General features: G+C 43.5%; 1 protein-coding gene and 1 pseudogene across 10 annotated transcripts; one reads left to right on the top strand and one right to left on the bottom strand.

Annotated features, from left to right (window-relative positions):
* Positions 1–38,134: 38,134 nt before the first annotated feature.
* On the bottom strand, positions 38,135–123,447 carry WDR59 (WD repeat domain 59). 10 transcript variants are annotated; one of them, XM_047835440.1, is made up of 27 exons: positions 123,292–123,446; positions 105,972–106,021; positions 101,332–101,467; positions 95,883–95,968; positions 94,788–94,868; positions 92,627–92,664; positions 88,626–88,714; positions 84,722–84,838; positions 80,570–80,647; positions 78,271–78,427; positions 74,938–75,017; positions 73,628–73,760; positions 73,368–73,492; positions 70,941–71,105; positions 68,835–68,930; positions 68,351–68,507; positions 67,833–67,902; positions 63,226–63,379; positions 59,596–59,652; positions 54,004–54,137; positions 52,802–52,883; positions 48,975–49,087; positions 47,462–47,612; positions 47,294–47,366; positions 46,002–46,128; positions 45,705–45,847; positions 38,135–38,876 (listed from the first exon to the last, which is right to left on the bottom strand). In XM_047835440.1, the coding sequence occupies exons 1-27, from the start codon at positions 123,343–123,345 to the stop codon at positions 38,641–38,643; spliced, it is 2,982 nt and encodes a 993-aa protein (XP_047691396.1). In that variant the 5' UTR covers positions 123,346–123,446; the 3' UTR covers positions 38,135–38,640. The 10 variants fall into 10 exon arrangements, 8 of the variants coding, with proteins under 8 accessions (XP_047691396.1, XP_047691398.1, XP_047691400.1 ...); XM_047835442.1 differs by having other exon boundaries at positions 101,332–101,438; positions 123,292–123,429; XM_047835444.1 differs by having other exon boundaries at positions 101,332–101,423; positions 123,292–123,429.
* On the top strand, positions 50,152–50,830 carry LOC125152874 (60S ribosomal protein L23a-like; annotated as a pseudogene).
* Positions 123,448–123,673: the final 226 nt, after the last annotated feature.

Genomic DNA, 123,673 nt, shown 5'->3' with positions numbered 1-123,673 from the left:
TTCATGTGTTTTGGATATTAATCTCTTATAAGACATATGATTTGCAATATCTTCTCCCATTCAGAAAGTTGCCTTTTCATTTTGTTGATGGTTTCTTTTGCTGTGCAGATATTTTTAATTTGATGTCATTCTTTTTGTCTATTGTTGCTTTTGTTTCTCTTGCCTTTGGAGTCAGATGCAAAAAAGCATTGCTAAAACCAGAGTCATGAAGCTTACTGCCTATGTTTGCTTCTAGGAGCTTTATGGCTCTAGTTTTTACATTGAAGTCTTTGATTATTTTGTTAATTTTTGTATATGATGTAAGATAGTGGCCCAGTTTCATTCCTTTGCATGTGGCTGTTCAGTTTCCCCAACACCATTTATTGAAAAGACTGTCCTTTCCCCATTGTATATTCTTGCTTTCTTTGTTGTAAATGATTTGACCAAATATGTGTGGGTTTATTTCTAGGCTCTTTATTAATTTTTTTAAGTTTATTTTTTTTTACTAAGGTCTACTCCCAGTGTGGGGCTTGAACTTATGACCCCGAGATCAAGAGTAGCATGCTCTTCTGACTGAGCCAGACAGGCACCCCTCTGGGCTCTTTATTCTGTTCCATTGATCTATGTGTCTGGTTTTATGCCAATACCATACTGTTTTGATGACTATAACTTTGTAGTATAGTTTGAAATCAGGGAGCTTGATACCTTTGGCTTTGTTCTTCTTTCTGAAGATTATTTTGGCTACTTGGGGTCTTTTGTGGTTTCATACAAATTTTAGAATTATTTGCTCTAGTTCTGTGAAAAATGCCCTTGGAATTTTGATGGGGGTTGCATTGAATCTGTAGATTGCTTTGGGCATTATGGACATTTTAACAATATTAATTCTTTAAATCCATGAGCATGGTATATCTTTCTATCTATTTGTGTCTTCCATTTCTTTCCTCGATGTCTTATAGTTCTCAATGTGCAGGTCTTTTACCTCCTTGATTAAATTTATTCCCAGGTATTTTGTTCTTTTTTTATACAATTGCAAACAGGCTTGTTTCCTTGATGTCCCTTCCAAATAATTATTTGTGTATAGAAATGCAATATCTTTTTGTATATTAATTTTGTATCCTGCAACTCTATTGAATTATTAGTTCTGTTTTTTAGTAGACTCTAGGATTTTATACATTTAGTATCATGTCATCTGCAAACAGTGACAGTTTTCCTTCTTTCTTTCCAATTGGATGACTTTAATTTCTTTTTCTTGCTTAATTTCTATGGCTAGGACTTCCAATACTATTTTGCATAAAAGTGGGAAGGGTGGGCATCCTTGTCTTGTTCCTAATATTAGAGGACAAACTTTCCGTTTTTCACCATTGAGTGTGATGTTAGCCATGGGCTTTATAATGTGGAGATAATTTCCTTCTATTTCTAGTTTGTTCAAAGTTTTTATCATGAGAGAGTATGAATGTTGTAAAATGCTTTTTCCGCATCTATTGAAATGATCATGTTTTTTAAATCCTTTATTCTGTTAATGTGATGTATCATATCAATTGATTTTCATACGTTGGAACATTCTTGCATACCTGGAATGAATCCCAGTTGATCATGGTGTATGATCCTTTTGATATATTGTTGAATTTGGTCTGCTAATATTTTGTTGAGGATTTTTGCATCTATGTGCATCAGAGATATTGGCCTATAATTTCGTGTCTGTGTGTGTGTGTGTGTGTGTGTGTGTGTGTGGTGTCCTTTTCTGGTTATGGAAACATTTAATGAGATATTTTATTACTTTTTTAATATATTAAGTCTTTGGAATTCAGTATGAATTCACAGTACATCTCAATTCACACTAGCTACATTTCTAGCGCTCAGTAGCCACAAGTGGCCAGAGGCTACTGTATTGAGCAGCACAGATTTAGGGCATCTGCTATAAAACGGCCACTATGCTGAGCACTTTATACCCACGTCATCATAATAAAAACAATTATAATCAGACCGTAGTGCATGTTTCCTACTTGCATCATGCCAGGCATTATGCTAACAGCTTTAGTGGATTATTGCATTTAATTTTCACTGCAGTCCTATGGCTACATGCCATTGTTATGCATACTTACCACGAGGGGACTGAGAATTAGAGGTATTAAGAAATTAGCCCAAAGCCACACAGCTACTGAGTGAAGGAGCCAAGCCTGGAGCCTTAGGCAGAATTTGCTTTCCTGAGTAGCTTCTACCTTGTTTCCCAAAATCCTCACACACACCTGGCCAAGCAGGTTCCTAACATAAGGGTTCTGAAGTCCTTACAATTTCTGGTATTATGTAAATTCCACTGTTTTGCCTGCTCACCAAGGCTGATTTTTTAAATGTGGTGACAAAACAATGATTTTGAAGTGGTAATTTCTCAAATTTTAGGGTATGGTAAGAATCACTTGGGATTACAATCACTTGCTTGTAAAAATGCAACTTTTTGCCCCAATCTTCTGAGATGTTGATTTAACATATTTGGAGTAAGCTCACAAACCTGCAGGACCTCCCCCAATTTTCTCCTCCATAAAGCAATGAGAAAATTTGCAAAAGTGTCCAGAAACAGTTTTTTTTTTCAGAATTCTAAAAAATAGCCAAAATCTTGCAGCACATCAAGGAGCATTTATTCAAGAAAAGCTCCCATATAATTTCTGTAGGTACACCAAATAAAAACTTCATTTGTTAAAAAAGAAAGAAAGAAAAGTGGCCAAGTCTTGGTAAGAATGGCAAACGCTGTAGTGTTTTAACTTTCCCTCGTCCTTGCCCTTCTCTCCACCTCCATGGTAACCTTGAAACCGAGAGCTTGAAATCATGGGGAAATCCAGTGTGCATGCTCAACAATGACACAGAAAACCCTAAGTTCTTACCTCTGTCTGACTTTGAGGCTCTACGTAAGCAGGAAGCCGAAGCTAAGGAGGAGTTATCAATGGCCAGGATGAATATTGAAAGCAAACCCCAGCACACACACATAGCCCCTTGGCAAAGACTTACTGGTTCCAGGCATTTAAGGAAATCTCTGTCCAATCATTAGCTGACACGAAGCAAACCAGAGTGCAGTGGCCAACACGATCAAGGAATACAGACTTTAGAGAATTACTTCAGAAAGGTCACTAAACAAAAAAGCAGTAACAACAAACAACAGCAACAACAACAACAACAAAAACTCTGGTGTGAGAGTGTAGAGGGATCTCATGTCCAGAGTTACCAAATTATATGACTTCAAATGTCCAGTTTTCAATTAAAATTTATGAGACATTCAAACAAGCAATAAAGTACAGTCTCCAACTTACCATGGTTCAACTTATGAGTTTTTGACTTGATGATGATGCTAAAGTGATATGCACTCAGTAGAAACTGTACTTTGAGTTATGAATTTTGATTTTTTTTTCCTGGGCTAGCAATATGTGGTGTAATAATCTGTGGTAATGCTAGACGGTGACAGTTCCCAGTCAGCCATGTGATAATGAGGATAAATCACGGATACACTTAAACCATTCTGTACCCATATAACCATTTTCTTTTTCCTTTTTTTAAGTTTATTTATTTTGACGAAGAGAGAGTGAAGAAGGGGCAGAGAGAAGGAGAGACAGAGAATCCCAAGTAGGCTCGACACTGTCAGTACAGAGCCCAATGCGAGGCTCAAACTCACAGACCGCAAGATCATGACCTGAGCTGAAGTCTGATGCTTAACCAACTGAGCCACCCAAAAAGCTACTAGAACTGATTCATGAATTCAGCAAAGTGGCAGGATATAAAATCAATGCACAGAAATCGGTTGCATTCCTATAAACCAACAATGAAGCGACAGAAAGAAATCAAGGAATCGATCCCATTTACAATTGCACCAAAAACCATAAAATACCTAGGAATAAAATACCTAGGAATAAATCTAACCAAAGAAGTGAAAAATCTATATACTGAAAACTAGAGAAAGCTTATGAAAGAAATTGAAGAAGACACACAAAAAAATGGAAAAAGATCCCATGCTCCTGGATAGGAAGAACAAATATTGTTAAAATATCAATACTACCCAAAGCAATCTACATATTCAATGCAATCCCTATCAAAATAACACCAGCATTCTTCACAGAGCTAGAACAAATAATCCTACAATTTGTATGGAACCAGAAAAGACCATGAATAGCCAAAGCAATCTTGAAAAAGAAAACCAGAGCTGGAGGCATCACAATCCTGGACTTCAAGCTATACTACAAAGGTGTAATCATCAAGACAGTATGTACTGGCACAAGAACAGACACTCAGATCAATGGAACAGATTAGAGAACTCAGAAATGGACCCACAGCCGTATGGCCAACCAATCTTTGACAAAACAGGAAAGAATATCCAATGGAATAAAGACAGTCTCTTCAGCAAATGGTGCTGGGAAAACTGGACAGCGACATGCAGAACAATGAACCTGGACCACTTTGTTACACCATACACAAAAATAAACTCAAAATGGATGAAAGACCTCAATGTAAGACAGAAAGCCATCAAAATCCTCGAGGAGAAAGCAGGCAAAAACCTCTTTGACCCCGGCCACAGCAACTTCTTACTCAACACATCTGCGGAGGCAAGGGAAACAAAAGCATAAATGAACTATTGGGACCTCATCAAAATCTAAAGCTTTTGCACAGTGAAGGAAACCATCAGCAAAACTAAAAGGCAACCGACAGAATGGGAGAAGATATTTGCAAATGACATATCATATAAAGGGTTAGTATTCAAAATCTATAAAGACCTTATCAAACTCAACACCCAAAAAATGAATAATCCAGTGAAGAAATGGGCCAAAGACATGAATAGACACTTCTCCAAAGAAGACATCCAGATGGCTAACATGGAAAAATGCTCAATATTACTCATCATCAGGGAAATACAAATCAAAACCACAATGAGATATCATCTCACCCCTGTCAGAATGGCTAACATTAACAACTCAGGCAACAACACAGGTTGGTGAGGATGCGGAGAGAGAGGATCTCTTTTGCATGCTTGTGGTAATGCAAACTGGTACACCCACTCTGGAAAACAGTCTGGAGGTTCCTCAAAAAATGAAAAATAGAACTACCCTATGACCCAGCAATTGCACCACTAGGTATTTACCCAAGGGATACAGATGTGCTGTTTCGAAGGGACACATGTACCCAATGTTTATAGAAGCACTATCAACAATAGCCAAAGTATGGAAAGAGCCCAAATGTCCATCGATGGATGAATGGACAAAGAAGATGTGGTATAATGGAGTATTACTTGGCAATCAAAAAGAATAAAATCTTGTCATTTGCAACTACGTGGATGGAACTAGAAGGTGTTATGCTAAGCAAAATTAGTCAGAGAAAGACAAATATCATATGACTTCACTCATATGAGGAATTTAAGATACTAAACGGATGAACATAAAGGGAGGGAAGCAAAAATAGTATAAAAGCAGGGAGGGGGATGGGGCGCCTGGGTGGCTCAGTCGGTTAAGCATCCGACTTCGGCTCAGGTCATGATCTCACAGTTCGTGAGTTCGAGCCCCGCGTAGGGCTCTGTGCTGACAGCTCAGATCCTGGAGCCTGCTTCACATTCTGTGTCTCCCTCTCTCTCTGCCCCTTCCCTGCTCATGCTGTGTCTCTCTCTGTCTCAAAAATAAATAAACATTAAAAAAAAAAAAAAGCAGGGAGGGGGACAAAACATAAGAGACTCTTAAATACAGAGAACAAACAGAGGGTGACTGGAGGGGTTGTGGGAGGGGGGATGGGCTAAATGGGTAAGGGGCACTAAGGAATCTCCTCCTGAAATCATTGTTGCACTATATGCTAACTAACTTGGATATAAATTAAACAATAAATAAATTAATAATAATAAAAGGGACCAAAAACTGAAAAAAAAAAAGTTGCTAAGAGAGGGCGCCTGGGTGGCTCAGTCATTAAGCATCTGACTTTGGCTCAGGTCATGTTCTCACGGTTTGTGAGTTTGAGTCCTACATTGGGTGAGCTTGAGCCCCGCTCTGGGTAAACACAAGCGCTGCTTCAGGTGAGGCCTGCTTCTCTCTTTCTGTGCCTCTCCTGAGATTCTCTCTCTCTGTCCCTCGCTCACTTGCACCCTCTCTCTCAAAAAAAAAGAAAAAAAGTTGCTAAGAGAATAGATCTTAAAAGTTCTCATCATAAGAAAAAATGTAACTGCATGGTGATGGACATTAACTAAACTTATTGTGGTGACCATTTTACAGTACATACGTATATCAAATAATGTATGCACCTGAAACAAATACAATGCTATATGTCATTTATATCTAATTTTTAAAACTGGAAAAAGGGGGGAAAATACATTATTAGTATTCACTCTTGCATTAAACAAGATTGAGCATTGTTTACAAAATTTGGTAGGAGAGTCATGCAATGAGTATAAAGCAAACAAATATTTACTGCTTAGAACAAATCAGAGAAAAGGAGAGACATAGTTAAGGACCAGTTTCCTGGTAACAATAACGTTTATCTAATTAATGATGCCATACTAATAACTACCTTGTTAATTATCTACTATCAGTAATTACATTATTAATAATAACAATGTTGTTGGGGTGGCGGGGTGGCTCAGTCGGTTGAGCTTCCGACTTTGGCTCAGGTCGTGATCTCTTGGTTCATGAGTTCGAGCCCCATGTCAGGGTCTGTGCTCCCCAGCACGGAGCCTGCTTGAGACCCTCTTTCTCTCCCTCTCTGCCCCTTCACCACTCATACCCTTTCTCTCTCTCTCTCTCTCTCTCTCTCAAAATAAATAAGTAAACTTAAAAAAATAACAATGGTATTAACTATCAACAATAAACTCTCAACAGATGGACACTTTTAGAGCCCTGATATTCATTAGCTACTCAAACATTCAACCAACCTTCCTTTCATGGGATATTTATTTATTTATTTATTTATTTATTTTAATGAAAAAAAAATTTAGGGGCACCTGGGTGGCTCAGTCAGTTAAGTGTCTGACTTCGGCTCAGGTCAAGATCTCACAGTTCATGGGTTCAAGCCTGGCGTCAGGCTCTGTGCTGACAGCTCAGAGCTGGAGCCTGCTTCAGATTCTGTATCTCCGTCTCTCTTCCCCTCCCCTGCTTGCACTCTCCCCGCCCCCACCTCTCAAAAATAAATAAACATGAAAAAAAATTATTATTTTTTTTTTAATTTGAGAGAGATACAGAATCTTAAGCTGGCTCCAGGCTCTAAGCAGTCAGCACAGAGCCCCGTGCAGGGCTCAAACTCAAGAACCACGAGATCATGACCTAAGCCGAAGTAGGACCTTCAACCGACTGAGCCACCCGGGCGCCCCTTCATGGGATCTTTAGAACTTAAGTATTTCAAGAGAAGAAGGCATTTTCCTACAGGGACTCTTGCTCTAATTAATTACTCTTTTTGTAAAGTATTTCTAGCTAGAACCAGTAGAGGCTAACACATTGGGTGACCCATGTGACCTCTCACAGGTGCTGTGTGGAGAAGTAATAGCCCAGGATTTGTCCTTAATTATCTTCGTTTTTTATGGTGTCATTTGTTCAATGATTTATTTGTTCATAGACTTATTTAAACCATTTTGCATTTAGGTAAAGTGCTGACTTAAAAAGCTGTGAAGGGCACCATGAAGGGGTAGAGAGAAAGGATTATTGAGCACCTACTCTACCCTCTGGAACATAAACTTTGACTAATAGGGTTGTCATTTTCCAAGGTGGCAAGAATCACTTTCACTTTATTAACACCAACCGCTTATCGGCATGACCAGTGACCCTGCCACAGTTGTAGCTTTTGAAATTTTCCCACATCTCACACGTCCTTGGTCATTAATTTCTCTAAGGGCTGGCCAGGCTGCAGTCAAACAGGACGTTCGCCTTGTGGGGGCTCAGGACTCTTGCTCTCTTCTCTCTGCCTCAGTGACCTTATCGTATTTTCTGAGCCAAGGGAGTTAGCAACGACAGTGTTTTTTATTTATTTGGTCATTTGTTTATGATTTATTTGTTTGCGCATCTGTTCTGCCTAACACGATATAAATGTATTATCTTATAGTTCTGGAGGTCAGAAGCCCCAAAGAGTTCTCTGGGGCTAAAAATCAAGGCTTTGGAAAGCCGCATTTATTCTGGGGACTCTAGGGGAGAGTCTGTGTCCTTGTCTTTTCCGAAGGCCACCCACATTTCTTGGCTTGTGGCCCCTCCTTCCATCTTCAAAGCACATCACTCCACATTTCTGTTGTTTATAAGCTCCCCAGTCTATGGAATTTTGTTACAGCAGCACAAACAGACTAAGACACCCTGCAAGATGACACCTTCACAGGTTTTGGAATTAGGATGTGCACATCTTTGGGGCCCATTATTCAGCCTGCCTCGGTGAGATCTTTAAGCTGTCAGCTGCCTACAGTACTGCTTTTCCAAATGAATGGAAAACGGAATTTTAGTTTTGGTGCTGATTTTATTAGCTCAGCTCTTGTTACCCAACTTGGCATATGGTAGCCAGAGTTAACCAGCCATGGGAACCTCTGAGAGTCTGCCGAATCCCTCTAGGGTTAAGCTGCGTAAATATTTGAAAAGGCTGGAGGCACGGGGTGCTTTTGGCTTCTCTGTTCTATGAGCTGGCCAAGATCTGTCCCGTGGCTGGTTTACTCCTTTGGGAAATTTCCAGCCATACTTCCAACATTCACATGGTGTTCCTAATGACAAAAGTCTTAAAAAACAGAAAAATCAGAGTCCATGAGAAAAAAGGAAGCTATTGCAATCAGAAAGACAAATAAAAGCCCTTTTTATAGTCACCCCTGTGAAAATAATTAATGCGCCAACATAGAATGGCATAATGTAGACTCTATCTTGCATTTTGCTTTTTTTGTTGCTTGTTTCAAGTTTTTATTTAAACTCTAATTAGTTAATATGTAGTGTAATTTTGGTTTCAGGAGTAGCATTCTGCTTTCAAAGAACTACATAGACTTTTTAAAGCTATTGAGTAGAATAGATTGTTATTTCACATGTCATAGAAAGTACAAATGTCCTTCTAGAAGACAAGGACAAATCAACAGTAAAAATGGACTAGATGAGCTGAGACACAGCAGTCATCTCCATCTTTAGTTAGAAATGTGTTGCCTGGGGCACCTGGGTGGCTCAGTCAGTTGAGTGTCCGACTTTGGCTCAGGTCATGATCTTGCAGTTCGTGAGTTCAAGCCCCGCGTCGGGCTCTGTGCTGACAGTTTGGAGCCTGGAACCTGCTACAGATTCTTTTGTTTCCCTCTCTCTGTCCCTTCCCCACTCATGCTCTGTCTCCCAAACATGAATAAATGTAAAAAAAGAAAAAGAAAAAAGAAATGTGTTGCTTAACTGTAAAGGGAGTAGTACAGGTTACTTTAAATAATACTTTACCTAAAAGCCCCTCCGTTTTGACAAATCGGTGGATGTCATTATTTGATATAACTGAGTTAACAATGACCTTAAAGGTACTTTTGTGTTCAAGGAACACAGGTGGCACAATTAAATTATTGCACCATCGTGTTTTTTGCATGTAGGCTCATTCTTTTTCAATGGTCTCTCACCCATAGGTGTGAGGAAATGGGAGGGTAGAAGGTAAGAAGCTAAAGGGCAGAGGTCATCCACCTGAGCCAACAAGATGAATACCCAAGAACAGAATCCAGGTCACATCCTGCCCACTCGTGACCTGCTAGTTGTGGGAAAGTAGTCCTGAGTGAGAGCCGTGGCTTTTCAACTGAAACTTGTCATGAGAGACACTTACTTCATTTCTCCGTGGCTATTTCTTTACCTGAAAAATATCAGTAATAATGAGAAACTTGACCAGGGGACACTTTTCACATTTATCTGGAGTTCTAAGTTCGATTTGTGTACACACAAGTGTGGAAAGGGCTTGATGGGGTAGCTACAGAAACACAACGTAGAGTACAGAACTCAATAAGCTCTTAACAGGCAGCGGGAAGATGAGCCGTAATCGAAGTTGAGGCTAGGGAAGTGTTGCCAAACTCAGAAAGACTGGTAAGGATGAAATGTGAAAGATGACCAGAATATACGATGACCTGGGTCCAGACATTTATAATTAAGTCCAGTTCACAGATGCGGACTTGAGAGCCAGACTGAGAAAAGCCAGAACTGGTCCATGTGTGGACCCAAGCTCCCCAGTTCTGGCTGCCCTTCTTGGCCACTTGCCCTGAACCACTCTCGTGGGGCCATGGCATGTTTGAGAAGCTTACTCAGCTCTCCTTAAGTGGCTGAGTTTGCAGTCCTGGAAAGGCATAAATAATAAACATATGCATGATGAGGAAATAGAGTTTTGATATAAACTGTCAATCCTGGTGTGAAAAGTTGTATGCTTGTGCTTTTTTTTATAGGGCTTCATTCATTCAGTTTTCAATGGTTTGAAACATTTCAGACAATCTGATATACTAGAGAATTTGACATGTAATTTTAATTGTAATCCTAAGGAAGATTTAACTAATTAAGTGTGCAGTCGACATTTAAATGCAGAGGAGTTCTGATTTTCCAAATGTATAAGTTTGGTTTTTAACATATAGAAGTGCATTAAGATTTTTATCTTACTAAATGTATATTTTGATTTATTGGATAAAAGTTATCTAAATCCCTAGCAAAACTGTATAATTGGATTTGTAAGGCTTTTCTCTTGGGTGCCTACAAAATTCAGACTTAAGGAAAGAGCTTAACTTTCCTACATAAAGCATACAGAAGAATAAGTTCTTTTTTTTTTTTAATGTTTATCCATTTATTTTGAGAGAGAGCAAGTGCGTTCGTGGGAGCAGGGGAGGGACAGAGAGAGAAGGAGAGAGAAAACCATTTGTGCAGAGCCTGATGTGGGGAGTGATCCCACAAACTATGAGATCATGATCCAAGCCAAAACCAAGAGCCGCCCAAATGACTGAGCCACCTAGGCACCCTAAGAATAAGTTCTTTTTTTTTTTTTAATGACCTACTCTTTTCACTTATTTTTATTTTTTTAAGTTCATTTATTTATTTTGAGAGAGGGTGCAAGCGGTGGAGGGGCAGAGAGAGAGGGAGAGAGAATCTGCGCTGTCAGCACGGAGCCCAGTGCAGGGCTGGAACTCACAAACCTTGAGATCATGACCTGAGCCAAAATCAAGAGTCAGACACTTAACCGGCTGAGCCCCTCTGGCGCCACAAGAATGAGTTCTTTATAGAAGAATATCAGCCACTGAATTCAGAAGGAATGACAGACTTGGAAAGGCATCATGCTGCAAACCTTAATAAAGCAGTGATTTGGGGCAATGACTCTCACCCGCCAGAATCAGCAGTGAAAAGCTGAAGAGTTATATTGACAAAGGATACATCTGGCAAAACCTAAGTCCATAGATCGATCATTCTTCACATCACAAAAAGAGAAACGACCAGTTATTATGTGTCTCCTGATGCAAGTACACACCACTATATTGCATGAATTCTTGCCATAAAAGCAAACCTGAATGTAATCAAACCTCTAGATTACAGTTGCCAAATTTAGCAAATAAAAATACAAGACAATCAAATACTGCATGGAGCATTCTTACACACACACACACACACACACTTATTCACTGTTGAAATTCAAATTTAACTGAGTGTCCTGTATTTTCTCTGGAAACCCTACACAGCTCTGTCTACCTACCGGTTTACAGGAAATACATAGGCATGCAATCAACAAAATCTAGAATGTAGAAAATTCTACAGGACAAATATCCTTCAACAAATAAATTGTGGAGCAACAATAGGGGATTTTTTGCTAACTGGAAGAAAAAAATGATTTGTTCTTTGACAGGTAAATTGCAAGAATGGAAAGAGTGGAAACCTATAGATCCTTTAGATTCAAAGAGACTGAGAGGCATAGCAATGAATTTAATGTATGGACTCTGGATCCTGATTTGAATAAACATTTGTGACACAATTTAGGAAATTTGAATGCTAACTGAATATTTAGGAATTATTGTTAAAAGTTTTAAGTGTCAAGGCGCCTCGCTGGCTCAGTTGGTAGAGCTTACGACTCTTGATCTCGGGGGTCGTGGGCACAGAATTTACTTAAACATTTTTATTATTTTTTAAATTTTTTTTATTTATTTAGAGAGATGGAATGAGGGGCAAAGAGAGGGGGGAGAGAGAATCCTAAGCAGGCTCTGTACCGTAGACACAGAGAGTGACGCCAGGCTCAATCTCACGAATCCTGAGATCATGACCTGAGTGGAAACCGAGAGTAAGTTGCGTAACCGACTAGGCCACCCAGGCGCCCCTACTTAACAAAAATTTTTTTAAGTGTCATAGCTGTGCTTCACAGAACAATACTGACCTCCTGAAATACATACTGAGGTCCTATGAATGAAATGATACGATGTCCCAGATTTGCTTCAAAATAACCCTGGGGCAAGTGGGAAGGGAAAGAGGCTGGAATGAAATGACATCAGCGGGTGCTGACAGGTGTTGAAGCTGGGTGGGAAATGGTTCTTCATAGCATATGATTTTGGGGTGCCTGGCTGGCTCAGTTGGTAGAGCTTGTAACCCTGGAGTTTGAGGTTGTGAGTTTGAGTCCCATGGTGGATACAGAGATTACATTAAAAAATTAAAATCTTGGGGCGCCTGGGTGGCGCAGTCGGTTAAGCGTCCGACTTCAGCCAGGTCACGATCTCGTGGTCCGTGAGTTCGAGCCCCGCGTCAGGCTCTGGGCTGATGGCTCGGAGCCTGGAGCCTGTTTCCAATTCTGTGTCTCCCTCTCTCTCTGCCCCTCCCCCGTTCATGCTCTGTCTCTCTCTGTCCCAAAAATAAATAAAAACGTTGAAAAAAAAATTAAAAAAAAAATTAAAATCTTAAAAATTATACAAATATACCACATGATCTTTGTATATATTTGAAAAATTGTTGAAAGTTTTTAAAAGGGGTGTTTAAGAAAAACTGAGGCTTACATGTAGAACTTAAACAAAATATTAAGGCACAAGTATAAATTTGCATGCCTTCATAATAATTGAAAGGAATGATAAATTTAAATTACAATTTAGTGAAAATAAATGTGCTATTGTTTCCCCTATCTGTCAACAGACTCCTTGAATCCACCCAGAGGCTCCTCTGGAACCTGAGGATCCACAGATTTCAGATTAAGAACTCCAAAATTAGCATAACGAAAAAAGGTCTTGGAGGTTCCCAAGAATAGCACTGAAAGGTAGGCGGGGAGGGTCTGCTTAAAGATGGGGGGCTACGGGGAAGAAACATTAGGGAAACAGAAAAATCTATGCCCCACAGTCTTTAATTCCACAATGGCGAGAAAATATACATGAAGGCAGAAGCCTCAAGATGTAATTAGCAATTAGTGACAAAACCTGAAAATAGTAAGAGCGCGATTGGTGCACTTTCACACTTGGTTAGAACATTTTAGCAAATATTTACAAATCCTTTCTCACAATATTTAAGGTATGATACCACAACTTATGTATGATGCCATTGATAGATACATGTCATTATATATTTCTCCAAACTCCAGAGAGTGTACAACAGCAAGAGTAGCCCTAAGGTAAACCAGGGACCTTGGGTGACAACTATGTGTCAGTGCTGGGTTCATCGGCTGTAATGAATGAACCATTCTGGTGGGGAATGTGGATAACGGAGAGGCTGTGACTGTGTAGGGCAGGAGGTAAACGGGAACCCTCTATACTTTCGATTCAACTTTGCTGTGAACCTAAAATGAAAAATAAAGCCTTAAACAATTTTCTTTTACATTTATTCATTTTTGAGAGACAGAATGAGACAGAGCACCAGCAGGGGAGGGGCAGAGAGAGAAGGAGACACAGCATCTGAAGCAGGCTCCAGGCTCTGGGCTGTCAGCACAGAGCCCAACGCGGGACTCGAACCCTCCTCGAACCGTGAGATCATGAGTTGAGCCGAAGTCAGTCACCTAACCGACTGAGCCACCCAGGTGCCCTGCCTATTTTTTTTTTTTATGTTTATTTATTTTTGAGAGGGAGAGAGAGAAAGAGAGAGAGAGAGACACACAGAATCCAAACCAGGCTCCAGGCTCTGAGCTGTCAGCACAGAGCCTGACACAGGGCTTGAACTCATGAACCTGAGGCTCGAGATCATGACCTGAGCTAAAGTCGGACGCATAACGGGCTGAGCCACCCAGGGCCTCCAAGCCTTTTTTTTTTTTTTTTTTTTTTTTTTTTTTCAAGTGAGGTATCACTGCCTATCTTGGTCTGCTTGCCGTTCTGAGGTAACCAGTTATCAGTTTAACACGTGTCCTTCCAGAATGTTTCCTACATATTTATAGACACATACATGCACCACATATTTATTTTATTTTTTTTTTTTTATTTATTTTTTTTAACATTTTTATTTTTATTTTTGGGACAGAGAGAGACAGAGCATGAACAGGGGAGGGGCAGAGAGAGAGGGAGACACAGAATCGGAAACAGGCTCCAGGCTCCGAGCCATCAGCCCAGAGCCTGACGCGGGGCTCGAACTCACGGACCGCGAGATCGTGACCTGGTTGAAGTCGGACGCTTAACCGACTGCGCCACCCAGGCGCCCCTGCACCACATATTTATAGATACATACATGACAGCTTTCCTGCTGTCATCTGACTGGTAAGTGACCCCTTGAGTAAAGGTTAAGTGATCATTAAGGTACTGACTGATAATACTCTGTGACCCTCTTATACAATATCTGGTAAACACACACACACACACACCCATAAAATGACTTCTTAAGGATAAGAATAACTACAAAGATGCTAAGAATTTGGTTTAGTAGATTAAAACTTGGTTCGTTATTTGCAAGTGGCATTAACCTGACAAAATCTGTTGTAATCTTGGGTGAGACCCTGATGTCTAAAGGCTGGCCTGTGTGCTCAGCGAGGTCCTGCTGTAACATTGAACATAAACACCTGCATAGAACGTCAGTATCAGAGAGGGCCACTCTGAGGCCAGGATGGCGCAAGACAAAAACAACAGCACTTGGGACTTACACCTGAACACAGATAAAACCCAAACAGCATCAAGCCACGAACTACAAAGTACCCCCCTCTCTCAGCCAGTATGAGCAGAGGCTGCTGCTCCTTTACCAGTAACAGCTGTAGCCTCTCTCTGGTCTCCCGTCCTATAATTAAGTTTTATTAATGTATCTAATCATAGAACTATCCTTGCTTCTGACAGGAATATGATATCCAACTGAGAGCAAACCTTCACTTCCATGAACCTAACAGCAAATCACCTAACACCAGTGCAAATTCCGTAATGACGTCCCACCGTCTCACAGAGCGGCCCCGCAGGGACCACGGTGAGGTTCTCCCTCTCTGCAAGGAGGAATAAAGCCAGCTTGCTTACCTACAGGTCTGGTCCTTGTCGTCCTCAGCCTCACAAGGCTTTTTTTCTTGAAAACGTTTAAAACAGTAGATCCTGAAGTTCCTGGTTGGCTGAGTCGGTTAAGCGTTGGACTCTTGATTTCGGCCCAGGTCGTCATCTCGCAGTTAACGGGATTTAGCCCGGAATTGGGCTCCGTGCTGACAGCGTAGAGCCTGCTTGGGATCCTCTCTCTCCCTTTCTGTCTCTCTCCCAAAATAAATAAACAAACTTTAAAAACAGTGCGTCCTGCCCTCCAATTCTCATAGATCAACCCTCATCAATGATTGCTTCCCACAGTGGATTTAGTGATCACCTCCCCGGTATCTATTTTCCATTTCTGTTGGTATCTATCACCAGTTTCATTCTTTCGGGTAACCATCCCCACTCAGCCTACCCGTTCAACTCATTGGCTACCAGGAGCCTTAGAGACTCGGGCCCTCTATATGGCCAGTGAAGACCACCTCTCATGGCGAGCCACCGGGACCACACTGCAGGCGCCTCTCCTGTGGCTGGGCGGACCCAGGTCCTTACCACACCCAGCGGCCCAAGAGCCTCACAGCTACGCAGCATAGGAGAGGCAGGTGAACTGGGGCTGGAAATGATTATTATTTCATGTTTAAATGTGTCTGCGTGCAGTTTTTTGTTTGATAAAATTGGAATTCTAACCTAAGTTCTTTATCATGTCTTTTTTACTTAGTGTATTTACCATTTGCCCCAAATTGCTCCAAATTTCTTGAATTCAAATTTCTTGGGACAGACCTCAGCTAGCCCGTGTGAGGTAAATCTCTTTTTTTGCTCTTTATATTCAATTTTGGAGACTATTTTAGACGAGTCAAGTTTTCTTGGGTGCCATTGTTATTGGAAGGACTATGTAATATATACAATGCCAGCATTTTTTAGGGAAGGACTTTTAAGGGGCGCCTGGGTGGCTCAGTCAGTTATGCGTCCGACTTTGGCTTGGGTAATGATCTCACGGTTTGGTTCATGAGTTTGAACCCTGGATCAGGCTCCTTGCTGACAGCTCGGAGCCTGGAGCCTGCTTTGGATTCTGTGTCTCCCTCTCTCTCTGCGCCTCCCCTGCTTGCACTCTGTCTCTCTCAAAAATAAACAAACATTAAAAAAATAAATAAATATGCTTTTAATTGTCACTACCTATTACCTAAGCTATTAACCTTAAAATAATGATGACATCTGCTTACTTTGGACCACAGTGCTATTGCATCTGAAATGGAAAACACACTCATAAAATTTTTTTAGTGATAAATCTGTTCAATAGAACTCTAGAGGCATAAGCACATATTCTTTGGGTGTGGGCTTTTCTGACCCATATAAACATGTTGCCTTACTTACAGCTGTCCCATTTAAAACAAAATTGAGGGACTCAACTGCTTTGCACCTAGCTATTTCTAACACACAAAATTCTTCTCAGTCAGGCACTGAGTAGCCAGCAAAAACTTCTCTTTTTATATTTAAAAAAAAAAGTTGCTTATTTGTTTGCTTCTGGCAAGGAATACTTATAACATTTAATATTATATTAAATCAATTAATATTATATTAACTTAATGTTAAATTAAAATACTAATTTTCTTACATTAAAGAGTCAAAGCATAGCAAGTAAGCAAAGCATTTTTTACAGAGTAAAAAATCAGTACAAAAAATTAAAAATAAAACATAAAACTCTTTTATCACCCCCAAAACCCTTCCAGGCCTATTCTCCAGAAAAAATTCTTATTAACAGTGTATGCTTCCATTTATAAATGTATATGTATAGGGGCGCCTGGGTGGCGCAGTCGGTTAAGTGTCCGACTTCAGCCAGGTCACGATCTCGCGGTCCGTGAGTTCGAACCCCACGTCAGGCTCTGGGCTGATGGCTCGGAGCCTGGAGCCTGTTTCCGATTCTGTGTCTCCCTCTCTCTCTGCCCCTCCCCCGTTCATGCTCTGTCTCTCTCTGTCCCAAAAATAAATAAACGTTGAAAAAAAATTTTTTTTAAATAAAAAAAATGTATATGTATACATTATTCTTCAAAAAACCAGAAATAGGACCACACTTTATACACAGTTTGGGTGTTTTTCCACTTAATATATATGGCAGCACATATAATCTGTGTCCATGTATTTACAAGGGTGCATAATATTCCATTGTATGGACATACCACAGTTTATATAATTCGGCCCCTATTGATGAACAGTCAGGTGGTTTCATTTTTTCTGCTAGGATAAACAATGGGAAAGTGAACATTTTCATACTAATGTTTTTGTGCATTTGTGTAAGCGCATCTGTGCAATACCCTACTAATAAAATGGAGTCAAAGGGTTGGGTATCGGACCATTTGAGAGCTATTGCCAAATTGTTTTCTAAGAAGGCAGTGCGAGTTAACACCCCTACCTGCAGTATATGACATATACCGCATGCTGGCCAATGCTGGTTTTTTAACTTTTTTTTTTATCTTCGCCAGTCTGATGCGTGGGATATGGTATGTTCTATGTGTGCCTGAGTTTTTAACCAGTACACAATGAGTGCGAGGTTACTGCCATTTCTGCGTGGGGTGACCCGATTAAATAAAATCAGGGTGGTAACAGGGATGGAAGCTATTTCAAAAGTTTATCCTTATTTAGAGGCACCTGGGTGGCTCAGCTAATCATCTGACTTCAGCTCAGGTCATGATATCACAGTTCGTGAGTTCAAGTCCCCCATCAGGCCCCCGGCTGTCAGCACAGAGTCTGCTTGGGATCCTCTGTCCCCTTCTGTCTCTGCCCCTCCCCCCTTGCATGCTCTGTCGCTTTCAAAAATAAAATAAACATTAAAAAAAAGTTTATCCTGATTTCTAGGAATGAGTGGTTGCCTTTGCAGCCTACATTGGAAAGATTAATTATATGCTGAGCAGGGCTTCTGTGTCACTTTCAGATTATTCCTTGATCTTAAAAGGTCAAGCTAAGAATTAAAGGGAACTACTACCCTGATAACGTAAGAAATAATTACAATTTTGATTCCGTTATTTAGAAATAGCACATGTCATTTGTAATCTTGACAATGACAAATCCATATTGTGTATTTATGTGAAACAGGCGGCCTCAAGAACAGGCTAAATAGAAAAATGAGTGTAGTAATTCTTCAAGCTTTTCTTTACCTCTTATGAACAGTTTTGAAAGCAATTTATTAGGGCCACTGGGAGGAATTTTAAATCCCTTCTTGAAATACATGGAAATAATCTTTTTTATTTTAGAAGGGTTTTAGATTTACAGAAAAATTGCAAAGATGGTACAGACAGTTCCCGTATACCCCACGCTCAGTTTCCCCATTTATTAACACCTGTTCCCCAATTAGTTGTTCCCCACTATCATTTTTCTGTTCCAGGATCCCATTCAGGATCCCACATTACATTCAGCTGTCATGTCTCCTTTGGCTCCACTTGGCTGTGATAGTTTTTCTGACTTTCCTTGTTTTCGATGACCTTGACAGTTTTGAGTACTGGCCAGGTCTTTTGTAGAATGTCCCTCAGTTGGGATTTGTCTGATGTTTTTCTCATGATTCGACTGGGCTTAGGGATTTGAGGGGGGAAGACCCCAGAGGTAAATGCCCCGTTCATCCACCATGTCAACTGTCATATCACACTGTCAACATGACTCATCACTGCTGCTGTTGATCTCTATCACCTGGCTGAGTGAAATCCATTTATAAACTTCCTGTGTTGACATAACCAAGGTTACAGTGATGAGTTGAGTCTTGAGTATTTCCAAAGTACATTGTGTTGGCAAGGCTGAGTATTAGGGAGCAGGAAACCCCTAATTCTCTTGGGGACCCTGCCAAGGGAGTGGAGAGAACGCTATGCCAGACTACAATGAAGTTTGAAGCAATATTGGAAATTTATAAATACAATTGTTCAAAATAACCCCAGTGAGGGAAGTACAGTAGCCTTCCCTTATTGGCAGGGCATACGTTCTCAGACCCCCAGTGGATGCCTGAAACCACGGATAGAAATGAACCCTGTGTACTGTGTTGTGTTTTTTACAAACACTATAAACCACACTATGCTTTTTCCTATGCATACGTAGCTATGATAAAGTGTAATTTATAAACTAGACACAGTAAGAGATTAACAACAATAATTAATAATAAAATGGAAAAGGGGCGTCTGGGTGGCTCAATCAGTTAAGTGTCCGACTTCGGCTCAGGTCATGATCTTGTGGTTCGTGGGTTGGAGCCCCACAACAGGCTCTATGCTGACAGTGCAGAGCCTGGAGCCTGCTTCAGATGCTGTGTCTCCTTCTCTCTGCCCCTCCCCTCTCACTCTCTCTTTCTCTCTCAAAAATAAACACACATAAAAAATAAATAAAATAGAACAATTATAACAATATACTGTAATAAAACTTACATGAATGTGGTCTCTCAAAATATATTTTTTTGAGAGAGAGAGCAGGGGAGGAGCAGAGAGAGAGCAGGATTCAGAGAGGCTGAATCCCAAGCAGGCTCCACACTCAGTGCTGAGCCCGACACGGGGGGCTCAATTCCACGACCTTGGGGTCATGACCTGAGCCAAAATCAAGAGTCAGATGCTGCACCGACTGAGTCACCCAGGCACCCCTCTCTCTCAAAATATCTTAACTGTACCGTACTCGCCCCTCTTGTGATAATGGGAGATGATAAGGTGCCTACGTGACTAGATGAAGGAGGTGAATGACGTGGGTGTTATGAGGCAGCGACAGGCTACTGTTGACCTTCTGACCATACATCAGAAGGAGGAAGCGTTGCTCCTGGATGGGAGTCGACCGTGGGGAGCTGAGACCACGGAAAGTGAAACAGCAGATAAGGGGGGACGACTGTACTGGTACTCACGCTCTGCAGAGGAGAAAACCGAGGCACGGCGCCAAGGATACAGGCGAGATGCGCCGGAGACCACGCGGCCTGGGCACAGGGTCCAAGTTCAGACCACTGGGTGCAGAGCCTTGTCAATGCTCTCACTAGTCTTAACTTGCATTTCCCGGACTATTAGTGAGACTGGATTATCTTTCCTTTGGTTTATCAGCCAATGGACTTCTTTTCAAGAATTCTGTTTGGACAAGGGATACAAAGGAGGACCCCGGGGGGACATACAGGGTGAGAGCCAAAGTCAGAGCTGCCAGAGACACGGAGGCGTGGCGCCCGTGCTGGTGCCAGCAGCTGGACTAATTTCAGGGCACAATTTCGGTTATGTCCCTGGGCTGGGCTTGCCAGATTCAGCACACACACAAAAAAACAAGATCCCCGCTTAAATCTGAACTTCAGATTAACCACAAATAAGCATGTTCCGACTGAAATTCAAATTTGCCTGGGCATCCAGTATCTTATCTGGCAACCTACCCTCTGGCTACGGTGGCACCCTCCACCCCCAGGCCTGATGTCCTAGCCCACCTGGAGCTTCTGTGACTTAACTTCTCTTTCATAAATCTCTTCCCTGCTTCAAAAAGCTATGCAAGAGTCTGTCTGTCGTGAGACACGAAAACCTCTTACGCTGTGACTCCATCAGTGCGGGAAGATCAGTGAAAGATCTGGAAGGTTTCAAGAAAAGATGAGGAGAGTACACAATTCTTCACGGAAGAGAAAAGCACTGCGTGTCTTTCCAGAGAATTCCGCTCAAGGTGTCATTATGAAACAAATTGTTAACACTTGCTTGCCTCCAGTGCTCATGTTACACTGAACTTACGTTACACCTGAAATGCCCAGGCTTTGGAGTTAGTGACTCCTGGAATAGTTCTGCACCTTTACTTTACAGAAGAATGATTAGATTTACAGGAGTCCTGTGCCCTCTCTGCAGTCACACAGCAAAGCCGGGATGAGAAAAAAGTTCTCCATAGTCACAGACACCACCCCGACTGCTCCAAATCTGTAACCCGAAAGCCCTCCTTATAGTGCACACTAAGATGCAAGATCATAAAACAGCCAGAGTTGTGTCCCATAGTGTGTCCCTGTAAAGGGTAGCACAGTGCCCGAGACCCAACAGATACGTGTTAAGTGAATGGGTGGAAAAGTGGAGTCAGAACCAGTGGAATATCCTTTAAGAAAATACTCCATTAAGCATTAATGTATTGAGGCACATTTTTGCAAACCCAAAGTTGATCTTGGCACAAAAGGACATCATGAAGCAGACAGAGGGAAAGGCAGTGATTTTCCTTCATCAAGATTCCTATGGTTCTGGTGCAGCCTCTTAATCAATGCAAGAATCCCCTCTACGACACCCTTAGCAGGGGCTACCAACTCTTCCAGTGATGGGAACTCGCTGACTTTTGCTGAACAATTTCAAGTTCAAGTCTCCCCTGTTGTAATCCAGGAACACCCCACCCCCCTTCCCCCATCCTGCTGAAGTCACTTTTATATTTAATATCTCAGGAAGGCAGTTCTGGGCTGCCTCCCCTCGCTCTCTCACAGATTTCCTGGAACTCACCGTTGATCCAGGCAGTCCAGGCTGCGGCTTGCTTGCTCAGACCTCAGCACCCACGTTCATTCCTTCTTTCACCCATCAGTCCATCCTGAACCTTACCCCTCTTCTTTCATTCCTTCGCACCCCGGTGACACAAAGTTACCGTGTGGCAAAGGGTTACCAGCAGCTGAGGTTAAGTACGGCTCAGAATGGGGAATGACTTCAAGTTGAATGTGAAGTATCACTGCTCTGAAAAACTTTTCAGCCATTCCCCACCTCAGGAAATTTCTGGGCCTGTCCCTCTGTGGAGTGAGACCTTCTGCTGAGTTTCTCTCTTCTCCCCAAAGCTCTCCAGGGAACGTGCAAGCTCTCTCGTCTGATTAGACCAGAAATTGAAGCTTTGTTTTTTGTGTCTCTTCTCTGACCTGCCCAGAGACGACTCACCTCTCACACCCAAAGAGGCTCGTTGGGAGTTACATTATACCCATATGTGCAAGCCATTACAATCAACTGTTGTCATTTCTTCCTGCTATTCTTCCACGAACTTGAATTCTGTTCCCTTGCAACCTGTTTCTGTTCATCCTACTTTGGGCTTCCGGAACTACAGTTTAAATCCGTCAGCCACTGAAAGTCCGTGTTTCGTGTCTTCTCTTTATCTTCTCTTCATCAGGTCAAAAATTTTCCAACTTTGACAATAATTCTTCATTGTATATAGTTTCCAAACTCTTCACCACCTTGCTTATTACTTGAACTCTGTTCCTCTAAAAATGCCCAGGAATTGAACACAATGATCCATAACTGTGCCTAAACAGGACTATTACCTCCCCCCATCCAAACAATAAAGGCTGAGATTTTGTTGACTTTTGGCCATAAATACACATTGTTGGCACATACTAAACATGCAGTTAGCTAGACCCTCTAGGCCTTTTCTGTACGAACCCTGCATCCTACACTTCTACAGCTAATTATTTCTAACTAACTGTGGATTTTGTATGTATCCTTCATAAAACTCATCTTTTTAGTCAGGATCCATGACCATAATTTGCTGATTTTTTTTTTCAAGAAGGTTATTTTCTTTTAGTCATCTCTATACCCAGCATGGGGCTCAAACTCAAGAGGCGCATGCTCTGCCGACGGAGCCAGCCAGGCGCCCTTTAAATCATGATTTGATGCAATTATCCAATGTACGAATGACGCATCTCAGCTGTGTGTCACGGACCCATCTTAAACAAATAAAGACGTTTTCATATAAGCCATCCATCAGGAATTGTTGTACATTCTTGCTGTTAAAGCAATGTGAGTGAAGTAAGTCAGGCTAACCTACAGGAAACCCGCGTTCTAATCCCAGCTTCATTATTCAGAATGTCTGTGGGTCTCAGTCCTCCCAAATGTAAAATGCGCTGTGTTCCTGGTAGGGTTGGTGAAGGGCAATGGTGAGAGCACATAAAAAGACATACACCTGACTCGAGATTAATGTTGTTATTTTATTTTCTCCTTATTTCAGCTTCTGCCTTTCTCACTGACTTCCAGATTTGATATCGGTAGAATCCTCTGCACCGCCTCACCCACCAGGCTCCTAGACTTGGTTTGACCGCATCCATCTTCCTCATTTATAAATTTTAACAAGGTTTCTCATTTAAAAATGCAATTTAAAATTAATGTTAAAAGGCCAGGTTTTAGCAATATGTGAGAAATGTTCATACTCGCGAAGGTGCAGGGCAGGATTTGAAACAACTTTTCTGATGATACATGTTTGTTCAATCACTGGATCAATCTAGGGTGAATTATTTCACAAGTACAGAAACAGGTATAGGCTAGTCTGGATTAACCTTTATCCTCAACCTCATTTCAGACCGAGGAACTGAGCAGATTCTTCAAATGAGGCCTCTGCTGCCACCTAGTGGTAATAATTTCTCAGCTTTAAATTTGTAAATGTTCAGGAAATTCTGGGCTCTAAAAATTACACCTTGAGCTCCACTCTGCCATCTCTACCTCAGATTTTCCAACTATCTCGGAGCCTTTTGTGGGAAAAACCAAGAATATCCTCTATTCGTACTGCAAAAAACATTTACACTCTGTTGTATCAAATGTGTCTAAAATGTTTGATTCCTTTAAGGTACAGATTGGCCCAAGCCTTTTAAAGCCAGCAAAAACATTTTCCAGATGGGAAAGAAAACTCAGCTCTGTTGATTTTGTTTTGTCTTTTTTTCCATTTCTGATTTCCATTAGGAAAAGAATCAAAAACATAGTAGTGCAGAGTGTTCTCAATTAAGAAAGTCACAGAAGAAAGTAACGTCTGGTCTGGCCTGGGGCTTTTAAGCTAGAGTCAGTCCCAGCGTGGACCAGGGAGTTCTAGCAAACTTTCAACCTTCTGAAATCACTGGGGGGTGAGAGAGAATGCCTTCCTGAAGGGCAGTCCAGAGCCATGGCAGTCAAGAGCTAAGTTCAATGACAAAACATAGGTCATTTTTTTTTTCAACACAGGCCATTTAATCTAATCATTTTCTCTTCCTTTATATTGTCTTGGCTTAATATAGCAAAATAAAGGTAGCAATTAGAGATTGTTTTCAGATTATGCTACTGTAAGAAAATTTTTATGGTAGAAGAAATGTACTTTTCTTACCGTTTTTCTGTTAGTCCGATCTGGAAGAGTTTATCCATAGATCTTACCTGAACACAAGCAGTCAATCTCCCCAGTGGCAGCACTGGGGACTTCTGATGTCTGGTTTCAGAGGCAATAACCAGTCTCCCAGGACGAGTTGTATATTTTCAAAGTGATGGCAGACATCACATTTGCCTCTATTCCTAAGAGTTTTAACTGCTTTTTGACCACAGGTATTACTGGAAAACAATTACAACCACCATAAGGGAAGAGAGTGGAAGGTCTAAAATCGGAATGAGAAACTAGAACCTAAGGTGGATGAACCATCGCGCAGAGTTACCATGGGACTCATCTAAGACTGCACCATCCCAGGGGAGCCTGGGTGGCTCAGTCGGTCAAGTGTCCAACTTCAGCTCAGGTCGTAATCTCACAGTTTATGGGATTGAGCCCTGCATCAGGTTCTGTGCTGACAGCTCAGAGCTGGAGCCTGCTTCGGATTCTGTGTCTCCCTCCCTTCCTCTGCCCCTCCCCCGCTCTCACTCTGTCTCTCTCAAAAATAAATGAAACATTAAAAAAATGTTTGTTTAATCCTTGTCAAGAGATTCTAACATCTACTCATCGCTGTGTTGGGTCAGTTGACTGTCTTTTCTATTTGAGTTGTGTCAGCCTGGCTCTTGGTGTGACAGATGATTTTCTATTGTATCCCGGACATTTCGGCTAGTCTGTTAGGAGGCTCTGGGTCCTATTTAAGTCTTATGTTTTAGCAAGCAGTCACCCTGTTCACGTTTAAGGTTCCTAGGTGGGCCTGTCCTACTTTTCTGGACTGTGGTTCCAATGACAATTTAATTTTCAGAGACTCTGTGCTATTATTTTAGGGTGCTTAATTTATCTGGTGCCACTGGGGCTCCGCTGGTCCCAGCCGGTGCTGCCTGAGGGGACCAAAGGAGTATTCCAGGCCGACTCTCTGGTCTCTGCAGGCATGTGAACAAAGAGACTTCCTGAACCAGGTGCTGGTCATGTTGAGATTCCTCTGCTGGAGTCTCCAGCCACCTGGTGCCTCAGTGGGGGACTGCTCGGTGTCAGCGAGTTCCCAACCAATCTTTTGCTGGGGCTACTGCCTCACCTGGTGTTGGTAGAGCCAGGTGGTTGTTCCACCTGGGCTGCCTTCTACTGCTCGGGTGGCGGCTGGAAAATGCGGGGTGCAGGTCGCTTCCTTCAGTTGGGTGAGGGGTTGTAAAATGTCCTCCCTCTATGTCGTTCCTCTAGCCCTGGTGTCTTTACCAGTTCACCTTTCTTTTTCCACCTTGCAGAGTTCTCTGGTCGTCTCCTGCATTGTTTCCAGAGTTAAGAGCTGTACTTTGTGGGGAAGAGCAGGGAGAGGCAAGTCTACCCTCTCCTGTCCAGACCAGAACCCCTGGCCCGTGGCCGTACCAGTTTTGATATTTCCTAGGTAGTGTTGCTGCAAACGGGAAGTTCTTCTTTGACATCTGGAGGGATGTTATAAAGTATTTTCATAAAGTGAGAAAGGCTAATTGCAGTGTAAAGCGTATAATACGACCACATTATTCTACACACAAAAAACAACTTGTATTTGTTTGCATATTCGTATGTGAGAAAAGTGTGTAAGGATAAGCACAAGCTTGTTAACACTAGTTGTTGGCGAGAGTTTGTTTGTTTGTTTCCATGTATTTTTCCACTGATTGCAGTGAAAACTTTCTTGAAGAAGAAATTAAAATAATTTTTAAAAATCAATTCTGAAGGGGCACCTGGGTGGCTCAGCCAGTTGAGCAGATGACTTTGGTTCAGGTCATGATCTCGCAGTTTGTGAGTTCGAGCCCCACGTTGGGCTCTGTACTGACAGCTCAGAGCCTGGAGCCTGCTTCAGATACTGTGTCTCCTTCTCCTTCTCTGCCCCTCCCTCTCGTGTGTGTGTGTGTGTGTGTGTGTGTGTGTGTGTGTGTGCATGCTCACTCTCACTCTCTCTCTCTCAAAAATAAATAAACATTTAAAAAAATCAATTCTGAAGACTGGACACAACCCAAATGTCCTTCAAAAGGTGAACAGTTAAACACTGTGGTCCATCCATACCATGGAATATACTAAGCAATAAAAGGAGACAAGCTATTGATACACATAAGCAACGTGGTTGGATCTCAGGGGAATTACGATGAAGAGCCAAACTCAAAAGATTACATACTGTATAATTCCATTTTTAGAACATTCTTGAAACTCTACAATCGCAGATCTGGAAAACAAATTAGTAGGTGCCAGGAGCTTAGGAGGGGTGTGTGTATGTGGGGGGGGGGGGGGTGGGTGCGTAACTGTGGCTATCACAGGGCAGCACAAAGGACCACTGCTCTGTATGTGGACTGTGGTAGTGGCAGATACACAAATCTACTGATGATAAAATTGCAGGGAAATTAAACACGCGCGCACGCACACATACACATACACGAGTGCATGTAAAACTGGTGAATAAGGTTGAAGGATAGTACCAAAGTAAATTTCCTAATTGTGATATTTACTACAATTACACAAGACGAAGCCACAGGGAGAAAGTGGATGAAGAGTATACCACGTCACTCTGTATTATTTCTTACAACCGTATGTGAATCTACAATGACCTAAAAACAGAAGTTTAAAAGAACAAATTCTGGCACAATAGGATAGTGGTACAGAGAAGTATAAGCTCCCCGTGCTTAAGTGTTCTTAGTGACAGCTGCTCTCCCCGTCTGGGAGGCAGTACTGAGGCTACGCATTCTTCCCAAGGAGATGGTTTTCATCTCCTTTTGCCTTAGTGTCTGTATTCCCACTGTTGCCATCCTAATTAGGGCACAGAAATGGACTTCTAACCACTGTTCCATTCTACTGTCTCTTCACCTGTAACATGCACATGGTCAAATTAAAACCTGACCTGTCACTCTCCCGTTTAACTCTCCTTGATGGCTCCCCATCTTCTACAGCAGTTAGTTATTTCTCAAGTGAGATCTTCAAACCATGGGTGTTCCCAGTTGGTCTGCAGGTCAAGCCTTCAAAGGTAAAAAGATAATTTGGTATGTGTATATGTTTTCTCAAATTCGATACATAATATTAACTATGATTTTAATATGTTCTTAATGATATCCTCAAAGATTGCACATGAGCATATAAAGACTATATTGCCATTTAATCTTTTCTATCAAATGACTATGCTATTACATTTGCATTTTCATTATTACTAGTACGTAACACACCTCCAATTTGCAAAAATAGATCAATGGCTTAAAAAGGTTAAAAAATTTGACAATAGTGATACAAGTGGACTGATTAACTTTCTTACACCACACACAAAAATAAAAAATGGATTTAAGACCTAAATGGAAGACATGAAACCATTAAACTCCTAGAAGAAAATATAGGCAACAATTGATTTGATATTGGCTGTCACAATATTTTTCTAGATACGTCTCCTGGGGCAAGGGAAACAAAAGCAAAAATAAACTATGGGGACTACACCAAAATAAAAAGCTTTTTCATAGTAACGGAAACTATCAACAAAATGAAAACCTACTGAATGGGAGAAGATATTTACAGATGACGTATCTGATAAAGGGTTAATATCCAAAATACATAAAGACATATACAACTCAACAGTTGAGCAAAAAAAAAAAAAAAGCCGAAATAAATATGGGCAGAGAACTTGAATAGATATTTTTCCAAAGAAGATATACAGATGGCCAACAGACACATGAAAAGATGCTCAACATCATGAATCATAAGGGAAATATGAATCAAACCCACAATGAGATATCTCCTTACACCTGTCGGAAGGGCTAGAATCAAAAGACAAGAAATAACAAGTGTTGGCGAGGGTATGGAGAAAAAGGAACATTCATGTACTGTTGGTGGGAATATAAATTGGTACAACCACTGTGGAAAACAGTATAGAGCCTCCCCCCCAAATTAAAAATAGAAATACCATATGATCCAGTAATTCCACTACTCAGTATTTATCCATAAAAAACAAAAACACTAACTTGAGAAAATATATGTTTACGCAGCATTATTTATAATAGTCAAGACATGGAAGATGTTATGTACAATACCAAAGTGTCCATCCATAGATGAATGGGTAAAGAAGATGTGATAAATACCATATAAGGAACCTAGAAAACAAATGAATAATAAAAACAACACCACCACCCATAAATACAGAGAACAAATTGATGGTTGCCAGAAGGGAGGGGGCGGGGTCATAGGCAAGATAGGTGAAGGACAGTGGGAGGTACAGGGTTCCAGTTATAGAATGAGTAAGTCACAGAGATAAAAGGCACAGCCTAGGAAGTATGGTCAAAGGTATTGTAATAGCGTTGTATGATGCAGATGATAGCTACACTTGTGGTGAGCATAGCATAATGTATAGAGTTGTCAAATCACTATGTTGTACCCCTGAAACTAGTAACATTATGTGTCAACTACACTTCAATTTTTTTAAGAGTTCAAGTTTACTCCACTTACTTACTTTTTTTAATTAAAAAATTATAACGTATTTATTTTTGAAAGAGAGAGTGAGACAGTGAGCGCAAACAGGGGACGGATAGAGAGAGAGGGAGACACAGAACCCGAAGCAGGTTCCAGGCTCTGAGCTGTCAGTACAGAGCCCCACATGAGCTCAAACTCACAAACCTCAAGACCATGAGGTCTTAACCGAAGTTGGATGTTTAACCAACTGAGCCACCCAGCTGCCCCTCACTTTATTATTTTTTTTATTCAATACTTCCAAACATTACTCGGTGCTCATCACAAGTGCACTCCTTAATTCCCATCACCTATTTAACCCATCCCCCCACCTACCTCCCCTCTGGTAACCATCAGTTTGTTCTCTATAGTTAAAAGTCTATTTCTTGGTTTACCTCTCTCTCTCTCTCTTCCCTTTATTTCTTAAATTCCACATGAGTGAGATCATATGGTATTTGTCGTTCTCTTATTGGCTTATTTCACTTAGCATAATACTCTCTAGCTCCATCCACATTGTTGTAAACAGCAAGATTTCATTCTTTTTTTTTTTATGGCTGAGAAATATTTCATTGTGTATATCTACCACATCTTTATCCATTCATCAATCAATGGACACTTGGGCTGTTTCCATAATTTGGCTATTGTAGATAATGCTGCTATCCCTTTGAATGTATGTGCATGTATCCCTTTGAATAAGTATTTTTGTATTCTTTAGGTAAATACCTAGTAGTGTAATTGCTGGATTGTAGTTCTATTTTTAACGTATTGAGACACCTCCATACTGTTTCCACAGTGGCTGCACCAGTTTGCACTTCCACCAAAAGTGCAAAAGTGTTCCCTTTTCTCCACATCCTTGCCAACACCTGTTAATTCTTGTGTTGTTGAGCTCAGCCATTCTGACAGGTGTAAGGTGATCTTATTATAGTACCAATTTACATTTCCCTGATGATGAGCAGTGTTGAGCATCTTTTTATGTCTGTTAGCCATCTGTTTATCTTCTTTGGAAAAATGTTTATTCATGTCCTCTGCCCATGTTTTTAAAAAGTTTATTTTTGAGAGAGAGAGAGAGAGAGAGAGAGAGTGAGTGAGTAGGGGAGGGGCAGAGAGAGAGGGAGAGAGAAAATCCTAAGCAGGCTCTATATTGTTAGCACAGAGGTCCATGTGGAGCTCAGTCTCACAAACAGTGAGTTCATGACCTGAGCTGAAATCAAGAGTTGGATGCTAATTGACTGAGCCACCCTGGTGCCCCTTCTGCCCATTTTTAAATTGGATTATTGAATTCTTGGGTGTTGAGTTTTTAAGTTCTTTATATTGTATACTAACCCTATAAAGGGTTATTTGCAAATATCTTCTCCCATTCCATAGGTTGCCTTTTAGTTTTGATGGTTTCATACACTGTGCAGAAGCCTTTAATTATAATATAATCCCAATAGTTTATTTTTGCTTTTGTTTCCCTTGCCTCAGGAAACATATCTAGAGAAAAGCTGCTATGGCCGAGGTCAAAGAAGTTGCTGCCTGTGTTTCCTTCTATGATTTTTATGGTTTTGGATCTCACATTTAGGTCTTTCATCCATTTTGAATTTATTTTTGTGTATGGTGTAGAAAGTGGTCCAGTTTCATGCTTTTGCATGTAGCTGTCCAGTTTTCCCAAAACCATTTGTTGAAGTGACTTTTTCCCCTTGAATATTCTTTCCTGCTTTGTAGAAGATTAACTGACCATATACTGTGGGTTCATTTCTGGATTTTCTATTCTGTTCCATTGATCTTTGTGTCTATTTTTGTGCAGGTACCATACTGTCTTGATTACTAGAGCTTTGTAATACAACCTGAAGTTGGGAATTGTGATGCCTCCAGCTTTGCTCTTCCTTTTCAAGATCGCTTTGACTACTTAGGGTCTTTTGTGCTTCCACACAAATTTTAGGATTGTGTGTTCTAGCTCTGTGAAGAATGCTGTTGGTATTTTGATAGGAATTACATTAAATGTGTGGATTGCTTTGAGCAGGATAGACATTTTAACAATATTTGTTCTTCAAATCCATGAACGTTGAATGTATTTCCATTTCTTTGCATCATCTTGAATTTCTTTCATCAGTATTTCATAGTTTGCAGAATACAGGTCTTTCACCTCTTTGATTAGGTTTATTCTACTCTGATTAGGTTTATTCTTACTGTTTTTGGTACAATTGTAAATGGGATTGATTCCTTAATTTCTCTTCCTGCTGCTTCCTCATTGATGTATAGAAACACAACAGATAGCATGCTGTATGTTGATTTTGTATCCTGTGACTTTAGTGAGTTTATCAGTTCTAGCAGTTTTTTGGTGGAATCTTTAAGGTTTCCTATATATAGTGTCATGTCATCTGCAAATAGTGAAAGTTTGACTTCTTCCTTGCCTTTTATTTCTTTTTGTTGTGTGATTGCTGCTGCTAGGACTTCTAATACTATGTTGAATAAAAGTGGTGAGAGTGGACATCCCTGCCTTGTTCCTGACCATAGAGGAAAAGCTCTTTAGTTTTTCCCCATTTATATTACCTGTGAGTTTTTCATATATGGCCTTTATTATGTTGAGGTATGTTCCCTCTAAACCTACTTTGTTAAGAGTTTTTATCATGAATGGATGTTGTACTTCCTGTCAAATGCTTTTTCTACACCTACTGAAATAATTTTATGGCTCTTATCCCATATTAATGTGAAATATCACACTGATTGATTTGCAAATGTTGAACCACCCTTGCAAACCAGGAATAAATCCCACTTGATTGTGGTGAATGACTTTTCTTTAAGGTATTGTTGGATTCAGTTTGCTAGCACTTTAATGAGAATTTTTACAACTGTGTTCATCAGGGATATGGGCTTATAGTTCTCTTTTTTAGCAGTGTCTTTACCTGGTTTGGGTATGATGATAATGCGGGCCTCGAAGAATAAATTTGGAACTTTTCCTTCCTTTTCTATTTTTTGGAAGTTTGACAAAATAGGTTTTAACTTTTTTTTTTTTTTCTGGAAGAATTTGCCTGTGAAGCCATCTGGTCCTGGACTTTTGTTTGTTGGGGGTGTTTTGATTACTGACTCAATTTCCTTGCTAGTTATCGGTCTGTTCAAGGTTTCTATTGCTTCCTATTTCAGTTTTGGTAATTTATATGTTTCTAGGAATTTATCCATTTCTTCTACATTGTCCAATTTGTTCACATATAAATTTTCAAGATACTCTCTTATAATTGTTTCTATTTCTGTGATGTTGGTTGTTATTTCTCTCTCATTTGTGATTTTATTTATTTGGGCCCTTTCTCTTTTCTTTTTGATAAGTCTGGCTAGAGGTTTATCAATTTTATTGATTTTTTTCAAAGAACCAGTTCCTGGTTTCATTGATCTGTGTTTTTTTTTAATTTTTTTTTTAATGTTTATTTGTTTTTGAGAGTGTGTGTGTGAGCAGAGGAGGAGCAGAGAGAGAGGTAGACACAGAATCTGAAGCAGGCTCCAGGCTCTGAGCTGTCAGCACAGAGCCTGATGCAAACTTGTGAACTGCGAGATCATGACCTGAACTAATAGTGTCTAACTGAGCCACCCAGTTGCCCCTCTGTTTTATTTATGGATTTTTTAGTTTCTATATTATTTATTTCTGCTCCAATCTTTATGATTTCCTTCCTTCTGATGGCTTTAGGCTTCCTTTATTGTTCTTTTCTAGCTCCCTTAGGTGTTAGGTTAGGTTAGGTTAAGACTTTTCTTGCTTCCTGAGGTAGGCCTGTATTGCTATAAACTTCCCTCTTAGGACTGCTTTTGCCACATCCCAAAGGTTTTGGACAACTCTTTTCATTTTGTTTCCACATATTTTTTTAGTTTCTTTTCCTAGATGACTCATTCATCGTTTAGTAAGATGTTATTTAACCTCCATTTATTTTTGATCTTTCCAGATTTTTCCTTGTGGTTGACTTCTAGTTTCATAGTGTTGTTGTTAGAAAAGGTGCATGGTATGACTTTAATCTTCTTGTGTTTGTTACGACCTGTTTTGTGGCCTAATATGTGATCTATTCTGGAGAACGCTCCATGTACACTTGAAAGAATGTATATTCTGCTGTTTTAGGATGAAATGTTCTGAATACATCTATTAAGTCCATCTGGTCCAGCGTGTCATTCAAAGCCATTGTTTCTTTGTTGATTTTCTGTTTAGGTGATCTGCCCATTGATGTAATCAGGGTGTTAAAGTACCCTATTATTATTGTTATTATTATCATAGATTAGTTCCTTTATGTTTGTTATTGTCTTATGTATGTGGGTGCTTCCATGTTGGGTGCATAAATGTTTAAAGTTGTTATATCTTTTTGCTGGATTGTCCACTCTATTGTTATATAGTGTCTTTCTTTGTTTAAAAAGTCTTTGTTTTAAAGTCTAGTTTGTCTGATATAAGTATTGCTACTCTGGCTTTCTTTTGACATTGACTTGCACGATAAATATTTCTCCATCCCCTCACTTTCAACCTGCAGGTGTCTTAAGGTCTGAAGTGAATTTCTTGTAGGCAACATATAGATGGGTCTTTTTTTTTTTTTAAGTCCATTCTGTCACCCTATGTCTTTTGACTGGAGCATTTAGCCCCATTTACATTCACAGTAATTATTGATAGACATGTATTTATTGCCATTTTATTACTTGTTTTGTGGTTGTTTCTGGAGATTTTCCCTGATCCTTTCTTGGTTTTCCCTCCTTCATGGTTTGCTGATTTTCTTTAGTGGTATATTTGGATTTCTTTCTCTTTACTCTTTGCATATTTATTAGTGGTTTTTGATATATGGTTACCAATAGGTTTGTATATAAAATCTGCATATAGCAGTCTATATTAAGTTGATGGTCATTTAGGTTTGAATCCATTCTTTTCTCCTTTCCTTCCCATGTTTTAGGTACATGCTAACGTATTTTACATCCTTTTTGTGTGTGAGTTCCTTGACTGATTTTTTTCTTTTACAGAAATATTCATTTTTACTGCTTTGTGTTTCCCACCTTTATTGTCACTTTTGGTCTCTCCTTTCCACTCAAAGAGACCTCTTTAATATTTCTTGCAGGGCTGGTTAATGGTCACAAACTCCTTTGGTTTTTCTCTGGGAAACTCTTTATCTCTCCTTCTATTCTGAATTATAGACTTGCTGGAGACAGTATTTTTGGCTGCAGATTTTTTCCATTCAGCACTTTGAATATATCATGCCACTACCTTCTGACTTGCCAAGTTTCTTTTGAAAAATCTCCGGCTAGCCTTATGGGTTTTCCTTTGTAAGTTAATGACTTATTTTGTCTTGCTAATTTTAGGATTTTTTTTTTTATTACTCTATTTTACAAATTTAATTACAATGTATCTTGCTGTGGGCCTGCTTTCGTTGATTTTGATGAGAGTTCTCTGTGCCTACTGGATCTGTATATCTGTTTCCCTACCCAGATTAGGGAAGTTTTCAGCTATTTTTTATCAAATAGTCTGCCCCCTTTCTCTTCTTCTTCTGGGACTCCTGGAGTCACTGAATTCCCTAGGTCTATCCTCATTTTGCGTAATTTTCTTCTTTTCTGTTCAGTTTCATTGCTTTCCACTACTGTCTTCTAGGTCATTAATTTGTTCCTCTGCTTCTTCCAGCCTGCTGCTGTTCATTGCATCATGTGTATTCCTAATCTCATTTTTTTTGCACCTTTCATCTTTCTTTTTTAACTCTTTTATCTCTGTTGGCAAGTGTCTCACTGATGTCTTCCATTCTTTTCTCAAGCGCAGTAACTATACTTATGATCGTTGCTTTCAATACTCAATCAGGCATGTTACATATATCTGTTTCATTTAGATCTCTGGCTGTGGCCTTATCTTCTCTCATTTGGGATAAATTCCTGCCTTCACATTTTGTCTAAGCCTCTTCCTTCTTCTCTGTGTTAGAAAAGCCAGTTATGTCTCCTGTTTGTGAAAGTAATGGCCTTATGAAGAAGAGGTCATGTAGTGCTCAGAGCCTGGCACTTCAGGGAGTGTCTCTAGTGTGTGCTCTGCTGTTGTGTTCTGGATGCTCTATCCTTCAGGTCAGTCGTTGCAGAGGCTCTCTTTGCCTACGGTGGGCAGTGTTTGGTCCCTGGCTTGAATGTGGCAAGTTTTAACTAGGAGTGCTCTGGTCTGCTTGTGAAATGAGACCAGTTACTGCCTCCACTGGAACTAAGACACCTGCAAAACTCTTGTTAAGAGACATGGTATGGGCACAGGTTTGGGCTAGTCTTTTGGGGGAGGGGCCTGCCACAATGGACTGAGATATGCATGACTGAGAAAGGCAGTTCCACTGGAGGGGGGGGGGGGACTTAGTGTAAGCAAATTGGGCAGCCACTGTCTGTGTTACACTGCTTCCCATTGGTCGGTGTGTTTATGCTGAGGGGGAGGGAAATGACGCCAGTCAGCTCCTTTGTTCCTGGAGAGGTGTCTCTGTGAACACTGCCTCTTCAGAGATGTGCTCTAAGAAGAGCAAATACTCTCCCGACTGTGTACCCTAGGCACTCTTCAAATCAGTTTCCATGCAGTATGCCCCTGGATTGTTTGCCTGCCTTCCCTCCAGGAGCAGCACAGTGTCTTCCAGCGTCTATCCCAGCCAAGTCCACTGACCTTTAAAACTCCAGGCTTTAAGCCCCACTGGTTGCAAGCACTCATGAAATTCAGCCCCTCTCATTTTCTAAGCCAACGGCCTTGGGGAAATATTCCCCTCATGCATCCGCCTGTGTGCTCTTCTCTCTCATCCTTCTCTGCGGCCACAATTCCCTCTCCTCTACAGCAGCCATGGTCCATTTCCCCCCTAAACCATGCCTCTACACTTCCTACCTTCTTCAGTATGTCCTCTTCTCTACCTTTAGTTGTGGAGTTTGTTCTGTCAGTCTTCAGGTCGGTTTCTGGGGTATTTAGGATGACTTGATATTTATCTAATTGTGTTCATGGGACAAGGTGAGCCTAGGGTCCTCCCAATGTGCCACCATCTTCCTGCTCCCCTTGAAATGCAAATATTTTTGGGGCGCCTGGGTGGCGCAGTCGGTTAAGCGTCCGACTTCAGCCAGGTCACGATCTCGTGGTCTGTGAGTTCGAGCCCTGTGTCAGGCTCTGGGCTGATGGCTCGGAGCCTGGAGCCTGTTTCCGATTCTGTGTCTCCCTCTCTCTCTGCCCCTCCCCCGTTCATGCTCTGTCTCCCTCTGTCCCAAAAATAAATAAAAACGGAGAAAAAAAAAAAAAAGAAATGCAAATATTTTTAAAATATTAGACTTTGGAAAAAATATATATATATATTAGGCTTTTGTTCTGGTAACTTAGAAATTCAAAAGGAACACGCGTGTTGAAAGAAGAGATTATGTAATCTTTTACGTATGTATGTATGTATGTATGTATGTATGTATGTATGTATTTATAGAGAGCCCATGAGTGGGATAGGGGCAGAGAGAGAATGAGAATCCCATGCAGGTTCTATGCCCAGTGCTGGATCCCATGACCATGACATCATGACTTGAGCTGATACCAAGAATCAGATGCTCAACTCACTGAGCCACCCAGGCACCCCAAAATTATGTAATCTTTTAAGCTTTAAATTTCTTAACACTCATTATGATGATTTTTTAGTTTTAGAAGACAAGGTTATTATAATAAACTAAAACAAATGAAAACATCTAATTCTTGATGAGGACAGACAGGGACAGATTTTACATTAGTTTGAGCAGTGGGGAACAAGAAAAGATTGTTTTCTGCAAATGGTGTGATTTCATTTAAGAAGGTAACAGATCCTTTATCTTAGTATAAATTAGTCAACCCATCCTGTGATGGCCATTATAGCAGCCTCAATGCAAATGAAAAACAGACAGTGGAGAAATTCAGGCTTCCTGGGCCACGTCCTTTATCAGCCTCCCAACCTACCTGTTGCACCTTGTTTCTCAGCTCAGTCTGCGGAGATGCTGGCATCTGACCTTGGTCAGAGCCCAGGCTATATACCTCTGCTCTCACACTGCACACAATCTAGGCTTGTCTTACGTCACGGTGTTCTGTGCCTGGCAACATAGGGGACAAAGTAGATGTATCATCCTGAACAGTATTTTCCAAATGTTTTGACCACAACCCTCAGTTAGAAATGAAGTTATGTTGTGCATATACACTCATAAACAAGTTACACAAAATGATATTCATTGTATGTATGGTATATGTTCATCTTTTCTCTTCTACTCTATTTCACTTTTTTTAAATGCTAGTTTTTATCCACTAAATCAACGTCACAATCCATTATTGGGTCCTGACCTACAGTTTAAAACATAGTGATGCATGACATGTTTTGAGACATGTAGTTATATTTCTTAAGTTAATTAATTTGGAACAGAAAAATTCTTAAAAAAAAAAAGTTCGTTTATTTTTTGGGGGAGTGGGGAGGAGATTTGAAAGGGAGAGAGAGGATCCCAAGCAGGCTCTGAACTTTCAACACAGAGCCTGACGCAGGACTCAATTTCATGAACCGTGAGATCATGACCTGAGCTGAAATCAAGAGCTGGATGCTTAACTCTGACTGAGCCACCCAGGCACCCCTGAAACTATAAAATTCTAAGAAACAAATATATATTTCAGTAGAAATGTGAAAAAAAAATTCCCTGGCACACATGTGAAGAGTTTGAAAATCGTTCTGAAGAATAAAATAGGTGGACATGTGAGTCACAGTCACTTGGAATGCAGATAAACACGGGGAAACATCTGTGAGGAAGCCCAAATGAAGAGTGGAAGGAACTTACCGGAACTCAGCCAAGCTACCCTGTGGCAATGAGAGACTTGACTATCAATGCTGTGAAGCCATCTCATTTTCCTTTTGCTAAATAAAATGATTAAAAGGGTTAGAAAGAAACTGCAATGTCAAATTCTATCTTCTCCAATCAGATGACAAGAGTAAATCAGCATTTCCTTTGAAAATGTGAGTGCTGACTTTGGTCCTATCCAAAAGAGTTAACTTCAATTAGAAGCAGGGTAAAAACAATTTCACGAAAACATTGTTCAGGGGCGCCTGGGTGGCTCAGTCGGTTGAGCGTCCGACTTCGGCTCAGGTCATGACCTCACGGCTTATGAGTTTGAGCCCCGTGTGGGGCTCTGTGCTGACAGCTCAGAGCCTGGAGCCTGCTTTGGATTCTGTGTCCCTCCCTCGCTCAGGCTCTGTCTCTCTCTCAAGAATAAATAAAACATTAAAAAATTTTAAAAATAAAAATAAAAAAATGAAACATTGTTCAATCTTTTTTTCCCTAAACAATTACCTGAATTTTATTAGCCAAGGAAGATCAGCTTGAAGAGAAATAACAAACAAAAGAGACACCTTTAGACTCTTTAAGTACATCATATATTTATAATTTAGCATTTTTAAAAGGCCACTACCCATCAGTCCATTAAATGTACCAATTTACATCACAGGCCCACTTGTCAACTAAGTTAATGTCCATCGTCCTTCGGCTCAGGAGACCGTCCTTTGCATCCCACCGTGGTCTGAAACGGCATCAGAAAGGATGCTGCTCAGTGGTTTATGGTTAACACCTTAAAGGTAAACATGGCTCTGGAGCCAGGTGCTTTTCTGCAAGGAAATTTCCACCTGGCTACGCGGCTCTGCACATCTGTTCTCCTCCTGCCCGGTGACATCCCTGCCATCAACAGCCACAGAGAAGAGAAACAAAAGCTCATGAGCGGCTGGGGCTGTGGCAGTCTCTGAGGGGAACGTGCCCCAGTCTAGCTGGGAATGGCTTCGGGAGCCTCTCTCCTGGCGGAGAACTTGCCGTCCAGCGTTTACGGGGTCCTCCGGGATTTGTGACAACTCCCAAGGTCTGTAAGTTCAGAATGTGCTCTCAAGCAGGCAGTGGCATCCACACCCGGTGGGACACACCTCCTGGGTCCGAAACCACTCCATCATGTGGCTGGTGTGCCCACCGTGCCCGCAGGTCAGGCAGAAGTTGGACGAGCCGCGCACCGCCACGTGGCAGATGGCACACTGGAATGTGAAGCCTTTGCAGATGGCACACTGCGTGCCACGGACCTCGCTCCGACAGTGGCTGCAGTACACGCCAAACTCTGCGAACGGGTGGGGATGCCCAGAACAAGAGACACGGTAAGTTAGTTCCGCAGAGGGACACGGCACTGTGAGAACGACGTATTCGCTGGAGGACTCTACGGGATTCTATCACAGCCATGGTGCTCCCTTTTCTTCAACAGCAGCTCTTCGTCCACAATCTCACTAAGTCTGACAAAGAGAAGCTGCCGTCCCTGCCGGCGGGGTGCAGGTGGACAGCGTGGCAGACGCCTGGTGGCCAGGGGCCTCGGGTGAAAAGCCCAGGAGGTAGCTACACCTCATTCTCTCCTATGCCAGTGGCTGCGCGGACCTGGCTCGTGGAGGTGGCCACCAATCGTTTGTTGACAGAAGCGAAGGACTCAGTGACACCCAGCAACGGCTGACCAGTCTCACGCCGTCTTCCCTACCTGCCCACCAATGACCAAGTGGCACGAGAGGAGCCGGGTCAGGACACTGCGGTCAGGACCACCTGACAGCTGGCCCCCGGCCTCCCGGAAGAGACCCCGAGGGCCAACCCCCTCACCTGCACATCCTAGTCTACCTCAGGCATGACCCTGAGTCTGGGCGGCCAGTACCAACCTCCCGTCTGCCCGGCCCGCTTCCAGCGGGCCAGCTTGGGAGCAAACCTCCCCACCGGCTGCGCTCTCTCCCGGGACGGTGCCCTCGTCGCCCGGCCCTGCCTGTAGCCTGCCACCTCTGCCAACCTCTGGAGCAAAGGCCACCTTGGTCTCGATTCCTGAAGAGCGCCAGGGCAGGAGTGGCAGGCCCGCGCCCCATTACTGCCTCCAGACCGTCACCTTTCCTCTTGAGGAAAGGCCGCCTGGCTTCGCCACCCTTGTCTCCTCTCCTCTGCTCTCACCTGTGGCACCGTGGACACACCCCCGTTCCCTCAGGACTTCTCTTCTGGTTCTCACTCTTCTTTCAGCCCCGGTTCTTGGCACCATCCCTGGTGCCTTCAAAACCCACCCCCCCGACCCTCCGCCCACCTGGCCTCGCAGGTCCTCACCTGTCATGTACAGCCTTCACCCTTTCTGGCGTCACCTTCCCCTGGGGCCAGTCTGAGTGACGCGAACCAACCTCCCAATCACTTGCTCGCAAGTATCCCCACCTCTCCCTCCACGGTACCGACCGGAAGAACCTCTGGCCCCGGTGGAGCTGCCGACTCCACGAGCACTAGTGAGGGAAGGCCCACTATCAAGATGCACTTCCCACGAAATCCACGACAGACTCCCAGTGCGGGGGGCGGGCTGGAGGGGGGGCTTCTCTGCCATTTCCCAGACGGCACTTCCGGCCTCCGCAGCAGCCCGCACACTCCTCGCACACACCCTGCTCCCCTCACCTGCCGGCCTCCCCTCTGCCTTGAGAAAAGAGAAGCCTTCGTCTCCAGCCACCAAACCTTTGCATCTCCCTACCTGTTCCTCTATTCCTTCTACCTCCTACAACACAGGAAGGAGCCTTCCTTTCGCCAGAGCCAGTTCCCTCTGCTTCGTGACGGCGGGTGGTCACAAAAATGTACCACTAAAGACTTCTAAAATACATGGTAACGAAGGAAAGATTTTATGATAGTCCTGGTTCAGGTCAATCCTGAGACAAATTAGAGTGGTTTGGTGATCTTGGTTAAAAACAGCCATGTCTGGTCCCTCTAAGCCTGACTGTTTATGTCAGGTAAGACTTTGGTTTATGTTCTCGTGAAAAGCCTAATTAGTTTAAATTTCTTATATTTCCTTTAGTAGTTTTATTGGTTTGATAAGATTCAACCTTTAAAGATTATGAGAATGCAAAAAGTGCACGTTCAACATAGTGAATTATAGTATGGCTTTAAAAAAAAAAAAAAAAGGTTGTTCTTGGGGCGCCTGGGTGGCTCAGTTGGTTAAGCGTCCAACTCTTGATTTGGGCTCAGGTCATGATCTCGCAGTTTCATGAGTTTGAGCCCCATGTCGGGCTTGCTGACCCTGCAAGCCTGCTTGGGATTCTCTCTCTCTCTCCCTCTCTCTACGCTCCCCTGCTTGTGCTCTGTCAAAATAAATAAATAAACTTAAAAAAATTATTAAAAAATAAAATAATAAGACACAAAATAAAAAAGCGTTGTTCTTTGACATTTCAGATAACTGTATATGTAAACTTAATTATCCTCCTTATCTATCCGGGTAAAATTACTAAAATGTCATCTCCCTGAAAAACTCAATGTCATCGGTAACTGTGTTTCTTCACAGTAAGTCAGTTTAAGTATAATTTCTAAAAATCCTTATTAAGGCTCTGAACTAACATTTCATTTAGTTAATTAATGAATCATTTGTGGGGGGGGTGGATGTGAACAATTTCTAAGTGGATACAAATTCACAAAGAAAATACAGAAACACTACGTCACTAAGTGTAGTTTTAGTATTTCTCTCTTGCCTCTTACTGTTACACATGATGGACCGGCCATTACTGAGAAGGGTGGGCACACATCTGGGCCATGCTGGTGGGGTTCGCGCTAAGTGTCACCACATTTGGATATGCAAAGGGCTGTAGACTTTGTTTGTGATCGGGAAGCTGTCAGGTATCTTTTATAGGAATACTGACAAACCTGGGGATCTCAGGGAAGGAAGCATACAACCACAGGTGTAGGCTTTGCAGGGGAAACGTGGCGGAGGTGAAAGGGATCATTCTTGGTTCCTAAGAGACAAACTAATAAGGACAATAAAAACACGTCTGGCACATAAACGATGAAATTACGATTTCCGAGGCTCTATGAAACCCTCAGGCAGAAGCCAGCTCCGGAGGCTTAGTGTCATATGGCCCCTCATAGGGAAGAATTGTGTCATGAACATCAATTACACAAGTGTAAATAAAACCAGTCAAAAAAATAAGACGCTAAATTAATAAATGGAAGTCAAATAAAATAAGACATAAATTAATTAATAAGCTAAATAAAAATCGCTGAACAAAATTGAGGTGGGCAGATGCACACCTCTGGCGCAAGATTTGGGAGGCGGGGCTGACAAAGCAAAGCAAACACCTTGCTCTGCCACCATTGTGACCAAGCACCACACGCCGTAGTGGAAAGCAACAAAATCAAAACCCATCTTATGATGGAGATGGCTTTTCAAAAGAATATTCTGCCCAGCAGTACTCCTTCAAAATAGATGAAGCTTTGACTTCTTTCTATAAATCTAACTCCCTAAATGAAAACAATCTTATTCCTAAAATTCACTGCTGATATCGGATGACCCTTGCCGATGTGATTAGCCCAAGAGGAAAGTGCTGGTTTTCCAGCAATTTGGAGCCTAACTGTATGTAGCCCTGGTGACCTTGTAGCATTTTTCTCTCAATATCTGTTTGCTATATGTGAACAGTCCAATTCTTCCAAATAATAAAAATGAAAATATTTAAATGCTTTTGTCGTGAGTCTGTTTTCATAACCCCCTCCCTCTGAAATCTTGCAGTGCTCTTTGTAAAGGTATTAGAACATATTATTCATTCTTCAAGATCATCTGAGTCTTTGTGAGTTCCTATTTTACTTCTCTGATTGGATTACAGGCTTCTTGTTAACCCCCGCCCATCCCCACCAAACCACCCCCTGGATTTCCTTGTACGGCCAACAGAACCTGGCATGATGCTTCTCATGGTGGATGTCAGTAAGAGTGCAATATACCAGTTACCTGTCTCTGTGACTCACAGATTTTCCTGAAAACTAATTCTACAAGACAAACTGCTCTAGGCCTGCAATCCTCTCTCTGATAAACTTTCATGCATTTATATGCTCTGAAAAATATATTACCCAAATAGCATTTTGCATCTTTGCATTTCCTCAAGTACATACACCAAAATAATCCGTATTAAAATAATCCTTCAATATGCAGATCTATGTATTACTCTGGTTTGTTTTTTAGATTTTAAGTAATTTCTACACCCAACATGGGGCTTGAACTCACAACCCTGAGATCAAGAGTCACATGCTCCGCCGAATGAGCCAGCCAGGTGCGCCCTGTTTGGGTTTTTTAATTGAAACTGTATACACACAACTTAAAGAGTCAAATAATGCTATACATCTTATTAACAAAACCAACATTCCCTTCTACCTCCCTTGCCCCTCACTCTCAGGAGGAAAACCTTCCAACTCATTTAACTTTTTCTTCTGTTTCTACCTTCCTATTCTCAAACACCACATTTATGAAGCCAATTCTTAACTTCCACACTGAAGCATTACCTCAACTTTCACCTGGCAGCTTCTTCCACTCCTCAATCCCACCATCCACTCATATACCCCGTCCCACCATCTACCTAGGTGAACATGAATCAAGCCGAGCCACATAACCATGATGACTTTTCCTTTCCTGCACATTTGGTTTTTCTCAGAGTTAGTAACCGTCTTGTTGTTTTCATTTGCTTAGTTGGCTTAGCGTAATTCACCTGCGAACCCTCTATCAAATATCTGAATCTCTATAAATATATCGGACAATGAAATCCATTAGATATTTTGCTAACTTTCTCTTCTTGGAGACAATGCTCCTGAAGCTCCAAACTGGATCTGTCTCTGGGTTGGCCATGTGGATCTCCCTTTAACATCATCCCGACTCCCTGCTTTCTTAGACTGAATCTCCTTCTTGGAGAGGGTGAAGGTTTACTTTCACACGTGACTGATAATTTGGAAGAATTCCAGGTGAGAAACCATTTTCTGGAGAATTCTGAAGGCACTGATGCATTCATTGTCCTCTCCTTTCCAGTATCTAGTTCACTGCTCCTGAGAAGTGTGGTGCCATCCATTTTCCTTAACCTGCTTTGCCTCTCTGGAAGCTCCCAGGGTATGCTCTTTATCCTGGGTCTTTCTTCATTCACTACACTAAGTGCTTGGTGAGCCCTTTCTTTTTTTTTTTTTTTATATTAAAATTTTTTTTTACGTTTATTTATTTTTAAGACAGAGAGAGACAGAGCATGAATGGGGGAGGGTCAGACAGAGAAGGAGACACAGAATGTGAAACAGACTCCAGGCTCTGAGCTGTCAGCACAGAGCCCGACACGGGGGCTCGAACTCACAGACTGCGAGATCATGACCTGAGCCGAAGTCGGATGCTTAACCGACTGAGCCACCCAGGCGCCCCACTGGTGGGCCCTTTCAATGTGGAAAGGTGTCTGCCTTCTCTGGAGAACGAATATTTCTGACTTTCTATAGTGCTAGAGAATGGGTAATAACCTGCTCTGCAAACTAGGGGCAGGGGTCTGGCCTAAAAAGGCCATCAAACAATACTCTTACCTTCATGCCACTTCCAGAGGTACTGGGCATAACTAAATCCTGAGCCATCGTTGGGGCAGGTGGTTCTGTGACGTGTGTTACTGTTTTTCCACCTGTCTGTTCAGGCCCCATAAAATCAGCTACCACTAACCTATCTGCCTCCCTGACCCCAAATGCTATTGCCAACACTGTTCCCCATACACGGTTAGGCCTTTTCAGGAAAGCTCTGGATAGATGCTCTGGGGCATCCGGGGGAGAGAGGAAATCCATGTGTGTTCAAACCACCCTCTCTGGCAGTCTTCCACGTCACCCTTTAAAACCTATCTCTTCTCTTGGCTCCTTTCAGGTCACGGTCTTGCTTTTCCTCAAAACGCACTGGTGTCTCATTCTAAGTTTGTTTCTGGTTCTTCCTCTAGACGCCAGTGCAAGGGCTGGTTTCTCTCACGGCCCGGAGTGGGTGGGCACTCGCTCTCCCTGTATTCTTCCCCCCGCCCCAGCAGGCCTCCCCCCTCCCCACCCCCAGGCCCAGGGCAAGGTACCCACTATCACAGCTTCAGGACCACCTACATGACGGAGGTTCCCAGACTCCTAGTTCTAGCCCCAGGCTCCCCTTTGAGCTCCAGACACACATCTGGCCACATATGGGACTGAACGGTCTGATATCTCATACACACCTCCAGCCCCTAACAGGGCTCCTAATTTTCTGTCTTAATTTGGGCATCACCACCTACCCAGTTGCTCAAGCTAGAAACCCAGAAATTACCTAATAAGCTCTGTCTCTTCCCCGCAATCCGACATCCAATTTGTTAGCGTATTATGGTAAGTCTCCCTCTAAAATGTATTTTTAATCCCTCTCTCTCTACCTCTATTGACACAGCCTGACATTAGACTGGAGATCTCCCTCTGACTATCCTAACAGCCTTCAGACTTTCACCCCGCCCTCCTCCAATCCTTTCTTCGTTTAACAGCCAGTGATTCTCTTAAAATAAAAATGAGAGCATGTCACTTATCTCTTAATACCTTGGATGCTTACGCTTACCACTGGACTCAGAATACAAGCCCAACGCTGTACCCTGACTTACAAGTCCCTAATTATCCTACAATCTGACCTGGTACCCCTCTTCTTGCTCATTGTGTTCTAGCCACTGCCTTCCTTCACTTGTTTATGTCTACTGCTCTCCTCACGAATGGCTCCTTCTCACCCCTCAGACCTCAGCCCCTCAGAAAGGCCTTCCCAGTCCACTGCAACACCCTACCTAAAATTCTCCCTCCCTGCACCAACATCCTTTTTGTTTGCTCATAAACACGGATCACCACTTATAACTACTTAATTTTGCTCCCTACTTGTCTGTGAACTCCAGAAGGGGAAGAATGTGCTTGATATACAATAGGGGAATATATGGATAAATACCCCTCGTTCAAATCACTATCTGAGTACCACACACAGAACTACTTCTATTTAGAATAGAAATTTACGCTTGTCATGAAAGGCAGGGGTTTTTGGCAGCTTGAAAGTGAGAAGCTAAAACACTTCACTCCAAGTCTTACATTACAGACAAACTAAATTATGGGACCTTTCAGACAGTGGCAGGAAAAGAAAGAAATTGATATTCACCGATCCCTTTGTGAGGATCAGGAGGACAGGAGACAAACTTCAGCACCTCAGCTCGTTTCTCTCTCAGCCCCCAGCGATAGAGGATTTCTCCATAGCATTTCTTAAAGTCATCAAATTGCTGGGTATTGGCAGGGTCCAGAAGCCTGGATAAAACTCAAAAGATTTCCTGTCAGTTCCTTTAAGAAAAAACAAGCTCGATACCAAATGAACTCAATATGCCTTTCTTAAGGCAAGAGTCCTAATTTTGGAGAATCTAAGCATTATGAAATTGCAGCTCTCGCCCGGGAAGGTCGTTACCTTTTATTTTTATCATGCTGGTCACGTTCTCGCTCACGAGGATCACTGTAGGTAAGACTCCCAAAGCGGATTTCTTCTGGAGAAGACTCTCCCCAAGGTGAAGATACATGTTCTGCCTCCCTTCCCGCTGAAAAAAATCAAATGGGAAGGAAAAAGGGAAATCAGAGAAGGCATGGAAAGGGTCTGAACACCCTCATAATGCAGAATGCGCCCAATTTAGTCCCTGGAAGATGCTGAGAAATATAACTGAACAGAACTCTTTCTCAGCCTTGCCTTTTTGTCTAGGTATTTACTGTTCAGGTGACCAGATAATTAAGTATACACATAATGTTCAAGCAGCAAATTATGGTGTAGTGATAGGGAACATTGGATAAAGCAGTCATGACTCATAAAGACTTTTTAAATGACATGAGAAGATGCTCATGATCCAATTAAAAACAGAACGCAAAATCATATATATAGAATGACCCCCCCCCCCCACATATACACACACACACATATACAGATTGGGAAAAAATGTTCTGGAATATTAACAGACATTGTTTCTAGGTGGAGGTTCAGTGGTGATTATTTTCTTCTCTAATACTTTTTGTTTTTCTTCACTGGGCAGGTATCACTTTTATAATCCAGAAAATTAAGATAATTTTTATGTATTTACTTAAATAGGCTTCATGCCCAGCATGGAGCCAATGCAGGGATTGAACTCACAACCCCGAGATGAAGACCTGAAGTGAGATCAAGAGTCAGGTGCTTAATTGACCGAGCCACCCAGGCACCCTCAAGAAAACTAAGATGATTTTTAAAAAGAAATTGCAAAAATCCGTAAACCACAAATACACTTATTCATTAAATAGGTCTTTATGGCCAGCCAGAATCAGGCTCATCTTTACTTCTCCACGTTGAAAACGGTGTGTGGGAAGAGGCGGATAACAGAAGTGGCAGATGACGGGGGCAGGCGGTGGGGGGGGGGGGGGGGGTGGTGTGCCATGAAGGAGAAAGGATGAGGGTTGGGTTTACGGGGTGAGCACAAAGAAGTCCCACTGTCAGTTTCACAAAGTTCTAAGTTGAAAAGCAACCCAGCAAGGCACACAGGCATACCGGAAACTGGCCTGTTCAAACATGAAAGCACAGGCCTTGCTGACTACAGCATCCCCATCATAGGAAATTGGAAAAGAAATGAGAAACAAGGAAAAAGTGGAGCATATCCATCAACCGAAGTTTACACATCAACGACTCACACACAGCTTCAGAGCACTAGAAATCCAGCGTGGCCAAGTCAGCTCCATACCAACCTATGTTCCAGCCACCAGTGTTGAGCCCTGGGTCCGACATGCTGGAGCAGGAGCCCGAGGAAGTAAAGCTAGGCTGAAGGACAGACAGGCGCGGCGTCAGAACACGCTGCCCTGTGAATGCTTCCCTCTCGGAGAAGTCAGACACAGAGCAGAAGGCCACAAGCTTACATATCGGCTGTGGGACACCACGAGGTTAGAGGACCGGCCGGGAAAGGGTCCGAAGGGGTTTGGTATTCCCTGAGGCCGAGATTGGGCTTCAAACACACTGCACAGCATGGCCAGTGTCTGGACGTCCCGGAGTCGGCAGTAATGAGCCAACCTGGAGGAAGATGACAGAAAAAAAGTCAAGAGAAGAGACAGAGGAAGGGTAACTGTCACAGTTTATGGCAGGTTGCTGCCATAGGGATGAGAGGAAAGGTTCTTAATTCTGCCTCACAAACCCCTGTCGGGAACCAGGGTTTTCTACAGATCTAGCAGCTGCTTGATTAGAATCTGGCTAAATTTGTTTTGGAAAAGAATATATCCAAGTATTACAAATGACGCGGGTAACCCATTCAAAAGTTTCTGGTTGGCATCCAGGCATGGCTCAGACTTGAATGTAGCTTCTCCAAGAACTAAGGCGACTAAACTAACATCTGAATGAGGCCATGCATGTGCTCTCAGTCTCTCCAACTCCAAGAAGAATCCCACTGCTTTCTGGGGGTCTCTACACACTTCACTTGTGGAACCAAAAGCTGCGTGAAGGTGCTCAGAACACTGTACAACCACCACTGTATGGAGAGCTGGCGACAGACTCAAAGGTGGAATTATGAGCGTGAGCTATTAAATAAGAACAACAAGGAATATTTTTACCTTTTAGGTACTTACATCCTCTTTGCTCCTTTTAGGATTACTATGCTAGGATGTGAGGTAGGGATCGGGGCAACGTGGCCTTTGTGATAGAATGATATTGATACTTTCCTACCAAGTAATGTCTAACGTTTCTTAAGGTGTTTTCACACTATCTTATTTGAGCCTTCTGTGATGTGGACAGAACAACTGTTATCATCCCTACATGACCATGAGGCAACTGAAGCTTGAGGACAGGTCTGAGGTCTGGCCTCAACAAGTAAGTAAAGAAATCCTCCACCTGAGGAATTAGAGCTTCTCTGTCTTTCTATCCAGACCTGAGCCAAACTGTTATGAAGGTTCAAGTGGTTTTATCTGGTAAATCATTTTGCACATTGTATTTCCAGCTTGCCACATCCCAATGCAACTATCAAACACAAATTCAGTGTTGCCATAAATTGCCTAATAGGGTGAAAACATCATTGCCCTTGGAAAACGTGTAAGCCAATGTGGCATTAGAGTCTCCGTTCTTGGGGGCAAAGCTCTACAGCACCCAAGATATTTACCATCTGAAGAGTTCAAATTCTTCTATTCAGACTGATGTTACTTATAGACTAAAGCATAAATCTCTAAAGGACGCATGAGTCTCCAATCTTTGTCATAAATGACAAAAACTGTATAGTTCCTTCGGTTATAAGAAGTTAGTTCTGCACAGAAATTATTATAGCACTAACGGGAAAGATCTCACTTCTTCCTCCCGTTCTTCAGACTTCTTCGATGATAACACTGAAAAGTGTGTACAGACCTAAAATTTACATCACTCGTTTCCTCCCTTTTAGCTCTCTAAACCTACAAGGATTCCAGCAGCTGTCGCCCGAATGGATGTCGAGCCCAGGGCGTTTCCAAATCTGGGTCAGACTTCGGGCCAAGGCAAAGATCTGTAGCGACTGTAGCCAGCGACCAAACCTGGACAGATCAAAGAGAAACATTCAAAGTCAGACTGGGGATGAGAGGACCAGGAAGCATGAAAGAACCCCACCTATCCTAAAGCCTTGCTGCTCTGAGGGCAATAAAACCTGGGAATATCAGGCCCCATTCCAGACATACTGACTCAAAATTCACATTTTAACAAGATGCTCAGGGGACTGCACCGCTCAAGAAACACTAGTCTTAAAAACTTCTATAAAGCAGGATCACCCGAGAGGCCCAGTCAGTTAAGTCAGACACTTGATTTCAGCTCAGGTCTTGATCTCATGGTTTGTGAGTGTTCCTGAGTGTTTGTGAGTTTGGGCCCCACGTCAGGCTCAGTGCTGCCAGCTTGGAGCCTGCTTGGGATTCTCTGGCTCCCTCGCTCTCTGCCCCTCCACCACTCGTGCACAAGCACACGCACATGCCCTCTCTCTCTCTCTCTCTCAAAAATAAATAAATAAATAAATAAATAAATAAATAAATAAATATTTTAAAAGCCTTTTATTAAGTATACTTCAGAGGAATGACACTGTGCATTAACTTCAATGGGTTGTCTATTTAACCACGAACTCATGTGACTTCTGCTGCTGCTTCATTAGTGAACAGGCAGAGGTGAAAAAATAGAATTCTGTATCACACTGCAGATCTGTCCTTTGCCCAAGTAACAGGAAGCTATGTTGCTTTCATTACAAAAGTTTCAGTATACTCACAAAGCTAAAGAAAAAGAGGCCAGGACAAAATAGACTTGGTTGTCTTTTTGTTGACGTCAAATCTGAGGAACATCACCAAACCTGAAATCTCACAGGGCTTGGGGTCATCAAGCCGAAACGAATGTCCATTAAGTGTCTATTAAATCCAAGATTTAGCACATGCTTAATATTAAGAGCCTCCTTAAGAGGAATACTACTTTCGGGAAATCTTTCTTCTTAGTAGCAATACATCATTGTACGACCAGGGACTGGAAAACCCTGTACTAGACTCTGAGAAACCTGAAAGGAAGGAAATTTAGACTTTAATCAAAGAGTCTATAAGAAAAAAGAAGCAAATAAAAATACTGGAAAACAGGTAGAGAAATACATCAGCTACGTAATAAAGCAATTAAATTAGCCCTTTCATGAAGATGGCACCGAAAGTGAAAAAAGAAGCCTGTGCCCCTCCCAAAGCTGAAGCCAAAGCAAAGGCTTTGAAGGCCAAGAAAGCAGTGCTGAAAGGCGTCCACAGTCACGAAAGAAGATCCGCACATCACCTACATTCCGATGGCCCAAGACACTGTGCCTCCAAAGGCAGCCCAAATATCCTCGAAAGAGCACCCCCAGGAGAAACAAGCTTGACACAAACAAGCTATGCCACCATCAAGTTCCCACCCCACCCCCACCCCGACTACCAGCATCAGCCGTGAAGAAAATAGGAGACAACAACACACTTGTGTTCATTGTGGATGTCAAGGCCAACAAGCACCGATCAAACAGGCTGTGAAGAAGCTCTATGACAATGATGTGGCCAAGGTCAACACTCTGATCAGCCCCGACGGAGAAAAGAAAGCATATGTTTGGCTCCCGACTATGATGCTTTGGACGTTGCCAACAAAATTGGGATTGCCAACAAAACTGAGTTCAGCTGGCTAAATCTAAATTTTTTCACCAAAATAAATAAATAAATAAATAAATAAATAAATAAATAAATAAATAAATAAATAAGTGGTACTAGTGTACTTAATGCACACAAGTACTGATTCAGGCAAGAAACTTGAGGTTGGTTAAGCATCTGACTTTGGCTCAGGTCGAGGAAATTGAGGCTCAGAAAGATTAGGTGGCTACCCCGGATCACACAACAAAAAAAGTGAGAGCCTAGGTTTAAACCCGGGTCTGTCTGAACCCAAGGGAAGGGTCTTTCAAGTTCACGCAGACTAGCCTGACTTTCCAAATCAAGTCCCAGAAAAATACTGAAAACTTCCACAAAATAAAACAAAACAAAAATACCTTAGGAAGTAGTTTTTTCGCAGAGAATGACTTTTCACAACACGAACCGTGGGTGTGCCTTAGGACTGACTGCATCTGCTAACCTCACCGATCCTATGATGCAATTAACCTTCCGGTTTTCATTTTACAAAGACACACAGAGGCCGAGCGAGTCCGAAATACTTTACCCAGGGCTATCCCATGAGGAGCAGAGTTGGACCTTCACCTCCCGGGATAAATTCCACAATGTTTCTACTACTTTCTTGTGCCTTTTTAGCGTACACAGACCCGGAGATGGCTAAGTCCTTAGAGAAGCAGATTCAATCTAGGACTCTCAACCTCACTTAAAAGGGTTTGGGGGGTGGAGACCGGACAGTGTTTATGAGAAGACAAAAGGAAATCTTAAGGATTTTCTAATCAGATAAAAATCATGGGAAGGCCTTAGCTCTGGGCCAGTGGGAGAGTTATGAGGGAAAAACTGAGCTGAGAGGGGTTTCACTGCCCAATCACAGGCTCACACTACAGAATAAAGGGCACAGGAGAGACAGAGCGGACTAGTGGTTGCCCAGGCCTGGGTGGGGAAGAGGGGACTGACAGGAGACAGCCAAGTAGGGTGGTTTATGGCAGTGTTCTAGTTCTTCTTTTTTTTCAAAATTTTTTCTTTAATGTTTATTTTTGAAAGAGAGAGAGAGAGAGAGAGTGGGGGAGGGGCAGAGAAAGGAGGACAGAGGATTTGAAGTAGGTTCTGTGCCGACAGCAAAGAGCCCCCCCGATATGGGGCTCAAACTCAAGAAACCATGAGATAGATCATGACCTGAGCCAAAGTCGGACCTTAACCGACTAAGCCACCCAGGCGCCCCTACGGCAGTGTTCTAAAACCCTTGTGATCATGGTTGCAAAACTGTGAATATACTAAAAGCCACTGAATGGTACGTTTTTTGTTGTTGTTTTTTTTTAATTTTTTTTTTCAACGTTTATTTATTTTTGGGACAGAGAGAGACAGAGCATGAACGGGGAGGGGCAGAGAGAGAGGGAGACACAGAATCGGAAACAGGCTCCAGGCTCTGAGCCATCAGCCCAGAGCCCGACGTGGGGCTCGAACTCACGGACCGCGAGATCGTGACCTGAGCTGAAGTCGGACGCTCAACCGACTGCGCCACCCAGGCGCCCCTGAACGGTACGTTTTAAATGAGTGAATCACATGATATATGAACTATATCTCGATAAAGCTATTAAGAAAAATAGGAGCAGCTCGCTTTAATATACTGATGTGTTCCTGCAAGGATGAAGGGAATTAACATTTTTGCTCGATTACATCATATTTTATTTTACGTCGTATTTTAAAACAGAAACATGTTTCCACCTAAAGGAATGCTTTGGTAAACTTTTTATGAAACAAAGCATTTTTAAAAGTATAAAAACCCCAACAAAACGGAATTAAGGGCGCAAATGGCAAGGGTATAGATACCCACATTTAGCTGTATAACAATCACCATGGTACCAGAACAGAAAAGAAATGTAATAAAAAATCCTCAGTATGTGAGCTTTAGGATCTTCTCAACTAAGCACTAATGAGAAAAATACCCAAAGGATTTAAAAAGCTGCTCTTGCCCTGATGTTTATCAAAGAAAATGGGAGAGGGATTACAAAATAGGAGGCCCCGCTTGAAATGTCATTAAACCACAACCATACAGTGACAACAACCTGCTCAAAAAGGAAAATCCAGATTGCCATCAAAAGGGATGCACAATACCTGGACAAGGTCCTTCCTTCCCACGAGCAAGGCCGAAGTGGCATTCTTCTGACACGTTTCTTGAATATCATTCACATTCAATCTGAAATTTAAAAAAAGAGTTAAGAAGTTTTTTTTTAGTCTAACTTCCTGAACCAATTACCCCTGGACTAACAGACAGACAAAAAGGTGCCTCTGTAGTTGTCACCCAAAATGTCTTATCTGTGTGGGCCTTCCGCTTCTGCCTTGCTACATGATATGGAGAAAAAGCTTACCTACAGCTCATATGAGGCCGTGGGTTCCTGCCTGGGGAAGGTGAAATTGCTCGCCTCTCTAAAGTCAGGACAGGAGGACAGCCTCAAATGTTAATTTGGCAACCAGCCCTTCTGTGGATTTCCCCAGGCTTGAGGGTTAAATAAAAATGGATTTAAATACGTGTAAAACCGAGGTTTCTAACACAAAGGGTGGTGTGCTGTGTATATGTTACAAAATAAACACTTTTTGCTATGTATGCAGGTTCGAGAAAAAGGGCGGCCACAGGCCAGCCTCTGTATGCCTGCTACTAGCCTCCCAACTCTCTTCAAGCAAAATGGCTCTGCTTTTAACTGGTTTACATACTGGCACAGAAAGCAGAATTCTGAGGCCGTTCCCAAGATTTCGGCCTCCTGCTCTACACATCTTCTATAATATCCTGTGCCTTTAATCGTGGGTGAGACCAGTAAATGTTGATGGGCTATGACACCCAAGATTAGGTTATTAATCAGTCCACTTTGAATGCGTCAAAAGGGAGATTATCTTAGGTGGGCCTGACCTAATCAGCTGAGACCTTAGAAAGAAGGTGAGGCGTCCTCTCTTGGTCTCAGAGAAGATGAAAACCATCAAGTTCTACGGCGTCAAGGAACTGAATTCTGCTAACCACCTGAATGAACTTGGAAGAGGACTCTGAACATTGGATAAGACCACCACCTGGCCACCTCCAGATTTCAGCCTGGTGAGATCTGAGCAAGGACCTAGCTAGGCCATGCTCAGACTCCTGACCCATAGAAACTGAGACAATAAGTGTATGTTGTTTGAAGCCGCTAAGTTTCTGGTACCTCCTTATGCAGCAATAGAAAGCTGGTACACCGGTCTTCTAAAACTGCTTTTGAAGAAAGGGTTCCGATACTTAAAAACAAGCAAACGAACTGACTGTGATGACTGTGTGATAAGCAGTGCGCACTTACATGTACAGTTCTCCCAGTGACTTGTGAACAGGAAGAAGGCACGCAGTGTCCTGGATGATAACCTTCCCAGCAGCCTTGATGGGTCGATTGCCGGAGTCCGATCCCTCACGCTTGCTTTTCCATCTCCTGGATTTCTGGGGGAGATGACGAGATATAACTAATAGGGACTTGGACGAATGGAAACCTACGGTTGCAGAGCACATCAGAGTTGGGTCATTGGTTATTTGCAGAGGCTTTGCATTACATCATGCCCACAATTATATGAATCAGCATCTGTAGGAAATAAAAGGATGGCAAAGGGCACTGAGCTCTTGGTCCAAAATCCTAACAGGAAAATAAGCACCCTACCGCAATGCTACATACATTCTGCAGGTGCCCAAAAACAGACGCCTTGAATTTAGAATTAAAAAAACACAAACAAAAAAACCCCCAAAAAACAAGAAGAAAGAAAGAAAGAAAGAAAGAAAGAAAGAAAGAAAGAAAGAAAGAACAGCAGGTAAATAAGTTAGTAAAGACCACAAAAATGTGGGGGAAGAGCAACTTTCAAGGTTGGGATCAGCCTTAGATTCAAAGTTCTTGCTTGAAACTAACCAAAGGTTTTCTTCTTCTCAGACAGCTTTAACAGGATTTGCTGAGAATGTAATTCACACACAGCGGTGTGGGCTCTGCAAACCTTAATCTGTGGCAGGCAGACAGAGAAACATAGCAGCTCAAGAGAATTACCAGGTTTTTCCTAGCAGATTTGAATTATTTCTAAAAGTGATCATTTTAGAATGTCAAAAATAGCTGAGCAGAGGGACCTGGGTAATGGATGTGGATGATCATGAGCAACTGTCCTGTCTCCCCAGAGCCTCACCTACAAAGGAGCCTGCATGTGGGAAATGAGAGATGTCCTGGAAAAGGAGAATTATCAGTGTAGCCTCATCTGGTACATTCAAAATGACAACCAGCCAAGGGACAAATATTCTATTTTATTTTATTGCTGAAGTTAAAAAAGGGGGCCACCAGAGTGGCTCAACTCAGGGGGGAAGTGACATACTTATTAATTAACAAAGTTGCTAGCGAAAGAGTCTGCAAACTGGAGTCAGAAAACCAAGGTGTGCTGGTCTTATTACGGCACGGCTGGCTCACCGTGACCCTGGCTGAGCTACTCACTGGCTGTGAGTTTAGTCTCATGTCGCTCTCTGTGCTCACTGGTAACTGTCTCAGGATGAGCTCCGTTCCAATCTTGCAAGATTAATAAGGGCACAATGAAAAGGTGAGAGTGCGCACTGAAAACGTGCAATTAAAAAATACGCAATGATTATGAACGTCTATAAGCCCACAGGAATTTAGATTAAATCATTACTTAGATTACTCACAAATAATTCATTTTCCCCAAGTGATTTTTATACAATCACTCTTCCATTCCTGAGTCACGGTCTGCATTTAGTTGCTTCTGACCAGTGACGTCCCCTCTAATCCCCAAAGGTGCCCAATGCAGGTAACTTCCTATTGGCTCAGGAGGTGTACGGAACCTCTTAGATCCAGGACACCTGGACTTGGTTCACGGCAGGTAAACGAAGTTTAGCTGAAGTCTCTGAATTATTTATCACAATTTGTAAATATATATGGCTACATTATCAATTTGGGACCTTAAGCCATTTGATCGTTGGAAGTAATTTAGTTACCATGTGTTCTTTATTCGTACACATTGCTATTACCAATACATCAGGAAGCCTCATCGATCACTGCATAGCAGCCCTTCAGTTCTCTACCAGCCCTGGCTATTTTCTAAAGAATTGTGTATATATTCATAAAAACACTAGTCTTTTAGCCACAAATAACATGATGTGGATGCAAGTAAGGGGAGAAGGTGCTAAAGAGCAAACAACCTGTCAGCATGGGCTGGAGGCAGGCAGTGTTAACTGACACAAGACGGAGGTCGTCACACATGCAGGAGATACTTTGATGTGACCGGTTTTAGGGAGGGCAATTTCGTGTGCAACTACAGGGCAGTGACGGGAACAGCACAGTGTGGTTAACTGAACAGGGAGGGTGTCAGTACACGGACTTTTTCATCCAGGTTTCCAGGAGTTTAAAAATCCCAGGAAACAACACCCGAGTAGGTCTCCCATAATTGGTCATCTCAGATGAGACTGAGGGGACTGGGTTGAAAAAGTAGGAAAGAAATAAAAGAAAAGACCTACAGTAAGAAGATTCCACCTGGAATGGAATATGATCCACCTCACGGGTTTTCTGGGATGGGTGGGAGTCTTCTCAAATACTGTTCCAGGCAGACGCTCAGACTCCTTGTTACAAAGAGAAAACGAGCAGCACTTGGACAGTTGAGCCCTTCGGTGTAGCTCCATTTAACTCAACAGTGGAAATAAAAGGAGGCCTCACGAGGGACGGGGTCTACTAGCTCTCAGACCACACTGCAAACCTCAATCTCTGGCCTTTTGAAGCGAACCTAATGAAAGCAAAATACTAAGGTCCGTGTGCCCAAACTGGTTCCTCTGCATGCAGCCTAGCTCATTTAAACATGTTTTTCCTCGAGGACTTGAGTTATTTCTGAAAGCGATCACTTTGGAATGTCAAGAATACTTGAGCACAGGGACCCGGATAATGGACGTGGAAAATCATGAGCAAGTGTCCTATTTTCCCCACAGCCTTAACTCCAAACGGCTGTGAGGAGCCAGGACACGGGCAGTGAGAGATGCCCTTAACACAGTCCAAGCGTGTAAATGTTTGACACAGGATTGAAAGATGTGTCTGTCATTACGAACATCAGCTGCTGCTTGGGGCCGTTCACCCTCTGCGAGTGTGGGCGTCACACGGCTCTCCGGCAGAGCGGGCGCTGCCTCCACCTCACAAACGAGGATGTGAGGCCATGCAGAGCTGGGATTTGAACACAGGCTGTCAGGCTGCTAAGCCCATACCTGTTAACTCGTTTTTGAGCGCGGGATTTCAGATTAAAAAAGAAAAAAAAAAAGCCCTAAGCCAAAGCTACCTGTTAATACGTAAGCAGTGTGGTCCATTTTTAAATGGAATCACTTCTGCATGTGAGGAGATCAACACCTGACTGCAGTGAGGCCTCCCCGACACACAGCCTCTACGATTACTTCTCATTTCACTTCTCCGCCAAGGACCACGAGCACGTTCCGCGGAGCCAGAGCAGCACGTTGAACACTGGCCGAGACACGCGGCGGCCAAAGCTACTGGCTTCACGTGGAGCACACCAGGCTCGGGCCCAGATGCTGTATTTCAGGCCAGGCTCCAGAGCCGCAGCCTCAGTCTGTTTAGTCTCCTTTTGGGATGCGTTAAGGGCGGGCACGTTCAGAGAGAAGAGAAGTGAGTCCAAAGAGATGCTTTGCCCCTGCCCCTCTGCCGTCCCTGGTTATAGAGACTGGCGGAAACAAACCCATGGGAGTCATCAACAAGTACTGGGAGAAAAGGAAGAGACAGTGGTCTTGGACCACTTGCTGCCATTATCCTTCACTGAATTATAGAAATCACAGTCTGTATTTCCTGGAACTTCCTTGTCAACTTCTGGAGACACCAGGCTTCTAGGTGTTTCTCTGATGTAGAGATGACGTTTTGTGGAAACTCACGAAGCTGCCTTTGAGCCTGTAACAGAAGGAGGTTCGCCACCACTGGATCTCCCTCACCAGAGCTGCCACCAAGAATCAAACTGTAAGGCAATTGTGGGACAGCGCTACTCAGTCATTGAATCCATCAAGGAATAACTGCAAAACATTATCGTAATCTATAAGGGGTCAGAAAAGTTTTGTGTTTTCTATTTATTGGTTGGTGGTTTTTAGGTATGAACTATTTCCCCTTCAGCCTAGAGGGTCCCTCAGTACTCAGTCTAGTGGCCAAATATTCTGGGGATGCAATTATAACAAGGCTGCCTAAATGAAGCCATGCTCAGTCTCAAATAAGAGGTTGGGCCACGGGTCCTTGCTGCTTCCTAACGAGCACGGACAACTTTCCTGCAGCAAGAAAGGGTTCCCATCCCATCTACTCCTCCCAGAGACTTCTTCTTCCCTTCCATCTTGCTGGCGATTTTAGGAATCTCTCGTCTGTGCAACTGTCAGCTGATGACACACGAGGCTGACATGTGGCTGAACTTTCCAGGGGAGGGGAGGGCACTTTGGCACGAAAGCCCCTTAAGCCTCCTGCGCTGCCACAGTCCCACTCTGACGGGCTTCCATCTGGATACTTTTCTGTGCAAGGATCGGTACCTCTGGGAGGCCAAGGGCCCTGCACTTCTCTTAGGTCTTCTCAATGCCCCATCAGTAGAAAATGCCCCCTTCCCCACAGATTTCATAAGCAGGGATTGAGGGAAGAGAGACACAACAAGACAGACAATTATCACATGATGAGCACCGGGATGCTCCTCTGAACATACCAAGAAGGTGTTCATGGGATCATAGGAAAGAGGACAGGGAGGAAAGGACCGGGGGGAGGGGGGAGGCATTGGTGCGAATAGCACTGAATGACAACCAATATAGCCAGCTTGCGACTGTACCACCAGTGTTACTGCTACAACCGGAGGCGACATCAATGCCAATAAATGGGTTAAATGTAAAAACAGCCCAAGAATAAGCCACCAACTGCTTCGCAGCAACCCCACCAACAATGCATAATCAGCAGAGTGGGCAGTGAGTCAAAATGAGTTCCTATTTCAATAGCAGCAGGAGCAGAGACTTCTGGAAAATCAGTGGAAATTCCACAGTCGGGTTGGCTGGGACAGGCTTTTGGAGGAAAGGTGGCCACGTTGGCGGCTCCGCCTCCAAGTTGTCGGCAGCAGTGGCACTTGAGAATCAGGGCTCCTGATTTCAACTGGTTTTGATATGAAAAGGCTATAGGACTGTTCCCCTAAATATTTTGTAGACCCAGTGAAATTTACACAAAAGCCGCAAGGCTGCCCTACACAGCCTGAGGCCACCTTGGCACTACTGAAACATGGAGGGGGTGGGAGAGGAAGACAGAAGAGGGGGATGGCCAATAGGAATGAGTAAGAAGGAAAGAAAAGGAAGAGAGATGTCCACAGCAGAGGTTTTGTTGCAATGCAAAATACTGATGGTAAGGAAAAAATTTGTTCCAGAGAGTTCCCGAAGGATTAAAAGCTAGCTTATGCGTCATGCCAATGAAGCAGGTGAGCACTTCCCTCTTTGAACTAGACTAAGACGATAAAAACAGAGAGACAAAATGGTGGAAGCCTCTTATATCTTCCTCTGCTTCACCCCATGCCAAAGGTAGGCTTTTGAAAGCTCCAGGAAATTATACAAATACTCCAAATGAAATCAGGTGAGCTAAAGGCTTACAGATGGGGTTCTTTCCAAGAAACCCAGTGTTTGGCTTCATTTTCAAAGAAGTCCATTCACAATCCTTAATGATACCAGTACTCATCCATTTGAAACTGGATGAAAAAAAAGAGGAAGCCCTCAACACTTGACTCCCAAGAGTGAAAAATTTATTGTGCTGGTCCTGAAAACCAGCCAGCCTGTCATTCAGGTTCCTCAAAGCCAGGCAGGTGGCATTTTATTCTTGGGCCTTTGGGCAGACAGGATTAGTCAAGGAGAGCATTTGCACAGCGCACAGTACCGGGAAGTCGTTAATTGCTTGTATGGACCAACGTCGCCGGGCAGAGCGAGGAGACATCTGTGCGTGAAAACGTTACACCCAGGAGGAGGGAAGAAAAACACCAAGAAAATTAAAAGGGAAAAATATAGAATAAAATGAAAGCTTCCCACATATTTGATGGATTAAAAGGTACCACAATATACTGCAAAATCAGGTTTGCATGACTAAAAATCTGAACCTAACCACAGCAATATTTGGAGATTCCCTCACCTCCCTCCAGACCCACTGCACTCCAAACCCAGCTTCAATGTCATAATTCTTTGGTTCAAAACACATTTCAAGATATTGAGGAGGCTGGCATCAATACAGCTCTGACAAGGTCAAGGTTTATAGTACTCTCATGAGGATTAAGATCGTAGGGCAAGCAGAGAAATAGGTAGAGGGTCTACTCTCCCCATCAAGAGCATACATTTGTGCGAGAAGATTCTCATTCCTAAAAATGAAGAAGTTCGTTGGTAGACTAACACCAAATTGTTTCTGATGTGTGGTTGGGGTGGGTGGGGCCAATGGGGGAAATTGGAAGCCTTGACCTTGGGGTTGCAGGACTATTTTCGGAGTGACACCATGGGGAGGCAAGAGCCCATGAGAAATGAAGGGAATGAGGGAGCAAAGCTGAAAAGCTGCTGTCCCGGGAGCACGTGCTAACAACGTGAGCATCAGTGTGAAACTGGGGCTGAAAAGCACTGTTTATGGGAAATCAGAAATTATCCTATTAACTTCAAGACCTCCTCAGTTATTTACACTAGAGCTATTTTAGTAACATAAACTGAAGCATGGGTGGAGGTTGCAAAATGTAAAAAATGTTTATAGGCCAATGCCTAATGTTTATCACAAGTTCTAGGTCTTCTGATTTGCCCTAGGAATAAACAATATTTCACCAACTATTAATAGGTGGTCCAGTTACCAAATGAACGTTAGCATCTCTCTGGGCTTTCTAACTTCCTATGAAATTTGATAGTTGTTTCTGGGTTTTTTTTTAGGTCTCTCACATTTTAAAATATTTAGGAGAGAACCTTGGAATTTCATCTGGAGAACATTTGGGTGAATATGATAATATGACCTAAGTAGGGCAGGTTAAAAACACACCAAAAAACAAGAGAAACGAACAGAAAATCCCCAAAGACTCCATAAAGATTCTTATAATCTCCAAAATACTCTATAATTCCTTCACTGCTATACTTTAACATGGTCATATTTTTTTCCTATATTCTTACTCATTTATAGACCTCAGGGGTAGAGATCTAAAAGAGAATAAAGATATGTAGGAGAAAAATTGGGGCTGAAAATAAAGACTTCAGCACAGAGAAATTTAGTGATCTGGAATCATTTCAAGAACAAAAGTAATAAAAGTGGTATTATTTGACATGTCAAACTAGATACCTGAGGATAAGAAAATACTCCTTGAGGGATAAAACCATATTGACCTCTAACAGGAAGGAAGATGGCCTATATAAGATATCATGGCCGGGTTGCCGTATTTCATTTCCCTAACTCCCCCACCCCGCCCTCTGCCCCGTGTAAATGGGATGAACGTGAACAAGGTTTAAGGAGAGATGAATGTATTTCAGATTCGTCACAAAATGACTCACTCACTTAACTACTTTATACAGCTGAACCACATGAAACTTTTTTTTGAGATTAAAAATGGTCAAATATCAGTAATTTCATAGGATGTCACCTAATAACTACTATCTATCTGTCACGCACTGAAATGTGCCTCCCTCCCCCAGGGCTTCTAGAGTTCTTATAATGTTCTACTTCTTGGCCTGGGTGTTGTTAGTTCACTGAATTATTGCCAATGATTTGTGAACTGTTCTGTACGTATATTATACAGAAATACAAAAGTTTCAAATAAAATTATAATAAAAGTGTCTGCTCCACTTTTATGTGGTCACTATCTCAAATAAAACCCAAAGACCATGTGCTATACTAGGTCATCCTAAGGGACTATAAGAGCCCATTTTCTGTGGAGAAGCTGTACACCGGGAATCATCCCAAAATGAAGGATCACAGTCCTCCCCCTCCTCCCCAGCAGATCCTACCTGATACAAGGTAATTATCTATGCGCCTTTGGTCCCTCTTTGTGATTGTGGTATTTATAGTAAAAGAGGCCAGACAGTGAAAAACATGGGCGTAAGGCTTTACAAATGCTTTTGTATTAGGAGAGGCCCCATGGTGGAAATGGAGTTATTTTGACTAGACATGGCCTTTTTGCACTATCAGGGTCATAAGTGCTAGTCAACCTACTTTCCCAATCCAAATCCAAGCATGAGTAACACATGACATGATTCGAAGGAGGACTGAGAACTCTCTTGGACTAAGAGATCTCCTCAAATGGGCCCTTACACTCAAGAAAATTCCCCCATTTACCCAACCATGAGTCTGTTTGGCTATTATGTCAATAAAATGCCCTAGTTCTGACCATCTAGCCAGCTGCCTGCTAGCTTGCTTGGAGGGAGTGGGGGGGAATCCTAAAAATTTTGAATGTAAAGGACCTGTGGGGATAAATGTGTTCTGAGACAGTCAGCAACGGCCAGAGGGGCACAGTTCCATCAGAGATGTGAAGAAGGGGACTACGGAAAGGCAACAAAGATATCACTGTCCCCATTCAAGTGAGTGGTTTTGTCCAAGGTCGGTCCTATCTCAAGCATCAGCTCCTGCCGCTCGCTCATTTCAGTCACATACAAACTCTAGGACTACACAAAGTCAGAGGTGGACAACTATCAGTGTGAACCAAGGTTAGACAATACAATGCAATCGAGGTGAAGACACCTCTAACACTTGCTGGAAACTGGGTTTTTATTTAAAATAATTCAATTTTTTAAAAAACACATTTCAATTAGAGTCAATCCATCATTTAGCCGGGGACAACAACAAAGAATTCCTAAGGACCGAGCTCTGCTTAAAACATCATTTCAGTTAAAAGCCAGTTTAAACCAGCCTCTCAATCTGACAACACAGGAAGAGTTCTTAGAAGCATTCCTACGCTCTGCCAACATTCTCTACACTGTCGTCACCAAAGGCTTCTGCTTCTGACAGCTTAATAGCCACATTAGGAACGATGAGTTCCTTAAGAACTCAGGAACACAGCACAGGCTCAGGTGATTTTGTATAAACTGACCATTCAGATGGGCATTTTAGTGGAGATTTAGTAAAAGCCTAAGACCTCTTAGAGATCAACTTTATAACTTTTCACCACTATGAACTTCTAAATATATCGAGATCCCAAGCCTTCTGAAGCATCCCTAAATTTGTTGACAAACATCAGAATATGAAGGAAGATCTGCAGCTAAATTATGCTACCTGAAACAAGGGGAATCAAGCTTCGTAAATGGGGGTAACAAGGATAGGGTTAAATGGGGAGCGAAGAATATGGATTCTAAGAACCAACCCATCCCTCCACACACACAATTCACAGTAGTTAAAACCAACGGAAAGGAATGAAGCAAAGGTCTTTCTTGAACCAACTAGTTTTGAAAGTTAGAGACTATAGGGGCATCGCTAACTTAGCTGCTGTGCAGAGCAGGCAGGGAGACAAAGAACGAAAATCTAGAAGGAGTAAGAATCAGAGGCCATGCCTCTCCTGCTTACCCGCTCCTTGTAGTAGAAGGAGCTGATGGAGACCTGCTCTTTCTCACTTCGAGTGGGGCTCCCACTGTATAAACGAAGGTTGCCAGGGGCCTCTGTGCGGATCTTCATTGGCGCAATCAAGCCAGTATGATAAGCAGACAAGGCTGACAGAGATCTGTAGTTGAAAACAGAATTATCCATACTGGCTTCAGTCTTTCCTTATTTCCAAATACTGTTGCTCTTAAGCACATGATGAAACCAAGAGGAAAAGATGGGTAAAACGGGAAAAAAAGGAAACTCAACAAAAAGAACAAAACACGACTTTTGTCTGCAAAAGCGGAGAATACTTCTAAGACTGTATACATAGAAAATCAAAGGAATCTACAAACTATGAGAATGAACAAGTGAATTTAGATACAAGGCCAATCTATAAAAATCTGCATTTTTATACATTAGAAACATTTAGAAATATCTTAAAATTTTCATTTACAATAGCATCAAATACCTAGAAATGAACTTAATTTAAAAATGTGTGTTGAAAACACAAAATATTGCTGAGAAATCAGAGAAGTATCATGTTAGTGGATGAGAAGTTTCCATATTACTGTCAAGATGTCAGTTTTCTCCAAACTGATCTGCAGAGTTGACACATTTCCAATCAAAATATGAAGAGAATTTTTGTGTAGAAACCGATTAGCCATGTCACGTTTTTACAGGAATGCAAAAGACCTAGCCAATAGCTAACATGATCCTGAGTAAGAGTAATAAAACTGGAGGACTTACTAGCAGATTTGAAGACTTACAATATAAAAGCTACATTAAGAGTATAGTGTTGCCATAAAGAGAAACCAATAGAGCAAAGGAAAAAAGTAGACTCTAGAAATAGACCCACAACCATATTCAATTGATTTTCAACAATGGTATCAATGCAATTTTTTTTTAATCAATGCAAATTCAATGAGGAAAGTCAAAATTTTTCCATGAATGGTGCTGGAACAATAACTATAAAGCTCTACTGAAAAAAGCAAACTTTGACCCCTACCTCACATCATACACACAAAAAATTAATTTGAGATTGACTACAGACCTTAAAGAAGGACTCTAAAACTATAAACTTTTAAAAGAGAAGAATATTTTTGTAACCTTGGGTTAGGCAAAGATTTTTATTTCTAGAACACAAAAGCACTAAACATAAAATTTTATCAAAATTAAAAACTTGTATTTATCAAAAATCATTACGGAGAAAGACAAACCACAGATTAAGAGAAAATCTATCTGGACTTCCAGCAAACGATTTAGAACCAAAATAAAGAACTGACACAAATAAATAATAAGAAACCTAGTCCTATAGAAATGAGCAAAATACTTGAACAGGCACATCACAAAAGAATATACCCAAATGATCAATGAGCACACAAAAGCTGCCCAACATCACCAGTCATCACCACAGTGAGATACCACATACCCATCACAATGACTCAAGTTGAAAAGATTGAAAATATCAAATTTTGGAAAGATGTGGAGCAACTATAATTCTGAAACATTGCCGGTAAGAGTGTAAAATGACACAACCGCTGGGGACAGACTTTTTGGCAATGCTAAAAAAAAAAAAAAAAAAAAAAAAATCAAACATACACCTAACCTATGACCCAGGGATTCTGCCCCTTGGGTAGAGAAGTTAATATACATGTCCATAAAAAGACGTCTGTGTGTAGGTCTACTCATGATAGCTCCAAACTAGAAATAATTCAAATATCCCTCAAGAAGAGAACGATAAATTGTATTATTTTCATACAATGGAACCATCGATATATGCAACTCTGTGGATCAATTTCAAAAACATAAGAGACTCTTAAATATGGAGAACAAACAGAGGGTTACTGGAGGGGTTGTGGGAGGGGGGAATGGGCAAGGGGCATTAAGGAATCTACTCCTGAAATCACCATTGCACTATATGCCAACTAATTTGGATGTTCCACTATACGCTAATTTGTATGTAAATTTAAAAAATAAAATTAAAAACAAAAAACAAAAAAACATTAAGTTAGCAAAACAGGTGAGACACAAAACAGCACATGCTGCCTGATGTGCTACTTAGACGAAGCTCAAGCACAGGCAAAACCACAACTATAATGATGGAAGTCGGAAGACTGGTTTCCTCTGGGTGTAAACAGAGAAAACTCCTGTTCTCTATGTTGATCTGGCTGTTGGTCATCAAGGTATACACTTCACATCCGTGTACTGTAAATCAGACCTCACTGAAACACTGTTAGTGTGCAAACCGTTCTAATAGGAACATTCTTCCCTCCTATCCGAAGCCCAGATACACATATTCTTGTTTCCCTTTGAGAGCAGGTGCTTGTTTTCTAGTCCAACCTTTCGAAAATAGAACCCAAGTAATACATGGGGTCTCTGACACTTAACTCCCCAGGCCTGTGCAGTCAAGGTCTCATCTGCTCAGGTGACTGCAGAGATTGGCAGACTCCCGGGACAGCAGTGGTGCCTCCTCATGCACTCGGTTCAATCTTTCTTTCCTGGAAGTATGCTAATTATATTTCATCCCATACATCCAGGTGTTCGCAATGGGAGGACTTTCATGTTATCCTAGACACCGCACTGCAGGGGCAGAAGTCCCTCGTACACACCTTATAATTTTTAAGTTTAAAAAACCAGTGGTATGGGGGAGGTTGTGCATGTGTGGGGACGGGTGTATATGAGGACCCTCTGTACCTTCCACCCAATTTTACTACATACTTAAAACTGCTCTAAAACATGAAGTTTATTAATTAAGAAAAAAAAAAAAAACCTTTATGATGGGATCCAGCAATTCTGCTCATAGGTATATACTGGAGAAAAATGAAAAGCTGTGTCCACACAAAAAGTTGTACATGAATGCACAAAACAGCATTATTTGTAACAGCCAAAAAATGCAAATAACCCCAATGTCCACAGACTGATAAAGAAATAAATAAAATGTGGCATATGTATATGACAGAATATTATATGGCAATAAAAACGAAGTCCTGGGGCGCCTGGGTGGCTCAATCGGTTGAGTATCTGACTCTTGATTTTGGCTCAGGGCATGATCTCACGGTTTGTGAGATTAAGCCCCCTGTTGGGCTCTGAGATGAGTGTGGAAGCCTGCTTAAGATTCTCTCTCTCTCTTCCTCTCTCTCTCTCTCTCTCTCTCCCTCCCTCTGTGCCTCTCCTCTGCTCACACGTTTCTCTCTAGAATAAAATTAAAAAAACAAAAAAAGAACTACTGACCATGCTACAATATGTATGAGCCGTGAAAACACTACACTAAGCAAGGGGCGCCTGGGTGGCTCAGTCAGTTGAGCATCTGACATTAGCTCATGTCATGATCTCATGGTTTGCGAGTTTGAGCCCTTCGTCGGGCTCTGTGCTGACAGCTCAGAGCCTAGAGCCTGCTTTGAGTTCTGGATCTCCCTCTCTCTCTGCCATCCCCTGCTCACACTCTGTCTCTCCCTCTGTCTGAAAAATAAGTAAACATTTTTTAAAAGTTAAAAAAAAAATTACACTAAGTGAAAGAAGCCAGTCACAAAGGACCACATAATTATATGATTCTATTACTATAAAATGCCCAGAATAGGCAAAATGATTGACAGAAAGTACATCAGTGTTTGCCCAGTACTGGAAGAAAGGGGGACTTGGGAGTGTTGACACCTAGGGGATGCAGTTTCTTTTGAGGGTAATTAAAAATGTTCTAGAACTGCGCATGATCTGTGAATACACAAGCCACTGAATTATATACTTTAAATGGGTCAACTGTATACTATGTGAATTATATTTGAGTAAAACAGTGAAAACTTAAACAGTAGTAATAGGAAACACAGAGCCACACGCCAGGCTGTATTCTAAATGCTTCCCAGGGATTAACTCATTGATTCTTCCCAGCAACCCAAGTATGTAGGTGTCACTATCATCCCCAACTTATTGGTGAGGAAACTCAAGGATGGTTTAGATAACTTGCCTAAGGTCACAGAACAGCAGGGCCAAGACTTGGACCCGGTGGTTTGGCTCCGGAGTCCACATTCCCATTTGCTACCTTAGATCTCCTCTTAAAAACAAAACAAAGCAAACAAAAAACCGACACACAGAAAAATAACGGAGACCAGACAGGAAGCATGTTAAATTGCTAACGATGACTCCCCATGGAAAAGAACAGCTTTCAAATCTTAACTGAAAACTTCCATAATGTTGGAGTTTTTCCAACCACTGAATGTAGTTTATAAAAATTTCACACGTTCTGGTAATGTTAGAAGTGGCATACTAATGTTGTGGAACTAGAGATGACCTTTTTTTTGTTATTTTTCTATTGTTATTTAATGTTCAAATAATACTTTAGCAACAGGGGAAAAGAATTTGCCTTGTTTTGACAACAACTTTTATCAAACTTCTTCTAGTGGTTTGGTGGTAACCTGACAGTACAAATCTCAGCTGAGTAGCAATTTAATGAACCTGATCTTTCTCCAATGAATCTTCTAATGGGTATTTACTGAAGAACTAACACACACTGTCCCAAGACCAATGCAGTGATAAACCCCGGATGTCTGCCCACTTATGGCTCCGTGAGTGCAGCTTACACCTGCATCTCCCAGGCTCACCTCGGAGTAGGTTCTGTCGGAGACACTGCTCGATGCATCGTCATAGGCCGCGTGAAATACACCAGATAGCCTGACAAAGGAGACACCACATGGGCACATCAAGGTCAATGAGTTGCACACAGGAAATCCGAAGGCAGCACCGATCAGTCCTCACTACAGCCACACTTTAACAAGGACAAAGGTCAGAATCTCTAGGATCCAGGAAGGATGGGATGTGTTTGGTGTAGAAAAAATCTTCTCAGGTACTTTCTACTTCTTTGCTAGGGGACCTGTCCTACGTTGAGAATCAGGGATCGTCAGAATGAAAAAATTAAAACTGCAATTCTGTTGAGTATTCTCAGGAAATGTCCACAGAAGCCAATTCAGCACCATACCATTTAACACTCTCGCAATCTTTTGAGTTACCAGGAAACGACGACAGATTTTCTGATTTGTCTGAGATTTCTTTATAGACTATAGGACAGTCTCAGCTTCTCACTCTCACAATCTACAGTCAGAGAACCAAAAGAAAGACAAACCTGCTCCACAGAACCTGGCCCCCGAGGTCCTAGGGAAGGGAATGTTGGCATCTTGGTATGACCCATAGGCAGTGGTCACCCGGGCAAACGTTGGTAAGGGCGGAGTGACGGAGTTTGGGAGTGCAAAGGGGTTGCTGGAAGTGCTGTCTTCTTGGTTCTGAAATTTAAAAATTAACAGACTAGGGGCACCTGGGTGGCTCAGTCGTTTAAGGGTCCGACTCTTGGTTCCGGCTTAGGTCATGATCTCACACTTGGGGAGTTCAAGCCCCACATCAGAATGTGGAGACTGCTTGGGATTCTCTCTCTCCTCCTCTCTCTCTGCCTCTCTCTCTCTATCAAAATAAATAAATAAACTTAAAAAAAATTTTAACATACTAAAAACCACAGGCTGTCTTAAAGCTGACTTACAAAATGAGGATACATTAGTTTGGGGAGGAAGAAATGAAACAAAACACCAAAGCACGAGTCGGTACAAGAATCCCACCACAAAAGACTCAAGGCAGGAGACGAGCTGGCGCAGGCAGGGCTCCAAACAACTCTGGTTGCGCTTCACTTTTTGCAGGGAAGTGTCTTTCAGGATCTAGAAAAGGCACGAAACACAGTCAAGAATAGCAACCTTCTCTCTCCTGATTCATTTTATTCTTCAAAGCAGTGGGAGGCCGTGAAGACGCAGGGAGACTGGAGCACAGCCGTGCCTCAGGCTTCCAGTGCAGCAACCTACTTTCCACCTGCTCTAGAGGCGCGGAGAGCAGATGCGTTTCTGTGCCCTCTTCGAGAAGCCCGTTCCTCAGCCAGGGTGTGCACACACATCTTTACTGTGAATTCTACTCCTGCCCTGTCCTAGCTTGACCCCTATCCCCCCCAGGAAAATCTCAGTACCTTAGAAGTAATGCTCAATACAAGCCCGGGGGAGAAGATTTCAATCCAGTAGAAATTATTATAATTTTTTTCTTCTTTAAAAACATAAATCCTAACATTTTAAGGCACATACTGGAGACCTAAAGTGACATACACATACTGAAGACAGGCATGTAAACTGGCTGTCCTGTAACGAAGTCATTACCCATGTGGGGCTACGGGGCATGGGAAGTGAGGAGAGTCTGAATCGAGAGGTTCTGGAAGCATACAATTCATACCAAGTGTTGAAGACTGAAGACTTATTAGTACAAGAATGTAAAGTGTCTCAACAATTGTTATATGGATTGCATGTTGATATAACACTTGGCACATACTGGATTAAGTAAAAATAGTATTGAAATTAATTTACCGGCTACTTTCCATTTTTTGTAGTGTGATTACTAGAAAATTTTAAATTACGTGTAGCCTACATTCTATTTCTGTCAGACAGTACTCAATTAGACTTTTAGAGATACTTCCTAATCCTATCATTTGTATACCAATAGGAAGATCTATATTTTTTTTATATGTGCAAATAAGACAATGAAATATTCAAATTCCGAGTACAGAAAAACAAACAAAAAAAAAACCCAGACTCGTAACTAGAGAGAACAAATAGATGGTTACCAGAGGGGAGGTAGGTGGGAGATGAGTGAAATAGGTGATAGGGATTAAGACCACACTTAACGCGATGAGTGGTGCTGAGTGATGTAGAGAATTGTTGAATCATTGTATTGTACACCTAAAACTACTGTTAACACTGTATGTTAATTATACTTGGATTCAAAAAATTCCAAGCACAAAATGTACCTCTACCACAAAACCAAAGTAACGTCTGAGAGATCTTTACGCCACCTGAAAAATTTCTTGTCTACGTATCTTATCCCAAGAAGACGGGCCAAGTGTGTATAATACAAACTAGGCCAAAGCGAACAGCATTTGGGTCAACTTGGTTGGTCAGGACTTTTCAGTTACTTCACACAGGCTGCTGCTCACACTGAAAAAGGTGTAGCATCCCCAGCTCGTGGGGCTGTTTAAATGGGGGTTCTGCCTGATTAGCTCTGCATGAACTGACAGAGCAAGTTCCTGAGCCAGCAGCTAAGAGCAGACGCCGTGCCGGTCGGCCCTGTTTCGGGCACCGCCATGCCTCCAGACGCCTCACGTGTTCAACGAGCCAGCCGCGCTCTGGGATGACACCGTTTCCTCTCATGGAATGAACTTTTTTAGTGACCTCACATTTTGTTTTCTGATTATAAAGTATCTCTTAGCTTCAGAATACATCTTGCCTACTGTTTCCAGATAAATGAAAATGTACTGCAGGGCTCTTAACCCGGGATTGATGCACAGCTTTAATGAGATCTCTGAGCAGATGAGAGGCAATTATGGAACCGCATCCTATTCACGCACAGTGTTTCTGAAATTATATACCACAGTTGCGCAAATTTTTCTGTGTCGGTTTCATTAGATGTTCAAAGGGGCTCCACGACCCAAAAAGGCTGAGGACCACCTCCACTGTTTGCTACACACAGTGAACAGCAAGGGCTAACCCGGTGGCGCGGAAGGACAGATGACTTTCAAATCTTCTCTATCGGACTTTTCACTCGACCTTACTCCTCAACTCAGACACGGACGCCCGTGGACAGAGGTTTCCTCTTAAGACACCTGAGGAGAATTTGTGAACACAGACCCCCACCTTCAGCAGCTTGGCTTTCATCGTGGACGTGATGGTGGTGGGGTTGATAAACTGGAACGAGGGGGCAGCGTTGTTGGGATACTGCGCGGGGAACTTGACCAGCATCTTGACGCGGTGGCTGCTGCAGTGCACAGACACCGTGCAGCTCCTGTCCGCCGCATCCATCTGCAGGGGACAAAGGGACAACCGCCTGGGAGGGAGGCCACCATTCGTTTTCAGACTCAAGTGAATTTAAACAAGCTAAGTGCAAGCTCAAGGTTCCTGGTAACTGGGTGGAGGGGGGGATTCCCCAAAGACAAGTGAATCTGGAAGATTCAGACAACTTGTGTTCAAGACAGATGTTTCATTTTTAGCACTGATTTAATAAGTTCAAAGTATTTTGACGTAAAAAAGCTTCAACCTAAAGCTGTGAGGTAGACTGGAACTTGTTATATTTATTTTGAGACGAGAAAAGAAAGCACGAAGAATGGAAATACCTGACTCAAGTTCAAAAGAACTCCTGGGAAAATCCATAGAGACAGAAAGTTGATTAGTCGGCACCAGAGGCTGGGGGGAGAAGGCAATGAGAAGTGACTGCTAATGGATATGGGATTTTTTAGGGACGATGACAATGCTTTGGAATTAGGGGTGATGGTTGCATAACTCTGCGACTGAGGTTTACAACCACCAAACTGTAAACTTTAGAAGGGTAAACTTCATGGCATGTGAATTTTATCTCAATACTTTTAAAAAAGCACTCCTGGAAAAGGAATCAAGATCTCCTTCTTAAAAGAGACTCACTTGGCTATCCACACTCTTCTCAACTGTTCTCAACAAAGGGGGTATGATCTGAATCGATACAGATAGCCAATTAATCAGAGGATTCTTTCTCTCTCTTGATTTCTTGTGCGGCCCACCAGAGAAGGCAGCTGGAGTAGAGCAAAAAACAGGAACACAGGTGGGAAATCTGGGGACAGATTTCAAATATTCTCTCTTCCACCAAATAGCTGCTGACTTCCGACAAGTCATTACATCTCTTAGGGTGTGTTTCCTCTTCTGTTAAGTGGGGATAAAAGCACGTGTTGCAGAGTTGTTTCATTTATTTTTTTGTTTATTTCTTTTTGAGACAGAGAGTGAGCACAAGGGGGCAGGGGCAGAGAGAGAGGGGGGACAGAGGATCCCAAGCGGGCTCCATGCTGACAGCAGAGAGCCCCGTGCGGGACTTGTACTTGCGAACCGTGAGATCATGACCCGAACTGAAGCCAGGCACTTAACTGACTGAGCCACCCAGGTGCCCCTGCAGAGTTGTTTTTTTGTTTTTTGTTTTTTTTTTAATGTTTATTTATTTTTGAGAGAGAGACAGAACACAAGCAGGGAAGAGGCAGAGAGAGAGGGTGACACAGAATCCAAAGAGGCTCCAAGCTCTGAGCTGTCAGCACAGAGCCAGCCTGATGCAGAGCTCCAACTCACCAGCCTCGAGACCATGACCTGAGCTGAAGTCGGACACTCAACCGACTGAGCCACCAGGCGCCCCCCTGCAGAGTTGTCTTAAAGGCCAAAGGAGATAAGTATGTACACACAGGTACATATCCATGCCTACCGTTTGTTGAATCTGGGCAAAAGAGAAACGAATCAAGCTTCAAAACTCCTTCACAGGGGCGCCTGGGCGGCTCAGTCGGTTAAGCGTCCAACTCCCGATTTTGGCGCAGGTCATGATCTCACAGCTCATGACACAGAGTCCTGCGTTGGGCTCTGTGCTCACATCGCAGAGCCCGCTTGGGATTCTCTCTCCCTCACTCTCTGCCCCTACCCCGCCCCTGTGCTCACGTGCACTGTGTCTCTCCCTCTCTCTCAAAATAATTAAATAAACATTAAAAAAAAAACCAAACAACCTTCTTCACAGACTCAGTTCTCTGAAGGAAAGCATTTCATTACCCGCCCAAAATGAAAAGAGTAAATCTTTCCACATGTTAGACGAACAGAGAGGTTTGGTGATCTCACTAGGAGCTGAAGTCATTAAGGAAATGACCAGCTCCAAGGGCAGGTAGTACAGCAGAGCACAAAGAACCTTGGGGAGGCAGGCGTGGCTGCCAAACTCAGCTCTGCCATTAACTATGGCAGGAACCTTTGCCAACTCACGGAGCCTTCCTGGATCTAAGGATCTTCACACATGGGAAAATGAAGTGTTGGAGCATCTAAGAGGATTTCAGGACACGTGAACACCAGTTTATTGCTTGGTCCAGCTTATGAGAAAAGAGTATGGTAAGAATATAATTTACATTATAAGACCTCTATTTCCTTAGAAAGTCTAGAAAATAAAAAAGCAAGCAGAGAGGTACACCTGTTAGAGCAGCGGAGCTATCTGTAGCCACCATCCTGGCTCAAATAGTCCCCACTCCCACAAAGTGCCATCTGCAAGCATGAGCCAATCATTAGACTACTGAGTACCTCCACGTTGACATTCCGGATCTGCACGTTGATCAGGGAGAACTCCTGCTGCAGAGTCTGAGGCAGTCCCAGCTGATCTGACTTCTTCTCTTCCAGGATACTGCTTGGGGGGTCTTCCTTTAAGACTAGCAGGAGAGAGAGGGTCTCCAGTTGTTGGAAAATGTTTTTTGAAAATGAGTCAGAGAGCAGTTCTGGGGTACCTGCCAGAACTGAAATGCACAGAGGGGCACCTCACCTAAAACATCAGTTTAACCAATTACCTTCTTCCTCCCCATGGCTCGAGTTGTGCTGGTGATCCGTATCTTGAGTGTGAAGGGTCTTCTCTGGTTCCGGCAGAAGAGAAATGCTCTCAATGAACTCATCAACACCATCTAATATGTCATTTGCACAAAGCTGCAACAAAGGGTAAAAGATCTAGGTCTCCGGAAGTCAGTGGAAATGTTCATCGAGTCTGGTTCTGACTTAAAAATGGGACTCACGAAGGCTAAAAGACGTCAGCCCAAAACCGAGACAATCAAAATAGGTTTTACCCACCACCAGCTCCCCCTGGTTAAATACACAGGAGAATAGGCTCTATTATCTACATGGAAATTTTTCATCCTGTTCATCCTTTATGCAAGCCTCAGAAAACATTATTTTAAATTCCAAGCCTTTGTGGAGTTACTCAGCTAACCCAAGACCAAAAACGAATACATGGTACTTTCTGGAGAAAATATATTTGAAAGGCAGTAAGGTGATGATACTTGACCAAAATGCTCAAGAGTGACTTCTTACTAAGCAATGTTGCACATTTTTTAAAATTTTATTTATTTGTTTGTTTGTTTGTTTTTAAGTAACCTCTACATCCAAAGGGCTTGAACTCACAAACCTAAGAGCAGGAGTTGCACGTTCTCATTCCCAGGTTTCAGCACCGAAAAAACCCCAAAACACAATAAACCAAAAACCCAACTCCATGGTGTTGTAAATTTCAGCCAGCATTTTCCATCCACCCTATACGGAGCACTGTGGGGGAAGCAATACAAGGGAGGTGTGGCTCCTGCCTTTAAGGAGCGTGGCCACTGAACGAAAAGAACCACACTGAGGCGGGAACACAGCAAGGGGCCGTGGCAGCAGGTCACACCAGGTGCCACCGTGGTTCGTGGAAGAAACAGAACTTGTGGGGCAAACCTTGAAAAAGGCTTCAGAGAATAGGTGCCACTGATGGATGTAAAGGGCTCTGAACACTGCAGAGTGTAAGGTTCGACTTCCTAGCTCATTTAGAAGAAGAGAAAGAAATTAAGCCCACAGGCCATTTGCTCAGTAGGCTATCTACAGTCTCCTACCGGGACAGGAGAAAAGGCAGTCGGAGGCTTTTCACGCTTAGAAGTGCCAGATACGAAAGTTGGCTCTTGGAGACCGCAAAGCCTCAGTGTGGCCTATACAAGCCACTCAGCCAACCATCAAGTATTATTAAATGTCTGTCATGTACCCTCTAACGTCCACAACTACTAACCCTTGGTTTTGTTTTGTTTTGTTTTAAGGTTTCCAGCGTACCCGGTTATACTCCTCCACAACGGCGCTGAATACATACCCTCTGCATCTGGGAATCCACCCGCCACATTCTCAAGGTCTGATCCCGTGACCACGTGACCAGTTGGTAGTCCTTGGACCCTAGAAATCACCAAATAAGAATCTTGGAATTTTTGGAGGGTGGGGTGGGGGGTGCGGATTCAACATCAACTTTGCTACAAGTTGCAGGGGAGCGAGATTCCTCCCTTCATTTGGCCATCCATCCATTCAATAAATACTTACTGACCAACGCCTATATGCCAGGCACCGTTCTAGATACTAGGGCAACGGCGCGAATGCAACAACCTCTGTCTTTACAGAGCTCACAATCCAGTGCTGGGAACAGACCAACAGATAAATATGCGATAAAACGTCTGGGAGTGATAGCGCTCTTGCAAAAAAGGATAAGACAACTGCCGGCGGAGCTATTTTTAGACAGGGCTCCCTGAGGAAGTCGCATTTGAGCAGAAACTTAAATGAAGCGAAATAATAACTGGCAGGTGAGCAGGTGAAAAGGGATGCTGGGATTTAACGTCACACTGAACTTTCGCCTCCACAAATGTTCCTCCTTTTATACGCTCCAGAGGAACTGAGCGTGAATATGATTTTTTGAAATGAATTGCTTTAAAAGCATAATGACACCTTACTGTTTGAAAAGAATTTTTTTGGCAAAGAGATGCATCTCTTCATAAAATGGATAATCGATCTTGAACGTTCTTAATGGCCTGAGTTACATTTTCACATATCAGGTCTGGTCAAAGGGAAATTATTCTAAAAAGGTTTGGAGAGCTTTATGAAAAATCAGGGCATTTCAGAGTAATTAGGTCCTATCTAGAATCGCCTCTATGGCCATCCTTAGACAGCCGGGAATTTAGAAGACTTTAGAATTTTAATTCCATCCAATTCCCTCATTTTACAGACGGGCAAATGGAGGCACCAGAGGACACACTCTGTCCGAGCTAACAGGGTGGGTGAGGGGCAAAAGTTCCTTCTCTGTGCCACTGCCTTCGGTTGGGCTCCGCTCCTCAACGTGTCAGCATTTCCCTGTGTGTGCCCCACGGGTCACAGCTCTTTTGCATAACTGCCTGCCAGGAGTCCCCTCGTATAGACTCCTGCTCGTGTCAGCCACTGTCTGTCTCCACATCTGGCTTCTCTTCATACCCCTGACTGAAGAAAAGTTATGCCTGATTCCCTTCTAAACCCAACTCCTCCACCAGCGCCTTCACCCCCCATTCCCTCCGACCCCCACGGGGCCCTTGCTTTCCCACGCCCTCCCTTTCTCGCACCTTCTCCTCGCCCTCAGAGACAGGGCAGCAGCTCTAACATCAACTCAGTCTGCTCCTTGCCTTTGAAGGCAATTTCTTTCACGAATCCAGTCCCCACCGCCTCTGTTCACGTTGCCTTGTAGTCTGGCCTCTAGCCTCAATCCGCTTTTGGAACTCCTCTCTTAATGATCATACGGCCCCCTATTTGTACCATTACGCGCTCTTCTCTTATTCCGCACATCCATCCTTCGGCAACACCTACAACCAGCGACTGCCGCTTCCTTCATGAAGCATCTTCTTCCCCTGGCTACAACACCCCGATTCTCTTCCTACCTCTCTAAGGGCCCCTGCACCGGAGTGAAAACCAAAATTAAACCAGTAAAAATTGACCAGGAAGACATGGCAGTAAAAATAAAATGGGGCAGCCTGAAGTTGAAAAAGAAGTGAAATACAGGAATACATGCAGGATGATTAGACTTATAAAAGGTTCGACAAGCACACTGAAACTATTTCAAGGGATGCGCTAATGGGTGGCAAAACTCTAAAAAAATAATCATTCTCATGAGTGTTAGGACAGCGTGTCCTTCTGGGGAAGGGAGGGCACTGTGATCGAGAAGTTTCTGGGGCTCTAGCAATGTTCTCTTTCTAGACCGTGGTGGTAGTTATGTACATTTTCACTTCATAATTTGTTAGAATGTACACGTTTCATGCAATTTTCTAGACAGATGATATACTTTACAATAAAAAGGAATTTGAAAAAAAAAAGCACCTGTAACCGGTACTCAAAAATCTCGTTACTGACTAGACGGTCCCAACATACACAATTCACCCTGCCGGCTTGCAGACAACACAGATAGCTGAAAATGGGTTGCTAAAACCTTTTCATTCCAATCCAAAACTACAGGCCAACCTCTCCCTGCCAAACCATGAGGAAACTACATCTTCTATTTACGATGGCAAAATGCAAGAGAGGAAGTTGAGAGCCAAAGTCATGCATGCAAATTAATGGGATAAAAACCAAGCAGCCTCATGTTTCTAGAAGCAGGGAGATTTGGGAAATAAAGATGGGAAAATTCAGGGGGTGATCAAAAGAGTCCCTTCAAAAACTATCCTGGAAGAGGCTTGTGAAGTCACAAACAAGCCAGGATAAGAGGACTGCTCTGATCTCAGGATTACAGAGACCTTTCCCGGGACTCTGGACAGTCCACACCACTCCACTGCCTGGTTTTCCGTCTATCATATGGAAAGACCTTGAAATCCACTTCCGTTGCATAAAACCTTTAGAGATCACGACAGTAAGGTCTCAAGAAAAGAGAGGCTGCAACTAAATTTGCACACTGAGCTGGTGGAGAAGCAGAGGCCGAGGGCTTGTGATTCCCATTACACTCGACCTTGCATTAGTGAGGGCTGGCTAGATGGAGCTTCAAGAACCATCCCCGAAACTCAGTGGCCTAAAGCAAGGACATCTTGCTCCCTCTACACCCCCACCTCATCCTTGCTGCCGACGGGCACAGCTCCAGCTGGAGTCTTGCCAGCTGCTGTGGCAGAAACAAAGAGAGTGTGTTAATTGCACAATGGCTGTTAATGCTTCAGCCCAGAAGAGACGGCATCTCTTTGTTCACGTTTCACGACCAAAGCAAGATGTTTGGCCAAACCCATCTTCAGGGAGGTGGGAGATAAAACACCACCACGTGCTGTGAAGAGAACTAGGGTTATTTGGTGGGCAGCGCTGATGACGGCCTCAGGTCTCCTTCCTCAACAGAGTGGAAAGGGGCGAATGCCAGACTTCTGAGGGTTCTGACCCCAGAGTTTTTCAGCCCCAGAGATGATCCGACAGGAAGTCTATCAATCTCTTCCAGATCTCTTCCACACAGGTGAGAGATGACACTGAACATAAGAGAAGAGGAGGAAACCTGGGAGAGAAACCACAGCCGTACACCCCCTTACCCATCTACCGTGAAAGGTGGCGACCCCCCTGACTCTCTCGTTTCTAAAGCCCAGCCCTGAGGTGCCCATGCTGGGCCACACGGCCAACCCTGACTGGAGATGCCGTGGACCACGGCTCAGGAGGAAATCAGGCTCCCCCTCACCCTCCTTCTGTCTTCTCCACTGGAACTCCAGCACCACATCATCGTGCCCCACAAAGGTATGCACTGGCGTGTTCAAGTCAAAGACGTTCCACAAGAGAAGACTATTTTCCCTCCGCAGCTGGGGAACCATCACAGTCACCAGTCCATTGCTGAAAGGCTACGGCAGGAAAGGGAAAAGAAGGTGATTATTCCAGGGAGACTCCGCTGAATCTTGAATTACCCAAGTTGGGATGCTTTCCTAACTAAAATAAATTACACGATGGGGGGATCCCAACCACTCGGGGGAGATTTTTTTCCAATACCGTAAGTTAACCATCACATCTACTTTCCTTCTGCATTTATTTTACTACTTCTTCGCGTGGAAAGGACCACAGCCGGTAAAAAATAAAGCTAAGCCAAATCCTTGGAGAACTTTAAATTCTGAAACAAGCAAATGGCTCTGACCGCTGCGTACCATGAAACACTGTGTCGCATTCTAGCGCTTCCCCAGAACGAGTGTGCGAGACACCCTGGGGAAAACCCCAGAGCGGCAAGCAGAATTCTTGCCATGTGGACACACACCGGAAGCACACATCCACATCAGGCAGCACCTCCCTGGCCCCAAAACTGCAGCTCTTCAGAGGAAAACCCTCCAATTTCAGGACTGACATGTTTTACTTATCCACACCTCATCTGCTAGGGAGCTGAGGGGCCCATTTGGTAGATAATCGGCCTCTGTTCTTTAAGGAATAAACCACAGTCATCTAAAAGCACATTTATCTTCACTTGCCCTCCTGGCAGCCCTCCTGGACTTCTCTGTTTATTTTTTAAAGTAAACATATTAATCCAGAGAAGTATTTCAATGCATAAGAACAATGTCTGATTTCTTGACAAGCACTCCTAGATGCAAAAGCCACTTAATCCCTAAATTATCTTCTACGCTCCAGAGTCTCGGGATGACAACCTAATGCAGAAATGCAGCTTTATTCACCTCTGTGCTCCCTTTCAAATTGACACTGAGGACAATAGATTATATCTGATCAGCAGCTATCAATGTGGCAATGGGAAAAACTGTGGGAAGGCTGATAACAGCCTGCCCCCCCCCCATCTGTGGCATTTTATGGTTTACAAAGCATTTCACACACAATTTTTCAAAAGGAAAGGCATATTGTGCATGTGCTAAATGCCACTGAATTGAACATCTTACAATGGTAAATTTTATCACAATAATAAAAAGGAAGACCTCGTAAAAATTATTATTCATATTCTACAGAGGAGGAAACTATTGCTCAAAAGCATCCAGTAGCCTGCCCAAGGCCACACAAACATTAAATGGCTCATTGCAACATTATTCACAACAGCCCAGATATGGAAACGACCTAAGTGTCCATCAACGGAAAGATGAAGAAGACGTATTAGATATATTCTACGGAATGCTATTCAGCCAGGAGAAAGAAGGAAATCTGCCATCTGCCACAACATGGGTGGACTTGAGGGCACTACGCTAAGTGAAATAAGTCCGAGAAAGACAAATAGTGGGTGAGGTCACTTACATGTGGACTCTAAGACGGCTGAATTCACAGAAACAGAGAGCAGGATGGTGTTTGCCAAGGGCTGATGGGTGGGGGAAATGGGGACATGCTGGTCAGATTTCCAGTTGAAACTTCTAGTTAGAAGACGAGTAAGTTTTGGATCTAATATACAGCATGGTGACGGGAGTGAACAATACCATATTACACTCATAAAAGTTGCTAAGAGAGTAATATCACATGTTCTCAAGCCAAAAAAGAAATGGTAATTATGTGACGTGACAGAGGTATTAGCTATGGTACCAGTAGTCTTGCAGTATATAAGTGTATCAGACACAGTGTTATATGTCAGTTACATCTCAATAAATCTTGGGGAAAAATTAAATGGCATCGATGGATCCCAAACCCAGGTCTTCAGAATCTAAAGCCAGAATTCTTCCCACCATCGGGAAGAAATCCACTGACTGAAAGTGCTTCAACCCTGTGGTTCCATCTCCCCACTTCCCCTGCCCTTAGTGACGACCTTCGTGCTGCCCGGCTTCCCAGGTGGTGGCCAGCAATCCTAGTGCAGATTCTTCCCCAACACTCGAAGTGCCAGTTTTTAAATACCTGGCAGCTTTTATGCCATCATGACTGCCTGTGCCCCCACCCCTCAACCAGGACAGGAAGTGAAAACTGCCTCACAGAGAAAGTAAGAGAAAATGGCCCTCGTGGCCCTCGCCCCACCCCACCCCCGGCATCTGGAACACCAAGGTGAAGCTCCCCAGCAGGAGGTGGGGTGTCCCACTCACCGTGTATCTGGCCTTCCAGACGGGCACCTGGCAAGGGAGAATACTGAGGTATTTCCGAGGCTGGCGGTAGTCCCAGAACTGGAAGAAAGAGAGCAGGATAATGTGTGAACTAAACGCCATCGAAAGACTCGACAACCGAAATGAGCCCAGCTGCGCTCTGTCCTCGGTGTGTTCCACGCAGCCCCCTGGCCCTGGGACCGTGGCAGAGACACAACCCTCCCTCTCCCATTTACAAACATTCCCGGGGAATTTCCAGACTCCACGAGGACTGGCCCTGGGGGGCAGATCACCATCATCAGCCTGCCTACTGAACAGCCTTGTAATTGAAAGTTAAGAATGACATGTTTTCACGCCACATCGCGTTTACACCGTGTAGGGTAATGTAACTAGGAACTAGGCTGATGTACTGACTACTCACTGCATTCCAGAGTTTAGAGCTTTCAGCTCTGTATCCCGCTTAATCTTTACAACCAAATAACGGGTGTTATTCATCTCTTTTTCAAATGAAGAAGCTAAATTACTGAACAGTCTAACTTGTGCAAGGTCACACCCGCTCCGCCACCGCCCCCGAACACGCGGAACTTGAGGCCGCGGAACATATGAAGGTAAGCCAGACACACTCTGCCTGAGCTGCCTGTGTTTTCCATGATGGGACAACTACACTTAGAGCTTGAACATTTGTCATGAAAGCAGAAAATGGCAGAACACAAAGGCAGGAGGACCGAGAGTGAGACTCTGAATTACTCAAGTACTAAGAAATTATTTTCTCTTAAAAAAAATTTTTTTTTAAATGTTTATTTATTTTTGAGAGAGAGAGAGACAGAACGTAAGCGGGGAAGGGGCACGGAGAGAGGGAGACACAGAATCCGAAGCAGGCTCCAGGCTCTGAGCTGTCAGCACAGAGCCCGACACGGGCCTCAAACTCACCAACAGTGAGATCGTGACCTGAGCTGAAGTCGGACGCTTAACCAACTGAGCCACCCAGACGCCCCACTAAGAAATTATTTTTAAAAATAGATGACTCCCTCTCTCTCTGCACCTCCCCTGCTTGGTCTCTCTCAAAAATAAATAAAACACTAAAAAAAAAAAAAAAAAAATAGATGACAGAAGCCATTCTGGAAAACAGTTTGGCAGTTTCTTAAAAAGTAAATGAGCACATACCACTGACCCAGTGATCTCAACTCCTGTGTATTTGTCCTGGAAAATGGAAACGGTCCATTCCCAGAAAAATCGATACATGAATGTTTATAGAAGCTCTATTCATAATCACCAAAGGCTGGAAACAGCCCCATCAATGTCCTTCAATGGGTCACCAGAAAATAAACTGTAGCAGTATATCCATATAGTGGATTACTGCTCGCCAATAAAAAGTATATGATCTATCGATTTTGAAAACAACTTGGATGAATCTTGAAGGCACTAAGCTGAGCGAAAGAAGCCAACTCAGAAAGTAAGATACTGAATGTATCCATTTAAATGCCATTCTCAAAAAGACTAAACTACAGGGATAGAGAACACAACAACGGCTGCTAGAAATCAGGGGTTCGGGGAGAGTGTGGCTCTAAAGGAATCACATAAAGCAATTCTTGTTCCTTCTGACAACACTTTATTTTTGTCAAATTCGGGCTCCATATTCAAAATAATAAAATTTTTAAGATGTCTTTTCCAGCTAAACTGCCTCAGCATTTCCCAGATGGCCACAGGGAAAACTACAACTTGCTCCCTCAACTTGTAAAAGAAGGGAAGCTAGACATCATTAGGTCTGCTTGGCATTCTCCGGATTTTTAATTAGCCCAACACTTTATGAATGCTTTCCTGTTACCAAGTCTCCCATATGTGAAAAACGAGCAAATAAAAAAATTCAGTCTCCCTAAGCTAATTACATACAAGTAAAACATTAGTATTATGAATACATTTTGGCAACTGGTTACTTGTCATGTCGGACAGAAGCATATTCATGCGCATTTACAGACTGTCACGGTAACTGTTAACAAAAGTAATCCTTTTTTTAAAAAGGATTATATAACTTAGGAGACAAGGTAGAGGACCCTGGGGATTTGACCAAGTCCTCACTCACCAGAACATGATCTTATTCTCAAGGCAACCACTGAGAGTCTTATGGAACGATTACATATTGCATGTGAGTGGAGGACTTTGGTCTGTTTCAATCTGACAGACTGGTCACTATAAGAACCAGAGCCATGCCATCCTCCCCTTCATAGGTGATTTCTGCTTTTCTCTTACTTGCCAAAGGGCCTTTGCTACGAGCTACAGATCAGAAAGGAAGGCTTCTGAAGAAATATCAGAAGAGCCTCAGGCAAGAAAGAATCACACTCTTGAACAGCGTCATGGGTACAAGACTCTCTCAGTAAGGTGACCCTGACCCATGGGCAGACACACACCTGTCGGGATGTACCGAGGAACCGTGTCTGGATTTCCAGGACACTTTGTCTAAAGAAGGCAATGTTGTAAAATAGGCTGCTTAACTCAAGTTCAGGAAAAAAAGCAACCACCTAACCTGGTATGAAGTCATTTCATTGTGGTCATGTTCTATTTTTATTTTTATTTCCTTAATGTTCTAATTTTAATAGCCATAAAAGAAAAATCCTTTTCTTTCTTTTCGATCTAGTTCTAAGCCTCAGTTCAACAGTTTTACAGTTTAACAATTTCCTAACTCGAGTGAAACATTCATTCAATGGCACCTTGTTCCAGTGCACCCCTTAGAATTCAGAAAATAAAAATATAATAAAAATCACTATAATCATAAGCTAATATTTCTTAAGGTAAACTTAAGAAAATGATTATGTAGGGAAAAAAAAGACATACTGACCCTTATCTACAAATTATTAAAAATAACGGTTGAATATTATGCAAAGTGCCTCTAAACTCCTACACTTTCTACAATTATGCTATTTATTTACATTCAGTAAAGACTGCTTTCCACCCACCAGGATATAGTGGAACACATCAAATACCATGTCAAAAAATCTCATTTAATACGTAGGCTAAGCCTACAAGTAAGGAACAGGGGCTGAATCTCACAGGTGGAAACTGGCCAGTCACCTGCTTTAATACCTATGGAATCCCAGCCTCACAGGTGGGAAAGACGTCACTGAACGGCGACAAACTTGAGGAAAGAGGAGGGGGTGAACTGGATGGTTTCTGGGTTCTGAACTTGGGCGACAAGGTGACAAAAACCCAAATCCAAAACAAGCAAACCCACAAAACCCCGCTGTGGCACATAAAAGTAAATTCCAACCCAAAGGGATTGACAATCCTCAAGGCAGAAGTTAACTTTTTAGGCCGTAGTGTCTGAATCTAGTTTTCTGACCACACCGCAGGAAGACGTGGTACGGGAGCCTATGTAAACAGAGCGTTAAATCAACGATGCTGAATCGCAAAACTGCTAAGTAAACTTCTGTGGTCAAATCTCTGTCCTGCCAGACACGGACCTGACCTCAAGGAGGACGTGTGGAACGAGGCTGACTCTGTGCCCTGCAACTTCCTAAACACAGCACATCCCACAGTCGGGAGAGGAGCAAACAACACAAAACGTCACACTCCACGATAAACCACAAACACGAGGGTCACTGAAACACATAAACACTCGAGCATTTCCAGCAAGTTACAGAAACTAGTAGAGCAACTCTGCCCCCGACTTTTTGCGGTGCTGATGACTGAAGATGTCCTAACTTTTGCAGACATGATCATCTTGTGAGAAAATTGCTATTTTTCCACCCCAGGGAGACGAACCACAAACTCGGTAACCTTAACAACGTTGGGGGCTTTTCTCCTTCACTTACATACATCTGGTGTGGTTTTTTGGTTTGGTTTGCTTTTGGTTTGTTTTTTTTCTGAAAGCTGACTTCTTGACAACTTTGCAAATAAGCTTTTCCTTTCTAAATGCTTTAGTCTCTGACTCCCTTTCACAAAGGGAAAGAAGAAACCGTCTAAACAAATCCCAGGAGCCACAACGGAGATACGCTACCCCATCATTCCTACTGGCCTACGTAACCAGGTTTACGTGCCCGTGCACCCCTAAAACATACACACTGTGCTCACTTATTGTAGCTTTCTTTCCAAAGAAAGTGCTGTTACCAAATCTGGTGCCTCCCACACACGGAACCCCAACTGTCCCAGTGGATCACTCACCTTGACAGAGTTGTCTTGGCTGGAGGTAGCAAGAATGTGCTCGATGTCTGGGTGCCAGTCCAGGCCATGGATTTTGGAGAGGTGGGCTGCGAGGTACTCCACTGCGGTGCTGGGTTTCTACAACAGGATCAGCACCGAGTGTTGTCGATTTACAAATCACTCGTTGAGGGTCTACCATGTAACGGACTGTTACGTGGGCAGCGGGGGGACACAAGAGTATTACCAGATCCTCTCTCTATCCTTAAGAAACTCCACTTTGTTTTGCTTAAAACAAACAAACAAACAAACAACAAACAAACAAACAGAAAAAGACTTATCCAGCTCTCCTTCACGCATGCTTGGCATATGGGCCTGTGAGCCAGATTTCTTTCTGCTCCGTCACCACGCGTAGTTTTAATGAAGGACACAAGGCGGTGTGTGCTCTTCCCCCAAATAGGACAGACTGCAGTGTCGGCCCCCCTTCCTCACTATCACTCAAGGAGAAGGGCTGTGACATGCAAACAGACCACCCCACCCCACGATCTTGGAGGTAAAACCACCAAATTTAAGTAATCAAGCACCAAGACCCAAGAGAACAAACACACATTGCAAAAGAAAACAATACATGATTAATAAGCTTATATAAGACAAAGGCAGAAGGAAACCTCAGAAATATACATTAAAGTAAGACTTTACAGGGCGCCTGGGTGGCTTAGTCGGTGAAGTGTCTGATGTCAGCTCAGGTCATCATCTCCGAGTTCATGAGTTTGAGCCCCTCGTCAGGCTCTGTGTTGATAGCTCAGAGCCTGGAGCCTGCTTCAGATTCTGTGTCTCCCTTTCTTTCTCTCTCGCTCTCTCTCAACCCCTCCCCTGCTCATGCTTTGTCTGTCTCTCACTCAAAAATAAATAAAACATTAAAAATTTTTTAAATAAGGGGCGCCTGGGTGGCTCAGTCGGTGAAGCGTCCGACTTCAGCTCAGGTCACGATCTCACAGTCTTTGAGTTCGAGCCCCGCGTCGGGCTCTGTGCTGACAGCTCAGAGCCTGGAGCCTTCTTCGGATTCTGTGTCTCCCCCTCTCTCTGAACCTTCCCCGTTCATGCTCTGTCTCTCTCTGTCTCAAAAATAAATAAACATTAAAAAAAAATTAAAAAAACTTTTTTTAAAGAAAATAAAATATTACTAACCTATCAAATCAGAAGACATATGTAAATAACACTCAATGCTGACAAGGCTGCATTTGTCACTGCTGCTATATATACCAAATAGCACAACCTTTTGGCAAAAAACTGACAATTTTTATCAACCAACTTCAAATTTTCCTTTCTTAAGAGAGTATTTCATTTCACAAAAAGCTTTAGATAACAAAAGATGTTCATCTTGGTATTATCTGGGCTACCAGAAAACCAGAAACAACACAAATAGTAAATGGGGAATAATTAAATTTTAGAGTCGATTATGGACTAGCTATCTGATCCAATATGATATAGCCACTAAATGTTCTACTTAGGGATTATAGCACAGGGAAAATGCATGTGTTGTAACGTTAAATGAAAAAAGTACAGGGGCACTTGGGTGGCTCGGTCGGTTGAGCGTCTGACTTTTGGTTTCAGCTCTGGTCATGATCTCACGTTTTGTGGGGTTGAACCCCACGTCAGGCTCCACAGTGACACTGTCGGGCCCGCTTCGGATTCTGTCTCTCCTTTCTTTGCCCTTCCTCCTGCTCACGCTTGCTCTCTCTCAAGATAAAAAAACATTTAAAAAAAAAAAAAAAAAAAGCGTGAGTGGGAGAGAGCCAAAGCATAAGAGACTCTTAAAAACTGAGAACTGAGGGTTGATGGGGGGTGGGAGGGAGGGGAGGGTGGGTTATGGGTACTGAGGAGGGCACCTTTTGGGATGAGCACTGGGTGTTGTATGGAAACCAACTGGACAATAAATTTCATATAATGAAAAAAAAAGGCATAAGAAAACACCAAAATGTTAGCACTTGTCTCTGAGTAATAGGTCTATAAATGATTTTTATTTTTCCTTTTAGATTTCCTACAAAGAGCATCTATTACTTCTATAATTAGTGTTGGTCTATGAGGTTAAGAGCAGTCTCCAGAATCAGGCCTCCCTGAGTTTAAATCTTGACAACATACCATGCTTCAGTTTACCCGTCTGTAAAATGGGGATAAAAACCACTTATTTTAAAGGCTAGTCATATAGAGAGTTCTTAGAACAATGCTGTGCATAATGAACGATTAGTAAATGTTACTATTATCAGTCATCTGGGTGTGTGAACGAAATCCAACATTCCCACTGATACTGCACTTTTTTAAGGCTCTGATGCCTGGTACCATCAGTGCTGCTTTGACATGGGAAAGTGCCAGAGAAGTAAGAAAATGACCTACAAGTTTTACAATCCATGTGAGCAAAAGTCTTAAGTATTAATGGAACAAAACAAGGTTAAAACCCTTTAAACAAAATAGGTAAAATTGGCGAGGGAAGTCAGGATTGTTAGTGCAACAGTCAGAAGGCTAGAAAGGAACAGTTCGGCAGTCGATCTCTGAAAGACAAAGAACAATGCTAGTCTGGAAAACAAGTACTGACAGGGTTGATGGCTGAATACCAAATGGTTTACCTTGCCTACGGCCTGAAAACATTCTAAAGCAAATATATATGCTCTACAAATTAACCAAATATTTTATTTAAATCATTTACTATGTTTAAGTGCTATGCTAATGATGAAAGGAATAAAACCAGTCGCCAATTTAAGAAATAAAGAGAGGGGCGAATGGCTCTCACCAGACCGGACGAAGGGACACAGACAAAAACTAACACATAGAAGGTGCACCTGGCCACCTCTACTTACGGACTCACCTGCTCACCTGAGAGCCACCTAAGGCAGAGGGCTTCGGCGGCACACGCTGCCCCAGCAGGTCCTGGCACCGAACGCGGCAGACTCCGTGTCTCCGCTTCATCTCCTTCCCCTCTCCCCAACCACACGACCAACTCCCTGCCACGAGGGAAGGGGCGAGGCTGCCAGGGCCACGCTGAGACTGGACAATCAGCACCCAGGCTGACGGTTTTGGGCAAATGACAAGTGGGTGCTCCCCGGAGGCTGAGGAGCTCTAGCCTCCAGTTCCAGAAAGCAGAAAGCAGTAGGACACCCCAGATCTTACAGAAAGAAGTCGACTGCTCTGTGCGTTACTACCCAATCATCCGGCAGGTAAGTTCGGGGGGCCTTTCCCCGAGTCATTGTCCTCTCCGATACCAACAAACCAAACTCCGAACAGACTCTCCGTGGCGGCAGCTGCCAGGGACCCTGCCCCTCTTCCCTGCCCGTCAGTTACATGGGCTGTGCGGGGAGAATCCGGGCTCTGCCGGCTCTTTGGAGGCTGAAAGGACAGCTAGACGTCTAAGGGAGGATCTGAACACGCTACATACCTCGCCTCAGTGATTTATGCCAGAAATACTCAGGATGGAATATGTCCTAGAACAGCTAGTTTGCACTTCGCAATCTGGGGCAGGGATAAGAAGCCTGCTGACCATTCTAGAACAGTGTCTGGTTCCCAGGCTCGACCTCCTCAGTGACCCATTCGCTATGATTATCTTCATTTTGAAGATGAGGTAACTGAGGCTTGGAGTAGTGGAGTGGCTCACCTGACATCATAATTAGGAAGGAGGCAGCAAAATGGGGCCCTCACTTAGGTCAGGCCTAGTTCATTTGCTTAACCACTGATCGGAATATTCTCTATCTTCCTTCAACATCAGTTTGATCACGAAGCAAATGTCATCTGGCACTGTGATCTTCAAATGGCAATTTGCCACACTGCAGAGGACACCCTGGCTTCTCAACACAAGTCCTGCTACTCACAACATCCTCTTCATTCCCGCTTCGAGGGACTAAAGACCAACTGGGGTGGGAGGGAAGAGATTACTCACCCGCTTGTCCCATATCCGCACGTCCCCATCATGACTGGTGGCGAGGCAATTAGCATTTTTTTTATTCCATTTGACCTGTGAGGCACCCGCTGGAAAGAAAAATCAGGGGAAGAAAGCTGCTGCCGTCAACTCCTCTGGAACCAGAGTGGAGTGTGTCCAGGGGGGCTGGATAACGAGTTCTGGCTGAATGAGAACAGAATCCTTCAAGTTTCTAGGACTGCACCAGCTCCACCATTAAAGAGAAAATGAAGCCAAAAAATAAATGAATTAACACACTGGAACAGGATCAGAGGCACCTAACGGAGGAAACAATCTGACTTAGGAAAAAACTCTACAGGTTACCTCCGCACAGAAGCAGCAGGGAAACATAGTTTCTCATGAGCAGCAGTTCAACATGGCTCTGTTGGCTGGAAACTGACTACCCAGCACACAACCTGGCTCTTCATCATCCCCGACGACCAACCTGGAGCACCCACCCAGAAGAGCCTCAGCTCAACGCCTGCTCCTTCCCACTTACTTGCTCACCTCCTCGCCTATTTAGGAGGGCAATCTTGGAGAAACAAAGGTTCCTCAGCTGAAGAATAAGCCTCCATGTTGCTCAATTCTGCCCTCAGAAGGGTATGTGTACCACCCCCCTCCTACGCTCTCTTCTCCCATCAGCGGCTACACGTGGTCACTGGCCCTGCATTAGGTCAGGGAAAGGGAACGTCCCTGGCACCGTGAACTGAGTCCTTTCCCCACTCTGCCAACACAAAGAAGTAACAACAATAACAAAGGAGCTATTTAAGAGAGGAGGCATAGTGTAAAATGCCAGAGGGGTTGAGGTCTGTCGAAAACCGGGACATATCAGCACTTCTGGTGGACTCTTAAAAATAACCAAGTTGGGGTGCCTGGGTAGCTCAGTTGCTTAAGCATCCCACCCTTGATCTCAGCTCAGGTCATGATCTCGGCTCAGGTCATGATCTTACAGTTCATGAGTTCAAGCCCTGTGTCAGACTATTTGCTGACAGCGCAGAGCCTACTTGGGATTCTGTCTCTCCCTCTTTCTGCTCCTCCCCTGCTTTCTCTCACTCTTTGTCTCAAGATAAATGAAGTTTAAAAAATAAAATAACCAAGTTAATTAAGTTAAACCAGAACAACACGACAGCTCTGCTTCCCATCTCTTCTTGTCCTCGCTCAGACAACACATAGTATTTCTTCCTTTAGGGTGCTGTTTACTAATGGGGACACCATAGCGAATCCAGGGCTTTGGAAAGCAACCTGAACCACGAGGTCTAGAGTGACACCAACAGAGCAAGGACTGAGAATCTATTATGAAACTGAATTGGTGTCCAGAAATTACCTCTGCTTGGTTCTGGGGACAGTCTTTGTTTGTTTGTTGTGTTTTTTGCCTGAGACACAGGACATCTTAAGTCACTGAAGAATGAATGGTGGAGACCCCTAAAGGAGGAAGGTAGTACGCTACTCAGGAGACACAGTTTCTTTCTTTTTTTTTTTTTTTTTTTTTTTTTTTGGAGACACAGTTTCTTAGCAAGAAAAGGTATCAGCTCAAGGAGAAGGTGAGTAAGAAGGGTCTGTCCCATTTCCTCATGATAGAATTACTTGAAGACTTTCCCCAGTGCAGGGGTCCATCAGACCATGAAGCCTTCCAAAGGGCTCTGGGAACCGCCTAATTCAACCTGTTTTACTAGGCTCATGACAACAGAGTCAAACAGAGGTCCCAGACCACAGGTGTCCTCAGACAGAGAATACTCTTGAATACACACATGCTCTTGCTTACTCCCCACCCCAAAGGTATAAACAACGTGCTCATGGAGAGATAGGAACCATGGCCTCTGGGAAGCAATACGAACCAAGGCTGAACCTCTCAGGGAATGGTAGATCAAGCAGCTTCCAAAAATCCACAGCTTCTCATTTGCCTCTTTTCTCCTCTTTGCTACCCTGAGAAATCTTTGCTACCCTGCAAGAAAGAAAGAAGACTCCCTACCTCTATTCTTTAGAGGACTCAGAACAGAAAAGAAAGCAATCAGAAGGAGTGGGTTGAAAAAAAGAACTTTCTTTTGGGAGCTCCTCTAAAACCAACCTAACTTAGAAACCTTTAAGTAGAAGCAACAAAATCCCGGGGGAGCAACTGAGGCATTTATAGACCATTTGTGTTTTCATTCATTTGGATGTCTTCTGCAACCATGTCTGTGCCCCATCATATGTCTCAGACCATAAGGTGGCGGGGGTGGGGGTGGGGGTGGGGGTGGCCCAAATCAACAGATTTATTACGCACTTAGCACAGAGGCACAGGGGCTTGACTCCCATGCCACTTAACAAACATTTACGGAGCATCTCCTTGAGTCAGGCACAAATGCTGACCTTGGGCTACAGCACTGAAAAAAAGAGATGTGGTCCCTAACTTCACAAAACAGATAATCCACCTGCTTAATACAGGTGTGATGTTCAATGTCTTTAAATGATGAGGCATGGAGATGTGGAAGAAAAAAATATCACATAATCATTTTGGAGCAAATACCACATGTGAACTCAAATGTAACGAACAGATACAAAGGAGCAGGATTTAAGAGATAGATGATGTATGTTTTTAACAAGGGTGCCAAAATACAATACTGATGACTGACCTTCATTGCTGTGATATAACCAGTTCTGTGCCCAAATTCGACTCTCAGGAATTAGTGGGAATGCCCCACAACGGACCCAAAGCAGAATTTCAAAAACAATCCATTCCAACTGAGCAATGAAAACAGGCAGACCAGAAAGTAGTTTCAAAGTTTCAGGACATCCATATTACACGACAACATGGGGACACAATCAGCATAATCTAGATTGTGGGGAAACTGCAGGACAAACCTGGTTTCTTCAATAAATGAACCTCAGGAAAAGAAAAACAAACCAAAAAAGGAGAAGGGGAAGAAACCTACCAATCACAAAAGATGAGAATTCCATCAACCATTATAAGTATGTTCTCTATTTGGATTCTGATTTAAATAATTTGTAAAAACAAAAACAAAAAAACCAACAAAACAACAACTGAGACTATTAGGGAAATCAGAATACTGCTTAAATATTTGATATTAAAGAGCCACCATTAACATTTTTAGAGGTCTGTTCATAGTATTGTGGTTACATTTCCATAGAGGATTCTTCTCTTGTAGAAGTATTACTGACTGAAATATTTGTTGAGGAAATGATATGACACCGACATACTTCAAAATAATTCCAGAGAAGATGGGAGTGGGGGGCAGGGCAGTAGGTAGGAGTAAAGATGAAATAAGACTGGCTAGACAGGGACAACTATGGAAGCTGGATCATGAACACAAGGCAGTTCGTTTTCTTCTATTTTTATATGCACCCAGGGGTGCCTGGGTGGCTCAGTCGGTTAAGCGTCTGACTTTGGCTCAGGTCAGGATCTCACAGCTCTTGGGTTCAAGCCCTGCGCTGGGCTCTGTGCTGACAGCTCAAAGCCTGGACCTGCTTCAGATTCTGTGTCTCCCTCTCTCTCTGCCCCACCCCCACTCGCACTCTCTCTGTCCCTCTCTCTTAAAAATAAACATTAAGGGGCACCTGGGTGGTTCAGTCGGTTAAGCGTCCGACTTCGGCTCAGGTCGTGATCTCATGGTCCGTGAGTTAGAGCCCCGCGTCGGGTTCTGTGCTGACAGCTCAGAGCCTGGAGCCTATTTCAGATTCTGTGTCTCCCTCTCTCTGACCCTCCCCCGTTCATGCTCTGTCTCTCTCTGTCTCAAAAATACACAAACATTAAAAAAAATAATAAACATTAAAAAAATGTTTTTTAATACATAAATAAAAAGTTTAAAAACAATTTCAGCTCCTGTCCTTGAATCCCGAAATAAGCTCCTGAGTGCACTCAGCAGTCCTGACTGTAACTTCCGAGAGCAGCCTAAAGCAAGCCCCTTGCCATGAGAGACTCACAACCCCACCGGCCAGGGTGTGGGCAGGGGGCAGTCCCCGTGGGGGTGGGGGAAGTATACACTCACCTACAGCAGAGAGCGCAACGGTAGGCTTCCTTGTGTCTCTGAAACAGAAAAGTCAGAAATCAAATGCCCGATTCATAGGCCACCATCCACCTGTACTTTTCACCCTCTGCACGCATTTCTCCACTCTCCTTTCAGTGGGTACTTGGAGCTCGTAGGGAACGTGAGGGCCTTAGAAGCAAATGTAAAGTGTCTCCCTTCGGGGACAAACTTTCTCATCTGCCTCAAATGAGGCTGAGACTAAATTTCAAATCACATAGCTGCAGCCACAGAAAACGAACTATGTGATTCAGCGTGGCCGGCGTGACCCTGATCGTAGGGGTGGAGGAAGCCATAAGAAGCCCTTCCTGGCGTCATTTCTCCCAGTGGTAATGAAGGAACAGTCATGGAGGCATAACTCTGCGAGAACCTTCCCAGCAGCACTTTCAAAGGTGAAGTCAAAAGCTACTCTGATAATCACAGTTGCTAAGAGGTGGAAACCCAAGTGTCCGCTGACAGATGAGCAGATCGACAAAATGTGGTCCAGCTACACGACGGAATATTAGCCAGCCTTGTGATGGAAGGAAATCCTGTCACACGCTACAACATGGATGAACTTTGAGGTCATGGCGTTAAGTCAAGTAAGTCAGTGCCGAAAAGACAAGCACTGCATGACTCCACTCCCACTTGTCTGAAGGATCTAAAGTAGCCAAAACCATAGGAACAGAAAGTGGGAAGGTGCTTAATGAGCAGAGTGTTAGCTTGGTAAGAGAAGAAAGTTCCAGGGATCCGCTGCACAACGTGAATATATTTAACAGAACCACACACTTAAAAATGGTGACGATGGTTTATTTCATGTTTTGGGTTTTTCAACCACAATTCAAAACAAAAACAAAACAAAAACCCTATTCCTGGATACAACGGGAGACTCCTGGAAACAGAGAGATTCCGGGGTTCACCACAAAGCCAGAGGGCAACTTCTCCACCAAATGGTAAAGTGACAGAACAGGGCACCAACCCAGGGCTAGGGGGTTCGGACGGCCAATCCGTGGCTCAGGCTTACTAATCCAGAAAGCTTGAAAAGGAATCATCTGTTCAGCATTTTTTAATCCTTAAATTATGAAAACAACGATTTCATGTAAGTGAGGAATACTCTAACCTTGCCTCCTAACTCCCTGGGGTTTTGTTTATTTAAAAGCACCTCCCTCCCATTTATTTCCCCTGGGTTTAGCGCTCCGTCCCCACTCCGGCGCTGCCGTTAGACTGATCACCACCAAGGCAGTGTCCCGGATGCAGGTGAAGTCCGCTGCGCACACCCTCTCGGACTCCCTTTCCCTGATCTGTCCACCTCTCAGTGCAAACCATCACAGAGCCACTGCCATTGGGAGCACAGCAGTCCGCTGAGGGGAGACAGGGTCCCGTCTGGGGGACTCTACAGACCATGCCCTCTAGTTAGTCACCTCGAATTGTTATGGCAAAGGGAGCCTCGCTCTACAAAGGGAGAAGGGGGACAGACAACATGCCCGGCCCTGGGCTGGGGGCTCCTTCCCTCTTCGCCTCACGAAGGGTAACCCTGAGAGGTGGCCCTCAGCCCCCTGGGGGACTGAAGCCTCACAAAGAGCAAAGCAGATGTGTCTCATAGCATCACCTGCTGTAGCAGACGTGTGTCTGTGCCCACAACTCCCCACTGTCACCTGCCACGTCAGTTAAACTTCAGCCTGACTTTCAAACGCCAGCACCTAGGTTTCTCTGCCAAAGGAACTTCCCTGACTGCTGAAGCCTGTCCTGCACATCTCTGTGCCAGGCCTGAAGTGCCAGGGAAGGGAGGCCCCAGGGTGCAGCCTGCGACCAGTGACCGACAGTGGATGACACCCCCGCTTCCTGAGCCCTCAAGGGTGGGACACCTCTGAGGAGTTCTGCACTAGCACCTAGCGGTCCCCGGCAGGAATAAGCTCCACGTGCTCATGCTGTCTCCCGCGTGGACAGCGCGCCCTCCGTGTGCAGCCTTCCCGCTCCCGTCTCTCCTCCCGCCGGTGCTTCTGTTGCCTCCTAAACAACGTCCTTGCAAGGTATCCTCATCTCGGGGTCTGCACCCAGGGGAAACCAAACTAAGACAGCTGATCTCTAAAACAAAGGTCCCAGATCGTCCCACAACCCAGTGGTTTGGCCTTTTAATTGTTCTTACTTGATATCCCAAATGTAGATGTAGGTGTCCACAGAACTGGTAACCAGGAGATCCGGCTCAAACACTGCCCAGTCCAAGTCACTGGAAACAAGAAATAAAGAGAACAACACCAAAGAGAAGAAAATTCAGAGTCCAGTTCCAAAGCGCTAGCAGATTTCATTTCTAGCGGCTTCAGAGAGTCACTGTTAACGGTCCTCCTTAACATGATATAGGCTAGAAATCTCCAAACTTCTCTGGGAATGAGTAAGACTTAACTGAGCTCTGAAGAAAGCTTTCAGGTCCTTTCCCCTGTCATCACCAGCTATCCCATCACCTGCTCCCAAAAAAGAAATGGAGGATTTCAACTTCAACCACACACACACACACACACACACACACACACACACACACACACCCCAAAGCAAAAACATCAAGTGATTTTTGAGCTGGAATTTTCTAAACCAGATTCAACCACAAGTACCTTGAGTAAAATCAACATCTCTCAAAGCAGCGGTAAACTGTAACACTGCCATGCAGCTTTCAGGAAGGGTAGGCCTCCCTAACATAGGCCAGGGGTCTGGCCTTTCCTGTAACTTCTGGGTCAGCTCCCCCACTCCTGTACTCCCTGCTGCTACTTCCCAGGATGAGTGTTCCCTACCCAGGAATAGTGACCCAAGGACAGGATGGATCAAGGAACACTCCAGAAGGCCATGGGTGGGAGGCAGCTGTGCCCCACAGCCACTGGAGAAAGAGCAAAGGGCTGCGTCCTGCTGTCTGTGCTCCCACGCACTGCCAAATGTGAGCTGAGGATTCTGCCGGCATAACTGTGTCTCCCTCCCATGGCAAAAATCAGCTCTAATCCTTCACTCCAGACTGGGCTGTCCGAGGGCCTTCTGGAATCGAGGACAGCAGTTACAGGAATGCTGGTTCCTAAATACTGGTTGATCCCCAGTAGGAGAGCCACCGCTTCAGTGAGCACCAAGGACCTAGCAGTCACCCGTGGCCAATGCAGCACAGAGGGTCAAGTTGTGGAAGGGGGACGGAGCTTTCATGTCACTTCCCGAGGGACTATGACAGAGCGAGACAGGCCGGGAGCTGCGGAGGCCTGGTGCCTACCTGATTACACGAGTGTGGCCTTGTAAGGTAGTGCCAACTTCCCCGCTGCCATCTTTCCACTTATAAAGGTCAACCCGTTGGTTACTCTGAAAAGAAACAAGGGGAGGAAGGCAGCCAGTCCCAAACCCGAACACACGCTCTCACCGCGATCTGCCTAGGGCTGAGAAAACGAAGCCATGCAGAAACTAACTTGCATGGCAGAGACCCTACAGACTGACTTGCTCACGGAGCCATCAGAAATGAGTACAATTAGGGGCTCCTGGGTGGCTCAGTCGGTTAAGTGTCCAACTTTGGCTTGGGTCATGATCTCACAGTTCGTGAGTTTGAGCCCCACGTCGGGTTCTGTGCTGACAGCTGAGAGCCTGAGCTGCTTCGGATTCTGTGTCTCCCTCTCTCTATACCCCTCCCCCACTCATGATCTGTCTGTCTGTCTCTCTCTCTCTCTCAAAAACAATAAAGATTAAAAAATATTTTTTTAAAAAAAGAAACAAGTACAATTAACATGTGAGCCAACCTCAGCTCAGTACATAGGACTATAAATTTCCAAACGGAAGTGCAGTGCTGTCTTCAAAGTGAATCTACCCTGAGTCATTGCAGCTGAACTGAAGCCACCGAGGTGCTACTGAGCACCTGAATGAAGAGATGCGCCACCCCCACCCCACCACCCCCACGCCTCCCCCCCCACCCCGCAGGCTGCTCAAAGGACCACCTCCCAGCTCTAAGCATCACACACCCATCTCTCCAGCTGCTGTCACACTAAGGCTTTCAGCTCACTCTTCCCACTTATCAAAGGCCCAGAGTCCATCCATCACACTTTAAAAACACATAAACACAAGAAAGAAAACAGAACCACTATTAAAGGAGTATCCTAGAAGACAAAATTACAGAAGACTCCTTGAAATATGCCTATACTGAATTTCTTTTTTTATACATTTTTTTCTTAATGTTTGAAAGAGAGATGCAGAGCGAGAAGGAGACAGAGAATCCGAAGCAGAGGCTCTGTGATGAAAGCCCAAAGTCCAGTGTGGGGCTCAAACTCACATACTGTGAGATTGTGACCTGAGATGAAGTCAGATGCTTAACCGACTGAGCCACCCAGGTGTCCCTAATACTGAATTTCTTTTCTTTTCTTTTCTTTTTTAATGTTTATTCATTATCTTTGACAGAGAGAGACAGAGCACGAACAGGAGATAGACAGAGAGAGAGAGAGAGAGGGATACACAGAATGTGAAGCAGGCTCCAGGCTCTGCCCTGTCAGCATAGAGTCCGACTTGGGATTCAAACCCACAAACCATGAGATTGTGACCTGAACTGAAGTCAGACACCTAACCAACTGAGCCATCCAGGCATCCCTATACTGAATTTCTTAAAGGATTAGGCATAAAGACCTAGGAAAGACTAGGAAAGACTGACCAGAAAAAAACACACAGCAATAGGGAAAGGAGGAAAGAAAAAGCTACATTTCACTGAAAGAAACAACAAGCCAGCAAAATATCTAAATATCATGAGCTTATGAAACACACCAAAAGTGAATAAAGACTACAACAGACTGATTACTAATACACAGGCTATCTAATAATTTCTGAACTGATATACAGATGCAGATCTATTAATATCTATATATTACTAGACTGATTTTCGTTTTAGCTCAGAGATGGACAGATGTATAAAGTTCAAAGGTGTTTATCCAGAAATGCCAGTTTCCAATTCTAAATAGGTAAGGTTTCTGGTCAAAGGTTAGAATTCAAAACAGCTTCCAATGGGAACAGGAGTAAAAAGAAAAGTCCCCTCATATTATAATAATATCCCCTGTCATTTCCAGAGGGTCTGCTAACACCAGTCTATGTACTAGGAATCTTTTTTTTAATACACAGATTCTGTTTTTATTCATTTTTTTCAGTTATTTACTTTAAAGAGAGAGAAAAAGCGTGAGTGGGGGAGAGGGGCAGAGAGAGGAGGAGAGGGGAGAGAGAGAGAGAAGGAGAGATTCTTAAACAGGCTCCATACTCAGCAGAGCCTGACATGGGGCTCGATCCCACCACCCTGGGACCACGATGTAAGCCAAAATCAAGAGTCAGACACTCAACCAACGGAGCCATCAGGCGCCCAACGTACTAGGAATCCTCAGAGACCCGCCCTCCGTTCTGTCACACAACACTGCACGCTGGCTATCATCACCCACGTTACAGGTGAGGCAGCTGAGGCTCAGAAAGTTGGGAGAGTACAAAAGATAAAACAGGAGTGTCAAAACTAGGACTTGACCTCAGATGTGCCTAACTCCAAAGCTTTTTCTCCTGAAAAAGGCTCTCTCCCAACCAAGAACAACAAAAGAAAAAAAAATCCATAAATTGAACTTTATCAAAATCAACAAAGGACATTATAAAGTGAAAGACAATCTACAGAATTAGAGACATACTTGCAAATCATACCTCCGATAAGAATCTAGTATCAAGAATATAGAAAGAACTCTGGCAACTCAGCAGCAGAAAGACATACAACCCAATTCCAAGATAAGTAAAGGATGTGCATAGATATCTCTCCAAAAAAGACACACAAGGGGCGCCTGGGTGGCTCAGTCGGTTAAGCGGCCGACTTCGACTCAGGTCATGATCTCGTGGTCCGTGGGTTCGAGCCCCGCGTCGGGCTCTGTGCTGACAGCTCAGAGCCTGGAGCCTGTTTCAGATTCTGTGTCTCCCTCTCTCTGACCCTCCCCCATTCATGCTGTCTCTCTCTGTCTCAAAAATAAATAAATGTTAAAAAATTTAAAAAAAAAAAAAAAGACACACAAATTGCCCACAGGGACATGAAGAGATGCTCAACATCATTAGTCATTAGGGAAATGCAAATCAAAACCACAGTAAGATACCACTTTCTCCCACTAGGATGGCTATGCTTTAAAAATTAAAAAAAAAAAAAAACAACAACAAATAGAAAAACACTAATTTGGGGGACAATGTGGAGAAACTGGAACACTGCTGGTAGGCCTATAAAACGACTCAGCTACCGTAGAAAAGTCTAACGGTTCCTCAAAAAGTTAAACACGGACTTACCATAGGACCCTGCAATTCCACTCCAAAGTATATACCCAAAACAATTGAAAACAAGTACTCAAAAAACTACATTTACACACACGTCCACTTCCACCTTATTCACAAGAGCCAGCCCAAATGTCCATCAGTGAATGAACGATTAAACAAAACGTGTTATAGCCATACAATGGAATACTACTGAGCCATAAAAAGGAGTAAAGCACAGATACATGGCACAGCATAGTTAAGAAAGCAGACACAAAAGATCACATATTGTATGTTTCCATTTATATGAAATATCCAGAACACAGAGACAGAACACAGACTGGTGGCTGTCAGGGGCCGTGGGGAGGGGGCATAGGGAGAAACCACTTCATGGGAGGGGTAAAATTTTACTCTGGAGGGATGAAAATGTTTGGGAACCAGAGAGGGGCGGTGGCTGTGTAACATGTGAATGTAAATGACATTACATTGTCTACTTTAAAAAAATTTTTTTTTAATGTTTATTTATTTTTGAGAGAGAAAGAGAGAGAGAGAGACAGAGCTCGAGAGAGGGAGACACAGAATCCGAAGCCGGCTCCAGGCTCCGAGCTGTCAGCACAGAGCCGGATGTGGGGCTCGAACTCATGAACCACAAGATCATGATCTGAGCCGAAGTCAGCCGCGTAACCGAGCCACCCAGGCGCCCCTACATTGTCTACTTTAAAAAGACTGTCAAAAAAAAAAAAAAAAAAAAAAAAAGGCTATCTCACCATTTGTAAACAAATGCAATGTTAATCCACATGGGCCAAGTATTGACCAGTTAGCCTAAACCAGTCGTTCCCAATCAGGGGCTATTTTGCTTCCCAGGGACATTTAATAACGTCTAGAGAAATTTTCGGTTGTCATGGTGACGGGGATGGCGAAGATGCTACTGGCATTTGGTAGGTAGGGGCCAGGGATGCTGCTTCATCTCTTACAATGCACAGGACAGACCCTGCCGCAAAGAATTATGTGGCCTGGGAGGTCAGTAGCTCCAAGGTCTAGGACCCCGGGACCCAATGATCAGGGGCTGAGGATGAGAGGGGAGTGGAAGTTGTAAGGCGTAAGCCAACAAAAAGAGCATTCTTCCTAATTCACAGGAAAGGGGTCGGGAATGGGAAAGCAGTAGACTGGCCCTATCTTCTCCTTCAGAACAGCCCCCCCACATCAGTTTGACCGCAGATGTCCATGGTGAGAGTCAGACGTTCAGATTCTTTGTTTGTTTAGAGAGAGAGCAGAAGCAGGGTAGGGGCAGAGAGGGGGAGAGAGAGAGGATCCCAGGCAAGCTCCAGGCTGTCAGCGCAAAGTCCGACACAGGGCTTGAACCCATGAACCGTGAGATCATGACCTGAGATCGAGAGTCAGACACTCAACCGACTGAGCCACCCAGGTGCCCCAGACAGTCAGATGCTATTTTGGAAATGAGGGGAAGAGCGGCTTTTTGTTCCTTCTAAAGCTGACAGCGTTGCTCGTCTTTCTTTTCCTCAGGTGCTTCCCTCTCACAGACTGTCATTTCTGATAAGAACAGACGCAGACAGCACTGTGAATGCTTGCATCCCTTGGATGATAAGCAGGGTTCTTTAAATACTGTTCTTCCAGCCCAGTGCAAAGGAGCCAAAGGTTTAGATCTCTAATTGTTCTAGGAGAGTAGAATGCTGGTGTAGATTCTGACGAAATACCAGAGGTGATCTAGCCTAGATCTTTCTTTCAGTCACGAATCCCTTGGAAAACCTAATAAAATGCATGCATCTTTTCCTGGAAGAATTCACACAGAAACAGGCACATAAAATCTCAGGGGGTTAGCCGATCTAATGAATCCCAATCAAGAAAGAATCCCTTCCTGGGGCGCCTGGGTGGCTCAGACAGTTAAGCACCTGACTCTTGATTTCAGCTCAGGTCACGATCTCACAAGCCACTGTGTTGGGCTCCGTGATGATAATGCTCTCTTCCCCTCTCTCTTTCTCTCAAAATAAATAAATAAACTTTAAGAAAAAGAAAGAATCCCTTCCTTTGAGCGAAAGCATGTGTGGAGTCTTCTGATCCCTCTGAAAACAGTGAAGGTCAGAGTCATGTCCAGTTACATTCCTGCCGGTGAAAACAGGATCTTATCACACACAGAAATGGAGGCATCTATTCATTTCCCTTTAAAATCTAGATCTTCAGAAACACAAGATCTGACACCGATGGGATCAGCAGTTCCGTTCATATATAGATATACGCCATATGTGTATGTATACATATATGTCTTTAATTTGCCTCTCTCTTCCTTTTAGAACCATCCACACTTCTTTTCTGCCTGAGAAATGAGAGTTATATTCTCTTCTCTCCATAGAACATAGACCTACCAGCCCCAGCTCACACTTTTAACAGCCTTTTCCCGTACTCCTTAAATGGCTCACCGAAGCTGCAAAATAGTGCGCAAAGCTGTCATGAGGATTCCACTGCACAGCTCCGATGTCCCACTTGCTCTGGCGAGAGATCTTTCGGTGACCTTCGAAAGGGGCATCTAGATTAACGATGTATAAGAATCGGCGGCTAGGAAAACAACATCAACATGATGACAATACAACAGCATTAGCATTAAGACACAAAAGCACATTTGGAATTACATATGGTTTGCAAAGAGTGCTCAAAAAATCCCCAGGTTTATATGACGTTTATCTACTCTGAAAGGCATACAAGGGACAGGAGGAATTCAAGGTGACAGTTAAGCAAGTGGAAGCCACGTCCCTGCGAGAGCCTGTCTCCAGAGATGGTCTTCCCGACTGGATCCTTGGGAGTCTGACATCTTCCCGCCAGCTTCAGCTCCAAGCGCACTTCGCTCCAGCCTTTCCCAACTGCTCAGCTAGGGGTAGTTCCGGTTCCCACACAACTCCCACCGCGCTGTTTGCAGTGCGACAGCAGCACTGATCTCTGTAGTACAACTACCCATGGTAAGGCTCTGGTCCTGAACCAACCGAGTGGAGCACGGACCAAGTCTCCAGTGTCTGTATGTCCCTCCTCACCAGGCATAGTGCTTGGCATTCAGTAAATGTGTGTTAAACCTATCACTTATCACTTTGCCAAACATCATGGAGAAAATCTCAGATTCCCTTGCAAGTTGACTACCTGGGAAAGGCAACTAAATCAAGTCTATTGGGAGGGAAATAATAACCAATAAAATGATAATGAAAATAACACATTAAGGGCTGATAATGTTCACGGTGCCAATCCCTATAAAGGATCTGAAAACAGGAATGTCCTGTGTTCCGCCTATTTTCCCTTTGTTTTAAGGGAAAAATCATTGTGTGAATCAACATCTCAGCAGCCATTAATCAGCTGTTGTTAGAGAGCACTTCAAGCCCCAGAGCATCCGTGAGGACAGGTGGGCTCAATGGTGAAGAAAAAGATTAACAGTCTCTGCTCAGAAGAGATGGGAAATGCAAGTTAACACGGCCTGTAAAACTCTAGCAGAAACCCCAGAAGAGAAGGTTAGGGGAGAAGAAAGCAAGCACAGGTAAGACAAATTCACAGAACTTTCAGAACTGCTGGTGCAGAACAAAGATCTAGCATCTCTGACCTACTCTGAAGGAATCACTTGATTCTGGAGCAGGCAGGCTGGCATCTTCCTCTCAGCATGAAAAACGGGAAAGCATGACAAACGGCGAAAGGCTGAGAGCGATACACACGGGGCGCCATCAACAGGGGGGCCCAGAGACGTTACAGAGCAAGTGCAGAGCAGCAGAAGAAAAGTAGGCACTTCAGGATAAACATACCTGACATATCTTCTTTCTCCCCTGAAGACCCACGAAAGTCAGAGTAAAAACGTACAACACAGAAACCCACAAAGAAAATGAGAGAGGAAATGAAAAGCGGATGGACAAATGGTGATCGATCTAAAGAAGGCAAACACCAAAGTGCCTGCAGAGGGGAAGTGGATGAGAGGCGAGCTGATTCACGCTGCAGAACCGAGGCCGGCTCGGGAGCTGGAGGCTTCAGCCTGCACACAAGGGAAGAGAGGCCTGGAGAACCAAAAGCGGAACAGAACAGGAACTGTTTGAAAGAGGACTAAGGAGAGCGGTTTACACACACCCCACAGAGCCACCTCTCCTTCACCCGGGTGGGGGGTGGGGGTGATGTGCTTCAGACAAACTACTTCAGAGGAGCCCAGGCCTGGGACAAACGGCAGAGCAGTGTGGGAATATGAGGAGCTGTGCTCAAAACAGGGCAGGAAGTGGAATGCGAGACCCTCAGGCCTCTTCCCCTACAGCTGATCTGTATAGTCTTCGCACAGTGACAAAAGGATTCTTCTCAGGGGAAAATGACCAGCCCAAGAAAAGAACAAAAGCAAATAAGTAACACAGAACCCAGGAGATAGTGACATCTGGGCACCCTCCAAAAAAAGGGTCTGGTTCCCAGACGACCTCCTTCCAAAGAAGCCCACCGTCACACATGTAAACTGATCACTCTTTGACAGTAACAGAGAGCCAGGTGAGTATCGGTCACCAGAGGAAACCTGAAAGACAGGGACCAATGCAATCAAAAGAAAAAAAAGGAAATGGGTAGTGCCGAGGCAAGAAGAAACCTAGAATTAATATTGTCAGAGAGGTAAAAGAAGACGAGGTAAAGAACAGAGAACAGGAAAGAGCTCCTGGAAATGAAAAGCACAGCTGAAATAAAGAAATCTGATAGAAGAGTAGAAAGTTAAAGCTGAAGGGAACTGTCAGAATGCAAAACAAAAAGGACCAACAGAGAATCCACGTAGGATATCCAACACGGACGAACAGCTTCAGAAAGAAGGAGCGCAGGAAATAGAGGGGGGAAATTACCAAAGACACAATGCAGGAAAACTTCTCCAAACTAGAAGACACAGACCTTCCAGATTGAAAGGGCCTTCCCACAGGGCTAAAAATTACTCTGGGTCTTAATCTGAATGGGGATTACATGGGTGTATATATTTGTAAATTTACTCAAGCGGTTAACTCAAGTACATTCTTTACGTATTTTCAAGTTCAGTATAAGAAAACAAAATGGTGAACCTTCAAGATTATGTTGAAAAATAAAACAGGTATGTATGTACCCAAGAACACACCAAAACAGGAATGCTTGCCTGGTTTCCAGTGACATAATCCCATTCCCTCCTTGGATGCTACAAATGGCAATGCCCATATGAGTGAATACAGAGAAGTCTAACATTTGAGACATAGTTATTCCTTAGCACTTGAGTATTTTTTTTTAGTGTTTATTTACTTTTGAGAGAGAGGGAGAAAACGCAAGCAGGAAAGGGCAGAGAGAGAAGGGGGCAGAGGATCTGAAGTAGGCTCTGTGCTGACAGTAGAGAGCCCAATGCGGGGCTCAAACCCATGAACCATGAGATTACGACCTGAGCCGAAGCTGGATGCTTAACCAACTGAGCTACCTAGGTGCCCAGCACTTGAGTATTTTGTGGGTTGTTAATATGACTACATGATGTCAAGTGTATGTCTATTTGTTTAGATAAAACAAGTAATGATGTTTAAAAAAAAAAAAAAAAAGAGGGGACCCTCTAAGTGCCCAGCACAATGAATGAAAAAAAGACACACGCCAAAGCAGTCACGGTGAAGATTTCACACACCTGGAGATAAAAGGAACGCCGGAGACAAAGACAGCATTTTAAAGCTTCCAAAGAGAAAAAATAGGCCACATACGAAGTCCAGAATCAGAATGGTATAGGAACTCTCAAAATTACTCTGAGAAAAGAACCCCAAATACTGATTCAACACAACAATTGTTATATAACTATACTGGAAGGAGAGGGAAGTCAGGGACTCACAGAGCAAAGTAAAAGTGCTAAATCCTCATCTACTTTAAAAAGTCAATTGGTAATATCTGGACAAATCAAGATAACAGAATATTTGTGTATTATTTGGAAAAATGGAGGCAACCCCAGAGAAACAGCTAAAAGAGTCTCAAGGAGTTGCTTCTATTGAGTGGGATCAGGATTGAGGAAAAGCTGAGCTAGGATTCTGCTGTCTGACAATATAGTGTTTGTAATGCTACTTGACTTTGTCAACTATGTTTAGGTATTTCCTTGATTCAAAAAAAAAAAAAGGTTTAAAAACGGAGTACGAAATGAATAATATATCCCCAAAACCACTGGCTTGCCACTTTAAATGGGTAAATTGCATGGTCTGTGAATTGTATCTCAATAAAGCTTTTTTTTTTTTTAAGTGAGTGCAGAGGGGGCAGTAAAGAAACATATCAATTTTTCCTTATCTATGCATCCAGTGTGACTCAAAAAAATGGATTTGATAACTGTCTCTGGGGATGGGGGTCAAAGAGAAGAGGGAAACTTACTTCCCAATGTAGAGCCTTTTGAATTATTTAAATGTTTGCTATGCTTTTTTTAAGGTAAATTAAAATACGATTTCAAAATAAAATAATGAAACAGAAACTAGTTCGTTATTTAGAAGTGAGTTCATAAACAAGTAAGCTAAAGAAAACACTGCAGACTTAGAGAGGTAGTGAGTATGAAAGGGGAGGGGACTCTGACCATTAAATGGCATTATACTGGTACAATGACAAAGTGACCGGCAAATGCTAGGATGGCCAGAATGTTAAAAATGTTGGGCTGGAAAACACTAGAGAAATCATGTAGTTCTAGTTCTTCATAATGAAATCAAAGTCCTTTACGAGCAAACCAAAGTCCAGGGAGGCCAACTGGACAAATGTCCAGGGGCTCATCATGAATGGCATTGCCAAACCAGAACCCAGATCCCCTTGAACCTGTGAGACCACACCAGACAGCACCCTTCTGCAGAGTCTGTGCAATAAACAGAAAATTGCAATTCCAAGACCAAACTACCAGTCACGCAAATTTCAAAGGAATTTTATTGCTTGCATATTAGGGCGGAGACAAAAATAAACTGCAAGTGATCCCTGTTAAGTACCCCTGAGGTCACTAGGATAGCAGAACTAAACCCTATGACCACAATCCTTAAGGATAAAGAGTATTTTCCAATTTCCCAGAAACCTCTCAATTTGCGATTTGTCCCCAGAAATTGCAGCAGAGCTCACTTACCCGGAGAGCACAGCATGCTGCCCCAGACAGTCCACGGACATTGCAGTTGCCTGTGAGAGAGAACACAGGGTCAGTTCTGCCAGCAAAGCCAGCTCGGGTTGGGGAAGACAGGTGGGTAGCCTCGTCTAGGGCTTCCTCTTCCCATGGCCCAGGTAAGTCCCCCGCTGGCAGGTATTATTAGTTCTCTACAGTGGATGCTTTCACTCCCTTCTAATCCTCAACCAGATCTCATACTCACCTTCCTTAATAGGGCAGTTGCTATCTGTTCCCTGACACCAGGATTATATACAAGCAAGCTGGTGTGTTCTAAATTGTGGAGACATCATCTTAGAATTCGGAGAACCTAACTACCTTGGAGCTAACAGAGCTACTCAGAGCCCCTTCCAAGCAAAACCTAACCTGGGACATCACACACACATACACACAAACACACCTACCCCACCCCACCCGTCACCCCCATGCCTTTCCAAAGGGCATGGACTTCTCCTCCAAGCTAAATGGGAAGTGGTAATAGTCAAACACCACCCGTGCTGAATCCACGGTCACGTTATTGAGATGCTCAGTTGCCATTTAATCTGAGATTTCTAGCACATTCTAATGATTTCCATTTCCCAGGTCTCCCAGTTCCTAGGGAGCACCATCTTTTCAGGACCACACTGAATCAAATGAATTTGCATTCAGGCTGAAGCATGAGGCTGACTTAAATCATGGCAGTTACAGCCCTAAATTCTCTTATTTGGACCAGTCCAAATTCTCCTGCATTCTCAAGACATTAGTGCTCCCTCTTATACACCGTCAAGAAATATGTCATAGGTAATGTTGGGGACAAGAAACCAGGGCACTCTCACTGGAGGCTAAAAAGTGGTTGTTATGCATCCTTCATCCCACTAGAGTCGTGAGCAGAGAAAAGTCCAGCTGGAAAGGCAGGCAGTGAAATGAGATGCGACTTCCACACTCTTCTGAACAATTTATAGATTAAAAGTATGAAAGCAGGCAAGATGGCACCTCCAACCAGGGGTGGTACGATCCTTCCAGGAGGTGTGTGGTAGGCAGAATCCTAAGGTGGCCCCAACATTCTGGGCCCTTGCTGTACACATTCTCCCCGTTATTCAAATATGAACCTAGGTGCTGCTGTGAAGGGATTTAGCAGATGTGGTTAAGGTCCCAAATCAGTCGACCTTAAGAGACCTCAAACAACCCAAATGTCCATCAGTAGGTGAATGGATAAACAAAACATGGCACACACATACGACGGCATACGTACTATCGTGTGGATGAACCTTGAAAATACTATGCTAAGTGAAAGAAGCCAAGCACAAAAGAATACTGCATGATTCCACTTATGAGGTACCTATATAGGTAAATTCATAAAAAGGGCAAGTAGAAAAGAAGTGGAAGGGGACAGGGAGTGGGGAATGGGGAGTTACTGTTCAGTGAGTACATTCTGTTTGAGGGCTGGGGGGAGAGAGAGAAACCTAATCACGTCAGCCCTGTAAATCTAGGTCTAGAAGTCGGAAACAGAGGCACTCAGAGATTCTAAGGACGAGGCATTTATGTGAAGAAGACTGCTGCTGGCTGTGGAGGTGGGACCACATGGCAAGTCCCTGAAAGTGGCCTGTAGGAGCTGAGTGTCCCCTAAATAACAACCAGCAAGAAAACAGAGACTTCAGTAAAAAATGTTTAAAAAGGGGCGCCTGGGAGGTGTAATCGGTTGAGCATCCGACTTCGGCTCGGGCCATGATCTCGGTGTTGACGAGTTCGAGCCCCACGTCAGGCTCTGTGCTGACAGCTCAGAGCCTGGAACCTGCTTCGGATTCTGTGTGTGCCCCTCCCCTGCTCATGCTCTGTCTCAAAAATAAATAAACATCAAAATTTTTTTTTTTAATTTTCTTAAAAGAAGCGCCTGGCTCTGGCTCAGTTGGTAGAGCATGTGACTCTTGATCCTGGGGTCATGAGTTAAACCCCCATGTTGGGTGTAGAACTTACTTAAAAATGAAAGAAGGGGCACCTGGGTGGCTCAGTCTGTTAAGCATCCAACTCTTGATTTCGGTTCAGGCCATGATCTCATAATCTCATGCTTTGTGGGATCAATCCCCATGTAGGGCTCTGTGCTGGCAGCGCTGAGCCTCCTTGGGATATTCTCTCTCTCTCTCTCTCTCTCTCTCTCTCTCTCCCTCTCTCCCTCTCTCTCTCTCTCTCTCTAAATCAATAATAAACTTTAAAAAAAAATGAAAGAGAAGAGAACCCCTTGAGATGATGGTGAGCTAGAAGGAACTTCCTCCACTCCTTCCAGAATGACAATTATGACAATGAGCATGTGATCCTCTCCTCTTCTCCGAGACCCTGAGAGAGCCAGCATCCAGGTGGGAAGACGCCAGAAATTATGCAAGAAGAAGTGAGTGTCATTACCCAGGAGCTGGGGAAGAGGTCTCTCCCACCTCCTCCTCAGCCCCCACCTTCCTCCTCTAGTCCCCCAACCTGTGCCAATTGTAGTTTCATGCAATAAAAAGGCCAAACTTTTTATTCCATAAAACATGAAGGACAAAACTCAAAATTTGAAAAAAGAAGGAAAAGAAAACAGGGACCTCAGTCCTATAACCCCAAGAAGCTGAATTCTGCCAACAACCTGAATGGGTCTCTTAGCAGATTCTTCCTCAGGCCACTGAGCCTCCAGATGAGAACACAGCCAGCTGCCTCCTGGATTTCAGCTTAGGGGACTAAACCGAGAAACCAGCCACGCGGCGCCTGGGATTCTGACAGACAGAACTATGAGCTAATCAGTAGGTACTGTTTCAAGCTGCTTAGTTTGTGGTACATTGATAACAAAGAGTGACCCAGTAACAATAATTAATCATCATCATCATAAAGTCATGCCCTTTGACTCAAAAATTCCACCTCCAGAATCCATCCAAAACACAGGAAAACTTCTATGCACAGAGTTGCTCGTTTCATGTTATCTACAAGTAAATTATGCATATTTACATAAGGGAGTATCCTGAAAGTGTTTAAAAATGACACGGAAAAATACAGGAGCCAAAAACTGCAAACAGAGTATCATAACTCACCATATCACCTCATCAGAGGAAGTTATTATTTAAAAGGAAGACAAAAAACACTAACTGAGGTTTCCCTACTCCTACCTCAGAAAAAAGGGGCCAACATCATCATGTTCGTAGCAGCACATTAAGGACGGTCATGCTGGGCTGTCAGGAGAATGCAAAGAGGGAAAGCAGAAAAGAGAAGATCCCCTAACCAGGGTAGAAGCTGGTGCTCTGTGGGGGACAAGAGTCCCCGGAAGGCCTCCTCACCTCAGGGCACCAGGCAGAGACTGGCTGGGAGATGCTAAGTCTGGGCATCAGGGGGTTAAGAACCACAGCAACCCCGTGATCCTGCTGCAAGAGAGGAAGGGAGCCCCAGTGATGGCTAGGAGAGAATTCCCTGCGGGAGAATTCCCCCGCAGCCTGCAGGAAAGAGAGATTAAAGACTTAGAGGAGTAAAGTAGTATTTTATACCTACTATGAACTGAAATTTAAATCAGCTACTTATGCCTTAAAAAACTGAAGAACATATATCAGAATGTTTCAATGGCAGTTGTTCCCACAGGGTTTTTGTCTTACTCCTCTACATGAGCCTACGGTTTTGTGCTACTTACATATTTACAGGACTTTATAATTAAAAAAAAAAAACAAAACTTTTTCTCAAAGGCATCCCAAGCCTCTTCTGTTTCCACGCTTCCGTCCTAGCCTCAGTCCTCAACGCCTGCGGCCTGGCGGACACAACCTCAGACAGTGTGCCTTCCCCACTCCTCTGTTCCACCCGACACGGAACTTCTGAAAGCGGAGTTCAGACTACATCGCTCCACTGCTCCAAAACCTTCCTTGGTTTTCTACTGAAGACTGAAGACAATCAAGTGGAAATCTTCCAAACTGGATGCTTCCAGAACTTTTTAGTCTGACCTTCCTTCTCTACTTGCCCAGGCCACACCCATTCAAAGCTCTCACCTTTCTCCAAGGTCAGCGATGCTCCCAATTCTAAAGAGATGCTTAAGCTCCTCTTCCCATCCGGAAGGTCCTTCTCGCCTGCTCTGCTGTTGAAATTCTACTCATCTTTTAAATTTCAAGACATACGTCCCCTAAGAACCTCACCCAGAGTCTGCCATAGGGATTCCACCCTCTCCCAAAGCACCTTCTCTGCCCCCGTCACAGGGCTTGCTGTCACTTGCCATGTGGTAGCGGCTGCTGCACACGTTTATCTTCTCCCACTAATTGGGGAGCCCCCAGAAGGCAGGGCTCATCTTCTTTCTCCCAGAGCACCCAGCGAGGTGCTTTGTACATGCAGGTGCTCTGTGAACATCTTCTGTTTGGAAGATAGGTCAGAACCAGGTCAAAATCTGGGTCCTTCCTTTCCAAAATGTGCCAAGGCACTCCTTGACATCTCAAAGAATTTTTTCAGTAGCTCCCCTTGGTTAATTTATCATCCATGAATTTATCTACATCTGTAAAGTTCCTTCACTTCTTTAATGCCTTCTAGAATAATAAACTTTAGTAGTTTGCTGTCTGCTCTGTGAAACCTTCAACAAGAATAGAAGCATTTGACGAACCAAATGTGTGCACCTTACTCACACTTTATAATGTAAAATTCCAATCATATCTTCTCTCAGCCTTTGTTTTTAAGGTACTAAAAAGTCCTCTCCTGACTGCAGGAAAACAAACTTACTGCTCAGAACTGCTCCCTGTCAAAAGAGGTTATCTTTAGGAGCACCTGGGTGGCTGGGTCAGTTAAGCATCCAACTTTGGCTCAGATCATGATCTCAAGGTTCACGGGTTCGAGGCCCGCGTAGGGCTCTGTGCTGACAGCTCAGAACCTGGAGCCTGCTTCAGATTCTGTGTCTTCCTCTCTCTCTCTCTCTCTCTCTCTCTCTCTCTCTCTCTCTCTGCCCCTCCCCCACTCGTACTCTCCCTCTCTCTAAAAAATAAACATTAAAAAAAAAAAGAGAGAGAGACCTTTAAACATAAGAGAATAAAGTTTTTAATAGCCCTTGTTCTTCCAATTACAGGATGGGAGCTTTTGTGACACACTTCAGGAGTCGTATGACCTTTCTGAAATAACACAACCATGGCGCTGACAGTGGCACTTGATTCTTGTTGGCCTGGAAAATATGTAATTAATAATTTGGAAAAAGCTGGCTAACTGAAGGCTACTAAAAAGATATCAACTCCAAGAGACTGTGTAGGCCTCTGTACACGAATGGATGCTGCTCTCGTTTAAAAAGCCATTTCTGCATGAAGCCAGCTGTGTTTGTAAGCGCTTGATTTCACCAAACCAAGGAAACTGACCACAGTTTATAAAAAGGAAGAAAGACTCTACATGGCATTTCTGCATGTGTAAAATGGAAATCATCTGGCATAGCAGAAAGGGTGTGCACGGGCTTTGGGGTCAGAACTGGATTAAAAACTGTCTTTTACCACTTCTCAAGTGTACAATAGAAAACGATCCAGCAAAGGTTGTCACAGACCTCTGGTGTTGTTGAAATTAGCAGATACTTTTTATTAGCTATTTTAGTTGATTTCATGGCAGTATCAGAACTAATGATCACTCTCTCCTTAAGACCTGTGGCTTCCGTAACATGACTCTCTCCTGGGACCTAACTCTGGACGTCCCTTTCTAGTCTGTTCCTAATCAATCCATTTCTCCCCATCTCTGCCTCAGCTCAGGCCTGTGTCGGTCCTCACCGGGAAAGAGACACCCATCTCCCACCAGGCCAGCTCCACCCTCAGGGCTGGTGCTGGGTCCCACAGCTCGCAGGATGAAGGACAACACCCTTAGCATGACATTAAAGATCACTTAAGACCTCTCTCTGGCTCACTTCTACAGTCCATCTTAGGCCTCTCACCTTCCAACCCCGTCCCAACATTCCCGCCATGATGAATTTGTTATCATGAATTCCCTCCAGCCCTCCAAATCCAAGCAAGCACCACCCTCTCACCTCCGGACCCTCACATCAGCCGCTTCCTCCGCCTGGGTGACCCTGCTCTCCATGCTTCACCTGGCCAATGCCTTCTTGTCCTTCAGGATTCAGTTCAGGCTCATCCCAGGAAGTTATTCTGACCCATCCCCTCTGGCACACACCAGGGAGTCACCTGTGCTTCCACAGGACCCAAGGCTTATCTCTACGTAGTACTTGTGGTACTTTATAATAATCCCCTATTTACTATTACATGACCTCGGTCTGACTGCAATTCCTTAAGGGTAAAAACCAATTCACAAGTACAATGCCTAGCACAGCACATGGCGTGTACTCAATAAATGCTACCTATCATAGACAATATAGGTCTTAAAAGCTCATGCTGTACAAAAACTTGTACACAAACGTTCATGACATCATTAGTCCTCACAGGCAAAGAGCGGAAACCACCCAAATGTCCAACAATTGATGAATGGATAAACAAAACGTGATATATCCCTACAGTGAAATATTATTCAACCCTAAAATGGACTGAGCTTCTGATACATACATATGGATGAGCCTTTAAAAGAACTAAGTGAGGGGCACCTGGGTGGCGCAGTCGGTTAAGCGTCCGACTTCAGCCAGGTCACGATCTCGCAGCACGTGAGTTCGAGCCCCGCGTCGGGCTCTGGGCTGATGGCTCAGAGCCTGGAGCCTGTTTCGGATTCTATGTCTCCCTCTCTCTCTGCCCCTCGCCCGTTCATGCTCTGTCTCTCTGTGTCCCAAAAATAAATAAACGTTGAAAAAAAATAAAAAAATTAAAAAAATAAAAAATAAAAAAGAACTAAGTGAAAGAAGTCAGTCACAAAGACCACATAGTCTAGGATTCCATTTCTATGAAACATCCAAAGAGGCAGATCTATAGAGAAGCAAGCAGATTAGTGATTGCTTAGGGCTGGGGGGGGGGGGGGGGGAGGGGGGAGCTGGAGGATAGGGGGCAGGGGAGGTGATGTCTAAAGGGTACAAGGTTTCTTCCTAGGGTGATGAAAATGTTCTAAAAATGACTGTGGTGATGGTTTCACTCTGTGAATGTACTAAAACTCACTAAATTGTGTACATTTTAAACAGGTGAATTATACAAGAGGTGAATTAGATCTCAATAAAACTGCTACCCCCCTCCCAAAAAAAATTGATAAATACAGTGTGCTCTTGGTTTCGGGACTAGATTCACATGATTCATCACTTAGATACAACACCCACTGTTCATCCCAACAAGCGCCTTCCTCAATGTCCATCATCCATTTTTCCCTCTCCCCTGCCCCTCCATCAACCCTCAGTTTGTTCTCTGTATTTAAGAGTCTCTTATGGTTTGCCTCCCTCTCTGAAACTATTTTTTTCCCTTTCCCTTCCCCCATGGTCTTCTGTTAAGTTTCTCAAATTCCACATATAAGTGAAAACATGATATCTGTCTTTCTCTGAACGACTTATTTCACTTAGCATAATACCTTCCAGTTCCATTCACGTTGCTGCAAATGGAAAGATTTCATGCTTTCTCATTGCCAGGTAGTCTTCCATTGTATATATAAACCACATCTTCTTTATCCATTCACCAGTTGATGGACATGTGGGCTCTTTCCATACTTTGGCTATTGTTGATAGTGCTGCTGTAAACATTGGGGTACATGTGCCCCTATGAATCAGCACTCCTGTACCCTTTGGATAAATTCCTAGTAGTGCTGTTGCTGGGTCGTAAGGTAATTCTATTTTTAATTTTTTGAGGAACCTCCACGCTGTTTTCCAGAGCGGCTGCACCAGTTTGCATTCCCACCAACAGTGCAAGAGGGTTCCCATTTCTCCTCATCCTCACCAACATCTGTTGTTTCCCGAATTAACATTTTCATCTTTTAGAAAACAACCGGTATGATACTTTACAAATGGTCAGGGGACACTGAATTTGGAGATGGATTGCATTACCAATCCATTTTGGATTTACAGTTAAATTTTGGTGCAAACACAATGGTTCTGTTAGAAAGCTCATCTCTCTGGGAAGATAATATATAGCTTCATAGGGCTATCTTGCTACCCTGATTCAATGCAAAAGAAAGCCTCCTTACAGAGACCACTGCTATCTGCAGGACAAAAGCCAACGTTTGTTTATTTCTTCAAATAAACTAGCAAAGAAATCAACTCTTCCTCTTTCAACCTAAGCTGAATTAGAAAGAGCTGTTCAAAAATATGAAAACACTTTGCCTATTCATCCTTCCAAATGACGCAAAGTGGAAACATCCAATCAGTGCAAATCAGAGCTAGGTCAGCTCCCCGAAAATCAGTTTGTCACATGCCTGAGCAATGACTGTAATGTATGTACTATCAGATTTCATAGAATAAAACCACAGACTGAAACCCACTGACATAAAAAGGATCAGAGCATTTCCAATGACAATATCCAATCTCTTTATAAATCAGAGACAGCCACAGCTGCCAAGGCTGCTTTTGAACCATCCTTGTCTAATGCTTTCTAGAGGTTTGTATCCGAGGTTCTGTTCACACACTCAGCACAATGGGTGTTTCTTGGGAAGTCTCCATCCAAAATGAGAACATCCTCACGTTCCCACAAGCTAAGATGGCACAGAGTGGGTATCGCTAGGAAAATCACCTAACCTTTCTGAATCTCAGGTTCCATGTCCGTAAAATAAGAGGGTAGACGGGCTGTCTTCCACAGGTCCTCTCGGCTCCATAAGGCTATCTTGTCGGGCTGTTTCTTGCTTCCTTACACAAGCTTTCTAATATAATCATAATAATTAACACGTAGCAAGCAATTAATATATGCCGATCACTGTGCTAAGCGCTCTATGTTGATTATCTCACTCAATCCTCACATTAACTGTCAGGTGGTGTGCAGAAAAGAGTTACCCCAGCAGGCGGGAGACTGCTAACCTCAGAAAGGCCTGCTTGCAAGGCTGGCTTTCCGCTGGTGTCTGGGAACTTGGATTTGGAGTGTTCCCACCATTCCCTAACTGATAAGAGTGGCTCCCTGTGCCTACGCTATGTGTACAAACAATGTGGTTTATGCTGAGCGCCTGCCGCCCTGCTGGGGGTGTGCGATTGTGATTCATGTGCTCCAGAGGGAGCCTGGGTGACCCGCCCCAGATAAAAACCTTGGGCACTGAGTCTCTAATGAGCTTCTCTGGTACATTTCACATGCGTTGCTATAATTCAAAACTGGAGGAATTAAGCATGTCTGAGGGACTCCATTGGGAAAGGTCTCTTGCACCCAGTTTCCTCCAGACTTCACGCCATGTGCCTTTTCACTTTGAATTTGCTTTGTGTCCTTTCACTGTAATAAATCGTAATTGCAAATACAGCTGTGAATCCTCCTAGTGAAACCAGGAGTGGTGCGGGGAATCCTGGACACAGGCAGATACTATTACTCTTGTTCTATGTATAAAGAAACTGAAGCTTAAAAGGAACTAACGTGCCCAAGATCACATGGCAGATAGATGACATAACCTGGATCCTGACACTGTGCTCCAGCTCCAAACTCTTAAAACTCTTGGCTGTACATACTCTTCTCCCATTCATTACTGCATCTTTACATCAAATGTTCTAGAAAACAAATAATTTGCAGAATTCACAGAATAGTCACTTTCAGCAAAAACAGCTCTACTATGCCCTTCCATCCCCACAGTTTTCAAAATGAACTTTCAGGGAAACTAGGAAAGCTGGGACCAAAGCTGGACTGCTCCAGGAAAATGTCTGGACTATATAACTATTCATTGCCTTTTAGTTAAAAAATTGCCGAGTTGTGTTTTATTTTTGATTTGTTTATTTAGAGCAAAAAAAAAAAAGCCTCAATTTTTATCTGTCTGGACGAGTTGCTGTAATGTTGAGACTAATAAGTCACCCACCATTAGGGAAGCAGGGAATACACTTTCTGCTGAGATGCTTCATTTTTAATTTCAAAAAGAAACACAGTAGCAAGAAAAAATTTATTGGAGAATGTCTCTATGAACCTAGAATATAGATTTTTCTTAAATAGACTGAAAAAGCACAACCTATAAATTCAACTGCATTAAAAATATACTTCTAGGGGCTCCTGGGTGGCTCAGTCGATTAAGTGTTGGACTCCTGACTTCGGCTCAAGTCGTGATCTCACAGTTCGTGGGATCAAAGCCCACATCAGGCTCTGAGCTGGCAGCACAGAGTCAACTTGGGATTCTCTCTCTCCCTCTCTCTCTCTGCCCCTGCCCAGTGCAAGGACCTGTGCCCATGCACGCTCTCTCTCTCTCAAAATAAGCAAACAGTAAAAAAAAAATTTTCAATAAAATAGAATCTTCAAAAAGAGAGAGAGAGAGAAGAAAGAAAGAATGAATGAAGGAACAAACTTGACCACAGTGTGAAGAAGTGAAAGGCTGCTTAAAAATGATGAAAACCTTAGTGGAGTCTGTAAGACTAAAGGGGAAAAGAACTGTACATAAGCACCGCACTCCAGCTGATAAAGTCACTCCTACAAGGGTACAGGTTAGCAATTCTGAAACGACTATCCATGTATTTTGGAATGAACAATTAAGGAAATGGACAGAGGATGGCTGGGGCCCCGTTTCTCATGACTGGCATGGGAGATTACTGACAAGCAAAGGGTGGAGCCACAATGACACTTGTGGTAATGACTTAGAGTAGATGTTAAACATGAACTCCCGTTCAGCTTAATATACAGATGGTTACATATACATACACTTACAGATACACACATATTCATGGATTAGTAGTATATTTCCTGTTTTGTCATATGAGTGCCTGGAAGCGATGACACCCAACAGCAATGAGCACATCTGTAACCAGGTTTTAGTATCTGATGTCATTCTCCAATAAAAGAAACCAGGACTCCTTGGACAAATGGCTAATTCTGGGACTGGGGCAGGAAAATATACATGATGAGAGTTAAGCATCTTATAGTGCCAGAAAATAAGGAAGTACTTTGTATTTTAAAAACATACAAACAAGTGGAAACAATGATGGGGGTCATGCCAAAGGAATACATGAAACATCTGAAAGAGCTCCCAATGGTGAAAACTGGGACAATTGGAGCAACAAAATAAATATAGTAAAATAAAGTAGTGTTGGATTATAATCCAAGGTATAAAATATATATCACACTGATACAAGCAACTAATTCAAGAAAGAAAGAAAGAAAGAAAGAAAGAAAGAGAGAAAGAACCCTCCACTGTTTAAATTCAGGCCTCATGGGGGAGCCTGGACGGCTCAGTTGGTTGAGTGCCCAACTTCAGGTCAGGTCATGATCTCACGGTTCATGGGGTCAGGCCCTGTGTCGGCCTCTGTGCTGACAGCTCAGAGCTTGGAGCCTGCTTCCGATTCTGTGTCTCCATCGCTCTCTGCCTCTCCTTTGCTTGTGCTCTGTCTCTATCTCTCAAAAATAAACAAACATTAAAAGAAAATTTTTTTAATTTAAAAATAAACAAACTTAGGCTGCATATACAGACGATTTTCCAAATAGTGTAGTATAAACAGAAGGCAAAAAGAGTAAGTTTATAGTAGACAAACCTGACAAGCACTACTTCAGCCAGGTCAACATCAACAGCGATATGTCACTTTCACAGTAAGTACCGTTGATACGATGTGATGAGAATGATACTTTATCTCTAGGGTCCTCCCCAAAACCCATAAGCCCAGTCTAATCACGAGAAAGACCATCAGACAAATCCGAACTGAGGGATATTCTACAAAACACCTGACTGGTATTCCTCAACACTGTCAAAGTCATCAAAGACATCATCTGAGAAACTGTGACAGCCAAGGAGCCTGAGGAGATGCATGTAAATGTAATGTGGCGTCCTGAATGGAATCCCAGAACAGAAAAAGGACATTGGGTGAAAACTAAGGAAATCTGAGTAAAGTATGGATTCGAGTTAAGTATCAATATTGATTTGTTAATTGTAGAAAATATACCATACTAGTATAGGATGTTTTTGTAAATATTTTTAAAGTTTTTATCTATTTTTAGAGAGAGCACAAATGTGCACAAGAGTGAACACAAATGTTAAATTTAAAAAAAGAAGAAGAAGAATATAGCGCTCAAACTCACAAATTGTGAGACCATGACCTGAGCTGAAACCAAGAGTCAGAGGCTTAACCAACTGAACCACCCAGGCACCCCAGAGTATAAGATGGTTTTTAATAGGGGGAAATGGGTGCAGGGTATATGGGAACTCTCTGTACTATCTTCCCAATTTTTCTGTAAGTCTAAAATTATTCTAAAATTTATTTTTAAAACTATGAAAATCTAAACACCTTTTTCCTAATTCGTGTTAATAGTGTTCATCAACATAACTGATTTTTTTACACTTACTAACTCAACAAGTATTTATTGAGTGCTACTGCATACCAAGCACCCCCTCAGGGTGCTCCCCCTGGAGCAGCCGACGAAGGATGAAAATAAACAGTGACTGAGGGCGAAAGTGGTACAAGATGCGATCTGAGAAGTAGGCGGAGACCAGCCCACAAAACAGTCTAAAATAAGGAATTTATATTCTACACTCCATGCAATAGGAAGTCACTGAAGCATTTTCATCAAAGGAGGGATATGAACAAAATAAGGTTTTAAAAAAAATCACCTTGATATTTCATCACAGCTTTAACCATAATCGCCAAAAAGTGGTAACAACTTGAATATCCATCAACGGGTGTATGGATAGACTGTGGCCTCTGCATACACTGGAATACTACTGGTGGGCAATAAAAAAGAAGAGACTAACTGGGATGCTTAACAACCAACATAGATGAATGTCAAAGGCACTGGGTCAAGGGTGACAGGCCAGGTTTAAAGGGCTCCACAGTGTACAATCCTTGTCTTACATAAACCACCTCAGGGGCGCCTGGGTGGCTCAGTCAGTTGGGCGTCCGAATTCGGCTCAGGTCATGATCTCGTGGTGCGTGAGTTCGAGCCCCACGTTGGGCTCTGTGCTGACAGCTCAGAGCCTGAAGCCTGTTTCAGATTCTGTGTCTCCCTCTCTCTCTCTGACCTTCCCCCATTCATGCTCTGTCTCTCTTTCTGTCTCAAAAATGAATAAACGTTAAAAAAATTTAAAAAAATAAAAATAAACCACCTCAGCAGCTGCCAGAGGGCGGTGCTATGACTGTCTACACAGGGGCACCAGGGAACTGTGTGGCGGGTTCTGTATTTTAATTGTGGTGGTGGCTCCAGGACTACGTACAGTGGCCAAACTCAACAAATTTTACACTGAAAAGGGGGAATTGTATATTAACTATACTTCAATAAACTTGGTTTAAAAAAAAAAAACACTCTGGGGGAGGAGCCTAGATGGCTCAGCAAGTTAAGCATCTAACACTTGATTTCAGCTCAGGTTATGATCTCACGGTTTGTGAGAACGAGCCCCGTGCTGATTACTTGGAGCCTGCCTGGGATTCTCTGTCTCCCTCTCTCTCTGCCCCTCTCCTGTTCATGAGCGCACACCCTCTCTCTCTCTCAAAACAAACAAACTTAAAAAAGAAAAGCCTTTAAGGGCACCTGGGTGGCTCAGTTGGTTAAGCGTCTGACTTCAGCTCAGGTCATGATCTTGAGGTTCGTGAGTTCGAGCCTGGCGTCAGGCTCTGTGCTCACAGCTCGGAGCCTGGAGCCTGCTTTGGATTCGGTGTCTCCGTCTCCCTCTGCCCCTCCCCTGCTCACACTCTCTCTCTCTCTCTCTCTCTCTTGGTCTTTCAAAAATAAAATAAAAAGCATTCAAAAAAATATTTTAAACAAAATAAAATAAAAGCCTTTAAAAAAACCACTCGGCTCTGCGGAAGATGAAGTGGAAGGAAGCAAAAAGCCGGGATGCAGGGAAAGTGGTGCTGAGTATGTCCAACTACCTTGGAACACTGAGTTTTAGACACCTCATGGCTGCCAAAGCAGAGACATTAGGCAAACTGTTGCCATGGGTTTGGATTCCTGTCTTCATCAGACTCCTATTCTGAACTGTTTCTGCTCTTCCCGTTGGTTTAGAGCTTGTGAACTGCACATTCCACCATCTTACGTCTTTGAGAGTGAAACTATTTCATCTCCAATGCAAGAGCATAGCCACTAGCTACAAGTGGCTATTTAAATGTCTATTAATTAAATTTTAATTAAATTAAAAATGCAATTTCTTGGTTGCCCTAGCCCCATTTCAAGTACTCAACGGTCACATTTCCATCAATACAGAAAATTCTACTGGACGGTGTTGCTCTAGAAAGTTATCTCTAAGTTTTCTTACAGTCTTAACACTCATCGATTCCAGGGATCACTTTGGAGCAGTTGCCAAGCACCACAGGTTCTTTACTACTGATCAGTGACAGGGACATCTCAAGGCGTTGTTTTATAAAGTGCATGACTCTTGTAGAAAATGTGAAAAAAAGAGTTTCATCTGCGGCGCCCGGGTGGCTCAGCCGGTTAAGCATCTGACACTCGATTTCAGCTCAGGTCATGATCTCACAGCTCATGGTTTGTTGAGTTCGAGCCCCACGTCGGACTGGGCACTGACAGTGCTGAGCCTGCTTGGGATTCTCTTCCCCCACCCACCCCCACCCCACCTGCACTACGCATGTGCATGGGTTCTCTCACTCTCTCTCAAAATAAATAAATAAAAACTGCAAAAAATAAATAAAAATTAACAATTCAATAAAAGAATATCATAAAGAGACTACCATCAATAAAGAAACCATCAATAAAGAACTTAATTCCAGGGCACCTGGGTGGCTCAGTTGGTTGAGGGTCCGACTTCAGCTTAGGTCTTGATGTCATGGTTCATGAGTTCGAAACCCACATGGGGCTCTGTGCTGACAGTTCAGAGCCTGGAGCCTGCTTCAGATTCTGTGTCTCCCTCTCTCTCTGCCCCTACCCCGCTCATGCTCTCTCTCTCTCTTTCAAACATAAATAAACATTAAAAAAGAAAAAAAATCTTAATTCCAAACAATTCTTTTAAAGAAAAAAAAAAGTTTCACCTTTCAGGCTGGGGGTTTTCTCTGAAAAACCAAAATGCTTTAAGTTTTTAAAAAACAATGTAAAAACAATTTTTTTTTAATGTTTATTTATTTTTGAGAGAGAGAGAACAGAGGAGGGGCAGAGAAAGAGGAGACACAGAATCCGAAGCAGGCTCCAGGCTCTGAGCTGTCGGCACAGACCACAACTCTGGGTTCAAACCCACAAGCCATGAGATCATGACCTGAGCCGCAGTCAGATGCTCAACCAACTGAGCCACCCAGGTGCCCCTAAAAAACTATTTTTAAAAGAGGCAGGGTGTTTTGAAAAGTTTATTGTTCTGGCTTTCCTTTTCAAAAACACAATATGAAGAGTTTTGATTTTTTCTGTCTGAATGAAACAGTTAATAAAGCGGGTCCAGATCCCTTCCCGTTGCCACCAGAAACAACCACAAAACCCTGCTAATTCAAACTAGGTTGCACCTTTCCAAACGAATAGAAAAATATAAAAAGAAAAAGAGAAGCTCCCGCAAGGCAGTTAAATTGCCCAATTTACTTTGTTCTCTTTCTATGACAACTGCTGTTCAGATTTAATTATTTGATATTACTTCATACATCCTAATATATGTGTCAGCACCCTCTCAGCAGGCCTCTTCAATTACATCTCCATAGAGAAGGAGGGGTGGGACTACCTGGGTTTCAGTGAGAATTAAAGCATTTGCAGATTAGCAGCTTCCAAATTAGCAGGCTCAGAGGTACCATACATGACTCTGTTGTTAGTCCCCGTGAAAGCAATTAACAAGGAGGGCAACAGGAGTACACTTCTTTTTCCCTAGGAGTCTGGCGCCTCCCTTGGGGACAGCAGGCCTCCCAAGACACCGTGCTGACAGTGCAAAATGTCTCAGAAACCTTTAATCCGAATCCTGTGGCTCAAATTCTCCCTGGGGGCTATGTATCAGAGGGGACCACAGAGCAAAGCGGTGGGTGGCTCCTCCACTCATTAATCTTTATGGCAAAAAAAAAAAAAAAGGGATGGAGTTTTAGAAAGAAGAAACCACATCACCCCTTGATGTAATCCAGAGTTCCCTTCAGTATAATTCACCTGAGTACTGATACAGTGTGAGCTGTGCCCCAGGCAAGGGCTCAATAAATTCCTGTTGAATCAATCTATGAATGAAAGCCTGGCCCACAGAAGGTAATCAATAAATATTTGTTGAATAAATGGAGAATCACCAAGACCCTGTCCTGGGTGATGGAGTAGGGGAAATGGGATATTTATTGTGGAATGACTGTATGACAGATTCCTACAGACCGAAGCAAAGTAGTGCAATGAACCCAACAAGATTCCTGGGGCCGGATGCCTGCATTCAAATGCCAATCTGGCCAACATAATGGGAGGCCTTGGCCAAGTCACTTGAGATCACCCAAACGGAGATCATCTTCCTCCTTTGGGGAAAAAAAGAGGTGGGGGGAGGGGGATTATATCGCATAACATCTACTTATCTTGGTTCTTTCATGAATTAGAAAAAGAAAATGTAGACAAGTCGCTTAGCACAAGGCCAGGCATTAGGAAGGCACGACATAGAAAAACGGTAAAAATCTCTTTAGTAAGTGCTAACGTTCCTGTTCCTGGAGGCTTACCACGTGCCCGTCACTGTGCCACATATTCTAAATATAAAATTCTCACGCCAACCCTACGGAGGTAGGAACGACTCGCACCTTCTCACAGGTGAGAAAACTCATGCGCTGAGGGGGAATGACCGGCTAGGGCTAAGCCGGGATTCTAGGGCTCAGCCGGGATTCTAGGGCTCAGCCCGGATTCGAACCCGAGCAATGCGTGCAGCGCACACTCCTACTCTGTATATAATACTTTCACTATTCTACCATCAGCAACCACTTAAAAGCTTAGTTGCAGAAACAGGCACTTTACACGCAGTCTTGTTTTTCTTTTCATCGAATCCACTCCAAAGTCCTGTGAGGCAAGGTTAAGGCCACGCAGCTGAGGCTCAGAGAAGTTGTGCGGCTCACCCAAAGTCACTAAGCCTCGAGTCCCGGGGCCTCGGGGAGCATATCCTCTCCTCACCACCCTGGTCTGGGAAAGCCTTCCCTCAGCAGTCACTCGCGCTCAATCTTTGCGCTTCGGTGTCCCAAGGCCGACCCTACTACCCGGACCACCGCGGGGAATCCCGATACCCCATCCGCGATAGCCCCAACCGCCCCTAAAGGTCATCAAGGCTCCCCTCGTCCGCTCGGGTCTGACAGCTCCGGGTCAACCCTAACCTAATTCCCCAGAGGGGGCTAGAGGATAGCCTTGGCACCCCCAAGACGGACTCGGCAACGTGGGGGAGGGGAACCACGGAGGGCGCATGCCCAGAAGGCTCCATTTGGCCCCCAGCTCACCTGGGAGTCGCGGAACTCTACCACCACGTTCTCGCTGCTCCATCGCGCCGCCATCTCCGCACGCAGCCGCCCCGGCCCCAGGGCTGCGCGTTCCCACCCCCCCACGAAACCTGCGTTCCCGGGCTCGGTGAGCCCCACGCAGCCCGCGAGTGAGCCCTGCCACGCCCCGTCCCCCTCTTCCGCCTGACCTCAAACCATTGGCTGACCCAAACGCAGGCTCCGCCCCCTCTCCTCGGCTCCTCCAATTGCGGCACGGCGCCTACCCCAAACAGACACGCCCCCTCCATTTCCGTCCCTCGGCTTGAGTGACCCACGCTCCCCGCAGCTGCGGGTACACGCCCCCTGTCGCAAGCTCTACCGGGAGTCGTAGTCCAAGGGTGAG

The sequence above is a fragment of the Prionailurus viverrinus genome, chromosome E2 (assembly GCF_022837055.1).
Source record: "Prionailurus viverrinus isolate Anna chromosome E2, UM_Priviv_1.0, whole genome shotgun sequence".
NCBI classification, from domain to species: Eukaryota; Metazoa; Chordata; class Mammalia; order Carnivora; family Felidae; genus Prionailurus; species Prionailurus viverrinus.
The sequence above is the reverse complement of the archived record's forward strand: the minus strand, read 5'-3'. Positions and strand labels throughout refer to the sequence as shown.

Coding starts and splice junctions, on each gene's coding strand:
- WDR59 (XM_047835440.1), bottom strand. CDS start 123,345: ATGGCGGCGCGATGGAGCAGCGAGAACGTGGTGGTAGAGTTCCGCGAC. Junction 52,884..54,003: donor TCACTGGGAGAACTGTACAT/GTAAGTGCGCAC, acceptor TTTAAATTTCAG/ATTGAATGTGAATGATATTC. Junction 47,367..47,461: donor TGGTGTCCCACAGCCGATAT/GTAAGCTTGTGG, acceptor TCTGTCCTTCAG/CCTAGCTTTACTTCCTCGGG.